Genomic DNA, 144,179 nt, shown 5'->3' on the forward strand with positions numbered 1-144,179 from the left:
AGCAGTCAGAGTGAAATGACACGTATTTAAATCTATTTCACTGTAAATACTCAACTAAACATCGCAATTATACATCCTCCTGAGACCCAGCCCGTTCATTTATGTCCTCTGTGCTGAACATGTGTTTTTGTTCTTCATCTTTTAATTAATTTGAGCTACCAGACTAGATCCTGATGTGTTCAGTAGAGGACATCAAGGCCTTTCCAATGTTTATGAACCCATCAGGAATTTTAAGTTGGGATCAGAGTTCAGTTAACCCTGAAAGACTCAAATATAGAAAAAAAATTAGCACAAAAAAAGATCAAATAAAACAAAAACAACAATATATATAAACCCAAATATAGAAAAAAGAGCAAAAAATAAATAAATAACAAAACTAAATATACATAGATAATTAATAAAAAAAGCTGAATTAAAAGTCGATGTTGGAGGAAAAACCTATTGATATATCTCTGATGATGCAGTATATTGATCACAGAACAGAAATACATCAATAAAATAATGCAGACACATTTTAGATCATCTTACTTACAATATATGTGTTGGTTATTTATAAGGCAAACTCAAGATCTACCTTTCAGTCAGGGTTTTGATTGATTTGAGAGATTTTATTGATTTATTAACGTTCTGAACTCATTTTACTCATTGATTTCTCTATTAATTCACTTATTTGTGTATTTTTGTCCATTTAATGTCTAGTTTATTTCTTCTTTTATCACTTTTGACTTTATCTCTGTCCATTTCTATTTCAATAATAGATATTTCATCTCATTTTATTTTATTTTTTTGTTTAACTAGCTTTTTTATCTTATTTTATTTCATTAGCGTTTCTTCAATTCCTCAATCTGTGTGTTTTAGAGTCCTTTATTTCTAACACGACTTTGGGGCCCGAGGTTTTGTTTGGACTGTTTTAACTGCATTTTATTATCTGTAAATCATTCACTCTGTTTCTTTCTGTGTCCTTTCTCCGAGTGTCCCTGGTCCCAGAGCTGGATGCTTCAGATGTGTGGCTGTGTTTTATGGTCCTTGTGTCCCACCCCCCACCTCTCTACCCCTCCATCTCTATCCCTCTACCTCTATCTCTACCTCTACCCCTCTATCTCTACCTCTACCCCTCTATCTCTACCTCTCTACCTCTATCCCTCTACCTCTATCTGTATCCCTCTATCTCTACCCCTCCATCTCTATCCCTCTACCTCTATCTCTACCTCCATCCCTCTATCTCTACCTCTCTACCTCTTCTGTCCCTCTCAACCCACCCGGCCAGCAGCAGATGGGTCCTCCACATAAAGACCCGGGTTCTGCTCGAGGTTTTTTTCCCTGTTAAAAGGGTGTTTTCCTGCCACTGTCTCCTTAGGGCTGCTCTGGGGGTTCAGGCATATGGGTTCTGTAAAGCGTCTTGAGACAATTTGACTGTAATTGGCGCTATATAAATAAAATTGAATTGAATTGAATTAAATGTAAAGCACTTTATGTTGTATTTTTTTCTATGAAAAGTACTTTATAAAGTCTGAGCCACAGAGTTGTCTCATAGACATGAATAAATCTAATTGTTAATATGAACATTTTACATCTCAAATATTGCCTTGAAAGTCAACAGTCCTACATATAAATGCACATTACCAGTAGGTGAATATCAGAACGCTCCACATTAATCAGCCTCTGACTGGGTTCATTCGTCACAGAGCTATCTGTGTGAAAACCTCCATCGCTGACATCTGGGATATGGAGGTCCGACTGTGAGATTCTGTCTGATTGAGCCCACAGGAGACCGGCAGCAGCAGCCAATTAGATCCCAGCGTTAGATTCTCTCATCAGAGTGAAGCCGCTGACATTTAACGGCATCGGCACACAAACACAGCACACCTCACAGGGATGATGGGAAAAGGGTTGTTTTTTTAGTGTTTTCCGACGACCTCCGACACTTCAGATCACACTGCAGGAATCTTTGGCAAATTTAGGATTTGAGATTCTCAATTCAAGAAGGTTTCCATCAGAGAAGTCCTGGATCTACAGCTGGGGTTTAAGAGCTCATTAACGTCAACGGGTTAAACGGCACTGAGAAGCAGCCGACAGCAAGAACACATTTCTATTCCATTTTTCAGGCAGGAAGCAATGAAAAATTGTAGAGCGACTGAAAGGACATAAAAACGGTGAAGTTATTCAGCTCAGTCCTGGTAGAAGCATCAGTTTGTTGCATTAATATGACAGACTTTTCTTTGGTGGTCTGAATGTACCACACATGGACTAATTTAATGCTATACAGGATGGTGATGAAGAAAATATCACACCTTTTGCTACAGATACCTTCTAGTGTCACTCTTCATTCCATTTCCCCAGTTATCCACAATTATTTTATCTGTTATTTATTACTGTCTGTCAGATGCCCTCTTACCTTTTGTTGTCACACTTTTGCTATTTTCAACTGTTTGCCAGACCCCTTGATTCAACAACTCTTTGTTCTTTTTGTCTTATTAGCAACCATACACAAAATAACCTCTATTCAGCCTGTATTTACATATAGCCCCCTCCCTGCTCTCTGACCATCACTAGAAATCGGGTACTTGGAATACTGGAATACCAATAAACACCCCATTACAGCAAACTACTGGCCTCCCATCGGCCTGCAGCACGACTGTGATCAACCATGGAGTTATTTTTGACCAGTTCATGTCCTTCAACTCCCACATAAAACACGTCTCTAGGATGGTTTTCTGTCAGCACAGCGATGTTGTCAAAATCAGGAGCATCCTAACCTCAGAGTGATGCTGAAAAACTCATCCATGCATTTGTTACTTCCACATTATCAGAATCCAACAGCAACTCTCTAACAGAGTTTGCTTTTCAGAGGTTTTAGTAGCAGAGCCTTTGGTTATCAAGCTGGTCTGTTGTGGAAGCAGCTGCTGGTTTGAGTTCAGAAGGCAAACACCCTCTCCAGCTTTAAGCTTAGGCTTCAAACTTTGATTCTGGATAAATCTTATAGTCAGAGGACCCTGAAGCAGACTTGAGTTATGCTGCCATAGACTGAAGGATTTCCCTTGACTCTCCTCTTTCTCCATATATACACATTTATTTGCCACCACTGAAGACAATCAACTCTGTGTCTTCTCTTTCTGCTAGTTTTTGTCCTGTCTCCAGTTATTTCTGGTTGTGGAGCTTCACATGACTGACCTTACCAGCTTCCAAAGTGTAAACTGCTCTCCTAGAAATTGTCAGTTGACCATTCCCCTGTGATGTAGAAACATGGTTGTCCTGCCACCTGGTTCACCCTCCAGTTGTCTTCATTTACAGGCACCAAAAAATATTGTTTCCTTGTCTGAAAAAAATCCAAAAATTCAGAACAAAAATTCCCCAAATTTATGAAAATTTGCAAAACCTTCAGGAAGAAAATTCCAATAATTCCTTAAAGGTTTTTTTTTTTTTTTTAAATCCCCCAAGTTTGGCAAGAAAATTCTTGTAAATATTTTCAAAAAAATGAGTAAAAATCTTCCAAAAAAATCCTAAAAATATCTAAAAGGATTCTAAAAATATCAATAAAGCTTCTAATATTTTCTTTAAGAACTTTCAGAAAAAAAATCAACCAAAATCCAGCGAAATTTGCTGGATTTTGGTTGATTTTTTTTCTGAAAGTTCTTAAACATTTTTAACATTTCTTTTTTTTCCCACCAAAAAATGTTCAAAGATTTCCCAAAAATGTTGAAAATGTGGACATCAGAAGTTTCACTGTGAAAATAGATTTTTTCCCCACATTTTCAAACTTTAAACCGGGTCAATTTTGACCCGTAGGACGACACGAGGGTTATGAAAACATACACAAACCAAGCATGGATGATCCAGGGAAGAAACCTGCTGGAGGTTCATCAGATAACGGCATCATGTGGCTACTGGTGTTGTGGTGACTTATGTTTGTATAGTTATTTGTATTTCCAGTCAAACAGAAGATTTACTGATGTTCATGGCTTTCCTGACTTCCATTAGTCACAGCAGATCCAGCTAAACAAAACACAAGTCAGAAACCACTTTTTTAAAAATGACAACGCGTCATTTCCAAGCAGCATGCGGCGTCGTCATGCACTCTCACACTCCGGCCCTACGGGGAGGCTTTCAGAGTCCAGTGCTCAGGCCTGAACCTGGACGCTGGGATCTTATCCATCGTTTCTGAAGCAGTGAATTGTGATGTGTTGGTGGAACTAAGCTCGCTGCGTTTCTCTGGGTGTAGCTTCGTTGTAGTGAAGCTTCGTTTAATGTGGTGGAACTGGCAGCTCAGCTCACTCTACGTTCCAAGTAGCTCAATCCAATGCTGCCAAATTAGCAGGAGCAGGACTGCAGATAGATCCCATTGTGATAGGATCGACCATAAACCACGGAAACAGAAAACCAAACAACTCCACGCTGCCAGGTGGAAGCAGGCCCAAAACCAACGCAGCTCATATAGAAGACCAGTTAAGATACGAGCAACGTGACAACCAGATGAAAAGACGCTGATGAGAGCACAGATTTAGCAATGTAGAGCAAACTGGACAACCAGAGGAGCAGCAACACAGCAGTGAAACTAAACACCAGGAGCAGCAGGAACTCACCTCAGATCCATGAGGAGGGCGCTGAGCAGTCCAACAGCTGGGAATCTGAACATCTGGAGTGAAGAGTTGGCTGTTTGATGTCCAGCTAACCACAGCAAACATACAGGGAATATTTACTCTTTAAAAGAAAAAACAGAGCAATCAGTCAACCAAAATGTGTGAGCATCAGTTCCCACAATGTACACCTGCAGGATTACAACTAGATATCGCAGCCAAACAGCCTTTACATGAGCCAGTCTTTACAGATGTAGCCAGTCAGCAGTTTAAGTGCAGCTTCAGTGATCTGTCTGGACAGTTTCAGCGGTCGTATGCTAACCAAACACATCATGCTAACCAAACACATCATGCTAATCAAACACATCATGCTAATCAAACACAATGCTAACCAAACACATCATGCTAACCAAACACATAATGGTAACCAAACACATAATGGTAACCAAACACATAAAGCTAACCAAACACAATGCTAACCAAACACATCATGCTAACAAACACATCATGCTAACCAAACACATCATGCTAACCAAACACATAAAGCTAACCAAACACATCATGCTAACCAAACACATCATGCTTGCCAAACACATAAAGCTAACCAAACACATCATGCTAATCAAACACAATGCTAACCAAACACATCATGCTAACCAAACACATCATGCTAACCAAACACATAATGGTAACCAAACACACAAAGCTAACCAAACACAATGCTAACCAAACACATCATGCTAACCAACACATAATGCTAACCAACACATCATGCTAATCAAACACATCATGCTAATCAAACACAATGCTAACCAAACACATCATGCTAACCAAACACATAATGGTAACCAAACACATAATGGTAACCAAACACATAAAGCTAACCAAACACAATGCTAACCAAACACATAATGCTAACCAAACACATCATGCTAACCAAACACATCATGCTAACCAAGACATAACGCTAACCAAACACATCATGCTAATCAAAGACATAAAGCTAACCAAACACATCATGCTAATCAAACACATCATGCTAATCAAACACAATGCTAACCAAAAACATAATGCTAACCAAACACATAAAGCCAACCACACACATAATGCTGACCAAACACATCATGCTAATCAAACACAATGCTAACCAAACACATCATGCTAACCAAACACAATGCTAACCAAACACGTGATGGTAACCAAACACATAAAGCTAACCAAACACAATGCTAACCAAACACATCATGCTAACCAAACACATAAAGCTAACCAAACACATCATGCTTGCCAAACACATCATGCTTGCCAAACACATGATGGTAACCAACACATAATGCTAGCCAAACACACAATGCTAACTAATAAGAACTATAATCCTGGCCAAAAAGCTGTTTCTTCTACTTTAATTACATTATGGAAGTCACAGCAGGTGGTGTCTGTAATATCAGTACTTAAAGGATCAACAAAGCAAAATAAAAATACTAATTTACAAATAAAATCATGAAGAATCCCACTTAAATTGCACAGCCACTAAATGTAAAGTATTGCAGCAAAAGTCCTTCTTTGGCGCCTCTGATTGATATATTATTGTGTGTGCCATCATTAGATTATTAACAGTGAAGCATCAGTGTGTCAGCAGCATATTAGTGGAGCTGCTGCTGGTTTCAACCACTTCATATCCAGTTTATATACTGGGAGAGCAGATACATCTGAGGGTTGCAAACACGATTAATCAGTGTCATGGAGTTATCAAGGACGGATCCAAGAGCAGACAAACAGATGTTAAAGAAGACAAACTTTCTGCAACAAAACTTACTGGTGAACAATCAGAGGGACAGCTGGTGATCCAAGGAAAGAAATAATCCAAAAAGTGAGGAGATTAAATCTAAACTATCCAGAAACACGAAGACATGAGGCCTGGCAGGCGACAGGATGCTAACGAGACGCAGGTGAAAACAATGAGTAATCAACGAGCAGAAATAAAAGTAGCTGTAATGCACCAGGAAGGACGATTTCAAAATAAAACAGGAAGAGGAATTGGAAACACAAGCAGGACGTGAAACCAACAAAACAAAACTAGAAACTAAAAAGACTATATCAGGGAGAAAAAAGACAAAAATAAATAGTTCTGAAAAAAAAATCTGTGTTGAGGTTTTCTCTGGTCTTTGGTTTTCCTGAAATTTTGGATGGTATTCACTGAAATGAAACCATGTGAGACATTTAGAGAAAGAAAACACTGAAATGCATTAGACCTGATGTATTTTCAAGATGTCTTTTTCAACTTAGAAGCATAATTATATAAAGAAGCTGAGCATTCAACCTTAGACAGACTTTTCAAAATTTATTTTTACTGTAAAAGTCAACGTAATAAGTCTGACCTTAAAGATATTTTTTTAAAAAAGAAACAAAAAAAAGTTAATTTCACCACTGAAAGTCTGACGAAATGCTTTTTACAGGTAACTGCTCAATGGATTAACCAGGCAGGGGCATTTTGTAGTATATTATTACCTTTAAATTAACAACTACAACTTCACATTTCAAGACTTTTATATTTCTATCAGAGTTGCAGGTTTTGTCCAGCCAGCGAACACATAGAAAGTCTGGTCATGCTTCATCAATCAACTCAAATAAAAGGTTCTTACTTTGTTAACATGGAACTTTGTGGGAATGTTTTATAATGATTTTCCTTAAGTACAACCCCAAAACATCCTCATCCTCCTTCCATCACATTAGATCTACATTCTCTACAATCATGTAAAACATTTATTTACATCATTTTTTCAAATGTTGCACTGAGAATGTTCCTCCTCTGTTACCCATCCATCCATCCATTATCTATACACTGCTTAATCCTCACTAGGGTCATGGGGGGGCTGGAGTCTATCCCAGCTGACTCAGGTGAAGGCAGGGGACACCCTAGACAGGTCACCAGTCTGTCACAGGGCTACATATACAGACAAACAAGCACTCTCACATTCACACCTACGGGCAATTTAGAATAATCAATTAACCTCAGCATATTTTTGGACTGTGGGAGGAAGCCGGAGTACCCGGAGAAAACCCACGCATGCACAGGGAGAACATGCAAACTCCATGCAGAAAGATCCCGGGAAAGCCGGGACGCGAACCAGGGACCTTCTTGCTGCAAGGCGAAAGTGCTAACCACTACGCCACTGTGCAGCCCCTCCTCTGTTACCATGAAACATAATCTGTGGTCCTGACAGCATCCTCTGAATTCTGACATTAACTTTACAGGAATATTACTGTAGAATTTAAAACACATTCCAAGGTTAGAAGAAGGTTAGAGAACGTTCTTCCAAGGTTCCAGTTGTCATGTAACCACTGTGGAACCTTAGAAGAACGAGTTTCAAGAACAGTCTAAAAATTGTCTCATCAAACATTTTAGGAAAACATTCTCGGAACCAAAAAAAACTTCCCTCTGAAAACATCAGTAGAACTTTGGAGAACTTTCTCAGAACGGCCTTGAAATGAAGGAGCTGTAGCTCCTCCAGCATTTTATTGTGTGTTCAGTCTTGATTGAGTAAAACACATGAGGAAATTATTGCCATTTGGGTGTTATTTAAGCAGATTTCTAAGATTTATGCCTTCATTAATGTCATCGTTGCTGCAATCTGCATTAAGATGGAATTTAAAAGGATCGATGAAGCAGCACCAGTGGTTACAGGATGTCACATGTCAGGGATGTTTTAGTGGTGATGGTTTAACCCTCCTGTTGTCCTCATTTATGGGCACCAAAAAATATTGTTTTCTTGTCTGAACAAATCCAAAAATTCAGCAAAAAAATTCCCCAAATTTCTGAAAATTTGCAAAACCTTCAGGAAGAAAATTCCAATAATTCCTTAAATATTTCCCTTAAAAGTTTTAATTTAAAAAAAAAAAAATCCCCCAAATTTGGCAAGAAAATTCTTGTAAATATTTTCAAAAAATGAGTAAAAATCTTCCCAAAAATTTTTTAAAAATATCTAAAGTGATTCCATATATATCAGTGAAACTTGTAATATTTTCTTTAAGAACATTCACATAAAGATCAACCAAAATCCAGCGAAATTTGCTGGATTTTGGTTGACTTTTATGTTTATTTTTAGGATGGCACCTAAAAGAGACGTCCAGTTGCTTTCAAAATATTCCTAAAACAGTCTTTGAACATTTAATTGAAACATTTTCTTCTAACTGATTGTTCCACCCTCCTCTATTGCTGGTTATTGTATTGTTTGTGTTGTTTGTGTTTGTGGCCAGTGACTGACAGCTGCTTGGGATCAGCTGGAGCTGCTGATGAAGGTTTTTTGATGGCGATGGAAGCCTCAGAGACATTCAGAGTAACAACCTTACAGCAAGACGGACAGCAACACAGCAACAAATGTGACAGCTAAACCTCGACCTGCCGCACACACACACACACACACACACACACACACACACACACACACACACGCACGCACACACACAGAAGGTCACTATATGATTCGGGTATCTTTGATAATGTCCATGAATGATTCAGGAGTCTGTCTTTCTGTCGCCGGCTGTGTTTGACGGAGGGAAACGCTCCCAGAATGTTTGCTGAAGGTTGCACTGAGCTCAGACAGCAGCTCTGCAACGTTTGTGTTATCTGAGAAAAATCAAACAAGGCCTTAAAAGTTTTAGAAATGGCAACATGACCCTGAATGTGAATCTTCCTCACCTGCAGCACCAAAAAGTAGAATATAAACCTGAATGGCTTCTGTGTGCATGCTGGCAATAGAATGTAAATCCAACAGAATGGCTCAATAGGTTGAAAAATATTTAATTGCAAAATGCTTAACCCTCCTGTTGTCTTCATTTACAGGCACCAAAAAATATTGTTTCCTTGTCTGAAAAAATCCAAAAATTCAGCAAAAAAATTCCCCAAATTTCTGAAAATTTGCAAAACCTTCAGGAAGAAAATTCCAATAATTCCTTATAAGTTTTATTTTAAAAAAAAATCCAATTTTCCAAAAATGAATAAAAATCTTCCAAAAAAAATCCTAAAAATATCTAAAGTGATTCCATATATATCAGTAAGACTTCTAATATTTTCTTAAAGAACATTCACAAAAAAATCTAATTTCACTGGATTTTGAAATGAAAGAAATGATCAGAAACATTTTTAACATTTCTTTTTTCAATCAAAAAATGTTCAAAGATTTCCAAAAAATGTTGAAAATGTGGACATCAGAAGTTTCACTGTGAAAATATATGTTTTTTTTCCCACATTTTCAACCTTTAAAACGGGTCAATTTGACGACACAAGGCTTAAACACATTTAATCATTTTATCTCCTTCAGTTTCCATGAACAGCATCCTGTTGGTCCAGATGGAGCTGCTGATGTTCTGGAGTCTCCCAGCAGTCAGTGAGGATCTGGGTTTCTTTAGACCAGGAGTCACCAACCTTTTTGAACCTGAGAGCAACTTCAAGGGTACTGAGTCGTACGAAGGGCACCTTGTTTGATGCAAACTTCCTCAATAGCAAACTTGCGCCATTATCTTTAAACAATAATAATAATAATGAAAATAATATGTAAAGAGACTGTCTGATCACATTTATGTTAGTTATTCCTTACAATAATTATTAACAACGATTTCTACAACAATGACGGTAGGAAACAAACACACACACACACACACACACACACACACACACAACCACACACACACACACACACACACACACACACACACACAACCACACACACACACACACACACACACACACACACACACACACAGAGACACACACACACACACACACACAGACACACACAACCACACACACACACACGCACACACACACACACACACACAACCACACACACACACACACACACACACACACACACACACACACACACACACACACACAGAGACACACACACACACACACACACAGACACACACACCACACACACACACACACGCACACACACACACACACACACACACACACACACACACACACACACACACATATATATGGAAATCTGTTCCAATATTTAAAAGTCAGAGGTATCCCATCTCTGAAACTTTGGTAAATATCTTTCTTGGCAGTTTTGTATGAATCAGCATATTTGCAGCATTTTGTTCAAAATCACACCAGTTACATTTCTGTGCAAATTGTCACTTCTAACATTTTTAGGAAATCATTAACTCTCATCAAATCAAGCTTCATTTGTGGAAACCACTACCTTTTTAACATTTTTGAACAATTCATGAACTCTGTCCCATGTTTGTAAAAATTATCAGTTATCTAAGAAAAAAATCAACTCTTTCACATTTTAAAATGAATCCTATCACATTAGTACTAATCACCAGCATTTTTCACCAGCATTGCAACATTTTTAACAGATCATAACAACAAACCATTACATGTTTTCAACAAATTATTTTTCACATTTTTGTGTAATGGCACGGTGTTTTGAATGACAACATATGTTACCTCTTTGTCTGTAAATGTGTGTTAGTGGGAAGCCTGGCATTGCAGAGCTTATCATGTCTTACCTTTACCTTGCAGCTCACAGTTCAGATGGTTCAGTTTCCCAGTGATGTCCGTTAAAAATGCCAGGTCAAGAATCCACTCAGTGTCCTCAAGCAGCAAGGTGTCTTCCCCTTTGGATTGCATGAACTCTTTGATTTCGGCCAACAGTGACAAAAAAACGCTGCAAAACTGGTCCCTGCTGATCCATGGGTTTCTGTGTGCAGTAACAGGTCACCATGTTCAGCTGACAGCTCCTCCAGCAGCACCTTCAATGTCCTGGTTGTTTGGCTTTGGAGCCATTTATGATCTTCATGACACGAGTCATCACATGATTAAATCCAGCCACTTTTGTACATACATATGTCCTGCTGGTGAATGCTGCAGTGGTAATGTGGGAATGTTGGGAAGTCTGGATCACCTCTGCATCGTACAATGAAGCCTGCATGGCGACCCGTCATGGAGGAGCAACGTCAGTCGTCACTAAAACAAGCTTTTCTAATGGTACATTTTTCTCCATGAAGAAACTTTTCGCCGCGTAGTAGTTGCCAAAGCTGCCTTTAAGTCCCGGGTTTTCCTGTCCGTAGTGCGCATACAGTCTATGTGCGCTAGCAGGTGGCTAGTTAGCATGGAAGCTTTGTAGCGGCTAAAGTAGCGTCTCTCCACATTGTGCCGCTTTGCCGATGCAATAGTCGCCCCGCAAATAGGACACATACCTTTATCTTTCACTGTCGTGAAAAAGAACTCTTCCTCCCAGTCATCGTGGAAACAGTGTTTTCTCTTTCACTTCTCTGTCATGTTTTGGGTGTAAAAACCACATCTAGCTTCCCAAAGTGTCTGCGTCCGGACACTTCAGCAGAGTGACGTGGTGGTTGGACATGCGCAGTGAACTCTGACTCGGACAATGTCAAAGTTCGTTTACACCGAAGATGTTGTTGTTTTTTTTTTTTGTTTTTTTTAAATATAATAAATATTGTAATTTAAAATCTGCATGAATGTAAGTATTTCCGATTTAAAAAGAACAGCAACTATAATTTTTTATAAGGAATTTCATGGTGACTAGTGTTATTTTTAGAACATGTGTTGCGGGCAACTCACATGGTCTCTGAGGGCAACCAGGCACCCGCGGGCACCGTGTTGGCTACCCCTGCTTTAGACGTTCCTCCAATAAAATACTGATTAAATGTTATTTTTAAAGCACAGTAACAGTCATAAGAGTAGAACAAAGTGGTACTATGGGTAATGAAGACAGACAATAATTCAGAAGAACACAGTAAACATTACCAATATAAAGGTATGAACTTTAACTTCTTTCAAACCCATTTTTCTCTAAACAATAAAAAAATACACTGAGGCCAAAGTGTGACCATTAGATAAACGTGAAACTACTATCTCTGTTTGACCTCTATAGATTTAGAACTGATTTCAAAAAGTCTTGTCCAGATAAGGAGCTCTACAGTGAGGCTGACTGTCCGTTGGAGCTCATTTTTAATCAGACTTTATCTGGATAAACTGACCACAGATTTGATGTTTTTATAACTACTTTCTCACCTGAAATAATCTGACAACTACATTTTTTGTCACAATAACAGTAGGATTCCCAAAAATACTTGTGTTTCGTCTGAACGTTTCCTCCTCAGTCTTTGTTGCTGGTTTAAATGCATTATGGGATATTTGGCTCCCCGAGTCCACACTAGTCTGCTCTGATGATCCTCCATAATGTGGGTGGATCGATCCAAATATACAAAATATCAATACCAGCATTGGTATTGATATTGAATGATACCAGTGCAATGATATCGATACTATAATTTCAATTAAAAGATCATATTTAACATTGCAAAAGTAACTGTGCAAAAAAATTTATGTAAAAATGCATCTTAAAAGAGCGTTTCCTATTTCAGTGACAGAAGCATGGCTGTTAATCCTGTTTAAGGAGGTTTTCCCTCACATTTTGATTTCAGTGGCAAATATTCTTCCTTGTCTGACCCACAGAAAATGTAACCAGGAATTAGTCTGATCCTTAGACCCTGTGAGCGTTTACAACCCCGTTTTCATTCCAGATCTGGACCAGATATAGTACCTAACCTTTGTTCTAAACCTACTGACTACTGAAAAAGTTAGTCTGAAGTATCGGTATGGATATCGGCGATACTGGTCCAGTATTTACTTGATATTGGATCGATACCAAACCTTGCAGCATTGCACACCAGTAGTGAGCGGAGCCAGAACACATCTGGGTATTTCATCCGTTCTTGGCCAGATGCTACTTTGAACTGGATCAGTACTTAGTCTCCGACTGATGACGTTTCATGAGTACGCGCAGCTTGAGAAACGCTGCTTGTTAAAGAGGCTGAAATGTTCTCTTTTACTGTCAAAACCTTCCACCAGCAGTGTCTAGTGTGATTTATTTCTTGCATTTAATCGCTCAGAGAATCAAGACGAATAAAACAAAACATTAGTTGGTTTAATGAAGCCACATAACGAATAATATGACAATTAAGTTGAACTGCTGTTTAAATTTATTATTTTGCCCCACAGCTCAAGACTATTCCACACAACAGTTACAAATTTCATCTTATTTCATCAGACAACAGAAAGTGAAGTTTTCTAGTTTCAGCAACCGCCACCAGGAGGCGCTGCAGCCTCCTGTAGCAGAACCTCAGTGATTGTGTTTTACTGTGACTGGAAATACACAGGAGGGCAAACGTTTCAAGCTGAAACTCTGCAGAGACACACGTTTACATGTGTTGTTGGTCGTCATGGCAACGGAAAACACTCATGGGATGCCAGCAGAGTGTAAAGGAGGGTTGTGTTGCTGCATCTTAACAATTATCTCCCAAATAACCAAGAGATTTACGTCAGTTTGGCAGTTATTTGAACCACAGGTGTGAACATTAGATGGGGTACAGTAATCCAGTAAATACAGTCTACCATTCTGTACTTTCATCATTCTCTATTTCATTGTAAATACTCGCAATTTTGGACCTTTTGTTGTAAATACCAGCTTTCTGGCAACTTATCTGACACCTTTGGAGATTTTTTTTTGCACGTTTGTTTCTTTTCTGCATCAGTCTATAATGGAAATATATATTTTAATTCAAAATATAGCAGAGCATAAAGCAGCATCAGGGGTCCTGTACTGCTTTCAGATAATAAGTCTCTAATCTCTGCTGAATCCACACACACTCAGCAGGCATGATTTCATATTTTATCCTTTTTTGTGTGTTTTGTTTGGAGGAGTAACCTCCAATCTCTGAATATGCACGTAGCAGCTTTTCATGTCGATGATAAATGAATAAATTTGAATGTTACACACATCTACGCTGAAGGAAAAAGAAATGTCAGAGAAACTGTTGAAACTCTAAGTAAATCTGTGCTTGTTTCTCGTATTTATTGGAGTAGACAAACGCTCATCACAAATATTAAAGGGGACATATCTAGGACTATGAATGAATCATTTTATAGATGTGCCTTATTCATCAAACCATTGAAAGAACATGGTCTAAACTCCACTCAGGCTTGTCTTACTTGCATGTAGGAACACAGATCTGTTAATGCAGTTACATTTTATGGACTCAGTGTTTATGTTCCCATGCAGACAACGAAGACACGGCAACAGAGATATTAAACACACAAGATTTGTTTACTAAATATAATATATTTAAAGGAAATGTGGCTGCAGAGCAGGACGTTAAAGAACTCAAGAGGGACCCCTAGAGGACCGGAGGGGACTAACAAGAAAATTAAACCACTAATTAACAGAAAGAAACTAAACTAACCTGTTTACTAATGGTCGTGTAAATCTTCCACATTTTCTTAGGTATTTCTCTCCTTTCTCCCCCAATGTTACCCAATGGTAAATAAAAATCAAATAATTGGTTTCATTTCAATACAACATATGCAAAAATTTACACTGTTTAGCCACTGCTACTGTTAGACACAACAAACCTGCATTCAACTGAACACAAAAAAAACATTTATTTTGTTTTACTTTAAATAAAAATGTATGCAAGATATATCCCATGGACTTCAAAATTCCTTAATTATATATTGACCCGGACAATTTTTAAGTCATTTTGGACAATTTTCTTGTCAGTTTCAACAAGTTTTATGTCAGCCTGGATCTTTTCTCTTCATTTTGGATCATTTTTGTGTCTTTGGAATAATTTTCAAGTCATTTAGGACAAATTTCATGTCATTCTGGACTAATTTTCTGGAATTATGGATCATTTTCAAGTCATTCTGGACAAGTCAATAATATAATTGCGGGACTTTTTGTAACATAGTTGACATTTTAGTGATATCCAGTCATTTGTTATTAATAAGTGATTGTTTCCATAATAAATAATTGTGGAATTTTTAAAGACATGATCGCAATGAACATAAAAAACATTAGTTTTTTTAATTTGATAAAAATGTATGCAGATATATCCCATTGACTTCAAAATTCCTTCAATTATAGATTGACCCGTGAAGACATCCCAGAATCAGTTTAACAGGAAGATGCAGCTGTATGGAACTCCAGGTCTCTACTCTCTGAGATTCCCTGGGCCGCTTGTAGATATATTCAGCAGCAGGGTTACGGGGCCCCGGCATGGCTTGGCTCGGCTCGGCTCGGCTCGGCGGCACAAGACGGGCACGCATTGGCTCCCAGCATCAGCACCAGCTTGTGCAGATGGTCTGCTGAGTGACGAAGAGGGAGCTGGTGACGTGAACATCACGGAACAGCTGAAACAACCCACCACATACAGGTGGTGGAGGCCATCCACTCCCACACACACACACACACACACACACACACACACACACATAGGGCTTGTGTGTGTGTGCGTGCACGCGTGTGTGTCTGTGTGCATTTGTGTGTGTGTGTGTGTGTGTGTGTGTGTGTGTGTGTGTGTGTTACATAACCAATATGGAGGGGCTTCATCACTGCCCTGTGTGTAGGACACCCACAACTCATATCCGTCGTCATGGAAACATCCATGCAGACACACGTGTCAGGATGAAAAATGCACACATTGCTGCACATAGAGTGAGTGCACGTGGACACGAGGAAACAGACACACACTCTGAAGATGTGGTGTGTGAAGTGAGGAGCTGTCAGAAGGGTCCGAGTGCCTCCCAACGGTCAACTGCTGCACTTCCTGTGAGAGATCCATTTTATTATTCAGAGTTTCATACATGCAGGCAGAAAGACAGAACAGAAAGAACACACTGGAGAACTGGAATCACATGTCAGAGAATTGTAAACTGTAAACACACAGCTGCTTGTGTCCTGCGGGTGAACATGGTGCAGAAGAAATGACATTACGGACAGCAGAAGAACACATGTAATATGCTGAGGATCTGTGTTTTCCATCCTTCCTCTCAGGTGTTTGTAGCCCAGAAATCCAGATTTGTTGACTAGTGGTGTGTAATACTGCAAGGTTTGGTATCGTTTCCGATACCAAGTAAATTCCGGACCGGTATCACCAATACCGATACCGATACTCCAGACTAACTCTTTCAGTAGTCAGTAGATTTAGAACTAAGGTTAGGTGCTGCATATGGTCCAGATCTGGAATGAAGACAGGGTTGTAAACGCTCACAGGGTCTAAGGATCACATTAATTCCTGGTTAGGTTTTCTGTGGGTTAGACGAAGAAGAATATTTGCCGATGAAATCACAATGTGATGATAACCTCCTTAAACAGGGCTCATTTTTGGTCCATATTTGTGCAACACTTCCGTCGCTGAAATAGGAAATGCTCTTTTAAGATGCATTTTTACATTAATCTTGTTGCACAGAGTTACTTTTGCAAGGTTAAATATGATCTTTTCATTGAAATTAAAGTATCGATATCATTGCACTGGTATCGTTCAATATCGATACCAATGCTGGTATCGATATTATTGATACTTGGATCGATCCGCCCACCTCTATTGTCAACAACGTGGAGCTGAGGAACCAGGATGGCTGCTGGTGATGGGGTGATATGAAGAATAAGGCTGCTGTTATTCTTCGTTGTTCTCGATAAATCCCACTAATCTCGATGTTTCTACACTGACCAGACACAGCAGTGTGGAGAGTCGGGCTAAATAATACAAAAATAGTGGACTGATGGTCATATTTAGCTGCAGGAGATACTCTGCTACTTTCTTCTCTGGCGATTAAAACCCTTGAAAAGACCAAAAACCAAAGCAGTCGTCTTTCTCATGATGCTTTTTGACTTTGCTGCAAATTGGTTCCTACTGAAGACGGGATTTACAAACATTTTCAAACAATTTCTCATGTAAAAAGGGTTTAATTTCCCTTCAATAGCAACAGAACAAACCCCAGGTGGATTTGTTAGAGACTATTTTTAGTAGAAGCTGTAGTTTTAGTAAATATTTTTCCTGCAGCAGGAGACAAAAACACACAAAAAATAAAAATAAATCAATAACGCTCCACCTATTAGTAGGATCATTTCATTGGCTTGGATATTTCACAATAAAAGAAAATCAAATTGTATTTTTACACATTTTTATGTATATTTCATGCTGTTTTCTACACACTGTAAAAAAAAAAAGTTTTTTTATTTTTAATTTTCATTGTTTTGTTCAATTTCACACATATTGTAAAATCACAGGAAAAAAATGTTTTTAAAAAATGGCCAAAACTGTGAATAATGTCCATAATATTAGTATTGTTCTTTTACAACATTTTATTATGAAATTTATTTTATTTTATTATATTTTTATACTGTATTTAAATCTGCACATATCCACAGATATTTACCTTTATTTGAAAGTTTTGTAAAATCAAATAAATTATCTTTATTGAATTGGTGAAAAAAAATAATTTTTTTGTTGAAATATAATTAGTCAAATCAACGAAAAAAGTAATTTACGTTTTAAATTTTTCCTTAATGTCTGCATTAAAAATCTCTATTTTTACAAACAGTAATTTGTTGTTTTACAAAGAAATGACAGACAGCTTAATTATATTTAAATCCCTTAAAAATCTAAATATTTAACATATTTGTCATTATTTGAAAGTTTTGTATAATCTAATAAATTATGTATATTGAATTGAAAAAAAATATTTTTTGATTTTGTTAAATTAAAAATAACTAGTAAAATCAATGAAAAAAACAGTAATTCACATATTTTAAATTTGGCTTTAAAAAAATAAAACAAAAATCTGTATTTTTACAAATAGTAATTCACTGTTTTACAAAGAAATTACAGTTTTATTGTATTTAAATCACTTAAAAATATAAATATTTAACATATTTGTCATTATTTTACAGTTTATGTTGTTTGTGTTCATAACGTTTTTGGTTTTTTTCTGGCACCAGATTTGCACCTTTTTAAAAAAAAAATTATTAATGTATTTGTGTGGTTTTTTTTTTTTTGGTTTTTTTTTACAGTGCAGCCTTATTCTTTAATTTTCTAAAAACACATGAGTAAAAGTGAGCTTTGGAGATCTAACTTCTAGTGTTTTCTGTCCAGCAGGCAGCAGATAGTCACACTTTGTGCGTCATATTCGACAGTAAACGTGGTCGTTGTTGCTCTCCAGTTAGAAACACACTTTCAGATCACACAGCAAGACACCAGGAAAGCTGTCGGTGAATAAGGATTAGCCTTTATTGGTGTTTGTAGGGGAAAAAGACCACAGATGCCATCATCCCCGTGGACAGCACACAATACTGGTGAGAAGTCGGGGTTGTGTTGCGCTCATGGGACTTGTAGTTCATAACAGTCAGTCACAACAAGGAGAAGTTAGCTGAGAATCCACAAAGTTGAACAAGAAATAACAAGGCTGTGTACATTATTATTACTGTTATCATCATTGTTATTGTCGTCATTATTACCCGCAATGCCGTTTTAATCGTACAGCAGCAAACTGTCACTGCCACCAACGAGAAGAGTCGGCCAGAAAAAGAAACGTCGGAACACGTTCAAACAACACAGGTACATAGAAAAATAGCACTGTCAAAAAGTTTCTGAAACTTCTGTGAAGAAATCCCCAAATATCCCAGATATCAAAAGAAAAAACTCACGTGAGAAGCTCTGAGACTTTTCCTTCCAGGGATTTAATTTCAAAAGTTTGTCTCAGGTTTTAACAGAATCCCAAGAAGAAGACGAGGAGAAAGGAGGGGGAAAAAAAACAGAAGGAAGGATCGACCTACAACTCCCATGATGCACCTGGGGCTGGGTTCAGTCTGTGGATGGTGCGACAGCCAACAGGCTCATGGGAAATCGAGTGAAGGTCGGTGGCGGGAATCAAAAGGAGATTTAAGTGATAACAAAACCACAGATTCCACCTTAAGAAAGTCGACTGAGAAGACATTTAACAGAAAGAACAATCAGAAAACTTCATGTGTGGTTGTGAGGCAGAACAAGAACTAGGTTTTAGTTTCATCTGTAAAGATAAACATAAAGTACCGTCCATTAAACCCCGACTGACCAATCACAGCTCAGACTGTGACCTCAAGCAGTGCGTGTCAAGCTTTGGATTATAGCGAAAACGGATCTCATTGCAGTTTGTAGCTAACCATTGGTTGCTAGTGAGTGTTAAATTAGCGGCTTCCCACCCGAAATATCTCCAAGTTAAACTGCCTAAACAGCCACAATTCGTCCGAGTTTTATTTCTTTTTGTTCAGATCAAAATGCTAAGATTTTCACTAATTGGATAAATCGTGCAGTCAACTGATGTCACTGAAGTGGAAGGAACCAAATCTATGGACATCATTTCCATGTGGTACTTAATTGGGGGAACTCAGTGACGACTTCAAACAGCGGTATCCTTCATTCCCATTGGTTTGCTCCAATCGCATTGCCACAAAGCTGATGTTAGCTCATCATGGTGTCGCTAAATTTTGTTAGCCGTGTTTCCATTTAATTCAAATTTGATGGGAACACTTTTTAAATGTTGCAAAGACTTTAAAGAAAAGAAAATGTGAAGTGGGTTGTTTCTATTAACTGTGAAGAAGTTCGCCGTGTTGGCTACGTTTGCTGCAGAAGAAGCCTAAAAAACACTAAAGAAACAACGCAGAAAAAAATTCCAAACAAGCAAAAGAAAGTAAACTTTGTGAAAAATGGAAAGATGTCTTCTGAAATTGCTTTAAATTAGGAAAGTTATAATTATTCCTTCATATCAGCTGGTTTTGGTCATTTTTTTGCCGTTCGGAGACGAAAACGACGCAAATCCGAAGCTTGACACACATAGCAACAGTAACTAAGGAAGGGGCGGGGCTTAGTGGACGGTCGGTTGGTCAGTGGGAAAAGTTTTCAGTCCCATGCTGGTGAGTTCGGAAAAATAAAACCCAACAGGAAAAACAAAACAGAATAATAATAACCTTTCCCCTTTCAAAATAAACCAACAAACAAACCAAAGCACAAAACTCTGTGATCGGATCCTTTTTTTGTGTGTTTTTCTTCTTTTTTTTTTAATATGCGTATTTAATATACCTCAGACAAAAACACCTGAGAAAAAACCGACAAAATGATTCCAATGGGTTTTTCTGTAATATATTCAGTTATGTATATTACAACTATAATCACATATTTCAAGCATATATCATATACACATATATATCAAGTGAGAGAATAGTTTAATATTCAATAGTACAGTTGTATGGTACAGTAGCAGTAGGGTGCATTTCTCTTTCTCATTGGGTAAAGTCTGAAGGAGAGGTATAGACACGTGTTTTTTGTGTGTAAATCTATATACGATTTATCAATACAATATGCAACGAAAGAAAGAAAAAGATAAACTTAAAGGAAGGAATAAAAGACGAAGAAGGGGTATAGGCAGTTCAGTTGTGTGTCTGAGATGGCGAAGTGTCATTTTTGTGTGTTTGCATATGTGTCCTTGTGTTTTTTGTCTAAACGTGTGTGAGGATCGGATCAGATCAGCACCATAAAAGTCCATAACAACATCAACGACGATGATAAGGGTTCAAACTGGGTGAGGACTGTGCGTGTCTGTGTGTGTTTGTGTTGTGTTTGTGTGTCTGTGGGCATGCTGAAGGGTTTCAGTCACTGTTCCATCCAAAACAACAAAAAAAAGAAGATTTTTGCACTTCCGAGGAGCGAATAGAAGTGAGAAAAAGACCGCGATAATCGTGTTAAAAGTTTGCTGTATGCACGTGAGCAAGACACATTCACCGAACTAAACCTGCCAGCGAAATCCTCCCACACATCTGCTCACATCCAGCTGTTCTGATGGCTAATTACTCCTTCGCCTGTTCAGAAAAAAAAAACAACAAAAAACAACAGAAATCAAAAGCCCTGCGATTATTATTTCAAATCCAGACACGGAATCAAATAGAAGAGAACAACTCAAGTGCTTCGACGAGCTCACAAGGAAAACAAACCGACACAAAGAAGTTCTTTAAAACTATACAGATTTGTTGTTTTTCCTCCCGTCGCCTCCCCGCGTCCCACCGGAAACAATCGTTACTAAGATACCTCGCCTTGTCTCGCACCGTGTGAAATACCTGATTCAACCGTGATACATTCTGATACACCTCCGCCTCCCACCAACCAGCTCTGTAAAGATGAAAATAGATCATTTGTCGTTTTAGCGATAAACAGCTGGGAGGAAAAGCGCTTTATGTGGCCCCGTGACTGTCCAGCTAACAGCCCCTCCCCGCCCCATATATAAAATATACAAAAGATTATCTCCAAAATCCTCCTCCTGAATACCTCTGCTAATAGAAAAATATACAATAATTCCTATGTCAAAATCTCTTTAATGGACGAAAACCCCTGCGCCTCTTCCTCCTCAACACTGGACTAGTCTCTGCCTTCCTGCCCAGTTCAAAAATATACATGTTTTCTTTTTTATTTGTCCTATTTATAGAAAAAAAATCACACGTCTGACATCCCCTGGCTTTTGTGTCCATGCCTTGAGCTTAAAAAGTGACATTTCACTGGCATATTGTGAATTCAACACCCTGTTTGAACTGGCCAGAGCAGCGGCCGGCGACGCACTACCTGCAAAAAACGCCTGGCGACACTGGGTGCAAACACAGCGCCGAGGGTGGCTAGAAGCTGCCGAGGTGTGATACAGTACGTCTGGTGTGGATTTTCAGCCAAGCAGCATATACAAAGAGAGTCAAACTGGGGGAAAAAACGACAAAAAAAAACACAAAACGGCATCGCTGGGCTTTCCTGTCAAGCGCCGCTAGAACACACTTTTTAGTTTTTTTTTGCGCCCGGTGTCGTGCGGCGCTTACTGCAGATCTACGCCGGCCCTCCCCTCCCCTCGCCACCTCAACTAAAGTGCTGCTGTTGTTGGGTTGCCTTGTACCCTTCTCTCTCGCCTCCTCTTCCCCTCCAGCCCCTCCGTCATCCTACTTCCTCGTCCTCCTCACAAGTCTCCGTGCCGGTTCTCGTACTTGTTGATGATGTTCCTGCAGCGGCCCAGCTCCTTCCTCATGTCGGCCACCTCCTGGCGCAGCGCTGCGTTCTCCCTCTCCAGGAAGGCGGCGCGCACCGAGATCTGGTTCTCCTTCAGCCGCCGGGCGTCCCGCGAGCGCTTGGCCGCCTCGTTGTTCTTCACGCGCCGGCTCCAGTATTTCTCGTCCTGCCGGCGGCGGCGGTTTGGTATGTTGGGGTGTGTTATGGGGAGGAAAGGTCAGGGAGAGGAGAGAACACGAAACAGACAAAAACAAAAAACAAAAAAAACAAAAAAAAGGAAGAGAGAGCGGGATGAGAAGGGTCAGTCACATGATGAGAGAGAGAGAAGATGGTAGGAGAGGAAGATGAAGGGGTGGAGGAAAAGGAGGAGGAAAGGCAGCAACAGCTCAATAATCACAACTACAGAAACCTCCTCAACTCAAATATTAAGTTATTATAGACTAGCTGGTTTCCTAAGAGCATGAAAACACTTTAAACATAAGTGCAGTGCATCAAAGAAATACAGATTATTCAGTTTTTGTGTCAAAATATGGCACAAAAACCTTCAGTTAGCCCCACATGCTAATCATTTAGGCACAATTGTAGCTTAAATCAGCGATTTTTTGTCACTTGTTAGTAGTAAAAAAGAGATCAAAACAAAGAACCAAATTAATGAGGTGTTATTTAGATGCTTTGCAGTCATTTTTCAAAGGTTTACTGATGTTTAAGTTGCTCTGAAGCACAAGAAAACAGTGCAGCTGTTAGAAATTTCTCATATCTTGCATTATTTCAGCTTAGCTTTCTGTTCTATTCTGCACAACATGACATGAATGCAGCGTTACTCACACATGCTCAGTTAGCTACTGCTACACATGACGTGCATCTGCAGTGTTGTGAACATAAAGGCATAAATGTGGAGTTTAAATGTTAATTTATATAACTAAAGCACTACTTTAAAATACAGTTAAGAGCATTTTTCAGCTTCTTTTTGATATCCTCATGTCTTATTGCTAGAACTAAATATTTGCTGTCACAAATTAAACTTAAAAGCTCAAAAACAGATGCATAAATACGGATAAAAACAGGCACCAAAGTTTCCTAGACAGACATCATTAGTTAATCGGCGTATAAACTTGTTAAACACGAAATTATTCATCTTGTAAAGCTGACAAAGTGAGTCAGTATGAAATGTAAAATAATACCGCTAACTCGTGGAACCATGTAATAAATCTTTCTGAAAGCAGCTTTTAGTCCGAACAGATCCAGTACAGAGACGCCCTGCAGCCTCACTATGTTTTCCTGGGAATGAAAGACGTTTGTTGGCGGATAAAAGTCTCATGAGGAGGATATTCTCAAACAGCCGTGTGTTAAACCTTTGGACTTCTGAAGCCAAACAGGTCAGAAGCTTGTTGAGATCTCAGTCTGAAGGATCTGTTTGGCCTTTATGTTTCTTTTTCTGGATCTTTGTTCAGCGTTCTGCAGTCAGACTTTAATATTCACATTCAGGTTGTGATCTCAGAATATTTCCATCTCCTATTTGGAGTTTGATTTTCCGTCTGTTCGCTGCAGCGCTGATGCTAAACAGAGAGCTAAACGCTGATTTCTAAAGAGCACTTCTGAACTTCATCCTTGACTTTGACCAGAGATTGCTTTTTCCAAACCTGCGTACGGATGATTTAGAAACCGACAGCGGCTGCGAGGTGAGCAGCGTCATCTCTATAAATCACAAACGCCTCCGCCGCTGCAGCTGAACTATGAAAGCATGAGCTGTTGATCACCGCTTCTCCTGAAATATTGTAGGACTCATCGGGCGGATCAGCACCAGCGGGTGTCAGGTTTATTTCCACATCTGCACCCGGAGCTGTCAGAGAACGGCCGCCTTCGTCATGATGAAGTTTAAACAGGACGCTAAAGGAAAATCTGTGCAGCTGGAAGTCACTTTCTGTGCACTTTTGGACTCAATTTTTAGCAGGTGTTAAATGCAGCGTTACTTGCACATGCTCGGTTAGTAGCTGCTACACATGACACGCATCTGCAGTGCCGTGGACATAAAGGCATAAATGTGGAGTTTAAATGTGAATTTATATTGGTAAAGTACTACTTTAACCCTCATGTCGTCCTGCGGGTCAAAATTGACCCATTTTAAAGTTTGAAAATGTGCAAAAAAAAAAAAAAAGAATTTCACAGTGAAAACTTCTGATGTCCACATTTTCAACATTTTTGGGAAATCTTTGAACATTTTTTGCGGGCACCAAAAAATATTGTTTCCTTATCTGAAAAAAATCCAAAAATGCAGAAAAAACCCCCCCCAAATTTCTGAAAATTTGCAAAACCTTCAGGAAGAAAATTCCAATAATTTCTTAAAAGTTTTCCTTAAGAGTTTTATTTTTTTTAAAATCCCCCAAAATCTGGCAAGAAAATTCATGTAAATATTTTTTTAAAAATTCGTAAAAATCTTCCAAAAAATCCTAAAAATATCTAAAGTGATTCCATATATATCAGTAAAACTTCTGATATTTTCTTTAAGAACATTCGCATAAAAATCAACCAAAATCCAGTGAAATTTACTGGATTTTGGTTGATTTTTTTTGCGAATGTTCTTAAACATTTTTAACATTTGTTTTTTATCAACCAAAAAATGTTCAAAAATTTCCCAAAAATGTTGAAAATGTGGACATCAGAAGTTTCACTGTGAATTTTTTTTCCTCCATATTTTCAAACTTTAAAACGGGTTAATTTTGACCCGCAGGACAACAGGGTTAAGGTAGTCAAAAAACATTTAAAAAAAATTAACTTTCCTGTTTTCCCTTTACATGCTATAGACATTTAATTTTTGCATCATTTCTGACACTGTAAAAACTCATTCTACATGTTTGTATTCTGTCAAGAGAGTAATCTGTACTTTTTAAATGAGTGAAATCACAAATAAAAGCTTTTCAACATCCCGTTTGTGCAGAGCAGCAGGGTGAAGTGTGGGACAGAGAGGACTGTGGGAGATGGAGTACCTTCTGCTCGTTGGGGACCAGCATCTTGCGGGCCTTCTTGATCATGGGCTGAGGTTTGAGCTCGTCCTCGGAGAAGCGGTGTCGCCGCGGGTCGAAGGCCTCCTGGCCCGGAACGCTGGACAGCGCCAGGTCCGCCGGGTCGGGGTCGAAGTTCACCATGATGTCACTGCTGCCGTTGGCGCCGGCCGGGGGTCCGGGAGGTCCTGGAGGACAGGTGGAGGAAGGTGACGGGTCCTGAGGCACCGCCTGACCGCCTGGAGGGACGAAGAGGGAGGACAGGATGCTCACGTTTCAAAATAAAATGCTTCTGTAGCCAGATGTCAGAGGGTGGAACTCAAACTGCTTCATTTGTCCAAAAATAGTGACGTTTCCATTCAAATTTAATGCAAATTCTGATAAAACATCTTAGAAATCATGTGAGGGAATTGAAAGTTAATGTGTCTAATGTTCCTTTCATAACTGTCATGTAGAAACTGGTTCATTAAGAGAAACAAAAAAAGCACATTTCTGGCATTTTCATTCATTTATTTGTTTTATTTTGGAGGGTTGTTTTTTTTTTTTTGCACCAGTGGATATTTGGATGGGTCTACTTTTGTTGTATTACCCATGAAACACCTAAGTGCATCAAAAGCTGAGGAGGAAATTTGATTTCCATCTATAAATCCAAACTTCAGAGATAAAACTATCAATAATTCAGTCCTTCTGGTTTGCGTTGTGGTTCCCTCTTTCCACCTAAACCCCATCTCGTTCTTACAAGAACTTGAGATCTTCTAGAACAACTTGTAGCTTTAATTTACAGACTTTTTCTGTGTTTTCCTCTTTCTGTTGATGTCTGAGATGCAACTGAATCTAAGAAGTTTTTGATCAAACCAGAAGAAGCAGAATATCAGAGTTTTAGTGCTAATATGACATCAGAAAAAGTTCTTTTCTTTTTATTTTACTTTCACAAAGCTGCAGCCTCGTCTCATCAGTTATTAGTCTTTAACCCTCGTGTCGTCCTGCAGGTCAAAATCAACCCGTTTTAGAGTTTGAAAATGTGGAAAAGAATCTATTTTCACAGTGAAACTTCTGATGTCCACATTTTCAACATTTTTGGGAAATCTTGGGAAAAAATAAATGTTAAAAATGTTTCTTAAGAACATTCACAAAAAAAAAAATCAACCAAAATCCAGTGAATTTCACTGGATTTTGGTTGATTTTTTTTGCGAATATTCTCAAAGAAAATATTAGAAGTTTTACTGATATATATGGAATCCCTTTAGATGTTTTTAGGATTTTTTGGAAGAATTTTCTTGTCAAATTTGGGGGATTTTTTTAAAAATAATACTTATTATTATATTATTATTGGAATTTTCTTCCTGAAAGTTTTGCAAATTTTCTGAAGTTTGTGGAATTTTTTTGCTGAATTTTTGGATTTTTTCAGACAAGGAAACAATATTTTTTTGGTGCCTGTAAATGAGGACAACAGGAGGGTTAAAGCTCCTCTTTTAGCTCATTTCATTTCTGTGATTCCATCTGTTTCCATCACATTCACTGAAAACGGGACATAATTTAAATCAGAAGAATGGAAGCGACAGAAAGAGAAAAGGAAGCTGGTTAATTGTGTTTGCGGTGAAGACTAATCTGTGCGACGTTCCGTTCAGATGCAATAAACTCAGAATCAGCAGCTTAATAACTGCTTTAGCGTCCAATCATCGTCATCCAGTTTGAGTTTTATCTGCAGATTAGAGCCCATCTGCCCTGAGTGAGGACGGTCACATGTCAGAGAGAGAAACAATCCTCAACACTAGATGTTAAAACATGATGACCAGACTGTTATTTCAGAGTATATTGTTCCTTCTTTATGGACCAGGAGTCTGTAAACTACATGAAATCTTCAATTACACTCAGTTTTCTTTTCACATTTACAGTTTTTGCTCAACATTCGTACTTTACTCACTTTCAGATTAATCTGAAGATCTGAGAGAAATTTTTCATTTTTTAAATTTTTATATTTAAAAAAAATTGCACAGCCCACCTACACATCTGAGCAAAATAAACTCGTATAATAATCTGTATATTTATCATTTTTATTTCTGATTTTTTTTGTAATTTTTATAGATTTTTTTCTTATTCATTTATAGACTTCTATTATAATTCATATTATTTTTTGCACAAAAATTTTAAATAAACTTGTATCTAAATTACATTAGATCTAAAATAACCTAAAAAATAAAAAATAAAATTGGAGGAAACATTTTGACCTGACATTAAAAATAAAGTAAAAAAGCTCATTAAATATTGTGTCAATTTATCATTTTTATTTCTATATTTTGTCATTATCAATTTTTTTCTTATTCATTTGTAGACTTTTATTATTATTCATATTATTTGTTGCACAATAGTCTTTAAAAATTGAAAATAAACTTGTATTTAAATGACATTAGATGTAAAATAACGCAAAAAATAAAATAGGTGGAAACACTTTAATCTGCTATGAAAAATAAAATAAGCTCATTAAATATTGTGCATATTGATTTTAATTTCTATTTTTTGCAACTTTTATTCATTTGTAGACTTTTAATATAATTTATATTTTTTGCACAATAGTCTTAGAAAACGTGAAATTAAACTAGTATTTAAATGACATTAGGTCTAAAAATAAATAAATAATAATAATAATAATAATAATTATTATTATTATTATTATTATCATTATTTTAATAACCAAAAAATTAATAAAATAGGAGGGTGGTGAGGTGATTGTTGTGGTTGTTTCAAACATTTTAACCTGCTTTGAAAAATAAAATAAAATAAAATAAAATAAATAAAAATGAATAAATACATTTAAAAAAGCAAAACAAAATTTTTCTAGATTTGTATTTTTATTATTTTTCTAACTCTGGTAAAACTAAATTAATCAAGTTCTTGCTTTTTAATGTAAACTACACTAATGGATGGCTATTAATTAACCTTTTCTTTTTGTGATTTTGGAGCATGTAAAGCTCAGAGTCGCATCGATTCGATGCGATCACATAAATAAACAGCTCCACATGTTGTTGTTGTTGTTTGTGGTGTTTAAAGTCCACACAGGTCATCTTCAGTGATTTCCTCCAGAGGTTTCAGGTCACATGTCCTGCTTCATCCAGAGAGCACCAAGATGAGCGGAGCATAAGGAGGATTAGCCCATACACCAGACAATATGTTCACATTTAACTCTAGACGTGGATGTGGGGGAATTCAGCAGGTTTACGTTCAATAATGCCACCTGTCACGTCTTAACTGGGTCTTTTTTCTACACATTTAGCTTCAAATCTCCACAAACTAACGTCATCTCCATCCTGCAGTTGCTTTAATTCACCACCAAGCGTCAGTATGGAGCCAGAAACTCTCGGTTGGGCAGCGGGTTCACATCACAGTAGATTTACAACAAGCAGGAAAGATCAGGATTTTAGTTTAACCCTTCGTGGTGCTCGATGTGATAAATTCACTTTGCTGGATTCGGAACAATCCCACATGGAAAACGATGACAACATTTACAGAAATCTGGCCTCTGTTCAGAGAAACACTCCATTTCCAGCCATCAGATAGCGTCAGAGCTGTGTTAATGGTGTTAAAACCAGTTGAGGAGTGAAATAATGCAAATTAATCATCAAAATAGCAGGAATTAGTCATCCTTCCTTGGTCCTGATAGTAAATCATGTGGCAGTTATGAAGCTTTCACCCTGCAGCTAAAGAACAAAAGAGTCTATTTTGAGCCAAATCTCTGCACCGGCTGCTCATCGTGACATTTCTCTCCAAGTACTGATACTTGAAAAACACGTTTTTTTCTCTCCTTGGAACAGAAGTGTAAAAATGTGAGTTGAGCAATCAGCTGGTACCAGTCAGACCCGTATCGTGGCAGTGTTTGTAAGATGCTTTTTGGAGCTCCAGGCTCCGTGCCACAGATTATAAATAACTGGGAAGCTGGTGACCAATATCAACCAAAACAACAGTGGAAAGATTTCAGATACCAGAGCAAGCTAAACGGCAAAAATCATCTTGTGAGTTATTTTTAAATGGCAGAGAGAGCAGAGATTAGAGGAAACTGTAATAGCCTTTTAATAAATGTATCCTAAATCCCTCTTATTAATGACAGATTCTAAAAATTCTGCATTAATTAAATATCCTCGTTTGATGTACTGCATCAGACAAAAAAAAATAAGATTTAACCCAGGGGTGTCAACTCATTTTAGTTCAGGGGCCACAGTCAGCAAGAAAACAACAAAAACAAGACAAAATATTATAAAAATGAGACACAAAATGACAAAAGAACAAAGAACAATCTAGTATTTTACTTTCTGATCTGAACAACTTGTCATGGTCTAGAAATAATTTTAAATTTATAGTTTTACTAATTTACAATCTGCAGTTAATGTCTTCTCTGGAATTTTTACACTTTGAGGGCCGGATTGGACCCTCTGGAGGACCACTTTTGGCCCACGGGCCTCATGTTGGACACCCCTGGTTTATCTTTTTGTCAAATCCCAGAAAACGCCCTCGGTCATCAGCACCTTTTGTGCATCGGTAGCGTTTTTCGAACCTGGAAATATCAGTCGGCGCTGACTCATTTTATTCTGCGCTTCGACCACAAAACCTCAACCAAATCCTGCACGACGCTCTGAAGAATCAGGCAGAGGTTGGAACGTTGGAGGTGAAGCAAAACTCCCCCATGTTCCCTGAAAGTCCAGCTGAAAACGCGGGTCTGCTCGCTGCAGGAGGATGTGGAAACTTTTCTCAGGTTTAAACTCCTGCTGAGCCCGAGCATTGAATCTTCTTACATCCAATCGTTTCACTCCTTCTCAGCGATTGTGATCTGATTATGAAAAAAACCTCCAGAAGCGAAGGAAAGGGACGTTCACCTACACTTCTGCAAAATTTTGTCATGCCAAACGAGAATCGTGACCAAGTGAGAATATATCCTGCATTTTGTTGCTGTATCTGCCAACAGAAGGTTTATCTGACTGTCTTTTCCTTAACTACAGGGTTGTAATTACATAACGTAAAGTGTGACATCACAATAATCTTTTTCTCCTCTTATTATCCTCTACAGCTGCTTTATTTTGCTCTAAGCCTGAGTGGAAACGCTAATTTTTTGTATATTTGGTTGTACAGTTCCAATAAATCAGAGGCTTGTAAACAAAACTCACATGGAGCCACAACTACTTGTTTACTGGAAGGAGTTTTGGCATCATTCGTCATCCTGTCCAGTTTGACATTTTGGCAAAACCTGATTGGAATTCCATTTCTCTTCAGAGAGGCTTCGGTTTCACGGCTTCTCAGTGTGATCTGGTGGCACCAGCGTTTAAAGGCCACCGTTGTCTGCTGAATAAATGAAGAAACGGAGCGGCCGGTGCAACCTAAACGTACATGGAATGGTGCTCCTACTGATCAACTTGCAGGCGTAAATAATGCAGAAGTCATGACAATCCTGTAAAAAACCCTGAATGCAGAAGACTGCAGAGGATTCAGCTGATCACTGATGTTGAGTTACGAATATGAGCTGCAGGAAAGCGAGCTGCAGACAAACCAACAAAAAATACTGGAAATTGAAACACTTATTAGCATTAATAGATTAATTATAACCTTTAATAAATTGTTATTATCACAGTATAATGCACCTGTCAGTATGTATAAATACATTTATTAATCTACTAATTACCTGTAGAAGCACATTAGAGAAGGTTGGTATCTGAACATATAATTAATGAAAATATAATGTAGAAAATGTTCTACTTGCAGGTAAACATTGTGCAATAAGAGGCAAAAAGAAAGCCCTAAGCTAGCTCATCCAAAGATGTAATAAAGTCACCAGCAATAATCCAGACAAATGCGACAAGAATTAAAAGTTGAACCTGTTACCGACATGTAGCTACACTTAGCACTGATAGCCATTAAAAAATATTCAGTGACAAATTTAACCAATTACAGCTTCTATAGCTGACTGGTTTATATAAATAATATCAAATAACTACATGTGAAAAGCAACAAGCACACAGAATATTATCGCTTTAATCTGACTTTAGCTTTTTAGCCTTTTTATGCTAATTCTTTCGGTTTTGCGGTCTACAACTTTACTGTTTTGATTCACTGTGCATGACTGGCTCAGTACCACATGGCAGATATAGATAGAAACTAGATAGTGAAGCATTTAAGAGTCAGATATTTCCCCAATGCATTGGTAGAGACCAAAACAGAGCTCATAGGGTGATAACACTGCACATATGCTAACCACATACAGAAAGACGACTCTAAGTTAAGTATAATGTTGCTCGGTGACTGACGGGTTGTTCTGCTCAGTTCGCTATATGAACAGGTCCTGATTCTGATGTTAAGATTGGGATGAGGCCATTTTTTCGCTGATTGTGAACAAGCTTGATCCTTTGTTTACATCTGCTGTCATGCAGTTGCCATAAATGTAAAATTTTTCCAAATACAAGCAGTCCTCGACTTACATCAGAGTTCTGTTCCCACTGATCTATGTAAGTCGATTTTTGCCATAAGTCTGAACTCCGGTGAAAATGTAAACAAAGTCGTTCAGTGCATCACGATATCGATCAGTTCTTCATGAAGTCATGAATACCAACGACTTTCATGCATGTATGAATCATTTTGCTAGAAGACAAAAGAACATTGTAATGGACTGATATTGTTGAGGTTTCAATGTTCATTGTTCAGTTCCAGATTTACCTAATGTCAGTGAACGTGCCATGTTTAGTTAGCTCACCTCTGATTGGCTGAGAGTCAGCAGTAGAGAGAGCTGGGAACGGTGGCTAATTCTGGAGCTAAGTTCTGGGGTTTTTCTAGTTATTCTGGCGTTGGCTACGGTCCACAGTAGCCTGTGTGAAGGTTCAATAAACCAGCAGAGAACCAGATAAAGTCTCACTCATTCATCACAGAGGGTCACTACAATATGTTGACCTGTTTTTACAACTTCACCCATGTTGGTCGGTGTTTCTTCCTGTTCCCAGCATTTTATTCTATCTAATTTCACTTCCATGGAGACGGCTTTCCTTTTCTTCAAAGCCATCTGATAGCGCCGTGACGACGTATTCATCCGCTCCACTCATCAACTAGTTCCACGTAACCAGTTCTGATGTAACGATGAAACGCTGTAGGTCGAGGACGTCGTAAACCGAGGATCCACTGTATACGCAGCATTATCAATCGATAATTTATTAATTTGACTAGCCCCTTGACTAGCTAAACTCCTCCAATGGTCTCTGCCTGGTTGCTATGGTAATAAACATTGAGAGACCACGTGCTACAGCTAATTCACAATAATTACAGTGTGTGTTGTCAAGGAAAATGATCAGTGGATACAAATATTTATTATTCAAATTGCACTGAAAGCAAAAAACTTGATCTTAACTTTATTTTAGCATTTTAAAATGTCACTTTGTGTTTTGCTGCCTCCAAGTAGCAAAATATCACGTAAAGATTTGATGCTTTTCTGTCTTTTACCAACGTAAACTGAGCATCTTTAGATTTTTAACAGACATTTGTTGAATTTGAAGAAGTGCTTGAAGCATATTCATGAGAATTTTTCACAATTTTGGTTGCATTTAACTGATCAACAGTCTCGATATATGACTACAATTATGAATTTTAATCATTATTGTAGCCCCATATCATCCACCCCTCCCATATGTGCTGTAAACATGCCTTTACAGGGTCTTTCCACATCTATTTATGCATCTACATGTGTCCTCTGGTCCATCTGCTTGAACCTCTGTTGGCTTGATCTGCCTCTCTGGCAGCTGGACGGTGCTGATCCTGGATAAGTCGGCCCAAAGCTGCATCCCAATAACAACCATTTTGGGCAAAAAGCTGAAACCGATCCAAGAACACGGTTCCTGCTGCTGCCGGGTAAACAGCCACCAAGCGAGGCTTCATTTCCTGTCCAAGAGCAGGAGCCATTTGGAGGAAGCAGCCGGATTCCCTCTCTGCTTTCATTAATTTAGCTCAGATTATGGCTCTTTCTGCCTCAGTCTTCATCCAACTGGAAGGCTGAAATCATACACAACAAATTTGCTGATATCTGATTTGAATTTGCCCCAAAATGTCCCCCTGAATTCAATGTTTCTCCCATCGAAGTTACTCCATTGGAAGACTTTTCAAGGTCTTTGAAGGTCTCGTTTGCTGAGATTCAAAGTTGAGCATTAGAGGCCTGGTTTCTTATTCATGTTCTTGTGAAGTTGAGAAATCCTTCGTTTTAAAACAGCCGCTGTATCTACTAAAATCTCCATCACAGGGATCGCCTGAGGACGTGAAGCGTTGATCCTCAGATTGAGCGTTCGAAGGCATACTGATGAATTTATTGTAACTTTGAGAACATTTCCAGCCTTTTTTTTTTCTTTTTGGAAAGTTTTTTTTAAAAAGCCTTTTCACAGTCAATCAGAAAGCAGAACATGACTCAATGATCTATAAAAATCACAGGGAAATGTCAAGGTTTGGATTCCTTCACTCCTGAGCTGCCGTTTCGCTCCGATGTTCACAAATCACAGAAATCGGCCGTCGTGGGCAGAGACGCCCACAGCGGCGGAAAATAGAGAAAAGGTCGAGGTTTGAGAGTCAGGTGAGCAACTCTTCCTCCTGACTAATCTCTTGTTTGATCTAACTATACTTTCACTTGTTCTACCTACACGTAAACCTGAACGCAACAAACTCGCGGCTGATCTCGTGGGGTCGCGGTTGAGGCATTTTGGGAAATGTAGGAAACTGAAAATTGAAGTAAAGGTGAAACTAAATATACTATCACAGCACAAAAGCCTCCAGAAGTGCATCTCAACTCTACAGCGGCGACAGCACCCTCTCCTGCCCTTCCAAAGCAAAAGTTTTCTCCCTTTACAGCCTTTTCTGGCTGCAGCAGGTTGTTATGTAATAAAGGGAAACAATGCAATCACCAGGAGGGTAGCAATTATGCTAATTATACAAGGATGGAGGTGACAATTAACATCTAGTGCAATCACTGCAGTAGGTTTGTGTACGTTTTCAGCAGTTTTCCATCCTCACTGAGTTTTCATTACATTTAAATGCTTCGCTGTAGTTAAACTGCAATTACCAGCTCCTTTAGCTTCAGATCTATGGTGTCCTCTGTGTGGCTTTTTGCTTTAACTCGGACGGATTGAGATTGTTTTCAGTTTTCATCAAAAAGGCAGCAAATTAATTATTTTTCTTGGTTGTCCAAATACATAAGTGATCCCAGGTCTGTACGTGGAGCAGGTTTGACTCCAGGTGAGGATATCTGTCTGTGTTTTCTGATCCTTTACTTAGCAAAAATGCCAAGAGTAAGATATAAGATAATCCTTTATTTTTTGTCTTTTTTTGTCTGACTTTTGTCATTTTGATCATAAAGTTAAATAATATATCATCCAGTTCCAGATAGCTGTGACTAAATGTGTTCTTTGTAGATAAACTGTGATCTGTACATTCTAATGTGGAAATGATAAGCTGTGGCATAAAGTTGTTGAAATTTATTTTTCTTCCTACATTTCAGGTTGTTCGTGATGTTTTGTAAAAAGATAATTCCTTAAATGTGAACTTTTTAGCACTAAAACAAAGGAAAAATTAGGAGTTGTGGTTATTTATAGGTTATTATGCTGTGGTTTTACTGGTCCGGTCCACTTAGTTCTCAGTAACCCAGCAGTAGTTGAGTATTCCTATCAGTATCTGGTCAGTTTTCCCAGCCAGAACGCGACCGCTGCTCGGTTTATTTGTCGTGGACAGCGTGGATGAACCATGAGCTCTGCCAGCAGCTGTTTTCTTATTCAGCTGGAAACACGAAACAGACGTGGAATGTGATGTAGGAAGTGTGTTACGTAAAGAGAGCTCCCCTCCCTGGAACATAAACACTCCTCACTGTCAACTTTAACTTCTGACTTAAACGCATCATTTAACGTACAGACATCCCTGCTTTACACGCACCCCCATGACTGATTAAACAGCTGATTTATCGGTTGGATTACAGTGAAAAACATCCATTACAACCCAAGGTGATGACATGAAAAAACACATGTTGCTCAGCCAGTCCCCTGAAACTATCTGATATAAAATCCTCACATTTATCCAAATTAATTCCAATAATTTTGCTTCATTTCTTTTCTGCACGTCACTACATGGACAGAAAATGAAGTAGCTTTAATAATGGATCATTTGCCATTTTTTATGCAAAAAATATCAAATATTTACTTGTTTTAGCTCCTCAAATGTGAAGGCTTCATGGTTTTCGTTATCAAACATGACAGAAAACTGAATATCTTTAGGTTTTCAACTTATATTTGGACAAAACAGTTAAAGCAACTCTTCCATCAGTGGAAAGTTATTGTTAATTTATTTTTATTTTATTGAAAATGTCAACTACTTAATTGTGGCACTACTTTTAATAACTGTTGTTTTTTAAATAGTATATATATATATATATATATATATATATATATATATATATATATATATATATAAATATATATATATATATATAAAATTAACAATTAATATTGTCATTATTAAATTATTGTATTATTATTAAATAATAATAATTTTAAGTTATTATTCCATATTATTATTTAAATTTTATTTTAGCTAGATTTTATTGTTTAAATCTGTAAATGTGATTTAATGTGGTGTACAGATGTATTACACGCCTGTAGTTTGTTTATGTGACAAAATATTTTTAATGAATTTTAGTGAAAAAACAAACAAATCTTTGATTGCATTTCTAATAAAATGTACAATATTTTCATTATTAAATTATTGTATCATTAATAATAATAATCACAATAATAATATTAAGAATATAAAATTATCTAATATTTAAACTTTATTTCAGCTAGATTTTAAAGTTTAAATTTGTAAATCTGATTTAAGGTTTATGTGATATAAAATAATTTTTTAAAGACTTTTTTGTTAACAAATAAAATAAATCATTTGCTTACATTCCTATAAAAACAGGTTAAATAACCCGAAGCTGTTTAACTTCTCGTCTGATTTGATTTTCTTCTGAGTTTCCAGAATCTTTCCCGTCTGGTTTTTGTCTCTGAACACACATGCAGCTACACACCCAGCAGGCTTCCACTCGCCGCCGCAATCACAAACCAACACCATCAGGCACGTGCACGTTCGTGCAAAAATAACACACACACACACACACACACACACACACACACACACACACACACACACACACACACACACACACACACACACACACACACACACACACACACACACACACACACACACACACACACACACACACACACACACACACACACACACACACACACACACACACACACACACACACACACACACACACACACACACACACACACACACACACACACACACACACACACACACACACACACACACACACACACACACACACACACACACACACACACACACACACACACACAACAATGGAGTGCAGGTGACACACCCCGGGAGTCCTGTTCCTAATGTCAACACTCTGACGAGGAGTTATGTCACCACAGTAGAAAGCAGCGACCTTCACCTTCACCTTCACCACCTCCTCCTCCTCCTCCTCCTCCTCCTCCTCCTCCTCTCCCAGTGGTCAGATCAGATTATGACACTCTGACGGGGTCTCTGAACACGTAACATGACTGGACATGTAGAAAGAGCCTCCACACGGCTCCAGATTCTGCAGGTTCGCCTGAAACCCTGCAGTTCTGCAAACAGCATCTGTCTTGTGTTCCTGCTGCAGATGAAGGCAGCTTTTCCGCTCCAGAGCTTCCTTTTAAAGCAGATGCACACTGACGCTGCTCTCCGCTAACGTTACACAGAATACAGCGGCAGAGAAAGCCATCTAAACAAACCTGCTTATACCTCCTAGAGGCAGAGCTATTTTCCTCCCTGATGTATTTAAAACTCATTCAGACGTGGACTACAGTGTGCACCATGCAGCTGCATAATGAAGAAAGAAAACACTACTAACCAGACTGGAAAAATGAGGATTGGTCAAATGTTGTAGGAGCTAAAATGTCATATATTACGTCCTCTTAAACGAGCAAGAACAGAATTAAATATTTAAATATTTTGTATTCTTTTTGTTCTTTTTGTCTTTTTTGTAGTTTTGGTCAAAAATCATTGCTGTGTTGTCATTTTGTGTCTCATTTTTATAGTATTTTGTCTTGTTTCTGTTGTTTTCTTGTCCGAGTTTTGTAGTTTGTCTTGTGTTTTTGTCATTTTGTTTCTTGTTTTTGTCGTTTTGTGTTTCCTTTTTGTCTCGTTTGTATTTTTTATCTTGTTTTTCTCATTTTGTGTTTTGCTTTATTCATTGTTCGGTGTCTTTTTGTCTCGATTGTGCCATTTGGGTAATTTTTTGTCTTGTTTTTGTCGTTCGTCCATTTTTTGGCACTTTGTAACTTTTTGGTCTAATTTTTTGTCTCTTTTCTGTTTTGTTTTGTGTCGTTTGTCTAATTTTTTGTTGTTTTGTTCTCCTTTTTGTAATATTTTGTCTTGTTTTTGCCGTTTTTATGTCTGACTTGCGTTTGTCTCACGTTTCTGTCGTTTTGCGTCTCATTTTTGTCTCACTTGTGTTTTTTTGTCAGTATGTGTTTTGCTTTATTCACCTTTTTTATGTATCATTTTGTCTCACGCTTTTGTCATTTTTTTGTCTCGTTTGTCAATTTTTTTGGCGCTTTGTAAATTTTTTGCCAAATTTTTTGCCTCTTTTCTGTTTTGTTTCATGTCATTTGTCTCATTTTTTGGCATTTTGTTCTCGTTTTTTGTCTTTTCTTGTCCGATTGTTGTTCATAATGTTTTGTTCGTTAAATGTGAACATTTGAAGAACACATTTTCTTGCATAAAAACAAAGACAGATAGATAAATAGATGCTTTATTTGTCATTGCACACTTTCATATACAACGAAATTTCATTTGAGCTGCCCTGCCAATTACAGCTCAGGATGCTGCGCGGCGCCTTTCTTGAGGAAAAAAAGAAAAGACATGTAGGGATCTGGGATAGCAGGAAAAAAATGGAGGTTTATGGGTTATTATGCTGTGATTTTACTGGTCCGTCCCACTTAAGATCAGATTGGGCTGAATGTGGAACCTCAACTACAATGACTTTTACACCTTTATTATAAAGCATAAAAAAAACAAAAGTTGAATTTCTTTGATTTGTTACTTTCGGAAAATAGCAAAAATCTAAAATCAACATGTCTGATTGTTACCATTACTGGAAAACATTGACATATTATATATATTTTATTGTTTACAGTTTTATTTTTTATATACTTTTCTCCTCTGCAATGTTTAAACACTACCTGCAGTTCAGTTGAAAAAAGGCTGAATTTTTCTTATACGACCGTTTATCACAGCTGAGTCAATCATAGCTTCACAGTTAGATTAGGAAGCACAGAATTTTATTTTTTTGTTTTACCAAATCTGGGTACAGCAATTAGTCTATTTTTGGCAAATTTTTAAAAAGAGACACTGAAAAACAAATTCTAAGCTTAGATTTGGTGACTTTTCTAATGGAATGGGTAGTTCAAGGACTGTTGGAAAGTTGACAATCCAATGATTCAGATTTTGTAGTTTCTGGCTGATAAATGGGGAAACCTTGTTGAATTTTTTTTTTTTTTTTTTTTTTAAAGAAAACATTTCTTTCCAACCCACCAGCTGATCTTAGAGTTCAGAACCTGAACCTCAGGCATGTCAACAAGCCAGATCAGATGTTTTTTCCATCTCAGATCTGAGCAGCGTGCACGTGATCTCTGTCAGAACATCCATCAGTCAGTGTCAAAACCTCGCGGCTCGTTAAAAGCAAGAGCCGAGGCGTGTGTGGGAGTTTATGACCTCAGTGGGATCGGTAACCGACAGTAATGTGAGCCGTCGACACAAAAAGGATCTGTACTGTAAATGTAGCTGCAAGCAGCCCGAGCCTCGCAGCCAGGCGTTCAAAATGACTGTAAATAACCCTGGAAGTGGTTAAACAATCACAGCTACAGTCATTCCATCCATAAACCTAATGATCCCAACATAAACAGCAAGTTTAAGCACCAAAGAGACGCTGAAATCTGCGTCTAGTCAACTATTAAATCCCTAAAACCTCATCTCTGTGTGTCAAAGTTGCTTATTTACAGTTTGCCTTTCCATGAAAACACACTCCTCCTGTCTCAAAAACAGCTGCGATGTAAATTTCTGCCTCTTTTTCCACCTACACTCGAGCACACCAGCTCACCTACAGCTCTAACACTGTAAAACTACTGGAGTAATTCAGCTGTACATGTTGGAACAAGAAGCCAGTTCTGAAGAAGAAAAATGCAACAGAAAGCTGTAAAACCCTGCAACTTGACGGGATTGGCTGTTTAGGTTTGTGACATACGAAACCCAGGAAGTCTGAATCTGTGTTTTTAAGGTGGAAATGCTCAGTCGTAGTGCAATATCAAGCTGCTGTAACATGTAAATTTCCCCCAAAAAACTGTCAAAATATGATAAAGTCAATCGTACCGCCTTGTTGATGTGCACACAGACAGTTGTAGTTGTTTTAGATTATTCTACTATACTGCTAGATGTTCAAAAAAAAAGACAATTAAATCTCTAAAACCTCATCTCTGTGTGTCAGAGTTACATATTTAGATTTCTTTCTTTTTTTTCCTGCTTTAAAATAACTGGGATACAACTCTATAAAGTCCATCGATCGGTAGTCGTTTCTGTAATTTAGTTTCACGCTTTTGTCAGTTTTTTGTCTCGTTTGTCTATTTTTTTGTCGCTTTCTAACTTTTTTGTCAAATTTTTTTGTGTCTTTTTTTGTTTTGTTCCGTGGTGTTTGTCTCATTTTTTGTCATTTTGTTTCTTGCTGTTGTCATTTTGTGTCTCATTTTTGTCATTTGGACTCTCATTTTTATAATATGTTGTCTTGTTTTTGTTGTTTTTTAGAGTTAAATACTGTATCATTCAATTCCAGACGACTAAATGTTGTGTTCCTTTGTCGACACTGTGATCTGGAAGTCGTAATGTGGAAATGATAAACTGAGGCACAAAATTGTTGAAATTTAACTTATTTTTCTTCAGAAATTTCAGGTTGTTCAAGATGTTTTGTGAAAAGATAATTCCTTAAGTGTGAACATTTTCAGAATGTACATTTTTGCACTAAACCAAAGGAACCATTAGGAGTTGTGGTTATTTATAGGTTATTATGCTGTGGTTTTACTGGTCTGGTCCACTGGAGATCAGAGTGGACTAAATGTGGAACCTGAACTAAGATGAGTTTGACTCCCCTGATCTACATAAAACTGCCTTTGGACAATCAATTTTCTCCTACAAAGCAATAAAGGAATGGAATCAGCTCCCCATTAAACTGAAGACAAGAACTGACTTTAAAGGCTTTTCTAAAGAAACTAAAAAATGGATGTGAAGAAACCAAACATGTCAGCATTGGCAGTCCTTGAAATGACTTTTTTTAACCATGTAAATGTGAGAATCTCTTGCCTGCTCCAGGGACTGCAGATGGAAACTAGCCAGTACACTATAATCTGGTCCAGAGCATCTCTACCTTGAGTTTTACACTCTTCTGTAGCTGGTCCCTGTCAAATAAAGACAATAAAATCTACACTACTAATTTTCCAGGCTGACTGACATTTACATCAGTAGCGCCCTAGCAAACCTTCACAAACTCCAGGATATTAATAATGAGAACGCCGGCCTCACAGGTCCAGCATGTGATCAGCAAACACAGATTCTTAACCTCTCTGGTGAAGACAACGCTGTGAAGAAGGGAAAGAGGAGGCGTTTGTTCGTTTTGCCATCGGTGTGTGCTGCCTTTACCCACAGAAGCGTACAATCAAAAAAAAAAAGTAGAAAAAGGTAACATGAATCATTTTCTTGGAAGGCACTAAGAATGGCGTTGAACCAGACGAATGCTCGTATGAACGCCAGACCTGGTTGGTGGTTCCACTGGATGACTCCAGTGTTTTCTAGCTGCCATTTCTGGACTTTCTGATGAGGAAAAGTGTAGACGTTGTCATATTTTGGCTGTTTTTTTGGGAGAAAGCCAAGCATTTCCGACTCTCTCCGATAAAAATCCAGTGTTTTACTTTGTTAACGTGTCATTATGGTGATTTATACATGTTTTAAGACACATCTGGAGCGACCACAATCGCAAAAACAGAGATTCACACTTCCAGGGTTTCATACATAACAAACCTAAAGCTGACTTTCTGCATCATCAGGTAACTTCCTGTCCCGACAGGTAGCTTCCTGTCAAACCTGTGGTTCAGTTATTTGGTTCATGGTCTCATTTCTGCATCTTTTTCCATTTTTGCATATTTTGTGGGTTTATTTTTGTCATTTTCATGTCTAATTTTGGCGTCTTTTTGTTGTATTTTGTGGCATTTTTGTAATTGTCTTTTTGTGTAACTTATACATCTTTTACTTTATTTTTGCAGCTTTTTTGTTTCATGGTTGTAATTTCTGCATATCAGTTAATTTCTGCATCATCTTGGTGTTATTTTTGCTCCTTTTTGTGCCAGTTTTGAATTATTTGAGGTATTTTTTTTTCATATTTTCATCGTTGTTGACGTGAAGCTAAATCAGAACATGAAATTCTTCTCAGACCTAATCTTAATCTGTTGGCCTCTCGTCTAAAAGATCAACTTCTCTGTTTCCTTTAGTTTCTAGTTCCAACATGTGGGGTTGAATTTCTGCAAGTAGAATAATTTTAGCTTTTGAGCAGATGTGTAGGTGAGCGAGTGGTGGAGGACAGGGACTTCATAGAGTTCAGTCTCAGGTATTTTAAAGCAGGAAAAGAGAGAGATTGAAGCACTACTTTGCTGCTTAAGCTGCGTATTTTTAGGTGAGGTTTCAGGGATTTAATGCTCTTGATTGAAACGAGGCATTAAAGAAGGAAGACTGGAATCAGAAAGGTTCAAAAATAAAGATATAATGTGCAGCTTTCACATGCACAGATGAGTCTATATGAATATCTGAGCAGAATTGTGTTTTTCTACAGAACAGTGGTGCTCTACAGTCATGCTCTTGTCTTTTTGAAAAACTGCTAGCTCTCCTCTCCCTTCCTAAACCTCTACTTCTCTCTGGTCTCTTTTTTTTTTCCCCTCCTGGAGTGTTTATTCGCTCTGTAATCTCCACTGTTTCCTCTCCTCTCTCTCCCTCTTGCATGCCAGCTCTCTCGCTTCGACGCTCTCTGCAGCGGCACGTGACGCCGTGGCCGCACATGGCCCAGGCGTGTGAGAGATTTCAAAACATGCAAAGCCAACTCTCCTGGCTGAGGCCTCCCTCTCTGAGCAGCTCCAGAGTGCAGAGTCAGTGTCTGCTTTAACCCTTCCCTCGCCACTACTAATCACAGCCCTGAACGTTCAATCAGCCTCGGCCTGCCGTTGTCCTGCTTTTAAAGACACACAGCTAGCTTTCTCAGTATCTGCACCTTGGAATGAAACTACGACGCAGCGGTTCCTGGATGTCACATTCCTGTCAGTCTACACACTGGGGTTTGGTTTCAGTTTGGTTTGAAGCAGCTCTGCGGGTAAAACCACAGTCTGATTTACACTTTGATCCTGAGGACAAAGACAGAAGAAGTGACTGTGCTGATACAGACCTTTCTATGCACATGCACATTTGCTGGAATACATATTAGATATATAGATGGGTCAATCTATAATTGAGGGACAAATCCTATAATTATTTATTTTGGAAGCAATCATTTATTCATAAAAAATGACTGGATATCACTAAAATGTCAACTACGTTACAGAAGTCCTGCAATTCTATATTGATCCGTCCACAATGACTTGAAAATGACCCATAATTACAGAAAATTAGTCCAGAATGACAAAAAAATTTGTCCTAAATGCCTTGAAAATTATCCCAAAGACACAAAAAAGATCCAAGCTGACATAAAACTCGTCCAAAATAACTTGAAAATTATCCAAAATGACTCAAAAATTGTCCAAAATGACTCGAAAATTGTCCAAAATGACTTGAAAATGATCCATAATTACAGAATATTAGTCCAGAATGACATGAAATTTGTCCTAAATGCCTCAAAAATCATCCCAAAGACACAAACATGATGCAAAATGATGAGAAAAGATCCAAGCTGACATAAAACTTGTTGAAAATGACTCAAAAATTGTCCAAAATGTCTTGAAAATTGTCCAGGTCAATCTATAACTGAGGGACTTCTGAAGTCCATGGGATATACCTGCATACATTTCTATTAAAAGTAAAAAAACTATGGTTTTGTGTTCATTATGATCATTTCTTCACAAATTCCATCATTATTTATTATGGAAACAATCACTTATTAATAAAAATGACTGGATATCACTAAAATGTCAACTAAATAAGCGTCTGAATTTAATACCAACCACCTTCTAATGAGCTAAACAATAATAAAATGAGCTGATTCAGAAATAGTTTGGATTGTTGTGCTGTTGTGCTTCTAAAGACATGCAGAAATGTAATGTAAAGATTAATAATCCTGGTTATCTGCTAATGGATCTACAGAACATCTGTCTCATGCTCAACACTAAGATCACTGGATATGGTTTGCTGTTTTCATGGTGATATAAATACACACATATGGCACCAATATTTAAAAATAACCCCAAGACAAAATTCCCTTCATCTTAATTTGAGTTAATTAGTTTGTGTCTTTTTTTGTCATTTTGTTTCTCGCTTTTGTCATTTTGTGTCTCATTTTTGTAATATTTTGTCCTGTTGTTGGTGGTTTTTTGTCTTTTTTTTGGCCTGATTTTTGTTGTTTGTCTCATGATTTTTGTTTTGTTTCTCGTTTTGGTCGTATTGTATTTTCTTTTTGTCTCACTTGTGTTTTTTGTCTCATTTTTGTCATTTTGTCAAGCTCCATCAGCGTTCGGTGTTCAGATCAGCCTCAGGCAACAGAACTGATCAGATTCAGGTTTATTCTCCTCAGGTGCCTCATTTGACATTTATTTAACCGTCTGTTGACACTAGTAGAGAAAGATTCGGTGTTTGTTCGTCCAAACAGCTGACTGTCATTAGAAGAGAGAGTTTGTGCAGCAGATGCTTCCACATCGCAGTTCATTGAGTTCATGCATCCTCCAGCATGCAGGAATGTGAGGCTGAACGTCTGCTTTGATTGGAGGGTTTCTGACTCGGTGAACTGACCTGGAAGTGCTGAAACTGCATGTAGAAGTGATTCATGACTATTTTCTTCAGCTAAGGAGTTTTTTTTCCCCGAGTTTTCTGAGGTTATCGCTTCTTCTCAACCGACACTGCAGGTGATTGACTCGGAGCTAAAACTGATGAAATTTCTCCTCTTTTAACTAAAATATCAACATTAATGCTTTTCACAAGTGACTGGGATCAGAAAACGTCTTCATAATTATCCAGAAAACACATTTCCAAACACTTTAACCCTCCTGCTGTCTTCAATTACGGGCACCAAAAAATATTGTTTCCTTGTCTGAAAAAAATCCAAAAAATCTGAAAAAAGATCTGAAAATTTGCAAAACCTTCAGGAAGAAAATTCCAATAATTCCTTAAAACTTTTCCTTAAAAGTTTTATTTTTTTAAAACAAATTCTCCAAATTTGGCAAGAAAATCCTTGTAAACATTTTATAAACATTTTTAACATTTCTTTTTTTCCACCAAAAAATGTTCAAAGATTTCCCAAAAATGTTGAAAATGTGGACATCAGAAGTTTCACTGTGAAAACAGATTTTTTTTCCACATTTTCAAACTTTAAAATGGGTTAATTCTGACCCGCAGGATGACACGAGGGATAAATGTAAGAAACGTGAAAATCCTGATAAATTATGGAGCTAGAACGCTGGTTTTGCTCATAGATGCAGCTGATTTTAATGTTTTTAAACAGTGAATATGTCTGATTGCTTGCTTTAAAAAGTAAAATACGACACAGAAATCTGGGTGAAACTCCAAAAATACCACACATAAAACACATAAGGGACAGGATCAAAGGCTGTTAGTCTGTGTTTTTGCAGCAGCTGAACTGTTTGCTACCAGAGGACTACGTTTGCTGCAAACTGTGATCATCGGGTTTTTCTTGCAGCAGGAAACACGAGTTTAGGACGTATTGAGCTGGTTTTATTTCCAAGGTTTGGGGGTTTGAAAGGCAGTAAAAGACATCAGAGCTCAGCCTGGTCCTGCTCCAAGGCTCAGCTGAGTCTCAGAGGACGTTTTCCAGGCGAAGATCTAGTACAAGGATGTCCATCATGAGGCCCGTGGGCCAAAAGCGGTCCTCCAGAGGGTCCTATCCGGTCCTCAAAGTGTAAAAATTCCAGAGAAGACATTAACTGCAGATTGTAAATTAGTACAACTATAAATTTAAAATCATTTCTAGACCATGACAAGTTGTTCTGATCAGAAAGTAAAATACTAGATTGTTGATTGTTCTTTTGTCGTTTTGTGTCTCATTTTTGTCATATTTTGTCTTGTTTTTGTTGTTTTTTGTCTGATTTTTGTCGTTTGTCTCATTTTTGTCCTTTTGTTCATCTTTTTTTCCTTTTGTGTTTCTTTTTTGTCTCGCTTGTGCTTTTTTGTCTTATTTTTGTCATTTTGTGTTTTGCTTTATTCATTGTTTGGTACATCTTTTGTGTCTTTTTGTGTTTTTTTGTTTCACTAGTGTTGTTTTTCTCATTTTTTTCTCGCTTTGTAACTTTTTGTCTAATTTTTTCATTTTTTGTAGTTTTGTGTCTCATTTTTGTCACATTTTGTCTTGTTTTTGTCATTTTTGTCTCATTTGTGTAATTGTTTTTGTCTCATTTGTGTCATTTGTTCATTTTTTTGTCGCTTTTTAATTTCTTCTGTTTAAATTTTTTTCTTTTTTGTCTTGTTTCGTGTCGTTTGTCTCATTTTTTGTCATTTTGTTTCTCGCTTTTGTCATTTTATGTCTCATTTTTGGAATATTTTGTCTTGTTTTTGTTATTTTGTTGTCTTGTTTTGGCCTGACTTTTCTCATTTGTCTCATGTTTTTGTTGTGTTTTTTCTTGTTTTGGTAGTATTGTGTTTTCTTTTGTCTCATTTGTGTTTTTTGTCTCATTTTTGTCATTTTGTGTTTTGCTTTATTCGTTGTTATGTGTGTCGTTTTTGTCCTTTTGTGTTTTTTTGTCTCGCTTGTGTTGTCTATTTTTTTGTTGTTTTGTTTTTGGCTTTTGTCATTTTTTGTCTCACTTTGTCTCAGTCTCTCTCTCATTTTTTTGTCGCTTTGGAACTTTTTTGTCTCTTTTGTTTCTTGCCTTTGTCGTTTTGTGTGTAATTTTTGTAATATTTTGTCTTGCTTTTGTTGTTTTTTGTCTGACTTTTGTTGTTTGTCTTGTGTTTTGTCATTTTGTGTCTTACTTTATTTGTTGTTTTGGGCACCATTTTTGTGTTGCTTGTGTTGTCTACTCGTTTGTTTTCTTGCTTTTGTCATTTTTCGTCTTGTGTCATTTGTGTAATTTGTTTGTCTTGTTTCTGTCATTTGTCCATTTTTTGTCGCTTTGTAACTTTTTTGTCTAATTTTTTGTCTCTGTTGTTTTGTTTCGTGTCGTTCGTCTCATTTTTTTCATTTTGTGCCTCATTTTTGTCATTTTGTGTCTAATTTTTGTAATACATTTTATGTAAATGATAAAATTAAGAATAATATTGCTGACATTTTTTCTTAAGAAATTTCAGGTTGTTCATGATGTTTTGTTAAAAAATAATTCCTTCAATGTGAATATTTTCAGAATGTGCTTTTTTTTTTGCACTAAAACAAAGGAAAAATGAGGAATTGTGCTTATTTATCGGTTATTATGTTATTATTTTACTGGTTCGGAACATTGAATGTGGAACCTGAACTAAGATGAGTTTGACTCCCCTGCTCTAGTAAGAAAAACTGCGGTTTTAAGGAGTATTTTGTGGAATATTTGCTACCTGACCACAGCTGTTACTACATGTGAGCACATTTTCAATCCATTCTCGCCAACTTCGACTAAGAGCTCCAGCTTCAGCCTCTCAAATATGAATATTTATGATTCAGAAGAGGGAAAAAAGCTCCTTATAAAACCTCAGCTGCATCGATATTTCTGTTTTTCCTCCCTCTGAGCCGCTCTCCGTTCTGTGCCCAGGATGAATTAAATCAAAGTAAAACATGTGCATGTGGATGAGATTATTATTTCCAGTCTATTTTCCATCTCTCTCTCTTTAGAGCAGCTCTGTAGTAACACTTGAGCTCCACGGCGACCTGAGGGATTTCTGGCTGGATGCATTGCGCTCGGCCCGGTCACGTGTTCATAATTCAGAATAAAGAGCACACAGAGAGATGAAAGCATGTTCACATTAGAGCCTACACAGTTGCATGCAAATGCCGAAACAAAGAGGACGCTCTCATATGCATGCTGGAAGTTGGGCGCGTCACAAAGCTGTGCACGTGAACACACATCACTGGAGTGTATTCATAGACGCTGCTAGAAGCACTCGGGGCAGATTTGAAGACTTGCAGCAGCGGTATTCTCTCTGTCCTGGCTGAACCTCTGCTGCTTCCTTTCATGCATCTCTCCTCCTCTCTGGCTCATACTTCAACATGTCTCCTCTATGCTGAGCTGAAACATCCCAGAATAAAAAGACAAACACAACGTCCTGGGCAGATTTTAGCACAATCTCATCCTGCTGGGCGCCTTAATCTAAGTTTTCCGACAAATTCAGAGCTTTTAATTCTGTGAAAAGCATGAAACTATCCAGTGAAGCGACCCTCGTGGCCGCCGGCGGCTCCATCCGACCTCCAAGACTCGGTTTTAGATTCTCAACGTCAGGTTGAATTTTAGTGACATGCGAACAAAGTGTTGCCAACATTCAAACAAGCCGACAGAAAATATACACGAAGCGCTGTCAGCCAGAGTGATGAGTTCTGATGTTCTGCTTCCTCTGAGGATGCTTCACCCCTTTAAATCGCTCTTCTCTAATAGCAATCAGCCACCGTTTTCACACCAGACTAGAGGGGATGAACCGGCTAGCTAGTTTGGACACCTTCAAATCTCATCTTCTATTAACCCTTTGAACCTTAGTGGGTTTTTTTGTTTGTTTGTTTTTCCTCACTGTCGGCTCATTTTTCACTGCAGTATAAAGTCCTGCACCTCTATGGAAACAAAACAACGGGGCATCACAATAAAATGAGGCATGATGTGTTAATTCCACCACAGAAGATATGTAATGTTACCTAAAATTAACAGCCCACAGATATCGGTTGATATCGGAATCAGAAATTGAGAGTTGGACAATATCGGCACATCAGTTACCGGGGGGAAAAGCCACCCTCTTCTCTCATGCACTGTACCTCAAACCAGCGGGTGGATCTGAAATGCATGTTGTCTTTACAAAAAGATCATAATTATAACATTTATCAGTCACAAAAACAGAAACAATTGCGTGATTTTCAACTTTTCAATAATCCCTGAAGTACTCATTTGGGATGTGCAATTCTGACAGTCATGACGTTACAACAAACTCACTTTATCCAATAAATACCGTTTAAAAACCTACAAAAAATAAAGCGTTTGCACTGATCACGTTCTGTAAAAAACAAAAAATTCTACATTCCTTGATGCAACCATGAAGCTGTTCATGACTCAACTGTGACCAACAGTCATGTGGCTAAAATTCCAAGACTTTTTGTTTACGTTGGAGCTACCGCTTGGCAACAGTGGGGAGGAAAACCTCCTGTTTACCAGGATGGAAAAAATATCTAAAACATCTGACAGAACCAGGCTCAGGGAGGGCAGCCGTCTGCCTCGACTGGTTGGGGTGAGGATAAATGATATATAATTAAGATTAATTTTTAGGGATGTCCGATATTGGCTTTTTTGCCAATAACCGATATGCCGATATTGTCCAACTCTCAATTTCCGATTCCGATATCAACCGATACCGATATATGTGGGCTGTTTAACTAATTGTAGGTAACATCACATATCTCCTGTGGTGGAATTAAACCATCATGCCTCATTTTATTGTGATACCCCATTGGATGCATTCTCAAATGTAAAAATTGTCTGTGCAAAATGAGAAAACTACTTCAGTTTAAGTTATGGAAAAAATGCCTTATATATGCCATATTTACTTTTTGAATTGTCTCCAATAACAATTCACACTCTCCCTCCCTCTATGAGTCGGTAAATGCCGGCAAAATCCAGGCATTATTTTATTGGTTTTCATGATAGGCAAAAAAACAAGAACAATATTGCATTTTTATGCCAATATCGGGCCGATAATATCAGATATCCCTATTAATTATGGCACTGTAACTTTATTATTCTGCACTATATACATTTTTGAGTCCTCTCTACTTCTAGTCATGGTTGTTCTGTTTCTATAGAGGTGCAGGACTTTATACTGCAGTAAAAAATGAGCCCACAGTGAGGGAAAACAAACAAAAAAACCCACTAAGGTTCAAAGGGTTAGAATCACAGCCTTTCTGTTTGTCTTTCACTCGATTGAAGTCAGTGACAGTTTGATGAGGAGATAAAACTCTGAGAAATGGATTGATGTGAAAGAAAAGGGAATAAACTGTTCAAATAATTCCAACACAAATCACACAGAAAAAGTTTCGTCTCCATCTACAATCATCCTCTACACACTCTTTGTCTCGTGCTTCCTTTAAATGTCTGTATAACTGCTGAACATTTACAAAGACATGTGGCAGTCTGTCGTCAATAAATCATCACGAAATTAGCCGCGATGATTCATTGGAAGGCTCACAAGACAGAAAATTAAAAAAAAATAAATAAAAACACACAGCCATCAGTGTTATAAAGAACGGCTTTGTGGTTTCAATTAGTTAGAAAATTGGAAGTTGTCAGATTCTCCAGAAGAGGAGGGGGGCGAAGAGAAAGAAATAAATAAATCAAAGAAAGACAGACAGAATGTCTCTTCTGATGTTCTGGCAGTTCTGGTTCGCATCAAAAGCGGCAGAGAGGAAACAATAAATTATGAATATATAGCGGATGAAAACAGGCTGTTGGAGGAGAAGTTGAGGAGAGCCGGAGAATAGAGTGTCAGCCATTCATCGATATAATTAGACAGAATCCAGCTCTGGTTATTGTCAGATGCACTGAGCTTTTGGATTGCATTAGTTAGCGTACTGCATCGCGGGTCCTTATTAGTGCTGGATCACATGGAGGCCGACTTCATGTGTGTCTGACGGTATTAGAAACGCTGCCCTCTAACACGGAGACGTCAGTTCTGATCTCACTTCTCAGGAGCTGCAGAAAGTAAAGCTCCTTCAGTCTGAACTTTTCTTCTTTGCATTTTAATCACTGCTACTATGAATTTATCAAAATGTCGATTTGAATGGTTCAAAATGGAAGCAAATCGTCCAACAGCACCACCAGCTTCGACACATATTATCATTTTTATTATCTCAATTAATCCTTTAATTATTTGACCAAAACTATGTTGAAAATGACGTTCCGAGAGCCAGACGTTACATCTTTTACAGTCCTAAACCAAGAAACAGCCTCAAAAATGGACAAAAGTGACAACAGGAGGTGCTCGACTTACATCGGAGTTCAATTCCTACATAAGTCGATTTTCGCCGTCAGTCAGAACTCCAGTGAAAATGTAAACAAAGCCGTTCCGTACATCACCATATCGATCAGTTTTTCATAAAAGTCATGAATACCAACGACTTTCATGCATGTATGAATCATTTTACTAGAAGATAACAGAATATTGTAACGGATTGATATTGTTGTTGATGTTGAGGTTTCAATGTTTATTGTTCAGTTCCAGATTTACCTGATGTCAGTGAACGTGCCATGTTTAGTTAGCTCACCTCTGATTGGCTGAGAGTCAGCAGTAGAGAGAGCTGGGAACGGTGGCTAATTCTGGAGCTAAGTTATGGGGTTTTTCTAGTTCTTCTGGCGTTGGCTACGGTCCACAGTAGCCTGTGTGAAGGTTCAATAAACCAGCAGAGAACCAGATAAAGTCTCACTCATTCATCACAGAGGGTCACTACAATATGTTGACCTGTTTTTACATCTTGACCCATGTTGGTCGGTGTTTCTTCCTGTTCCCAGCGTTTTATTCTATCTAATTTCACTTCCATGGAGACGGCTTTCCTTTTCTTCCAAGCATCAGAAGAGTCTGACTTACACTGGGAGCCATAATGAAGGACAGAAAGTTAGTGAATGTAGCACAATCCAAGGTGGTGTACAACCAGAGAATGGAAACAAAGCTGTCTGATAGCACCGTGACGACGTATTCATCCGTTCCACTCATCAACTAGTTCCACATAACCAGTTCTGACGTAACGATGACACGCCGTATGTCGAGGACGTTGTAAACCGAGGATCCCCTGTATACGCAGCATTATCAATCGATAATTTGTTAATTTCTAGTACAAACAGACTCAATCCATGCATCTAGGAGCTAAGAATGCTATTATAGTTGATTCCAGCTTGATTTCACATCTAAAAACTGTGCGGGAGTCGTTAAGCACCACAGGAGACTTTGTCATGATGCCCCTTGACTAGCTAAACCCCTACAACTAAACAAGTATTTCCACGTAACCAGTTCTGACATAAGGACAAAACGCCATCGGTCAATGATGTCATTAACCAAGGCCCCTGTCTATTTGTCTTAACTCACCATGTAGACACTCGGCTCCTCCCATCATGCTTTGTTGCTGCTGCTGAGGTGGCGGTGGTGGCGGCGGCGGTTGCGGCTGGACGGTCTCCAATCCGAGCAGTGAGGAAGAGGAGGATGAAGAGGACATGGAGGAGGAAGAGGAGGAGCAGGGTGGAGGGGAGGTGGGGGGACACTGGGAGCTCTGGTTGGGTACCGCAGACTGGGAGCTCTGGGAGGACAGAAGATCAGAAGGTTTGTGAAGAAAAATACCTCCTGACTGGTGTTGAAGTTCAACCACTCAACTGGTACTTAGACATGTTAGCTACAGCATCTTATACTGCAGCATCAAATGTTTTAATTCTATTTTTTTTAACATTTTACTGGTATTTTACAAAAAATCTCTGCTTTGTAGTAGTAAAAACATAGGAAAAAGTATTTATCTAATATATACAATAAATTGGCGAAAATTGCAAATAATGTCCACATCAAACATCTGTATCTTCACAATATGCGATCCATAAATAATAATAATAATAATGACATTATTTTACAGTTATTTGCTGTTATTTGAAAGAAGTATTATGAATATGAAGGTTTAAAAAAATGGTAGATTTTCCATGTTTTACTAAATTACAAGTAGTATCTAGAATATCTGAAAAAAAGATAAACCACAATTCAAGTTTTTTGTGTTTTTTTGTTGATAAATTTTTTTACAAAGTTTGATCACAAAATGACACTGTCAAATTTAATTTAAATTGGCTAAAAATATAATGATTAATAATTAGAATTATATCATATAATTACAATTATAATCAGCTTTAACCCAGTCAGTAGTACGTCATTGTCTTTGTTTTACTATATTGTTTTTTAATACGTCTGTAACACTGTTTCTTTTTTTCTTTTATGTGTGGGACAACGGATGGAAATTAGCCAAATAAATAAAATAAAAATAAGCTATTTCAAACAACTTTTTGGACATTTTTTCATAATTTTTTTCACAGACTTTTTTTATAGTGTACTCAGTCGGACATTTGGTTGATGCTGCGTTAACATCTGCAAAAGAAAATAAAAATATTTCAAAGGTTTTCTTGTTGGATCCAGTGTGCGTGAGAGATTTAACCAAGCCTGAATTAGCTTTTCTTTTTTTTTTTTTTTTTTTTTAGTTGTTCATTAATTATCCAAGGTGCATCCAAAGGCTCAGTGTGGGATCATTTTTTACTTTTACGTTCCCTCGTATCGGCTGCTAGTGTATCGATATTATTGCTAGTGTTGGGAAAAGCTCTCCAGATGCTACATGGAGGCGACACTTTACATGATGCATGTGTTGCTCATTCCTCCTTGGTGAAGCTAGCTGTGATGTGGTTAACGCTGGTGAAGGAAACATAGCTACACCACATGGGGTTTGAACCTGCAGCACATTAGACACCACAGATGTATTTCCAAAACAGCACAGGGGTTCAATGAGACGCTCAGCCGCTACAATAGCTGGGTTTCCATTCAAATGTGGCAGTAATTTCAAGAAAAAACAAAAAAGGAAAACATGAATTGATGCCATCCCCAACACCAAACCGCAAACAGTGAATCAGAATGCAGAAATTAAAGAGAATTTTTTTCCTTTCCGTACATATTGCAGCTGCTTTACAAAGTAAGTAATGTTGCAGGAAGTACTATACAGCTGGGAAGTACTACTTCTTTATAATATTTGGCCTTAAGGTCTGAGTGGATTCTCGGCCATCCAGGTCATGATTCTGGAGAATAAAGCGAAGACGCCTCTTGGGTGAGAGGTGAAACGTGAAAGTCTGCTTTGCTTTTTACTGAAGCTCTCAGGACTGGGCCTTAAGCTCTGACCGTCGTCTATCTGTTTCAGTCTGTGGGGTGAAATGAGCCGTCATTGGTCCAGGTTCTCTGTGACTCAGGCTTGCTTATACCGCCATGACGACCGTGACTTAGTGACGTAACCGAGCAGAGGATTACCGGTCAGAAATACTTACGACATTCAAGTACATTTTGGAGTTCGCAAGCCAACACGCTTTCCTGCCAATCCAGACCCACAATCCTCTGCAACAGAACGTACGTCATTAGTGTAAGACTTAGAAGGCAGCTTAAACCCCTGCCATGCCATGCTATACGGTCTGGTGGTATTAGGGTCCAAGCACCAAAGCTGCGAAGACACTATTGAAATCCAGCTATGAAATTTGGTACGCATATGTAACTCATCAAGGCACACAAAAAAGTCTATTACACCCATGCCCAAAACACAACAGGAAGTCGGCCATTTTTAATTATGTGTCATATTTAGGACAATTTTGAACAAATTTTTGGACATTTTCAAAAGCTATAGCCTCAAACAGGGTAACACAGACACAGCTGAAATTTGGCCAGGATGTACACCAGGTATGGGTGATCCAAAGATATCAAAATGTTCCGCAAATTCTGAGGACGTGGAAATGGTGGCCTCCAGAATTTTGACGTTTCGCCATGAAGCAGGAAGTGCTGCCTAACTGGTCTGTACACGCTTCAATCAGCCTCTAACTTTACATGTGTGATCAGGGTCCGGCCTTCATCACATCCATAGGCCAGAATACACTCTCAGTGATAGCGCCACCTGGTGGACATGCTTGCTGACCAGCAAAGATGCGAGGACCCGTTTAACACTGCTTGCAGCTTTAACTAGTATCGGAACACATCCCTGATGCTTTTGTCTTTTGCAGTTTTTCATCTCTGTAAAAGTTCAGAGGAAAAGGATCCAAATGCAGAACACAAGAGGCCGAAAACTAAATATTTTACTAAAATATTTGTCTGTATAGCCACAACTCTCCCTCCCCTCCTCTGTTATAGGGCTTGGTTGTATTGGCAAAGCTTAGCCCAGGATGCAGTGATGGTGTCCCTGCAAATAAAAAGTGTAGAGGGAATTGATTTGGTGGAACATTTACATGCGGTATGACAAAAAGGGAGAATTCACCGCAACAACAAAGCAGGTCTGTCTTAGTATGCGTTTGAAAACTTTTCATTTTCAGCATGCAGGGTTGGTACACGGAGGCTGCTTTATCCAGCAGTGAAGGGGGTTTGGAAAATGGTAACAAACGGATATCAAAATGGGAGGAGAAAGTAAAATGGCAGACATTGTAGCTCCAGTCTAGATCTGGTGAGTCAGACCAGTAAAGCAGCCATTCACAGGAGATCTGTCAGCATAGAAAACAATTCCAGCGAGGGAGGTAGAAATCCAGAAACACGAGGAAACGAACAAGCAGCTGTGAAGCGAAGACACGAAGCAACATGAACAACCTGAATGAGCAACAGCAGGGAGTATATTCATATATATTATATATATATATATATATATATATATACATATATATATATATATATATATTTTTTTTTTTTTATAAAGTTATTTTTTTGGCCTTTTATCGGCTTTATTGGATAGGTGCAGTGTGAGAGAGACAGGAAATGGGAGAAGAGTCGGGGGAAGACATGCAGCAAAGGGCCGCGAGCGGGAATTGAACCCGTGCCAGCTGCGTCGGGGACCAGCCCCTGTACATGGGTCGCCTGCTCAACGCGTTGAGCTATACGGGCGCCCCATATATATATACTTACTGGGAAGACTGAGTGGATTATAAGTGGCGGGTGGAGTACAAAAGAGGAGGGAAGATAAACAAAGGGGGGAAGTAAAACAAACTGGGGTGCATGAAACTGAGTGACATAAAAAAGCATGACAGTCTCCACATTGGCTGCTGCTACATGCTTCATTTGCATCGTTTTTTGCTCCATTTCCTCCGCACTTTGTTGCATTTTGCTGGGTCACTTCCATCGAGCACAATAACCTGTAATTATTTTTGCTATATTTCAAGAATGCTGCAAATGTTCTGGGTTTTTTATGAGGGCTTTCTGATGGACAACATGAAAATACACCACCAAGAGGCGACTCAACGTGCACAAACAACCCCTGCATGTAGCTCACGTTACGGCCATTATGAACTAATGTGGCACATTCATCATTTCTAGCGCAGGAGCTCAGTCACCTGTCTGACTGCAGCGATACAGGTTGTGGAATTTGCATGTTCTCGCTGCACCTGCGGGGGATTTTTCCTCCCACGAGAAACAGACAGAAGGTTAATTGGTGATTCTAAATGGTACGTAGGTGTGAGTGTGAAGTGCATCTATGTGTTACCTGTGTGATGAACTGGCTACCTGTCGAGGGTTTTAGCCCACTTTTAGCACAAATGACAGCTGGGAACAGCTCCAGCACTGTTATGACCATGTACAGAATAAAGCAGGGAGAGCAAATAGATGAATAGCCTCACTAGCAGGTTAGCCAACATATCAGCACCATTATTCCAAACAGTGATGTGCCTGGTTTCATCTCTGTTGAAATTTTATATCAAAATCCAGCAGATTTTGCACATTTATTGGTTTATAATTTCATTTTTGAGGTCTGCTAGAATAAACGCTTTAACCGTTTGTACCCCAAAACCCGCTGATAGGTTTGCAAGGCATGTCATCTTCAAAGAAATATTCAAAAATTTCACCAGTTATCAGCAAGAAACTGTAAAGAAGTATTTGTGATGAGCTCATCTGAATGGAAAAATAACCTAATAAAAGTTTATAATCATAGTATTTCATCATAATCATTTTAATCTGCATGTCTTGTTTAAAAAATTACCAAAAATAAATTGTTCGCTCTATAAAGATTCTGCAAAAATCTAAAAATTCTGCGCTTTTAGTCGCCACCGTGGAGAAATCAGTGACTCAGCTGTGAGCTACAGTCATGTGGGAAAAATTCCATGACTTTTTGACTGAACTGCAGGCAGTGTTTACACCGAGCAGAGAGGAGATAGTTTGTAAAATACATACAGAGGCGCATTTTTTCCAATACTGGTAACACCTTTGGGCACTTGGAAAAATGCTGGACTTGTGATTATATATATATATATATATATATATATATATATATATATATATATATATATATATATATATATATATATATATATATATATATATATAAAAATAAAAGTTGTTTTTTTTTTTTTCAATATATCATACGAAGAAATTCTGTGATTTAAGGCAGTAAAACAGCGTCATACTGCACAGAAGATACTCCTCCTTCTAGCCGTGGTTGTGCTGTTTCCATAAAGGTACAGGACTTTATGTTGTCGGGAAAAATGAGCCGACAGTGACTAAAAACTGCTGTGGGGGTTATTGTTCAAAAAACAGGCTTTCTTTGACATGAAATTTTACTGTTTACAAGCACAAAAACACTGAAGGAAATTGGAAAACCCAAAAGCCCAATCTGGTCTCTTTAACCCTCGTGTCGTCCTGCAGGTCAAATTGATCCGTTTTAAAGTTTGAAAATGTGGAAAAATATATTTTCACAGTGAAACTTCTGATGTCCACATTCTCAACATTTTTGGGAAATCTTTGAACATTTTTTGGTGGAAAAAAAAGAAATGTTAAAAATGTTTAAGAACATTCACAAAAAAATCAACCAAAATCCAGCAAATTTCGCTGGATTTTGGTTGATTTTTATGTGAATGTTCTGAAAGAAAATAGAAGTTTTACTGATATATATGGAATCACTTTAGATATTTTAGGATTTTTTGGAAGATCTTTGCTAATTTTTTTGAAAATATTTACAGGAATTTTCTTGCCAAATTTGCGGGATTTTTATTTTTTTTTTTTTAAATAAAACTTTTAAGGGAAACTTTTAAGGAATTATTGGAATTTCTTCCTGAAGGTTTTGCAAATATTCAGAAATTTGGGGAATTTTTTTGTTGATTTTTTTGGATTTTTTTCAGACAAGGAAACAATATTTTTGGTGCCCATAAATGAGGACAACAGGAGGGTTAATTCCAGGTGTGTTGATGATGTTGGAGTAAACTTGGTGAACCTGTGAGGTTTTTAATATTGGCCAGTCTTACCTGGGAGGGGATCTGGGCGCTGGCGGAGCTGGGCCCGTTGCTGTGCATCCCCATCCCGTTCTCGGTCAGGAACTCCTCCAGGTCCATGTACTGCAGCTGGAAGAGGCCTCCGTCGCACGGCAGGGTCCTCTCCCACAGCAGGGGCCCCAGGAAGGCGGACTGGGAGTTGGGTCGCAGCGTTCCGGACCCCGGGGTCCCTCCAACCCCGCCGGGCCCTCCGGCGTTGACGCCCAACGAGTCCTCATCGGAGTCCAAGGGCTTGTCTTTGTCTGGAGAGGACGGAGAAGAAGACAGTTCTTATTTGTTGTGTTACTAAGAGAGTTTGATAATGAAACTCGTTCATCCTCTCTGACAGGGTTTGTGTTGAAGGGCAAAACACAAGATAAGAGCCTAAATTTTACATCCACCCTCGCAAGGTGAGATAAGCTGAAGCTGTGCGGTTTAGAAATGTGGGAATTAGCAAGTTTTTTCACATTTATTTAACCAGGATGCACCTTAACCCTCGTGTCGTCCTGCAGGTCAAAAGTGACCCGTTTGAAAGTTTGAAAATGTGGGAAAAATATATATATATTTTCACAGTGAAACTTCTGATGTCCACATTTTCAACATTTTTGGGAAATTTTTGAACATTTTTTAGTGGAAAAAAAAGAAATGTTAAAAATATTTCTTAAGAACATTCACATAAAAATCAACCAAAATCCAGCGAATTTCGTTTAGTTCTTAAAATAAATATTAGAAGTTTTACTGATATATATGTAATCACTTTAGATATTTTTAAGATTTTTTTGGAAGATTTTTATTCATTTTTTGAAAAAATTTACAAGAATTTTCTTGCCAAATTTGGGGGCTTTCTTTAAAAAATAAAACTTTTCAGGGAAACTTTTAAGGAATTATTGGAATTTCGTCCAGGAGGTTTTGCAAATTTTCAGAAATTTGGGGAATTTTTTGCTGATTTTTTGGATTTTTTTCAGACAAGGAAACAGTATTTTTGGTGCCCATAAATGAGGAAAACAGGAGGGTTAATTTAGATTAAAATTTCCAAGACCTGGCATAGAAGGCACAGCGTTACACGTCTGGAATATTTCCTTTCAAATGCTACTCTAACTGTGCAGTAAAAGGCTGATCATCTCATCCACAGTGGCCTCATTAGTTTACAGTAATTACACTGTCCTCCAGCTAAGGTGCTAATGATTTATTGATGCTCACATTAAGCGCTACATGAAGAATTGTGGAGCTGCTGCAGACTTTTATTGCAACACACTGTGGTTCCACTTTACGGTGTCACAATGTTCCATCAACCACATGGTTAAATTCTGTCAAATTATGTCCCTAGTTATGAATAATATCAACATTTCTGTGTAGTTATGTGCACAATAAAGGTCTGCGACAGGAAAACAGAAAGCGTCTTGTAGCCAGATGGTTTGAAGCTAATTTTCTATGATGTTAAAATTTGTCACCGCTAATCGCACATTTGTAACCTTTCTTGTCAGTTTCCACACATCGATAATTTCTGAACACATTCTGTAAATCACCGTAGAGAGGAATAAAAGTGCAGATAAATGTTTGTTTTAAACCTAAAGTTGGTCAAAAGTAGCTTTTCTTTGGCGACATTATGAGCAGTTTTAAACATTTTAATCATTTCTGACTCCTCACTGTTTCGATTTGCTGTTGTCTGGTGTTGTGACGTTTTAATGTTTGTTCCAGAAATACAAACATGTAACATACACAGAACATAAATAGACAGGAATTGTTTGGATCAGGAAGGAAATCGAACATTGTATGGGATGAATGCACGTACTGTTAGGCTCCTAATTAAGATTTGACAAGTTGTTTTGATCATAAAGTAAAATACTAGATTGTTCATTATTGTTTTGTCATTTTGTGCTTCATTTTTGTAATATTTTGTCTTGTTTTTGTTGTTTTTTGTCTTTTTTGTTGTTTTTTGTCTTTTTTTGTCTGACTTTTGTTAATTAGACAAAAAAGATACAAACGACAAAAGCGAGACATGCAATGACAAAAATGAGACACAAAATTACAAAACGAGACATAAAACACAAATAAGACAAAAAACCACAAACAAGACAAAAAGTTAAAAATATTGCAGTGAAAAATGAGCCCACAGTGACTAAAAACGTGGTAGGAACCAAAAAAAACACCCACAAACTGCTCAAAATGTGACTAAATTGGGGCAAAATGTGATGAACACAGTTCTGGGATTGTTTCAGGTCTTTGTAAAAGCTCAGATTTAGCTCAAGTTGCACGAGAAGCAACACCAAACCAAGAGCTGAGGTTTGAGCCACGTGTCGGTGGTTTTGAATAAAGCACTTAGTCGGGATCATTAAAAGGCTTCCATAAATAAAGTGAAGCTGAGTGACCCTGCACTCCGACCGCACAGTCCGATGGAAACACAGACATGGACTTCAGCCATCAATAAACCATCGCCAGAAAATCAGAAAATAAAAAGGAAATCCTGCAAATTAAAAAGAAACCTAATTTAACCCTCGTGTCGTCCTGTGGGTCAAAATTGACCCGTCTGAAAGTTTGAAAATGTGGAAAAAAATATATTTTCACAGTGAAACTTCTGATGTCCACATTTTCAACATTTTTGGGAAATCTTTGAACATTTTTTGGTGGAAAAAAAGAAATGTTAAAAATGTTTCTTAAGAACATTCACATAAAAATCAACCAAAATTTGGCTGGATTTTGGTTGATTTTTATGTGAAAGTTCTTAAAGAAAACATTAGAAGTTTTACTGATATATATGGAATGACTTTAGATATTTTTAGGATTTTTTTGAAAGATTTTTAGTCATTTTTTGAAAATATTTACAACATTTTTTTGCCAAATTTGGGGGATTTTTTTAAATTTAAAACTTTTAAGGGAAGCTTTTAAGCAATTATTGGAATTTTCTTCCTGAAGGTTTTGCAAATTTTCAGAAATTTGGGGAGTTTTTTTGCCGAGTTTTTGAATTTTTTCCAGACAAGGAAACAATATTTTCTGGTGGCTGCAAATGAAAACAACAGGAGGGTTAACTGAAGCACCGGAACCAGAGTGATTGTTTTGCGCTCTGATCTTCTGGTAATATTATTCTGCAGAATTACACCACCAAAAGCACATATTGAATAAATTGCATGTTGAATAAATAAGCCTGATAAAATAGTCATAAAAGAGCATATTTCCACTGGGCTGGGAGGAGGCTGAGAGCTCTGATGAGGATGAAAACTTAGATTTAAAGGGATTAAAGATACGAAAGATTAGAGCAGGAAAGCAGCAGCAGAGGGAAAGGAAAATGGATGGATGAAGGGAGGAGAGGAGCAGATGCAATCATATTTACGCCCCTCGTAATCTCTTTGTTCTCGTCATCAGAATCATCTGCAGGATCTTTCTCTGCTGCTTCCCGGTTTTCTTTGAATTTCTGTGAATCTACGACAAAACTCGACCCTTAAACAAAGAGTCATTAACAGCATCAGGCAGAAAATGAAAGGGTTGGTTTGGATTTGTCCAATTAAAATGAGACTTGTTCATGTTTTTATGTTTTATTCCTGTTGGAGAAAAAAAATAGCCTAAAAATAGCAACAATAATGGATAAGATGCCTGTAGGACACACAAAACCTAGGGTCACATCGTTTTTCAAAGCCAGAAATGGTATTTTCAACATTCTACTGTTCATTAACCCTGGTGTCGTCCTGCAGGTCAAAACTGACCCGTTTTAAAGTTTGAAAATGTGGGAAAAAAATACATACTTTCACAGTGAAACTTCTGATGTCCACATTTTCAGCATTTTTGGGAAATCTTTGAACATTTTTTGGTGGAAAAAAAAGAAATGTTAAAAATGTTTCTGAAGAACATTCACATAAAAATCAACCAAAATATATTTCGGTTGATTTTTTTGTGAATGTTCTTAAAGAAAATATTAGAAGTTTTGCTGCTATATATGGAATCAGTTTTGATATTTTTAGGATTTTTTAGAAGATTTTTATTCATTTTTTGAAAATATTTACAAGAATTTTCTTGCCATTTTTTTTTTTTTTTTTTTAAATAAAACTTTTAAGGGAAACTTTTAAGGAATTATTGGAATTTTCTTCCTGAAGGTTTTGCAAATTTTCAGAAATTTGGGAAATTTTTTTGCTTAATTTTTGGATTTTTTTCAGACAAGGAATCAATATTTTTTGATGCCCGTAAATGAGGACAACAGGAGGGTTAAACTAATGATGGACAACATGCCATTGGAAAATCAGTTTTCTCTGAACCGATTCAGCTGGAAAAACGGAGAAAATTCTGTGCTTCTTGTCCCAACTGTGAAGCCATGAGCTGCTACTAACGCTGATGACAGAAAGACTTTCCAGCTGAACTGCAGGACGTGTTCAGAGAGGAAGAAACTAATTAAAAATGTAAAGAGTTGAATGTCTAAAGTATGTACAGACACAATTTCCTTCAAGTTCTAGTAACAGTTATAGACAGCTGGAAAAAATGTTGGACACACTGATGTCAGGATTTTTCAATTTTCTGAAAATAATTAACCCTCCTGTTTACTCCTGTAGCTACAGGAGCATAAAATCGAAAAGGCTGACATGAGGGTTGATCATAAAGTTCCAATACTATAGACAGGGCGGTGCATGGAGGGCGTGTGCACGGAGGGCGTGTGCACGGACAGCGTCACATGTATGCAACATGTGTGGGCAGCAATGAGTCAGGAAGTCATGTGACATCAGGCTGTCAATATCAGGCCACATGTTCGTGTATCCGCTGGCAGGTGAGGATTTATATTAGATCTAGTTGTTTAGTTTTACTTGTTGATGGACTTTTTAACCCCTTATTAACCCTGTACAACCCACTGCTGCAGAAATACAACTTTACTTTTATGTTTCTTGAATATATATATACACACACGAACACACAATATATATACGTATAAATATATACACATACATATGTGTATATATATGCACATATATATACACACACACACACACACACACACATATATATATATAGGCAGAGCACACATCACAAAGGAAAAAGAAAAAGATGCCCATGAAGCAACAGAGGGAAGAGTCATCAAAAGAAGACGAGTAAAATCCCTTTTTCTTCCCAGCAGCTAGAGGACAGAATGAAAGACAGGATCAGAATGGACGGGAGGAATGAGTGGAAGTGGCACAGCTTAATCAGAGCGATGGTGACACTTTGAACTGGAGTGGACACGTCATTAAAGCCCGACAGGCCGAGAGGAAGGAAAAGACACGATCTATGCAAATGTCAGAGCAAGAAAAAGAGATTTACAAGAGGAAGGGAAGGAGGGAGAGATGGATGCAAATAAATGGCTTCGGAAAAAAGAAAGGAGCCCGAGAGATGAGAGTGTAAAAGATGAGACAGGAAAGAGAGGGAGTGGAGGGAGACAAAGCCTGAGAAAATGTAAATGAGCAGAGGGACGGCAGTGGAAAGAGAGTGGAAGACGGAGCGAGGAAAAACTCCGAGATGTGCGAGATGGAGTGGGCGTTTGTGAAGGCGTCCAACAAAGCTAGCCAGGGGAGGAAGAGGCAGGAGGGCCAAGGAGTGAAGGAAAGAAGGAGAGAAGGAGAGAAGGAGCGAAGGAGAGAAGGAGAAAGAGAGAAGGAGCGAAGGAGAGAAGGAGCGAAGGAGAGAAGGAGAAAGAGAGAAGGAGAGAAAGAGCGAAGGAGAGAAAGAGCGAAGGAGAGAAGGAGAGAAGGAGGAAAGGAGTGAAGGAGTGAAGAGGAAAGGAGAGAAGGAAAGAAGGAGAGAAGGAGCGAAGGAGAGAAGGAGAAAGAGAGAAGGAGCGAAGGAGAGAAGGAGTGAAGGAGCGAAGGAGAGAAGGAGAAAGAGAGAAGGAGAGAAAGAGCGAAGGAGAGAAAGAGCGAAGGAGAGAAGGAGAGAAGGAGGAAAGGAGTGAAGGAGTGAAGAGGAAAGGAGAGAAGGAAAGAAGGAGAGAAGGAGCGAAGGAGCGAAGGAGAGAAGGAGAGAAGGAGCGAAGGAGAGAAGGCACGAAGGAGAGAAGGAGCGAAGGAGAGAAGGAGCGAAAGAGTGAAGGAGAGAAGGAGAGAAGGAGGAAAGGAGTGAAGGAGTGAAGAGGAAAGGAGAGAAGGAAAGAAGGAGAGAAGGAGCGAAGGAGGGAAGGAGAGAAGGAGAGAAGGAGCGAAGGAGAGAAGGAGCGAAGGAGAGAAGGAGTGAAGGAGCGAAGGAGAGAAGGAGAAAGAGAGAAGGAGAGAAAGAGCGAAGGAGAGAAAGAGCGAAGGAGCGAAGGAGCGAAGGAGAGAAGGAGGGAAGGAGAGAAGGAGCGAAGGAGAGAAGGAGCGAAAGAGCGAAGGAGAAAAGGAGAGAAGGAGCGAAGGAGAGAAGGCGCGAAGGAGAGAAAGAGCGAAGGAGCGAAGGAGCAAAGGAGAGAAGGAGGGAAGGAGAGAAGGAGCGAAGGAGAGAAGGCGCGAAAGAGCGAAGGAGAAAAGGAGAGAAGGAGCGAAGGAGAGAAGGCGCGAAGGAGAGAAAGAGCGAAGGAGAAAAGGAGAGAAGGCGCGAAGGAGAGGAGGGAAGGAGGGAAGGAGTGAAGGAGGGAAGGAGAGAAGGAGAGAGGGAGGGAAGGAGTGAAGGAGAGAAAGAGAGAAGGAGCGAAGGAGAGAAGGAGCAAAGGAGAGAAGGAGGGAAGGAGTGAAGGAGGGAATGAGGGAAGGAGAGAAGGAGTGAAGGAGCGAAGGAGGGAAGGAAAGAAGGAGCAAAGGAGGAAGGAGAGAAGGAGTGAAGCATTGCCGTCATGGAAAAGTGAGGATGGAGAGCAGAAAACATCTTCCTCCACGCCCCTGAATGCATCACCTATCGGCAGCTTAGTTCAGGGGCCCATGTTTCTCATTTTGTATCTCACTTTTTGTCATTGTGTCTCATTTTTTTGTCATTTTTTGTTTTTTTTGTGGTTTGTCTCATGTTTTTGTTGTTTTGTTTTTCATTTTTGTCATTTTGTGTCTCATTTTGTGTCGTATCAACAAAAGTGCAACAAAATGACAAAAACGACAAAAACATGAGACAAACGACAAAAAAGACAAAAAACAACAAAAACAAGACAAAATATGACACAAATGAGACAAAATGACAAAAATGAGATACAAAATGACAAAAACGAGACACAATAAAAACATGAGACAAATGACAAAACAGGACAAAAAAACTAAAATAAGTCAAAATATTACAAAAAATAAACACAAAATGACAGAACAATGAACAATCTAGTATTTTACTTGGTCACAGTCTAAAAATTATCTTAAATTCATAGCTTTACATATACACAATCTGCAGTTAATGCCTTCTCTGGAACTTTTGCACCATTTTTTACAGTCATAACAAATGTGGATAGGACCCTGTGGAGGACCGCTTGTGGCCCATGGGCCACATGTTGGACACCCCTGCTGTATGGGCTCTGTGGGCCTCTGAGCTGCTTTCTGGCTCCATGGAGAGCCTGTCAGCTGGGCTCACCATCATCTCCTCCTCCTCATGCACAAAAAAAAAAGAAAAAAGCTGCAGTTGCACCGATCCGCCACAAGGAGCCGCCAAACCCTCCACGGCCCCATCTTTGTTTTTCCCTGTGTGTGTGTGTTGGGTTTTACCTTAGCTTATGAGGACCAGAACGTGACAATGTACTGCTCTTACAAGGACACTTAAATAAAATATTGCCTTCAGTAAAAGGTTAAAGTCAAAGCAAACCTCCAGAAGGAAAAATAACCTGAGTGTCCTCGCATTAGGTGTGTGTGCGACAGCTGAGCAGGAGTTATGACATCCACGGCGGCCAGCAGAGGAAGGAGAGGCAGCCTGGTTAATATTTGTCATGGCAGCTGGTGGATGGGAAACAATTCAATTCCACATAGTAACCTTTATTTAAACAGACGAGCCCATCGGATTCAACACAAACGCCGCCGCCGCTGCTTCTCCTCCTTCTCCTGCTGCTGCTGCATTTTGACAGCATCCACTCCAGATTGTGTTGCTTTTTTTTAACACCCTCTTCATCCCTCCCTCCCTCCTCCTCTTCCTCCTCCTCATCCTCCCCTCTCCAGATCATTTCAGATTTCACCACCAAAAAATTAAAAAATATGAAAAAGAAAGAGAGAGAGAAAAGAAGAGAATCCAGCGGGCCAGAAAAGGGAGAGAAGTGAGGAGTGTGCATGTGTGTGTGCATGTGAGTGTGTTGGATAAGCAGGGCCTCTGTCTTTTACAATCACACCTACCCACTCAGTCACATGCACACACACATCCAGCCATGAATAATCCCTCTAATATTCCTGCTGATTCCTCTGCAAAGACTGGAGCCTCTAAAATGAGATTATTGCTCATTTTTCACATCAAGGCTGCAGCAGATTCCTGTTTTCATTCTGTTTTAGTTCATAAATCACATTTTAAACCTCACAAGAGTCATGGAAAATGAGCAAAAACCCTCAAAATATGTCAGAGAACTCTCACATTTCCCCTCATATTCTCCCATTTGTTGATATTTCTGCACATGTGACCGCTGCAATCAAATGTTTATGGCCTGTACTGTACTTTATCATGCTCAGTGTGTGTTTTATCCTGCAATAAAACCACACAAACAACACACATACACTTTCAGCACAACATTAAAGCTGCATGATGTCCCTCCATTGACTTGTTGGTGGAGGAGTTTCCCCAGTTTACCCTGTAAAACCCCAACACAGCAAAAAAAAAAAAAAAAAAAGAGCAAAAATAATATATAAAAAATAAATAATGTATATGTAATATACATATATTTAAATATAAAATCTGAAAAACCCAAATATAGAAAAAAATTGCAAAAATGATAAATAATAAAAAATAAAATCTACAAAACTCAAACAAAAAAAATTTGCAAAAGTAATATACAAATAATAAATATGTAATGTACATATATATAAATAAAAAATCTGTAAAAATCGAAATATAGGAAAAAATAGCAAAAATAATATATAAATAATGTACATATATAAATATAAAATCTGAAAAACCCAAATATAGAAAAAAATAGCAAAAATTATAAATAATAAAAAATGACGTCTACAAAACTCAAAAAAAATTCGCAAAAGTAATATACAAATAATAAATAATATATGTAATGTACATATATATCAATAAAAATCTGTAAAAATCGAAATATAGGAAAAAATAGCAAAAATATATAAATAATAATGTACATACATAACACAAAAATAAAATCTGTAAAGCCCAATTCTAGAGGAAAAAATAGCAAAAATAACATATAAATAATAAAAAACTACACAATATAAATATAAAATCTGCAAAACTCAAACAGAAAAAAAATTGCAAAGATAAAGGTAAATAAATAACATATAATATATATGCAGCAAACATATATTATACATAAAAATAAAATCTGTAAAATCCAAAAATATTGAAAAAAAATTGCAAACATGTATAATAAAATAAGAAAAATAATTTACTTACACACACACACACACACACACACACACACACACACACACACACATATATAAAATAAAAAAATCATTTAAAAAATAAAACTAATGTGTATTGTACTTTTGCACCAGTGGGTCTTACAGGGTTAACTAGGATCCCCCCCCCAACTTCTCTCACACGTGCACACCCACACGCACGCGCTCACCTTTCATCTCGCAGCAGTCCTTGGTCCCTCTCTGGTCGGCCTTGATGGGCAGCTGGAGCAGAGACTTCAGGTTGGTCATGGAGGTCAGGTGTCCGCCCTGGGGGCCGCTTCCAGCCGGGTTGCTGGCCCCGAACTGGGGGCTGGTGGCCCCGGCGGGGAGGTCCGGGGGCAAGAGCTGAGTGAGGGGCCTGGACATAACTCCCAGGAGGAGGAGGAGGTGAAGAGGAGGAGGTGAGGGGAGGAGGAGGAGACGTCAACCTGCAGAAGAGGACCGTCTGGGATCACGGTAATCCACTTAACGAGCTAATTGGGAGGCGCGCCGTCAAAAAGGTGCGCGTGGACAGGTGACGCTCAAGACCTGCACCTGAGCAGCTCCGCGCGACCCATCAAGAAAGAAAAAAAAAACAATAAATGTCAAAAAATTATCTCCAAAATGGCACCATGTTGGCTGGAATCTAGTGCATCCTCCAGGAGTTGCTTTCAATCTCAAACTCAACAATTCAGTCTCCCTCCTCCCGGTGCCCGGTCCGCTCCGCTCGGGTCCGGTCGGTTTGTCGGTGGTAGCAGCGGTAGAATCAGAACCGAGTAGAGGATTAGAAGCAGCGGAACAGAGTCGAGCAGCGGCGGAGGGAGAAGTCTCCAAGACCGGAGAGGGAGAAAAAAAATTATTCTAATAATAAAAAACTGAAGAATAAAAAATCACCGAAAGAAGTTTGAGGTGGAATATGAGCGGGAAAAAATGCAAGATGAAGGAAATAAAGAGATGCCGCTGAAAAAATAATAATATCCCGTAATGTGAGAGTCAGATAGATGGAGATGGCTCCTATTTTCCTCCCTCTCTCTCCCTCTCTCTCCCGGTCAGCTGGAACCAACACGGGCCGCTGGTGTGACGTCACCGCTCACGGGGGAAAGGCGCTTGGGGGCGTGGATCGTTTGCATACCGAGGCCACGACCACTGCGATGACAACCACGCCCCCCTCGGGTCCGCTGTGCGTTCAGGGCGCATGCGAAAGCTGGGAAATGTGAGCTCCAGTCAGTCAGTGGAGGCAGATCTGGAGTTTCACCCTCATGTCGTCCTGCGGGTCAAATTGATCGGTTTTAAACTTTGAAAATGTGGGAAAAAAATTTATATTTTCTCAGTGAAACTTCTGGTGTCCACATTTTCAACATTTTTGGGAAATCTTTGAACATTTTTTTGAAGGAAAAAGAAATGTTAAATATGTTTAAGAACATTCACATAAAAACCAACCAAAATCCAGCGAATTTCGCTGGATTTAAGGGAAACTTGTAAGGAATTATTTGAATTTTGTTCCTGAAGGTTTTGCAAATTTTCAGAAATTTGGGGATTTTTTTTGCTGGTTTTTTGGGGACTTTTTTCACACAAGGAAACAATATTTTTTGGTGCCCGTAAATGAAGACAACAGGAGAGTTAATGATCAACTCTTTTTTTTTGTTACAGATAGTAACTTTCTTCGAAGGTTTTACTTTGATTATCCTGTCATAATCGACTGCAAGATAAATAACCTACAGCATCTAAACTCAACATAATGATATTTAGCCTTCAGTTTCCCCTCTAACGGCGCTTATTTATGCATTTCCCCCTCTGTTTGTCCGTGAATGCACCATATATTTACACATAACAGGACGCCTCCTTCCAGTCTCGTCCAATCACCGTGGAGCTGCCGGGACTGTTGCGCAGCTGAGCTCCTTCCTGGATGGGCCTTGAACGCACCACGCCCCTCCGCTCTGCTCTCACGCTGTCACTGGAAGCGAGCAGGAGGCCGCGGCGGGAGGAGGAGAAGCACAAGGAGGTGCTGGATGTGTCCGAGCACCGGGGAGACACACTCACATGTGAGCAGACACACCGTGGCCGTGAAGGCAACACCTCCGTTCTGAACCACAGACCGGAGTGTGTCGTCGTCTTTTCTCTGCTTACACGGCGGCAGTTTAAAATGAGGACATTTAACGCGGTTAAAGTGCGTTTAATCCCCATGAAGATGAAAATAAATTAAAAATGAAGCAGCCGGAGGACGCTGCTCGTCTGTTTCTTTCGCTCACCTGTCCCCGTCTGCCTCTCGCGCTCCTCTCAAACACCGGAGCACGTGGACCCGGCACGCGCCCGACTGTTGCCTACCGGCGACGGTGCTGCGCCGCGATTGGCTGAATGTAGGTCACTCGCCGCCGCTCTCGGCCTCCCATTGGCCAAAAATAGGTCACAGTCTCCGCCCACAGGTTTGCCCATGCAAGTGCCACGTGACGGGCCGGAGGAGGGAGGGGGAGGGGGGAGTTTTACTCAGCAAAACATCACATTAAAGGTTATTAAACTGCAGGAGATATATGTTTTTAAAAATCAAAAAATGAAACTAATATTATCATAAAATGTCTTTTTTTTAAAACTATTTTTAAGCCTATTTAAATGTATTATTTACACTGAACAATAACAGAACCACAGGATGAAATCAGTCATCTTTCTTGAGTCTTTATTTAGCCAGCTGTGCACTGAAGCTAAACACTTGAATAATAAAAACTAAATTAAAAATAATATGATAAAAAATGTCCTTTTGTGTATTTACTTTGCATTTTTTAAAACTATTTTTAAATATATTTTAATGTATTCTGACACTGAACAACAAAAAAACACTTCAATAAAAAATAAAATAAAAATAATTTAATAATAGTCATTTTCCATATTTTTCTTTTGCATTTTTTGCAATTTAAAACCTATTTTCATGCATTTTCACACTGAACAATAATAAACGCAGCATGCAGTCGGTCACCTTTTCTGACCTTTTCTGAGAAGGTCTATGTGTTTATTCAGTTGTGCACACAGCAGGTTTCTTCTTCTATTCTTTATTTTACCAGGTAAAATCTGGAAAAATATCAGGTAAGATCTCAGCTGAAGACAAACTGTGAGTTGAATCCTCCTCAGATGTGGCTTTAAAGGACAATGATCAGACAGACACTCTGATTAGACCACACCTTTCTGATTAGTCACTATTAAAGGTTACCTTAATCACAACCACAGACTGTTTTATTGCTAAGCAGGTTTTCTCATACCACGAATTTGACTTTGGAGTTTTGGTGCAAAAATAACAGAAACATATTAGATTTTAAAAACGTTGACAGAAAGTGTTAAAAGACAAATTATCAGCAGAGACTACGGGTCATAAAAAGCAATATGAATATAGCCTTAAATTTCCTTAAAAAATATAAATAATACCCTCAAATTTCTTGAAAAATATTTTAAAATGCAGCTTTTTATATGAATAATTAATATTTCTGTCATTGAGCGCATGCTATCTGCTTCTGTGTTGAATATTTTGTCAGTTATTTGGATTTTTATCCATCAGTGTAATTTATTCATAATGCAGCAACATTTACCTTTAAACTAATTAAGATCTAACAGAAACAAATGAGAATCTTGTCAAATATTTTACATTCCTAAAGACTACAAATCTGCATATTAGCTTGCTAGTTTATGGTAGAGAGGCTACAGTGAAATTCCACTTGTTAATATGAAAATAATATTTAATAATGTCACAAATATGGGCAATTTAAGTTAATTTAATTTTGCTGACGATAGTTTTAGATGTAGTATTTTCACATTAATGGGTTAAACTTCTATTTAACTGAACATTTCCTTCACAATTGTATTATTTATCTCATGTAGTTGACATTATCAGTACTGTTAATGTTTCTGTCATATTTTGCACGCTGTGTTTGCTTTTGAGTCGCACATTTTGCTAATTTCTGTTCTTTTCTTTGCTATATTACATTTTGCAGAGCAGACAGCATCTTTACCAACATTAACCCTCCTGCTGTCGTCATTTACGGGCAACAAAAAATATTGTTTCCTTGTCTGAAAAAAAATCGAAAAAGTCAGCAAAAAAAATTCCCCAAATTTCTAAAAATTTGCAGTTTCCCTTAAAAGTTTTATTTAAAAAAAAAATCCCCAAATTTGGGAAGAAAATTCTTGTAAATATTTTCAAAAAATGAGTAAAAATCTTCCAAAAAAATCCTAAAAATATCTAAAGTGATTCCATATATATCAGTGAAACTTCTAATATTTTCTTGAAGAACATTCACAAAAAAAATCTACCAAAATCCAGTGAAATTTGCTGGATTTTGGTTGATTTTTTGTGAATATTCTTAAGAAACATTTTTAACATTTCTTGTTTTCCACCAAAAAATGTTCAAAGATTTCCCAAAAATGTTGAAAATGTGGACATCAGAAGTTTCACTGTGAAAATATAATTTATTTCCACATTTTCAAACTTTAAAACGGGTCAATTTTGACCCACAGGACGACATGAGGGTTAATATTTGCTTTTTAAAATTTTTCTACATGCCTAAATATTATGTGTGTAAAGTATTTTTTTAATTCATTCTGTTGACTTTAGGATCATTTTATCATTTGTCCAGAGATGACAGTTGAAAATAACTCTTTCTTGCTAAGTTTTCTTATTTTGTTAATATTTTCTCTTGTGAAATAATGCAGTGTCCATTTGGTGTTGTGTTTAATGTTAATCTTGTGTTGTGCGTGAAGCCAATGTGTCACACCTGACCTCTAAAACAGTCTTTAGACCAACTAAAGGAGCAAATCATCCATTAAAACTCCACATTATGTCTCCTGCTGACACTAATCTGACTCATGAGTCAGATCTGCAGCATCGCTTCCGAGAAGGACCTTCCAGTCCTGTGTGGTGACGTAGCGCAAACACACACACACACGTGCACGAGCAGGAGAGTGTGCACGTTGGCATGCATCGGCATAAAGTGTGGAACAAACGGCTCCACTCCACTAATGTGTGAACTGAGCTTCATGAGGCGTTTGGAATTGAAATGATTCTTTCTGCTTCAGACCTGCAGCAGCCATCAGTTAAACAGTGTTTAGATGGCGCCATCTAGTGGTTGTTTGGTGGTAATGCAGCTGTGAAGAGGAGCCACAGCTGCTGAAATTAGTGACTAGAAAATTCCCATCCTCCCCCCTAAACTTTCTGGGAGACATGTGCCGGTTCATGTGGGGCCCGGGGGGCCGCTGGGGAGTCGAGAGGGGAAAAAGAGCTCACCTGACCGCAGGATCCAGGTGCACAACACCTGCCCCATCTCTGGAACTCATGTGGAGGTGGTTGGGGAGGGGGTCGGATAGCGGGAGGCCACTTCAGGGTCCCTGTAGGAAGGAAGAGTGAATAAAAACATCTACGGAGGACTAATTGATGCAAACCAGTGCTTCAGTTGTGCTTTTACATTCAGAGCAGATGAGCAGTTAAATGGCAGCTGAATGCAAATATTGCTTTTTGTTGTTTTCTAATTCTTTAGAAGTTTAGGCCAAAAGCGGTCCTCCAGAGGGTCCAATCCAGCCCTCAAAGTGTAAAAATTTCAGAGAAGACATTAACTGCAGATTGTAAATTAGTAAAACTATAAATTTAAAATCATTTCCAGACCATGACAAGTTGTTTGGATCATAAAATAAAATACTACATTGTTCATTGTTCTTTTGTTTAGTGTCATTTTTTGTAATAATTTGTCTTTTTGTTGTTTTGTCTTCTTTTGTCTGATTTTTGTCATTTGTCTCATGTTTTTGTCGTTTTGTGTTTCCTTTTTGCCTCGCTTGTGTTTTTTGTCAATTTTTTTTGCATTTTGTTCCCTTTTGTCATTTTTTTGTCTTGTTTTGTCCATTTTTTGTCACTTTCTATTTTGCCAAATTTTTTGGTTTATTTCGTGTCGTTTGTCTCATCTTTTGTTGTTTTGTGACTCATTTTTGTAATATTTTGTCTTTTTTTGTCTGACTTTTGTCATTTTTCTCATGCTTTTGTTGTTTTGTTTGTTTTTGTCATTTTGGGTTTCCTTTTTGTCTTGCTTGTGCTGTTTGCTTATTTTTGGTCATTTTTTGTTGCACTTATTTTGTGTAGCATTTCTGTGGTTATTTGTCTCACTTGTGTTAGTCTATTTTGTTGTTTTGTTTCGCGTTTTTGTCCAGTATTTTGTCGCTTTGTAAGGTTTTTGTCAAATTTTTGTCTTATTTTTGTCTGACTTTTGTCGTTTTTATCAAACTCAATCAAAAATCTATGCTGTTTGTCCAGTTGAATAGCAGACATTTAGTTGTCCTGGAATTAAAGACGCAAGTGAAGGTCACGAAAAGACTCCTGGATTAAAGTAAGGCTGAGTTGAAGGGTCGATGCAGATGTAGTTAGAATCACTAAAGCATCATTTAACCCGTTTCTAATGCCATGACGACACCGTAAATCAAACAGATGAGTGATTTCTGTGTTTAACTTCTAATCAACAGAAAACTCACACAAAAATGTACATTTAATTAACTGAGACTCGACACTGAAAGGCATCAGACTCTATTTCGATAGTTTTGAGCCTCATGTTAAGTCTGAAAATAACACAGTTTTTCTTTATTTGCCGTCAGGACGGTCACTGTATATGTGGGATTATTTGTTTCTGGAAAGATTCTGTTGTCAGTTGCAAAAACTTAAGGTGAACATCGCAAAATCTGAGCAAGTAAAACTATCTGGATGATATTAATGATTTGGTTGGTTGAGCCCACTGTTGCAGGATAAATCAATATTAAAAAAAAAAAAACAGAGAAGATGTGGGTGTTTCTTGTCTGAAACCATCAGTAACTTGAGGAGAATCTATTACATGTGAACCAGTAAAGTAAAATATTTTATCATCTGCAGCTCATGTGACTCCCCAAGTTTAGTCCAACCCCTAAAATTAAAGGTCTTTGTAGAATTTAAAGACAATGTTGAGCTTATTTTCTCCCCCAAGTATATTTGTCCATTCTCAGTTTGAAGCCAATTTCACCCAATTTCCTTTGATATATTCTCCAGAGAGAACCATGCTATGAAGCATTTGTTAAAGGTAAAATTGGGTTTAATTGGCAGATTTTGGCTTAAATTAAATCCAGTAAATTTCTAGCATGAGTAGAGTGCTTGCATCGGTGCACAGGAGGTCAGTTAAACGTGCAAAAAATCTGCATGTATCCACATAAAAGCAAACAATTCAACATATGGTGTTTAAGTTGAATTTCTCCTTCATGCAAATCACTATTTCCTGTTTATTATGGCACAAGTTTGAACATGATTCCTGTTATTTCTCACAAACTCGAGCAAACGCTGGTGGTAACATTTCAGGGTTTGTTTTTTTTTTATTTGACTCGAGGGTTTTCAACAACTCACTTTTTAGGCAAAGAAAAAGGATAGTAATTTAGTAATAATATTACATGGTTTAGTTTTACAGAAAAATAAAAAGGAAAAAACACGTCTGGACAGGACCTAAGTAATGAACTATGTGTACACGCTTTGTTACAAAAATGGGGCTTAAGTGTGGCAATGAGGGAGCAGGTAAAGGGAAGGGGAGGATATCACATCGATACATATACTCATCCCGCTGTTTTACAAAGACAGTCCCCGACTGGTTCCCTCCCGCCCATACAATACCGACAATGATAAAAGAAATGATACTTGGAGTAAAAAACAGCAAATAATCAATATATAATAAAATATAATACGAATTGTACAGTACACTCCTGTTATTTCTCTTGTCCTTTTCAAATCCTGAACACATAAACAGCTTGAGTTGTGTTTTTGCTCTGTTCACGCCCGTTTTTTTTTTTTAAAAAGTCACAAAAGTAGTGTACATTAAAAACAAGGTCACCAACACTTTCTGTTCCTCCCAACACCTTCTCTACCTTTTTAGTCACTTTAGCACAGTATGGCCTTTAGTGACAAATAAACCCTTTTACTGCCCCAACACTCATCTTCATGAGCTTCTTAGAGTATCACATCAGGACTTTTCTTTTTCCTTAGAAGATAAATTTATCTCGAGGGCAAATGTTGTCTCAGTATAAAAAAGTGAGTTTTCTCCACTGGGGTAACAAATAAACACATAGAGCAATAGACAAAGACTATACGTTTTAACTGAGTAATGTGAAGATATTCTGAAAAAATAAACTGGTACTGGAGGTTTGTCACCCCTACAACAGGCCAATCCATGTTTATGCGCAAACACTGCTAAAGGGGAAATTTAAATATATATATAAAAAAAAATACAAGATGATAGAAAAAACTCAAATTAACTTTTCAAACAGATGCTACTAAAGTCACGTTGTCTAGAGTTCCTTCACCTTTGGGGAAGGGGAGACAGACGGTGGTGGTGGTTTTGATTTTGGGCCTTTTGAAGTCCACGTTAGTTCATCGTCCACCTGAGGGTTGTTTACAGGTTCATCCAGGGGAGATTCTGATAGTCACACTAAACCCTCCGCCTTCTCCCACATCTTTTTGTGTTAAAAACGTGCTAGCTCTTGCTCGCTTCTTGGATTATTTAAAAAAAATAAACATCAAAAAACAATCTAGTCTAGAAAACTGTTTGTGTTCACTGACTATACTCAGCCAGGACTGTTGATCTCTCAGGCTGGACCAGAGCCGGGACCGTCAGCTGGACCGGAGAATGTCCACTGCTGTCCGACTGGTCGTGAGACGACGGAGACCTCATCTTCATCAGCGCCCAGGCCCCGCTACTGGTCGTCACGCCCCGGCAGGAGAACTTGTGCCGAGCCAGGAGCCCCGGGTTCCAGAAACGGTGTCGGCATTTGTGGCATTGGAATGCAGCTTGTTTCAGATGCTGGCCCCTGTGTTTCAAGGCTTTGTGTAAGGAGCTGGTGCGTCGTCCGCACACCTGGCACCGCAGACGGGCGTGGCGGCCTGAGTTCCTCGGTGGATGCCGGATGGCGTGGTGGACCAGCAGGGAGCCGTGCTTGGCGTACGTGGTGCTGGGGCAGATGGGGCAGGGGAAGCGCTTGAGAGGGACGTCCATGGAGGTGAGCCCCGTGACTCTGACGGCGCCCCCGCACCATGACTTCACTTTCATCACGCCACCCTTTATCCTCAGCTGGGCCAGCATCTTCTTCTTGTTGAGCTGAGCCTGCAGTTTGCCCCTCCTCTTCCTCAGCATCGACAGCTTCCTGCGAGTGTCTTTACTTAGGGGGACACCCACCAGCTTTCCGTCTCTCATGATGCTGTGGATCACCACGCGCCTTTTTTTCTTTCGGTGTTTTCTTGTCTGTCCATGCCGCTTTTGGAAGTTTTTTGCACGGTAGTGAAAAGGGTGCTGCAGCTGCTGCTGTGGTTGTTGTTGTGGATGTTGTGGCTGTTGCGGTGGCTGCTGCTGCTGTTGTTGCCCTGAAGCCCCCTGCTGCATGTGGGACGACCCGGCATAGTTGGAACCTGAACCGGAATCGTAGAAGAGCGGCGAGTATCCAGAGGGTTGGGATTGGTTGACGCGCTGGCCGCTCCGGTCGATGCCGTGCTGAGACAGCTTGTGCCGCACTAAACTGTTTGAGTAGGCGAAAGCTTTGCCACAAACCTCACAACGAAAGGACTTCTCCAGTCCGACCCCGCCCCCATGGACGGTCTGTTGATGTGCCGTCAGGTGGAAGTAATGGCGGAATGACTTCCAGCACACTGTGCAGGTATAAAGCCTCTGAGAGGGGGTGCCAGATGTCGGAGACTTTTCTCCTTGGGAGCAGGACGAGAAGTAGTCAGAGTTTCCCGAGTTGGCGACCTGACTGATGGCAGCAGCAGCACCTTTTATCCTCCTCCCCTGGTTGTCGATCTCCCCCTTCCTGTGCAGCTTCCCGTGCCTCACTAGACTTTGGGCGTAGGCAAACATCTTCCCACAGAGGTTGCATTTGTAGTTCTTTTGCCCTGAGTGCACAGTCAGATGCTTAGTGAGGTGGAAAGGCTCCCGGAACATTTTGCCGCAGACATCGCAGGCGTGAGGCTTCTCCCCCGTGTGAACGCGATTGTGGCGCCGCAATGTCTCCGCCCGTCTGAAGCGCTTGCCACATATCTGACATCCGTAGGGCCTCTCTGAGCCGTCCCCTGGAGGCGCAGGGCTCCTCCTCCTCCGGACAATAGTGTTCGGGTCCCTTTTCTCTCGGGGCTTTCTGGGCCTCCTGGGCTTTGTGTGGGGCTGGCTGGGGTGGGTCAGGGGCATGGTGGAGCCATTGAGGCTGGACGTGGATGACGGTCCACCCAAGTTACCAAACCCCAACCCCCCCAGCAGCCCCCCAATGATATCCCTCCTCTCTCCTTCCCGGCTCTCTGTGTTTATGTCACATGAGGCTGCAGCTGCAGCGGCAATGGCCGACATCGCGCTGCTGGTGACCTCATCCTCTGAATCATCCAATAGGGACGAGAGGGGGAGGTGGGGCTGCTGTGTCTGTTGCGGCTGATGGTGGTGGTGCTGTTGTTGACTCTGTGGATGTGGATGAAGAGTTGGGGCTAAAGGGGCTTTACGGAGAGTCTGGTTGGTCATTTCACTGGCTAATGTACTCTCTGAGGGGTACAGCGATGAAGACTGTGACCGTCTGTAGTCGTCGACGCCACTGTTGTAAGACGACTGGTTCTGGTAGCGATTTCTAGAGTAATCTGTTGCATACTTGTCATTCGCCATCCCCGCCCCATCGTTTGAAATCGCGACCCTTTCCCCACTGCTCCCCATTTTGCGGCTGCTCGGGTTGGACGATGCGCTCCCTCCACTGCTGGCCCGGTTTTTGGAGCTGCGAGGTGGTTTGCCACAAGCCCCCGAGGCAGCATGGTTGAGAAGAGATGTGCTCTCACGGAAACAACGCCCACAAGCCGGGCAGCGGAAAGGCTTCTCGTCATGGATTTTCTCATGTCTCGTGAGTGACTCTCGACGATTGAAGGACTTTTGGCAGATGCTGCAGACAAAAGGCCGGTTTTCTGAGTGGGTGACACTGTGCTGGATGAGGTGACCCCTCTTTTTAAACCTCTTCCCACATTCGCCACAGCAGAATATCCTCTCCGGGCTGGGAGAGTTACAGTCCGACTTCCTGCTTTGGCTTTCTGGTGTCAAACCGTGGCTGCGGAGGTGCCTTCGAAGGCTGGACAGGTGGGTGAAGGTTTTACCACACTCACCACAGTGGTAAAGGGGTTCTGGTTCAGGCTGGCCTGACGAGCTATTGCTGTGACTGTCCTGGGACTTGGACAGCTGTTGGTTGCCGTTGGCTACGAGCACAGAGGTGGAGTTTGAGGAGGCGGGAGCAGATGACGAAGAGGACACTGTGGAGGACGACTGCTGTTGCTGCGAGGACGAGGAGAGGAGAGAGGAATGCTGTGGCTCACTTCCGATGCCACTTAGACCAACACCCCCAGACCCTCCGCCTACCAGGCCCGTCGAGGAGCTCTGACTGTGCCCACTCGAGCTGCTGTTGTGGCAGTTACTGACGCTGCTGCTGCTATGGCTGTGGCTGCTGTGGCTGCTACTTTCACTTTTCCTCTGGGGCAGGTAGCCCGCCATCGCTTTCTTTCTCCTGCTTCCTCCGCTCGAAGCAGACGTAGACGAGCTGTCTCCCGACTTTGTCCCGTCGTCTTTAGAGAGCGACAGGTGCAGCGGCAGGGGCAGGGGGAGGCCGGCCTCCTGCTGCATTAGTGATGCTATCTGGTTGGAGGAAAGGACTGGAATGCCTTGGAAATCAAAGCCTCCCAGTGGAGCGGGCTGTGGGGCCGGGTGGAGGGGGTGCGGGTGGTGAGTGTGGCTGTGTGGGTGCGATAAGGCATGAGGGGTCAGCTGCTGTTGCTGCTGTTGAGGCTGTGGAGCTGTGTGGCTGTGGCTGTGGGAGGAGTGGAGGGCGGGAGGCGGGGCTAAGGCTGAGTTCGACTCGGTGGCCCCCTGGCCGAGGCCCAAGCCCAAGTGGTTGTGAGTCCCCTGCTGGACGAGGAACTGCTCCAGGCTGCTGTTGGTGGGGACGCCCGACAGGAAGTACTGGTTGGCGGCGAGCATGCAGCTGAACTGCTGGTGGAGGCTGCGGGGATCAGACTGGCTGACAAGGGGGACTGCAGTGCTGCCGGAGGGGTTGTTGGACACTGAAGCAGAGGTGGAGGGCGAAGGTGAGGAAGAGGAGGGTCCAGGGGAGGGCTGGGCGACAGAGAGCCCCGGATGTAACGGGGGAGGTGGGGGTGCTGGTGCAACAACTCCCCCGATCACCCCTGCGCTTCCCCCACTGCTGCTCCCGCCAAAGTCGAACCGTCCCATCCCGGAGTGGAGCTGCTCCTGAGCCAGCGCCGCCTCGGCTGGGTGAAACGGTCGCAGGAACTGGGGGTATCCCGACGAGGAACTCCCACTCCCGCTGCTGCTACTACTGCTCATCTTGCTGGACTTCCTGGAGCTGTGGGACGACGAGGACGACTGGCTCTGGTGGGAGATGGAGGGGGGCGGGGCGCTCATTTTGGCGAATAATGACGAGGAGTCGGCAAAGGCGTTGCTCCGAGAGCTCTGGAGGGACCCCAGACCGAGGCCGGACAGGAGGCTTCCAGAGCTGTCAGCAGAGGGCTGGTGCTGCTGCTGGAGCTGCTGCTGATGCTGCAGCTGGACTTGCTGTTGGTGGCTCAGTTGTCGTTCTAATCCAAGGCCTTTGAACTGGTGGGCTTGGTGTCCACTTAGCATCTCTAAAATGTCCATGGGGTACTTGCTGAACTGGAACATCTCCCAATGCAGCTGTGGCAAAGTGTCGAGGGGGTAAAACTACCCCGTCCACTAAGTCCAGTTTCTAGAAACAGTAATGAGCCCTTATCAAACTAACACAGTTTGATCTTCAGAGGTAGAGGCCGCTGCGGTTTCTACCCCAGACTTCCAACAAGCCACTAAAATCCAACAAAAGCCGATGCTTGAGTCTCTCACATGAATGTACCACTAATACATTTACTCTCCATTTAAAAGCGAAGCCTCCAGCTGTGTCTCTGGGATGCTATAAAATGGGTCATAAATAGGCGATATACTAAACGATATTAAAAAACTGAGTCTGTAGTGTTCCTTTTAAGTGTTCCATAACCGTAAGCTGATTTTTAGAGTCAGATCAGCAGTCCCACGAAGTGGAGTGTGTCCGTTATTCCAGAGGAGGATGAACCATCGCTTCCCGGCCCTTCTGTCCCGTCATGAAGTTTTGTTGGGAGCCTGAAGGAAGACAAAGAAAGGACAACAATCAGTTAGTGATACTGAGCAGAAAAACTAAATAGCAGCAGTTTATTAAACCTCAAACCCCGGATGCTGAATGTCTCACAAGGAACCCCAAACATAAACAACTCAGCTGAACCCTCCTGTCATGTTGCGGGTCAAATTGACCCATTTTAAAGTAAAAGAAATCTTTGAAAAAAAGTACTTTTTCAGTATGAAACGTCCGCCACTTGGCTTAATAAGCGTAATCAACATATAAAAAGGCTCGTTGCATGCATTTCTGGTTCAAAAACAGTGCTTAAATAAAGTTTGCTTTCAATGGTGAGCTTTTTGCATCAAAATTTCACTCATGATGTACACCAACTAGTGTATGTTCTGGTTGACAATAAAGTGGCTATTCTATTCTATTCTATTCTATTCTATTCTATTCTATTCTATTCTATTCTATTCTATTCTATTCTATTCTATTCTATTTCAAATCCTCATGACTCATTTGTCTTGATTTTAAGTCAGCAGGTCAATTTGACCCTCAACAGAAGAGGTATCTTGTGTTAATTTGCTCCAAAGAAAGAAAAAAATTCAAAATGCAAAATAATTTAAAAAAATAATAAAATCATTGCCATGTATCTTATGTAGGTCTTTCCAATCTACATTTAAAAAAAAGCTTAACCACGATTTTTTAAAATGAAAAACGAGTTAATTATCCTCACTGAACATCTGTGAGAGATAAAGAACACCGTTGCACTAAATATTGACGGAAATGATTAGTAATGGAGTTAATAATGAGATATAAACAATGTTTATTTGGATTTTTTGGTTTCTGGCACTTCTGGATAATTAAACGTGGCCCAGGAACATCATTGCTGTTCTCAAGAAATGAACATAACAGGAGAGTTAAGCAGAAGCGTTTGATTTGGCTGAATATAACATGGCTAGGATAAACAGATGCTTCGCTGCAGTGGTGCTTATTTATGATTTACTCAAGTGACAATCTAATTAATCTAACAATGCTGTTGAGGCCATCCACATTTTCTGTGGCTCTACGTTTACAAATTTAAATGCAACTTTCAGGTGCACATTTCCCCAAACAAAACAAAGCACAGCCATAGCTACCACATTTAATTAAATAAATAAACACGGCGACAACGTCCAACTCGGCCTACGTGGAAACTGGGTCACTGCCTTCCTCTTATACCCACTCGGACGCCTCAGCAGCTGTTGCACAATTATTTTTGTACAACTCTGGAAATCTTGGAGTGCGCTCCGCATCCCATTGTTTAATCAAGCAGGTAAACTTTTCTACAGCTCGATTCCTACCATCAGCTTAAACTCAGCGATCCTTCTGCTCAACAGCTGCCAGAAACTCATCACTTGTGTTTCTCTGTTTTGTTCTAAATGTTAAAGCTGCGCATCCAGATTGTATTTTAATTACTGTTTTAATCATGTTAGTTTAATCTTTAGTGGGCACAAGACTGTCAAGAGAAACTGAAATCAGCAATCAAGAAAAATAAATAGTGTCAAAAAGGAAATAAGTAATCTTTTTTTTGGGATACTCAAATCTACCTACTAAATAGACAATTTATTTATTTTATTTTTTCTTTTGTGTGAACAGACATACAAGTAAAACGAGTCCCTCCAGGAATTCGCGATGTTGCGATCTCAACAATTAACGCAAATTCAACCAACCACGTTGCAATGTGGTCCAATCACCACAACTTTTCTGCCATTTTGTCCCGCCTCCCGTGAGTTCCACCAATCATAGCAGTCACCGAATTCACTTCCTTGTTTGTGGTCTGGAGATGCAGACATGTCCCATTCTAATGTCTGTCATTTACCAACAAAAATTACTGCTAAAGACGGTGAAAAACAATTAATTCCCTGATGTTCTTCACCAAAGCAGAGCTAAACTGTTTTACACCCGTGAAATATTGTGGTGGAAAACAAACAAAAACCATCGACTGATAAACACTTTTCTACCACCAAACATATCAGGAGAAGGTCTGAAAGGAGCAGAAACAGACCAGACAGATCACCGTGATGGAAGCTGTTGATCCAGATCTGTTGGAGCTCTGAAACAATGAAGGGAAGTTAGATTCATTGACAGATATGTCCAAATATGATTGATTCAATAGTAAATGATCATTTAGTGCCTTAAATCTACCAACCACTTCCTGTTAAACCAGTATCTGGCTGCTGCTAGTTTCCCACCGTGGTGCACCAGCTGGTGGAAATGGGTTGGAGCATTAAAGAATTAGTTTAGGAAGAAATACAGTCAATTAAAATGTTGAAACATGTTCTAAAAGCTGAAAAAAATGCAACGTTTTATCAATTGTCACTGTTTCCTGCAATTTCATTGCAACATTTATATCGTAATTTTTTAGAAAAGCTGCTGCGAATTCAGGCATTTTAGGGCCGCAACAATCTGGAAAAAAGCTACGAAATCCTGGAAGGACTTATTTTAGTTTTTGTTTTATTTGTATCGTCTAATCATGGATGTAACGAGGAACTGGATAACGGAATTAAAGAAATAATTGTGAATTAAGAACTAACCACGGATACTTTTGTTTAAAATAATAATAAAGAATTGCTTGGTTAAATCTGTCATTCTGCAATAAAAACACTGGTTATTCTGGAAATTAGTGCTGGTCGGAGGTCATTAATGGCCACAGAAGTCTCTGTCATGGTGCCCGTTGCTGCTAAACTCATCCAGGTCCTGGTGATTGTAGGAGCTTCAGGAGAAACCAGCCAGACTTCTCTGGAAGACGTTTCTAGAAACGTTTCTAGAAAGAGAAGTCCGGCTGGTTTCTCCTGAAGCTCCTACGACTAAAAGGTGGTGCAGGAAGAATGTTCTCACATCAGCTCTGGTTGGAGGAAGAAATATTGTCAATAAATAAGTCAAGCAACAGGCCTACGCCAATGACAAACTCAAAACACACTGGATTCAGCTCTGGAAAACTGAGTATTTGGACTGCTGCTACACATTTGGAGATTCAAAAACACTAGAATAGTTGTCTTATTTTAAACTTTAGAGGCAGTAATAAGTGTGGCAGATGGAGCTCAAAGAGGGAGAAGAGGTCGGTGGCTGAAAATGTCTCCTGTCTCCTGGTCAGTCTCTGCTGGACAACATGGCTGCCTGTCGCCACCAGTTTAAAAAAGCTGGTCTAATGACATCGTCTTTGTGTGTGAGAGGAGAACAGCAGCAGCTGAGAGCATTCATGTTTTCTCTCCATCTCTAATGGGTTGTTGTTTTTTAAACTAATTAAACAATTAGTTTATCCGTAAACATGTGGGTCACTACATTACAGCTTGACACCGTTAACCCTCACAGGAAAGCAGCACTTCACTACTAATATATAAAATGATGCTTAGAGGTTCAGTTCTAGTGTCTGATTTAAATCCACCACTTAGCTTTTAACACTGATTTACAACCGATTCCCAGTCAGAATGCATAATATCTGACTCGGATGTCAACCTTACGGCCAAATCTGATGTCGGTGAGTCTAAAAGTATAATTAGTATGATTCTTCTAATGTGACATCAAGCAAGTTATTGAGACTTTAATTTAAAAAGATGAAAAAAACAAACTGATATGCAGCATGACAGCAACTATGGCAATAAGCAGCATGATTTATAGGTAAATATTCCTTTTCTATTCACACATCTTCAGTCTTTCATTATTTAGCCCTCTGAATCCCAAAACACAGCGGCAAGTTGTCTTAAACAGATTTAATAAATCTGCAAAATGACACCATTTATCAAGCAGAAATTGCAAAAACACAGTATCTGATTTTTAATTTTGCTCTAATCCATCTGTGATCCCATGACCTCCACCTCATACAGCTGCTTCAGCTTCAAACAAAAAAAAACACAAGAATTTTTTTAAACTGAATGTTACTGAATGTGTCTTTCTGTAATTTTCTGCATAAGTTAATCCAGAGGCTTTAAACAGGTTTAGAACAAAGGTTAGGTTCTGGTCAGTCGTTTGTTCTCGTGTCTCAGTCTTGCCTTCTTCTGAGTGACGTGCGTTTCTAAAAACTGAGGTTAAATCTGCTCTTAATTCTGACCTTCCCTTGGCTTTGCACGTGAACGACTCTCCCCTGAGACAGAAACCAGAGAAGCCAAACATCCTGATGTGTGCCGTCACATCTGTGTACAGTTTGAAGCTGGCAGAGTGACAGCGGGGACTCACATCGAAGAACATTTCTGAAAATATGTCATCAAATTCCTGCTCAAAATCAAAGCAGAAACCCAGAAACCTTTTATGTACACTCGCATTTGTAAATCAGAAAACTAAAGGTTGGAGAGCTTGTACATAGCAGTGCTTCTGTTGACAAAAGATCCTGACTAAATCTAATTATATCTTACAGGAGCTGTTGCTGGAATTCTAGGAATGTTATTATGGACTGGAAGCAATGTTAATAATTTCCACACACAAAAATTCTTCTATTAAAAATGACGAGAAATTTCTACGCAATCTGTCCTGATTGTATTGACTCATCTGCACCATCATCCCACCAGGCTGCAGAAACGAGGTTACAAACCCGACAGGTGTAGATCAGAAATGAGGAAAAACAAATAACACACACGCCGACAGAAAAGTCAACTCAACCAACCACTAGACGTGTCACTCCAGCACTGGAAAACGGTTTGAAAACTGCAAGAAATGTAGACGGGAACACAACCAACTTCTCTAGCTTACAATGAGTCAAAGCATTCTCCCTCCAAATGACTGGGACTAGCGTTAACAGCAAAACCATCGCTCAGAACCAAACAACAGGGGCTCTGTCTGCCTTTTAGTCATTAGTGGGTCTCTGGCAGGAGTCAGACCTGCAGCTGTTTGTCTATTTCACCTTTTGCTAAACTACACATTTTACAATTAATACATGAAAAGAAAATGCCAACACCAGTACACAGCAGCCAATCTATGCATCAGAACATGTTGATCTATTTGATGCTTCTTTAACAGTATTGTTGTACACGTGGAGGAGGAAACATCAGAAAGAATCCAGTTACTGGAGGTCCTCGGTTTACGACTTCCTCGACCTACAGCGTTTCATCGTTACATCAGAACTGGTTACGTGGAACTAGTTGATGAGTGGAGCGGATGAATACGTCATCATGGTGCTATCAGACAGCTTTGTTTCCATTCTCTGGTTGTACTCCACCTTGGATTGTGCTACATTCACTAACTTTCTGTCCTTCATTATGGCTCCCAGCATAAGTCAGACTCTTCTGATGCTTGGAAGAAAAGGAAAGCCGTCTCCACGGAAGTGAAATTAGACAGAATAAAACACTGGGAATAGGAAGAAACACCGACCAACATGGATCATGTTGTAAAAACAGGTCAACATATTGTAGTGACCCTCTGTGATGAATGAGTGAGACTTTATCTGGTTCTCTGCTGGTTTATTGAACCTTCACACAGGCTACTGTGGACCGTAGCCAACGCCAGAATAACTAGAAAAACCCCATAACTTAGCTCCAGAATTAGCCACCGTTCCCAGCTCTCTCTACTGCTGACTCTCAGCCAATCAGAGGTGAGCTAACTAAACATGGCACGTTCACTGACATCAGGTAAATCTGGAACGGAACAATAAACATTGAAACCTCAACATCAACAACAATATCAGTCCATTACAATATTCTGTTATCTTCTAGTAAAATGATTCATACATGCATGAAAGTCGTTGTTTTTTATGACTTTTTGAAGAACTGATCGATATTGTGATGCACGGAACGGCTTTGTTTACGTTTTCATCGGAGTTCCGACTTACGGCGATAATCAACTTACATAGATCAGTAGGAACGGACCTCTGATGGAAGCGTATTGATTTTAAAATCAATGATAGTTTTAAACCGGAACAAAATTTGGTTTAAATCAGGATTCAGCCTTAAACTAATTATGATGAAAGAGATTCCTCACACATTAATGATAATGAATGCATATTATAAAAATACATAATGTGATATTTTAGGTCATGTCGCCCGGCTGTACCTTCAAGACACGACCACATCTGCGGATCAACCGATTACCACAACAGTCAACTAACAGAAACAGTTTTCACTGCCTGAACTAAAATAAATGACAACTAGTTCAGCAAAACATCTGTTAAATCCCAGATAAAACTTCTCCAATCACAATAAGGACTATCACTCTTCCTGCTGATTAAACCACTGGACAGACCGGACATTTTACATTCTAAATATTATTCATCACATCTGTAAACTCATCTGCACCTACTTATGTCATTTGCATATTTCTGTATCACTCCTGTATATTCTTGGATATGTTGGTATTTTTTTTTCTTTCCATATTATATTTTCTATATTCTTATTTTATTCTAATTTATTTTATTTATCTTACTTTATTTTATGTTACCTTCACTTTATACCTGACCCTAAATAAAGTCTGTCTAAGTCTAAGTCTCAGCTCAGTATAATGTAATTTATGTTTACAAAAATCACAAATATATAACCATTAACAACCTAATAATTAACTACAAGCTGAAGATAAGAATCCAAGTCTGGCAGATTCTGGGTTTATCCGTTCATTTTTGAGTCAGCAGCAGGGAGTCTACAGGTTTTATTTCCAACCAATAAGCAGCTCGCCTCACTGATCAGTGACCTTTTAACCAGAGAAACAAATAATTGCATCATTGACTCCTGATTGTCTGCAATAAAAACTGTCACTGGCCCATCACCACCTCAGTAATGTACGTGGAATTTCCACACTAGAGCTCAGATGTGTTCACGGTAAAAAAAAACAAACATAAATCTTACAAAGTATTTGTCACTGAATGACAGATTTCCTCCCGACGGTTTGCATTTCTCTGCAGCTGCCTTTGAAGTACATTTGTTGCTTTTTGGTTGGCATGAAAACAGAAGAAAAAAAAGCAGAAACACATCAACGTTGACAATCAGTTTATCACACGTTACCATGACACTCTGTGCCCTTACACATCCCTGGCCTGAGAAACAATAAAATAACAACGACAAAGCTGCAATCTACGATTATTATCATTATTAATTAAACTGATGAGAAATGTGTGGTTGATAAAACATAAAAAACTATAAAAAATGCAAGGTGACTTCTTTAAATGTGTTATTTTCACTTAAAGCTAAAAGATTCACTTTACTATGATGTAGGAGAAAAAACTGCAGAATTTTTAAAAATTTTACAACATTGAATATTCAGAATTTTAGCATTTTTGCTTGGGGGGAAAGAAAAAAAACATTCATTTTTATAAGCGCCGATTGTTGTTTTTTTTCAAAACTTTATTGTTGCCTCCTTTCTAACTAATTTAACAAAAATAAACATTAAAAAATTAGAATAAATGAGAATAAATTACATTTTCAATCGTTCCTTTTAGGTGCAAGTGAAGTAAACTAGCACACACTTGAACCAAAAACTTGATTTAATTTTGTGACAGCAAATATTTTGCCAGTATTTATGGCTAGAGATGATCAATAAAATCCTCCACAAACAGGAATATCTAATTCACTGAAGCAGTTCTGGCAGCTCTTAATGTTTTTTTTTTCACATCTGGATTTCTTATTGCGCTCTCTTAAAATATTCCTCCTAATGATTGACAACAGCAAACATATTCTCCTACATAGCAGGTAAAAAAAAAAAAAAAGAGTCCAGACAGCCTATCAGAAGCATATGGTGTTATAAAAACACCTGATCCAGTGAGAGAGTGTCTGACAATACATATTTTTAAATTTTTTTTTACTACAGCTTTATTGTGAAAATCAGAGTTCTCAACCTCTTCTAACCCTCCACCCTGTTTTCAAGAGAGGAGCTAAGTTACCCTACAGTCACATACTGATGTTTTTAACGAGCCTTGAGGAGCTCTAAACTAATTGTGCTGCAAAAATGTACACTTAGGATCTACTTGCATGTATTTTTTCATGAATATTGTACTGAGCTACCATCTCAGACATGACCAGGGCTACCGACGCACCTGCAGCATCTACAAAACATGCATATATGCTGTGAAAAACACACAGTGACTTCTATAAATGTGCTGTTTTGACCAATCAACACGGCAAAAGCAACAAGATTCACTTTAATATGATGTAGGAGAACAAACTGTGGGGATTTCTCACATTTTACAACATGGAATATTCAGAATTTGGACATTTTTGCTCGGAGGGAAAAACAACAGTTTCGCAGTAATGTAAATTATCAATTTCCAATCTATTTGCATGCATTTTTCCATGACTACTGCACTGTACCGTGCTACTGTCTCAGACTATTATATGACCAGGGTTACTGATGCACCTGCAGCATCTACAAAACGTGTGTTTTCTTGAATACTAAACAAATAAATTACATATTCCTCATTCATTTAATTCATGCTGCTTAAAAAACAAAAGCAGGCAGCAGCTTGTTGACATCTGGAGTAAACTGTGTAGTTAATTGGTTATATATCTGACTTTTCTGAAGATTCGGCGCCACTTTTCTGTAAAATGCATGCTGAGATATGCGCATTTTCAAATGACTTAAGCTTCAGTTAAATATTCCGTCACTTCACACTTAAATGTTGATCATGACACAGAAACTAATGAAGGCACCAGTTAGAGGCTGAATCTGGAGCGGGGAGGCTGCATGTTGTTTGCATCTTACCGGCGGATCCACAGGTCTGGAGCTCCCCGCTGGACCGCAGCCGTGGAAGGAAACGGCCCGCTTCCTCCGGAGACAACCGACGCCTTCAGGTGGACGATCTGAAACAGGTGAACGGATGCAAACACCCGTTATCAGTCAGTCACTCACCGAAGGCTGCTAGCATCCGTCAATCAGCCAGCCAGCTAACGGTACCCAACTCCTCTATCAGACTCTCAAAAACTGATATAAAATGCATTTCTTTGGCTGAATTTACACACTCACATATTCAGCGTGTTGTAAATTAAGCTGAAATGTGTGTGACAACGTTAAAACATGACTAATAAGTGAAGTAACACAGCGCTGGGGGAGGTCTCCTGAAGCTAACGGTGCTATCGGCTTAGCTGCGCCGTTAGCCGCTGTTAGCTCGGCGGCTAGCAGCTAGCAGGCTAACTAGCATCCTTCGGCTGGAAGCGGCTCCTGTTTGGGTTTTTACCTCGGAGCTGGACACGTCTGGCGGCCAAGCGAGCTCAGAAACAGGGCGGTGAAAGTGTGGAAGCACCGAGGAGAGGGCGCGCCGAGAGAGCGGAGTCCCTACTGGCTGTCAGCGGGGCCTTTTTCTTCATCCGTGGAACAACACTGTGAAAGGCCCGGCTCTCCATCTGCTTTTCACTCGCTAACAAAAACTGTCCCCGCCGGCCCGGCCCGATCCGACCATTGTCTGCCTCCCCCGACCCGCAGCTCCGGCCGCTCACTGCTCGTCTTCAGCCTCACGGCGCCTTTGTTTTGTTTCCGTCGTGTTTTTCCTGCTCTTCTCCGCCTGTTTTCCGCCCTGTGTCGGTTTTCGGTGTCCCCCTCGGTAGACGACGGCTGCTCCGCTGCTGCTAGCCTTAAAATGGTAGTTTCCTGTCTGCATAATGGTTCCGGGTAGAGCCGGGCTCGGGTCAGTCCGTCCGGCCGCCGCTCTGGTCCACCTCCGGCCCTCCGAGTGTCAAACACGGACCCGAGCCAGCATGATGCTCGTCAATAAATAAACTGTGCGCGTGCTCACGTACACGCGCCTGCATGCGTGCACGTCCGCACTCCGCTGAGAGAGATGAAAGTGAGCGTCCTGACACCGCGTGCCATCAAGTCCCCGCGCGCCTCTGTGTTTGCATGTGTGTGTGAATGTGTGTGTTTTCACGCCGAGTGTGTGAAATGTTAATTAGTCAATTAAAGATATCATTACGGCGCATGCTGCATAGCATTACAAGGTGTCTGTGGTGCGTGTGTGTGTGTGTGTGTGTGTGTGTGTGTGTGTGTGTGTGTGTGTTCTTGTTTTTGCTACCTCGTGGGGACTTTGGCCTGACTACACACAAACTGGTGGGGACTCGTGTCCCCGTGGGGACCAAAAATGAGGTCCCCACGGGCAAACCACCACCAGAGGCTTCAAAACTTTATTTAAACATGCCTGGTGACATTTTCTCAAAAGTCCTCATGGGGCTGTTCCACCTGAAAAAATGTGTGTGTGTGTATCTCTATGCGACCTTAGTGGTCACACAGCGCTACTGCAGTCCCCATCAGGTAGATGTTCTGGTTCTGTGTGTCACTACTTGTCACCGATTGTCCACTCGCGTGCGCCGCCTACAGGTCAAAAGTAGTATTGCAGGTTGGGCATACATTTTAAACCTTGTGTTTTTTTGAGCAGAGATACACAAGATTGAATTGCTAAATATATAATAATAATAATAATAATAATAATAATAATAACAAACAAAATAAAAATAAAATTTACAGGTTGAATGTGTTATCACATGTATTGACATATTCTTTAAATGCATGAATCACCTTTATGAAAGGTTGAATATTAGAATAGAATTAAACTCAAATGTTTTTGTTTTAGGATATTTGAGTTCAAATATTTGGAAGTACATTGAATTAGTAGTAGAAAGAGTTGTTGTAGATTGGTGTTTTACCTTAGTAATTTATTAGCTATAGTTTCATATCTGATGAATGCCAACAGTGAGTAAATACAACCACATTCAGTATACATTCTTTAGGAATCCCAAGAGTGGTAGTAGTTGTGATATTGTATTAATAATAATATAATTCTTCATGCTACCTTTGTGATTTGCCTAACTTGCCTTTTCCATGTGTCTCAGGCTTCCTGTGTCTGCTTGTTCTACCTCACTGCCACCCTGCCTGCCATTCTGCAACCCTCCTTCATTAACCCTGCTAGACAACAGTCACCTGTCTGCCTGCTTGCCTCTGCCATCACCAAATCCCTCACCCAACCATGATCCTACTGACCTTTTTCCCTCATTAAAGTCACCTTAGATGTTAAATGCTGTGCCTGAGTCTACTTTTAGGTTTTCCATTCAACTGAAGCAATAGCAATTAGGGATGAGTGAATATAGTGTTATCTGTATCTGTATTCGCATTTGTTTAACCAGTCACACTAACCGTGACCTAAAGTGGTATTTTTGCCCAATATTAACGTTTGTTGATCAGGGATTGTTATATTTGTTACTTACAGTTACTTTGCTGTTCACAGAACAGCCTCAGAATTGAGCTTCAGATCTGTCCACCTATCCTCCAGCATGCTGCATTACCCTCTAATACATAAAAATAAAACCTGATAAACAGAATTCAGCATGCAGAAATCAGATCACCAACTACTACAGAGGTGGTTATGTAATTCATCATGAGCTCCAGCTGAAAGTAGATTCAATCTACAAAATTAAAGAGAAGATTAGTTTCAAGTTTAGAATAAAAACTTGAGCCTGGTTTCAAACAAGGAACCTTTCACATGAAAGGGCTTTAATCCTTTGGATATAGTTTCTTAAGTCAACATATGGTTTATACTGATGCTAAGTCAGACCAATGAGAATTGCTGTCAGCACTGAACTGCGTGGTGAGAAGCGCTGTTACAGCAACACGGAGTAACAAGAATCACATCCCAGACAGAAAGAGTCTCCTGATGAACACAGATAGTGAGGGGTTACAGTCGGCGGACATTCATGTCTGGAAAAAGTACAATATCCGTACTGGATAACTGTTTCATCCCAATATCCGGCTTATCACTAATAACAAGTGATAGTCCTCCATAGTAAAAAGAGAAGTCCACAAATTTTAAAACCCTTTTAAAATGAAGATTATTTGAGAGTGTGGGGGTCAAGCTGCAAAAACCCAAACCTCCTGGAAACATCCAGAGGACCACTGTCAACAGCTCCAACAGGTTGTTTAAGGCTCTTGTAAATATTGTGGTGCTAAATAAAGAGCATATTATACAGAATGGAAGTGGACAACTATTCAAATTGTTCTGCTGATGTGCACATTCACACAACACAGTTTTTATAGATCCCAACTTTGGTTTGGGAAGTAGAATAGGCCAATGCATCTTTCAGGCCTCGTTTGGAAAGCACACAACAATTATAGATAAGGCCCCAAGACACCTAGCCTGGCACACCCTGACCAATTCTCATTGAAGAATGAGTTAAAACCTGGAATTGTTTAAACTGACTTATGGCTCGTGCATAAATTTGTGCCACTCTCTCTCTTCGGAGTGCCATCTGCATTCCTGCTGCTGTATAATGATGAATATATGTAACAAAAATCAAAGAAGAAACTCTAGAAGAAAGAAACAAACAGCTGTCTCTCTGGTTTATTTGCATACGGCACAGTTAAGTGAGAGCTGATCACGTCTGGTCACTCAGAGTACAGTGTACACATTTAAATACCAGGTTTGAACAGATGCACTCTGTTGCTATGCAGTCCTGATGGGCTAGGTGGGCCCCCCAACAGCGGTTGGGCCCTGGTGCATTGCAGCAGTTGCCTAGCTGGCAGTTTTATGACTGGGTCATGTAATGGATGCTGACTGATGATAATGTTTTGTTCTTCTATATTGACGCACAGCGTAGCCTCCAATTCAGTAGCGTTATCATCATGCAGTGTACACACAGCAAACTTGACTTCATAGCCAAGTAAATGTTTGGCTTGCAATGAACTTATAGGACTGGAAATCATGCAGTATATGTATTCCTGCCATTAGGAGAGCCTCCAACTTGTTGGAAAATGCTTTCTATTGAGGAAATTCTAGGCACAAAAGCTCAGGTGAATTTTGACGGAGGCCTTGGATTCTGGATGCCAGGCTAACAGCCATCTAAGAGTTTAGCAAAAGGGAAAGATTGATGGGAAATAGTGGGCCTATTGACTGAAAATGCTTTCATCGCCTGAACCACCAAGGCTGGGAGGAGTTATGAAAAACAGGCAGGTACATTTGGTTGGCCTATGCGCTAAATGATAGAGAAACTTTAAGCTCCATCAGGAGAGGCCATGTCTCTGAAGCAAACAGGACTGTAGGACCCAAATAGAGATTTCTGTTGATTTTCTTGCATTCTTTCTTTGTATTAGTATGTGGATGTGAATGGAAAAGAGTGTCAGTGTGCATGTGTGCCTTTGGGAGAAATGCATGGCCATAAGTGTGTTTACCCCAACCTCGAGTAGACCAGACAGTCTTAACTTCACCTGACTCAGGAAGTTGCAATTGGAGCCCAAGGAGAAGGCTTAAAAAGCAGCTGCCACAGCATCTGGGTGTAGCTGAGGAAGGCAAGCAGTTTTTTTGACCATGTGGCTGCATCAAGGAACTAGGTCTGTTTAAAGACTCTTTAGTTTAAAGATTTTTTAAAATTTTATTTCAACTTATCTGTAATTCATCAACAATTAATGCAATAAACGGTCATTGGGACCGGCTGGATCTACTTCTACTCCTCATCTTTTATCTGCATGTGTCCAGGACTAAATCCATCTCAGCCATCTGTAGTAGCCAAGCAGCAGACTAAAGGGATTTTCTGAAATTGCTACTACAAGGACACTCATTCCCTTAATGTTGCTAATGGACAAGAACATTGCAAACAGTGTGAGAAGGAGATGCTGGATCAAAGGCCAAGAAGTCTATTGATCTAGCATTAAGAAGTACTGTAAGGGTAGATGTGGGAGAATGACATGTTGAAATATGGCTAGTGCTGTTACAGTGATTTAATAAAAGCATGTGCAATAGTGGATCCACTTTTTATAATTATTGATTAAAGTGTTGGTTCTGGTAGCCCTGTTAGCAGACCAGCTAGATGAGTCCAGCATGTGAAGAAGCATACATGCTAACAGCATGCAAATGATCTTATCTGAATTAAAGTGTTAGCACAGGTAATCCTGTTGTGTTTTTAATGGAAACTTTGGTTAGGTCACAGGTGAAAAGGTCTGTGACATGCTTTGGTGAAAATACCCTCAAGTTGCACAGCACCCCTCTCTCTCAGTGTAAACAGCCCTGTTCAACATACTCTGTTTTAGGAGCTTGTGTCCTGTCATACTGATCCACTGCTCTCCTCTTTCCATCTCTTCACTCATTCAACATAATGCTAGTGTGTCTGGTGCTTGTGAGAAAAACTGCACCTTTCATAGTGATAGCTCTAAGTCTGTGGATGAAAATACTCATAGGAGGCAGGTAAAATCCTCATGGAGACTCTGATGTCACAGAGGGACTCAGAATCTAAATGGATGGTTGAATCACATGATCGTTGACTGAGTCAGCTCACAAAAAACTCACTAGGTTGTCTTACTTTGAACAGACAGACCCCTAGACTCGCTAGAGACCTATATTTAAGTGTACAAGCACTGAAAAAGGAACATTTCCATGATATGCCCCCTCTGAATCCATCCATTAAGAAATGGAGGGAATATAGTACATCCTTTAATTTGCCTAGAGTAGGCTGTTCTCACAAACTGAGTGACCATGCAAGAAGGAGACTAGTGAGGGAGATCATCAATGGCTACCCAGAGTTAAAAGCTTCAGGAGCTGAACACCTGCTAACCTGTTACATGTTGTACATGTTGGTGTGCACAAAAATTGCATAAACCTTAAGTTTTAAGAGCCCTAGAAGCCCACAAGCTCTTATAGATAAATTGTAATAATATTAATTAATAAAGATTAATATAAATGGCACAAATTATGAAATTGGTAACATTGAGAAATGAGTTCTATTAATTCATTATTTTATTTGTTCATGTATTTAAACCTTGTACAATTACATTTCAGCTGACAGCTGCCATTCATTCTCTTCCTGCTCCCAGTCTCAGTAACACCTGAGCTGTCACACAGAACCGGACTTTTGGTGTCCCCACCCCGACCATGTCCTTCCCCCACCCCACTGTGTTTTTCAGCCAGAGGGACCTAACTGTGTGGGTTCGGCTAATCGACCATGTTGCTGATGTCAGCTAGTAAAGCAGTCCCTGCTAAATGATACAGATAGCTAAAGATAATATCTAAACCAACTTATTTTCCCCATTTACTGGCTACTCTGAGTTAGGTCTCTCTTGAGAATGAGACTCAATGTCTCAATGAGACTACCTCTATAAATAAAGGCTAAATAAAATAAAAAAGCTTCAGGAGCTGAACACATGTTGTATGTACATATTGGTGTGCACAAAATTACATAAACCTTAAGTTTTAAGTGCCCTAGAAGCCCCCACAAGCTCTTACAGACAAAATATAATGATAATATTAATGAATAAAGATTAATATAGATGGCACAAATTAAGAAATTGCTAATATTGAGAACAGAGTTCAATTTATTTTCCCATTCACTGACTACAAGCCAAACTGCACAGGCTGGTGGGCTGAGGATGCGTTTGTTTTGTGAAAGGGGTGACCCAGCAGTCTCTTCGTGTTTGTGTCACTACATGCATTGATTCAATGGTGTAAGCTGTGTCATAAATGAAGCGCTTCCTTTTCTCCTGAACGCGGCAGTCTGAGGTGGTCACAGGGCAGCTAGCTCTCACCACAGTGAGCTAGAAGCTACACAGAAATGGTGAGTAAATATATTTTACTGACTCCTGACATAATACTGTGAAGTTTACTGCATACTGTAGGCGCTTATATGACAGCATTAGAGTGCTTTGTTGCAGCGGAATGCAGTAATTTAACCGGGATGTTAGCTAATGCTAGCTAGTTTCAGACGTTAGCACATGCTAGTTAGCGAATGCTAACTAGCTTCTGACATTAGCACGTGCTGCAATGACAAGTAAGATAGCATGTTTTCATGAAAAATCAGCACTAGGAGATAACTGGAAAGGATCATTTTTACTGCTATCATGGATAGTCTAAGTACAGAGAAAAACAGGTCTGTGTTTGTGTGGTCTGGATCTGCTCAGTATAAGCTTTGCCCAGAGATAATCTCTGTTAGGATTTGGAACTATATTCATATTTTAGACTTAAACATTGTGCAGCTGTAATGTAAAAAATGACATTTAGTTTGTGAGCTAATACTGTAATTAGCATACCACATGACAGCTGCATGTGATCTACACTGTCAGTCAATAAAACATTTGATTTGAAATATTTTAGTTTTACTGTTTGACTTTCTTATGAATACACAATCCCTGAAGTCCTCTCATGTGAGTACTCAGACTATCGTGTCCTAGACTTCATGAATACAACTGAATGCAGTAAACACCACAAATTGCTCAGGCATTTCAATTTTAAAAAATAGCGCAGATTCATTTCACAGTGTTAATGACATCAGTAACTGGACCTAAAGTGGAACTTTTGTTGGCAGGAGGACGGTCCAGGTTTTTCACCACCTGATGCCACCTTGGAGTGCACAGGTATGAATGAATATCCTCTATCCTCTCACACTAACAGTACCACTAGCTGTAACCCATCCTATAATGATGATTTTTGTGGTATTGAGGTTTGTACTTGTTTCTTAGAGTATTTAAATGCTAAAAAATATTTTTATTTTCTTAAATTCTGTTGCAGTGTCTGACGTAATGCCCAGTATGGCCTTTCAGAAGGAACAGAAGACAGAAGTAAGAATCTTTGGTTCTTAAATTCAGTTACTAATTCAGAAGCATTCCAATGAGTTGTGAGCCCACTCCTTCACTCTTCACTACACATAATAGATTTAAATATAACACATATTTTATCTTAAAGGGGGAGTGTTGGTTTTATTGGCACTGAAGCACACCTGTGATGAACACATGTGCACATGCATTGCAGACAGGGTGTGTAAACCAATGTGAAAAGTTTGCAATATTATTTGTCAGCTGTATAACTGACCATCAAACACTGTATGAATAGTTTGATGTTCAGTGTCAACATAATGATCTCATGATGCATGAATATAAAAATTTGATCATGGTGGCACATGCACACATTATTGTTGTCTACACAGTGTGCAAACAAAGAAATAATTCTGTGCTGCATTTTCACCTTTACTACAGTAAATAATAGACTGGAGAAAATTCACAATGCCACTATCATACACCTATTGACAGCTACTGGAAGGTGGTGTGTTTTCTTTGATGTTACTGAGTTAATGAGTTGGAGTCATGGATCAATCAAACCACCTCAAATGTCAAAACGATAAGTGACCATTGTGTCTGTTTTTATTGTCTCTCTTGCACGACATACACTGTATGCATGTATGAATTTCAACTTGGTTATGCAGACTGCAAATATTCTATTTCCTCACTTGGCGAAAAGAAGACCTGGTACACAGCACTATGGTTATTATATATATATTTATATTATATTATATATATATATATATATATATATATATATATATATATATATATATATATAAAGAAATATTCACGTTTGGTAGAAATCTTTTGTTCCCCAGTCTTTCATACTGTAAAGTCAAATGTCCCACAAATGCCACAAAAATATGATCTTGAAATAAAAAACAAAACAGGGATTTGGCTACACAGCATTCTTAAACTTATATTTTGTGTGTTGTAGGTTCAAAGTCGTTGGATGCATCGCATTCAAAAACTGAGAGAACATCATGTTGTTTGTGAAGATCGCTATGAGAAGGCGCAAGCAATGAGGTTAACCGAGGAGAGGGAGAAGACTTTGCTTTTACATCATCGCCTAAATGCAACGGTTAGTAGAGTTACACGTTCTTATAACTGTTACAGAAGCACGTGATGAGTAAACTTTATTATAATAAGTAATTATGACTTCAGTTGCAGCAAATTAGCTTTGTAATTCAAAGTCATCTTTGAGGCATCTTTCAGAAATGCCCAGCACACTGCAGTAATCTGAACTGAATGAGAGCAGGTTGGGATACCTGTGATGTGCAGTGTTGGGGTACTGGCCCTTAATCTAGTATATTTCACACTACATGCTCTACACAGGGAACCACAGGAACCCTCAATTAAAATTTTTCAATGGGTATCCTGATCATTTTTACTGTTACATTATGTTATGCATGCTATTTAATTGATTTCACAACCAGTGGATGTAAAAAACGTGCATTTTGTTGACCGTCTCATATTTATTTCATAGAAACTTCAAAAAGAGTGCTCCAATGACAGCGAGGGTACAGTGATTGTTGACCACACCAAGGATACCAGTGTCCCTGAGCTCAAAAGAGCAGACAGCATCATTGTAAGTACATCTATAAAACTTAATATGCTGTAGGTCATGGTATAATATAAGTAATGAACAGAGGACAAGGCAAATGAACAGCCACTTACCGATTGTCTGAAAATAACATTACAGTAATTGCAGTAGTTGAATTTCTGGCATTTTCATCTAAAACCGTGGTCCTACATCTTCAGGTGTCATCAGGTATGGAGGTGACTGTTGAGTGAGTAATTGTGGCATTTTTTTACACTGCCTTTTGATTTTGGGAGTATTCCTCCTTAATTCTGGCTCAGTGTTCTGTATAAATGCCTCAGAGACTGAGTTGTGGATTCATTTTGTTCCACCTTTGACCCAGTGGAGGCAGTAACAGAGCTGGAACAGCTTTGTGAATGGGATGCCCTGGCGTTCCATAACCAGATGTGATTTTGATTAAATCATCTGCTCCATTGCACATTATTTTCAAACAATTTTTTATGAATTTTATCTAATTAGTATATGATCATGCTGTCAAACAATTAATTGCTGCACAGTAATCACATGTGCACTAACACAAAATAAGTTACTGTTACTTACACAAGTCCAGTAGTTTCCTGTCAGGGCAACATGTTTGGCTACAGCTATATCCTCATGCTTTTTTCCTTTACAGTTTCATAGAGCCAATGAATTTTGACATTATTGTGCCTCTTGATGGAGCCTTGTACAATGCGTCTTGAGAGGCAACTAGCTTCTGTCAGCATAAAATGAGCTTGCAGAAAACATGCATTTCTTTAATTCAGTTAATATTTCAGAGACTGGGAGTCAAAAATTTGACTTTTGTTTAGATGTCAAAATGCCTTTAACTGTGTGTATATTCTACCAAGGAAACATGGCAGGACACAGGCGTTGTACATTAAATGATTATATTTCCTTATAACACTTTTATGTTCCTTCTAACTTCCACACATACATTGGTCTTCTGAAAATTTCTAAATAATCTGATCACATTTTTGATGTATTTGGGTTTCTTAGGGCCTTAGAAGTTTTAAATATGTTACTTAGCTGAGGCCATGCATGCAAATCCCTGCTTTCTCTATACTAAAATGCTTATTTATTAAAGCTGTTGTGTTTGCAGACAAATCCAGGGTTAAAAAGAAATCCACTGCAGACGACGCTGGACAAAACAGATCCATATCCAGCCCAAGGTAATATTATTTCAAGGGGTCCGGGGTTTATTGTCCTTCAACATGTTAAGATATCAAAAAATGAAATCTGTTACTCAGGAACAGCAGCGTACCAAAACTAGTAGTATTTTGCAAGATATCATAGTTAAGGTTTAAGAATAGTTCAGAGGACAGATTTAAATCAGAAAGTTCATAAGCTGCACTGTAGCCTCGTTGTTCTAGCTTTGAGGCTAGACAGCCTGCTACCTGCAGGGAGGAGAGTGAGCAGTTTGAGGTTTTCAATGATACATGATGCTTTGCTTGTCATTGAGTTTGCCTTGACTTTTGAGAAGTAGGTGAAACACCAAATCTCAGTGCTGCTTATTCCTGGTCCTGGGAACCCACTGTCCTGCATGTCTAAGATGTTTCCCTCATCCAACACACCTAATTCAAATGATCTGCTTGTTCAGAAGTTGTTCAAAAGTCTGATAAATATTCATTAATTTGAACTGGGAAACATCTAAAACATGCTGGACAGTGGCTCTGAAGGACCAGGACTGAGAAACACTAGTCTAGATGATGCAATGTAGCCACAAGACATGAGAGATGTGTCTCAGGAGGCAGTGTGCCATTCAAACCAGTTAGCCTGTTTTAATTTTGTGGCCAGTTGGGTTAAACCCAATGTTTTTCTCAATTTTGTTCTTTTATTTTAATAGGAAGGTTGGATAAAAAGATGCCACTGGGAGGTCACACAACAACAAGCAGAAGGTAAGCTGTTTAAAGTTTTCTGCAGTGGGTTGTGAAGGGGCTAGCTTCCTCTGGTGTTTAAAAAGCCATAGCACTGTTACAGGTCTGATGGCTTGAGACAGCATTGAGCTGGTATTAATGTCGTAGCACATCTGTGTATTTTTAACTTTTAAAGGACTATTAATTTACTGTCCCATTTTACTTAGGAAAATCTAAAGCTAAAAGGAGGAAGTGGACTGAGGAAGAAATCCAGGCTGTGGAGAGAACCTCATGGAGAAATGTGGCAGGGAGTGAAATTTTATGTGAAAAACCGCATTCATGCATTAAAGAGAGACTCTGCACAACTAAGGTAAAGTTGGACATTTATGATGTTGCTGCCAGTTGGAAGATTCTTCATTCTGCTAGTTACGGTTATTATACAGCATAGTTATGTTGGAGTCTGTAAAGTTTGGAAGCACTGATTCTGTTTCAGGCTGAAACAGGCTGAATCGCTTGTTTGAGAGCATTACAGCTTGTACTGTGGGAACAGTTTTTTATGCCACACTGTTGCATGCCCCTTGTTTGTGCTTTACAGTAAACATGTGCATTAAACAGGTTGCGGTTACTGAAACTAATATCTGAACAATGTTCATTTATCCATTTCACACAATTGTGATCCTGTGAATTCTACATAATTTCAGAAATATCCAGAAAATATTGTGCACTTGTTGCCCAGAATTATTTGTTAAAGGAAAACTCTTTAATACAAACATTTTATTTAGTGTAGTCTGATGTGCACAGATCATTAATCAATATGTAATTACAGCAAAGACTTAACAGTAAGTATACACAAATTCAACATAAAAATAACGAACAGAAATATGCAAAGAAGACAGCTATCTGTGTTTTCAATAAAACTATTAATTCTAAATATTAAACTCCACTGCTTACCTTATACAGGGTTTAAATATATAGAAATAAAAAGTCTTCACAGAAGTGACACCTACTGGTGGTTTATGGTATGACATAATGGGAACGTCCCCACAAGGGTGAAAGACCTGACAAAAACAAATTTTTGAAATTTTAATAATTAAGGTGATTTCAGAGAGACCAAGGTCCCTCCAAAAAATCTGACTCAAAATCAATTTTTTATGACTTACAAAACGCCTGTAATTCATGTTTGAAGTGAGGTCCCCATCGAGCAGGTTCCAGAAAACGGCAAAAATTTCGTCCCCACGGGGTAGAAAAACACGTATGTGTGTGTGTGTGTGTGTGTGTGTGTGTGTGTGTTATGCGTCATGCGTGTGCTGCTGTGAGTCTGGAGCCTCATTTACATTCAATTAAAGTTCCCATTACAGTAAAAGATGCTGCTGCTGTGTTTCTGTCACTGTACTCATATAGTGAATGCACCATGTTTACACACTCAGAGATCCCAATAAACATTTATAGATAGATAGATAGATAGATAGATAGATAGATAGATAGATAGACAGACAGACAGATAGACAGATAGACAGATAGATAGATAGATAGATAGATAGATAGACTTTTCTGTCCCAGTCCATGACAGAAATTCTCCTTTGACAGGCTCCAACAATTAAAATACAAAACACACTTAACCCTGTAAAACGGGGCTGTCAAACATACGTCCCGTGGGCCAAAACCAGCACGCTATTGGGTGAAATTCGGCCCATGGGATGACTTTGGAAAGTATGAAGATTACAGAGACGACACGAACTGCTATTTTTTAATAAAAGTAACTGCTATTGTGAGTTTATCCACTGTACTGTCACAACTTTTATGCATTTTTTATGTATAAACTGTAAACATTCACAAGGCAGGAGGACAACTGAACCTTCTTCCTTAATAGTTCCCTGTTTAGTTTGTATTGTGTGGTGTGTCACATCAGGTGGTCAAAATCACTACACAGATGTGGAAATTAATGTAAATTTTAAATAATTTCTAGATCTTGACAGGTGTTTTTGATCATAAAGTAAAATTCTATATCATTCAGTTCCAGATGACTAAATGTTGTGTTCCTTTGTTGACACTCTGTGATCTGGAAGTTGTAATGTGCAAATGATAAACTGAGGCTGAATGTTGATGAAGCTGAATTTATTTTTCTTCAGAAATTTCAGGTTGTTCATGATGTTTTGTTAAAAGATAATTCACTAAATGTGAACAAAGTCAGACAAAAAAGAAAAAAAACAAAACAAACGCAAGACAAAATATTACAAAAATCAGACACAAAATGACAAAAAGACACAAAACGACAAAAAATGAGACAAACGATACAAAACAAAACAGAGACAAAAAATTTGACATAATTTACGAAGTGAGAAAAATGTAAAAATGACACAAACAAGATCAAAAATTACTAAAAAGGGAGACAAAACAACAAAAAAGAACACAAGCAAGACAAAAAAAACACAAAATGGCAAAAACGATGTAAAACATCTAATAAAGCGAAACACAAAGTGGCAAAAATGAGACAAAACACACAAGCAAGACAAAAAGGAAACACAAAACGACAAAAACATGAGACAAATGACAAAAATCCGACAAAAGTTAGACAAAAAACAAAAACAAACAAAATATTACAAAAATGAGACACAAAATGACAAAAAAACAATGAACAATCTATTTTACTTTATGATCAAAACAACTTGTCATGGTCTAGAAATGATTTTAAATCTATAGTTTTACTAATTTACAATCTGCAGTTAATGTCTTTTCTGGAATTTTTACACTTTGAGGGCCGGATTGGACCCTCTGGAGGACCGCTTTTGGCCCACGGGCCTCATGTTGGACACCCCTGGCTTAGATGTTTTTACACATTATTTTATTAAGAAAAGCGTATTGCATGATTGCCTTTCTAACATTTAAGACCGCTGGCTTCTTTTGTTAAATAATTTTTAAAAAGTCTGTAGAATACATGTCGATATATCTCAAAGTAAACTCCTTTAGAATCAGAAATGATGGCAAAAAGTCAAACAATATGCATCCTTAGTTGTTCCAGATAGTTGCCGAATATTCACTCTTTTTGCTGCTATTTTCCGCTTTATCTTATTTACAATTGAATATAAATGTTTTGAACCCTTTTTTCATTTTTTTTAAATTTAATTTTCATTTTGAGACTCAACTGTTATTTTATTACTGGAAAAATCATCAGCCCTAGTATCCTTTTCGCTCCTCTTTCAATGTGTGGATCTGCATATTTTCTACATTTTGTTTCTCATATCTTAAAAATCTTTGGATTTCTGACACCTGATTGGATGAAGCAGCTAATTTACTGCAACTCACAAGGATTCGGGGGCTCTTGAAGATAAATTTTCACTTTCTTGTCACAGTTTACAGCTTAAAACTCGAGGAAAAAGCTGTTAGTTTCAGGCTTTAAAGCCACACTGCACCAAGAAAGGAAATGAAACTGCTGATATTTCTCTGATTAACCTCAGACACCAGAAAAGGCTTGTGCTGTATCACCAGTGGTTGCTTTATAGTTACATGACATCTGGATCGCCCCCTTGTGGTTGGTTGCAGTACAGGCCATAAGCCACGCCCACTTCAGGTGAGCAGATGGGATATAACCCAACTCGATTGATTATCTCATCCATTTTTTCCTGCTGGAGTAGGTCTCCATGGTAGCAGGTGAACCAGGACCACCCAGACATCCCTATACTTCCTCCTTGGAGATCATGAGGTGGTCCCAGGCCAGATGAGATATATGATCTCTACAGCCAGGTCTGGATCTACTCCAGTGTCTCCTACTAATTTGATGTGAAAAACTTCCAAGGAAGGCTTCTAGGATGCATTCTAACCCTAAACTACCTCAGATGATCAAAAGGAGCGGTGATTCTACTCTGAGCTCAATCCAGATGTTGGAAAAATGAAATGAACTCCATGACGGATTGAAGAAACGACTGAGACTCTAAACTATTACTAAATTATTTACTGAGGTAATAGATCAAGTGAGAAGCAGGGTCATCTTCTCACAGACTTCCATACAATCAGACTTCCTGTTGCAGCCAGAATGCAGGTTTAAAGTGTTGGCTTCACTTTTCACCCCCAGAAGCTTCATCTGTCTTTAATATTGTGCAGTTTATGAGCGAAACTAGACAGCTACAAGTTCCTGGTGATTTTTAACCCATAAAATGACGTCCAGTGGGAGGAACTGGTGATTCATTGTTCAAATTTTACTTTTCATTCAAACCTCGTTCAGTTTGTCTCAGTGTGATCCTCATACAGATTTAATGAAGAGTTTGAACAAGCCAGTACTGTCAGTCAGTAATTAATCATAGGAAAGGTATATGTTGGAATTAAGGATCAAACACTTCATCAGTTTGTCAAAAAAATGTCAAAAATTGTGAAAATACGCATCAATATTTTCTCATTTCTCTTGTCCCAAACCCAAACTTTAGAATAACTGAAAAAATGCTGCAGCTACAGACCAGATACAACACGTAGACGATGTTTAGTGGGATTTTTTTTTTTATTGTTATTAGCAATTAAACAGTATGATTTCTACAAACGCAAGAATTGATCACCAATAACAAAAGGGTTGCACATCTGTGAGACCTTTGTTTGGATATTCTTGGAAATAGACATATAAGGGGATGTTATAAATAAATGTATCGTACAATTTGAGGTATGCAGAGTAGCTTTGAGAATACAAATATGTCCATGCTTCACTCCCAGTGGTTAACACACACTCACACATCCACACACACACAGGCACACAGTTTAATCAGGGGAGCGATTAACCGAACACGGATTGCAACATCTGTATCAGACCTTTGAAGTTACGAGGAGAAATGAGCGAGACATTAAAAGTACAACTGAATTTCACACGTCGTTTATGTCTCTTCCCCTTCTTTTTTTGCCTCTTCAAAAGTTAGTGAGATTACAAAAAACCGAAAAGCCTTTCCAGTCCAAATTCTCCATACATTCTCCTTCACTTTATCAAGAAAAACGCTCCCTTCCTTTGTACTGCAACTTTAAAAAAGCTGCTTTTTTAAATTCTGTGCCCTTATAATCCCGTTAAAATGAGCACAAATGAGGAAAAGCAGATGCATATTAAACGGCAGCGACACAAACCCATGAACCCTGTGATAAATTATCCACTGTTTCACAATAAAAGCCTTCGGTAATTTACAAACGATTGAAAAGTCCTCGCTTTGGTGAACGTAGCTCGACGAGAAAAAGCTGAGATTGATCAATGTCCCTTTTTTTTCCTTTTGACAATAAAAATAATTGAAAATGTAATGACGATAGGCCTTTAAAGTTTCATTACAGCTTGATATGAACACGAGACGGTCGCATCTCGAGTCTGAAAACCGTCTCCGAAGACAAAACGAGGTTCAGCATTCCCAACGAGAAGACAGAGTTACACACACAAATTAAAACATGTACGTTTACACACACGCACGCCGTGACATCATGAGTCAGCACTATGACATCACCAACACCGGCTTCTGACATCATCATGCGCTTCGTCTTTTCTCTTTGATTGCATCGGCTCTTTTTTCTTTTTTTTTTTAAGTTCTGTTCGTGAATACAAAGGTTTTTCTGTGTCTTTTTGATTTTTTTAAATTCCACTAGAAAGTTTTAATATTGAAAATCCAGGATTATACGTTAAAATTCACAGAGATTTAAAAAAATAAATACGTGTTTAAGTAAAAGACGGAAAGAAAAGGTCATGATAACAGCGTTTATAGTCTCATTGAGGGGGAATCGTTTTTTTCTTTTTACATAAACCATTAACACGTGAGCACATGGATTAAAACACTAAAAACATCTGGCAGGTAGCTTCAGTCATCAATCATGTCTGTCTTTAAATACAACTCAGAGGGAAGCTGAAGACCTTAAACTAGGCCTCAGGAACCCTTAAACCAGGGGTGTCAAACTCATCTTAGTCCAGGTTCCACATTCAGCCCAATTTGATCTCCAGTGACCAGTAAAATCACAGCATAATAACCTATAAATAACCACAGCTCCAAAGTTTAATCACAGGTATCTGGAACTGAAGAATATAGTATTTTACTTTATGATGAAAACAACAAAGTCAGACAGCAAAAACCCACCAAAAACAAAATATTACAAAAACGAGACAAAAAAAACGACAAAAACGAAAAAAAAATGGCAAAATATGAGACAAACGACACAAAACAAAACAAGAGAGACAAAAACTTGGACAAAAAAGTTACAAAGCAACAAAAAAGGGCAAACAACATAAGCAAGACAAAAAAAACCCACAAAACGTCAAAAACGATATACAAATCAACGAATAAAGCAAAACATAAAATGACAAAAATGAGACAAAATGACAAGTGAGAAAAAATGACAAAAAATGAGACAAACAAAAACAAGACAAAATATTCCAAAAATGAGACACAAAATGATAAAAGAACAATGAACAATCTAGTATTTTACTTTCTGTTCAAAACAACTTGTCATGGTCTAGAAATGATTTTAAATGTATAGTTTTACTAATTTACAATCTGCAGTTAATGTCTTCTCTGGAAGTTATACACTTTGAGGGCCGGATTGAACCCTCTGGAGGACCGCTTTTGGCCCACGGACCGCATGTTGGACACCCCTGCCTTAAACCCAATAAAGGGTAAATCCAGCCACCAACCGGCCAGCAGGTCCATCTCACAGCCAGAAAACCAAACAAAATTTTACAAAAAATGACATCGTTACGGTCAGCTCTTATCCAACCAAATGTGATTTTACACAAAAAAGTTCCAGATTTTTCTTCACGTTTATATTTTCTCTCTACACAGGAAGAAAAACAAAAAAATGTGTGAAAATGTGCACGAGCATGCCTCCCGACATGACAGGAAAATGAGAAGCAGACGTTGTACAGAGCACAGATACACAAAGATAATGGGTTTAGCCCTTGGTGTGAAGAATCCGTCGTCCACGCCTTCCCTTCAGACGAGGTGAGCAGCTGAACTGAGCAACGAGAAACTTTTAATGTCCATCGGTGGCAGAAAGAGACCCTCGACTCTCTACAAACTAGTCAAGGGATCTGGTTTGTATTTGCATCTTCTTCATGAGGTGGTCGAATTCCAAACCTTTCAACTAATTATTACGCAAAAGGGTCACAGCACAATGTTCCATAGATGATAAACACCCACTAAGTTCACTGTACAAAAGGCTTCAGCTCAGCTAAGATACGTGGATTTTTACTCCTAAGGCCCGATCACACCAGAAACACAGCGTCCACACGTCTTATGGCTCTTTTCCACTAGCACCTACTCGCCTCGACTCCACTCTCTGAGGTTTTCCATCAGGACGTAATACCTGTACCAGCTACTATTTTAGTACCTACTGGGACTTGGTTCCAAGCGAGCTGAGTCGAGCTGATAATGTGACGTCTACAGAGTGCAGGCCACTGATTGGACAATTGGACTGGTTGTATCTGACAAAAAGCCACAGACTGAGCAGCAGGTGTACCATCACCTCCATGTCCTCCATTGTTGTTTCTCAAATGATGTTAAGGGACTTCCGGCCTGCCGTGCTGTGACGAAGCCAAACATGTTGAGGTGGTACTCAATGGTAATGGAGAACCACGTAAACCGAGTCGAGTAGGTGCTAATGAAAAAGCGCCTTTCATGGAACATTTGGATTTAGAAAGAAGGCAGGGTTAGTTAGGCTCACTGCGTCCATCAGAACAGCTCCGCAAGCTTCTAGTTTCTCTTTCTCTGCTTGCTCACATCTTCTTCTTGGGATTTTACATCATGTCATCCAATTTAAAGTTACCGAAGAGAGTGGAGAAGCTGTCAGGTTAGCAGGTAAGTCGCTAACGGGGCAATAGCTTCACAAAAGTCATCCAAAGGAGCGACACAGTCGATCAGCTATGATAGCTTCCTCCACATTGGCAACACAAAAAATGTGCATTTACTTGATTTTATTGTGAAATGCTGGTGTGACTGGGCCTTTATGGCAGCAGTTTGAGTTGCTGTGAGTACTGTTTTCTCTCAAAAATGGCTTTTTTTCTGTTTATCTACCGTGATTAAAGCCTTAAAGTGACCAGATGATGGCTAACAGATTTACTTTGAAGTCCAATCACAGCCAGAGAAAGAAACGATGTCCAACCTTTAGGTTACAAACTGGCCAGCTAAAGGATAAATATGTTGTCAGCTAAGTATACACAAAACTCTTACAGGGCTCAGTAATGTTAATATCATTATTATTATTATTATTAGGTTAATTTCATACAAAAGCAACTCGTTTGGTTTTAAATACTTTTATAAATACAAAGACAAGCAAACCGTCTGCCTCGGCTCTCCGTCATCCAGATGAACCCAGAGCACTCGAGGACTTGGAGGACATAGCAATGAAACTCAAGGATGATTCAAAAGATCTGACTAAGAGGATATCCTTCAATAAAAGTCACAGCGAATACCCAGCAGTCTGTAAACGGCTTCTTTTTTTGCGCTTTTCATGTGGCGATGTGTCTTCCCTTTACAAAGAATGGCTGGAATTTCTCTTTTTTCAATCCAGAGTGACGATGAGGGAATCGATCGGCTGAACTCAAGATGAGGTTAATGTTTGGTGGAGGGGGGATGAGTGCCACCCTGTGAGGCTCAGATCAAACCTCTTCCTCTTCTGCCTCGCTTCATCCCGTCTTCAGCTTCTTAACGTCTTCTTCCTCCGTCTTCCCTTCACACTGTCACTTCGTTCTTACTCCCAGTCCGCAGTCCCTGTCCTCCTCCTCCTCCGGGGATGAAGTGCAGCTGTTCGATGGTGTTCTGCCTCTTGCTGGCGAAGGCCATCCGCCGGGCGTTGGGGTGACCTCCGGACGAGCCCCCTCCGCCGTGGCCGCCGTGGGAGTCCCAGCCGTGCACGCCCATCCCCGACATGGCCGAGCCGCGGTCGTGGTCGTGTCCCGGCGTCGGGTGGGAGTTCATCTTGATCATGTGGTGGCGGTCCATGGATGGTGTGACACAGATGTTCTGCTGCGACTGGGCCTTCTGGTGGTGGCTGAGCCGGCCCATGGTGGGAACCATGCCGCTGCCTCCTCCCCGCTCGCCTCCGCCCAGCAGCAGCCCCATCGCCAGCAGACGGTCCTCCAGGCGGTCCGGGGAGACCAGGAGCCTCTCATGGGACCTGGAAACAGAATGGTTCAGCACTAGACAGTAACTCATGCTGCTCTGCTTTACATCATGTTGTTATTTTGCATTTATGATTCAGTATTCCTGGTAACTCATTTTCACTACAAATCTATCAAGATAATCAGATCGTGTTGTGTCACATTTATGTATGTATTACTTGCTGAAAAGTTTAAAAGGAAAGGAATCTTTAACAAAAACAGGAAAAACAAGAAAAGCACTCAGAGAGCTCAAGACTCCACCAAGGCTGTTCATTCCCTGACCTTGCACTGAGCACACGCGTGTTATGCATGTGTACGTTATGTACGGATACCGAATCACGTGACTCAAATATGACATTGTGTTCACATGCTCAATCCTCTTTTCCTGTTCACAATCTGTCTAAAATAAGTTAAACATCTAGGATGGCTTAGAAGGGTTCCAAAAATGACTAAAAACAATTAAAACTCCAAAATGACTCAAATTTGACCTCATAAAATAAGTCTGTTCTCTAAATGTTGTCAAAATTTGTCAAAAATGACCCAAAATATGAGCAAAATGACTAGAAATTACTCAAATTAGTCCAGAACTTGCTAAAAATCCTCCAGAACTGTTCAAAACCTGTCCAAAAATGAGTTAAACATCTAGGATGGCTGAGAAGGGTTAAAAAATGACTAAAATGGGCCCAAAATGACTTTAAAATGTCTTCAAACTATTAAAATTGTCCTTAAAAAGTAGGAACTATTCACAGTTACAGTTTTACAAACATTCGTGGTCCTCAGCCGTGGATTTGTAGTAGGATCACAATTGTGTGATCATCAGCAGGCAGCTGATGTAGTGTTCACTTCTTGTCATGGTTACAGTGATGCTGTGCTGCTATCTCACAGTGATACAGAAATCTTTAACCAATCTGTGGATCCAGACTATAAGCTGCATCACTGCCAAAATCTAATCACTTGGTCCTTGTGTCATTTCTGACCTTCCCTGGAAATTTCATCCAAATCCGTTAGTCTGTTTTTAAGTAACGTTGCGAACAGACAGACAGACAGACGGACGGAAGGAAAGAAGGATTCATGTACGCCGATCATCACACAACTCTGCAGCATTCCTTTTCGGCCAAAACATTTGTCAGATTTTCAACTTTCCGCTGCATTCTGTCTGGAAATGTAACTAAATCTAACCATAAAATCCAGATAATTCATCCAAATCACTTCATGCTGCACATCTCATTTAAGAAAGCAGGCAAATCTAACCGTAAAAACTAAAACTTCTGCATTCCACACAACAACTGAGAGTCACCAGCAGCTCTGTGACTTTTCAGCTGAACTGCAGGCTGTGTTTTTTACACTGAAAGGAAACAGGAGTTCTCTCTACTTCTAGCAAAGCTGTGCTGTTTGTATGGAGGTGCAGGACTTTATACTGCAGTGAGAAATGAGGAGCAAAAAGACACCCAGAAACTGCCTGGGGTTAAGACACAAAGAGTTTAGGTGAATTTTTCTACAGTGTTTGGAATAGAGAATGTTATATCATTTTTTTTAACTATAATTTAAAATTCTACTTGCACTGAGTCATTACAGTTACAGTTTTTCCAAGAAAATAATTCCTTCCTGCATTAAAATGTGATTCTAGATCTATGCAGTCCGACCCTCTGATCAGATATTCCAGTTCAAACATGTGAAACTGTTTTTAATTAATTCATCATGAATCCTATTTGCAAAATCTGTCATCCATCTGTCACATGCCGAGGATCTGGTCCCAGAAGAAGTACGTGGAACGTATTTGAGTTGAGATAAAAGTTTTCAGACTGAGAGTGGACTTTCTCTGTTATGTAAATTTAATATCGTCCCATTGTCAGACTCCTGAAACTTTAATGAAACCGTCCTTCTCTGTGACATTTATAAAATATGACTCCTGTTTTTCCTTTGTGGGATTTTCTTCGTGTCACCTGAAATAATCTGATCTCTACTTTCTCTTTACTATTTCATATCATGGTCTCACCTGCGGAGCGTCTGTGACGTGGAGCTCCTGCTGGTGTTCATCATGGCTTTGTAGTACTGGTGTTGCTGGTTCTTGGACAGGCGGGACAACGTGTTTCCCTCCCCGAAGGCTAGCAGCTGGTCCTGGGACCGGACGCGGCGCGGCGGCCTGTCGAAGGAGGAGCTGGTGTACTGCGACTGGGCCGGCAGCGGGTACGGGTTGGGGGTGGAGGCCGGGATGTGGAGGTGAGGCCGGGAGCCGTGGAGGGGCAGCGTACCTCTGGAGCCCAGCGTGTAGTCGCCTCCGTAGGGCAGGTGGTGCTGCGAGGAGTGGAAGGAGGGCGGGGCGTTGTTGGAGCGACGCTTGGAGGAGTAGTAGCCCGAATACTCGTCCAGTTCTTTCTCTGATTCAACAAAACAAAGACAAAAATGTATGACGTAATTGAAAAGCTTCTTTATTTATTCATTTATTTATTCGTTTCTAGAAACGTCTTCCAGAGAAGTCCGGCTGATTTCTCCTGAAGCTCCTACAATCACCAGGACCTGGATGAGTTTGTTGTGGTTTCAATGTTTATTGTTCAGTTCCAGATTTATGAATATCTGAAGACATCTGGTGTCAAAGGTCCATGAATGAAACTTTGTGCATCTAATGACTCAATTACACACCTGTCCACCACGTAGGCATGACAGAATGGATGTTTTGGCATCTATAATGCGTTAAAAACTTGCTTTGGATTTCTGACAGTCCAAAGCTTAAAGATATTCAAGTTACAATGACAGAAAAAAAGGTGGAACCAGCTTAGAAAAAGGGTTGAAATGATTAATTGGTTGTCAAATCTGAGAGGTTTTTTTTTTCCTAATCAACCAATCATTTCATCCTAAACAGCCACAGATTGATCAGAAAGGATGTTAATCATCCTTTGGGACTATAAATCATCCTCTACTCTGTATGGGGCTAAATCTCACTGGATTTTGACTAAAATTGCATATAGTGAAAAAAGTGAAAAATAGCCCACTTAAGCCCCTAAACTTGAACAGCTGTCATAATCTATTTACAAAAATGACACCACGGTTCCTGAACTAATCATGTGTGACTTTCAGTTTTGTCAGGAAACAATCAAATCTAAGCTAAAAATCTGAATATTCAATCAAAATCACTTTACTATTCCCAAAAATAAACAGTGTGCTGTGACTAGATTCTGTAAAAAACTAAATATCTGTCCTCCTCAGCCCAACTGTGAAGCCGTTAGGAACTCATGATCACAACCCAAACATTCAGGAACTTCTAGGCTGAACTGCAGGCAGTGTTGGAAGGAGAAATTCAAGTAGTAAAACATCCAATGCACAAGTAATCAAACAAAATCAATTATCCTGTTTTATGATTTATGACATAACTGTGTCATGCTGCACAGAAAACATTTTGGAGTTATTTCTACTTCTAGCTAGAGCTGCAGGACTTTACATTACAGCAAAAACACGACCCAACCAGAAACCGCTTGGAGTTCTAAGGGTTAATTTTCCTTTGCCAGGTTGAAATAAAGCAAAAAAAATCGGATCTTGATAAAACAATCCCCCAGTCTGTTTAGTATCTGCACTGGATCTTCCTCGACAGAAAGACATCGTGTCATGAAAGTGTGGATGAAAGCGGTGAAAAAGCTCAGAGCAGCTTAACACCTGCTTAGGAATATCACATAATGCGATCAAATGCTTCTGCTGAATGGAAATGAACCTCGAAAGACGACGGGGAGAGAAAAGAGGATGGAAAAATGGTAGAAAAAGAAAAAAGGAAACAAAAGAAAAGCAGAAGTGAGGTGGAAATGGTTACGTGAAGTAGGAAGAATGAAAAACCTGCCTTAAGAGAACCCAAAAGAGATGGGAGAAAGATGGAAAAAGGAAAGGTAAAAGGAGGTGATCCAGTCAGAGGAGGACGAGAGGAGAAGACAGAAGGCGAGAATGGATAATGCAAAAGAGAGAGATGCTGGATACTGCATGAAGCATAAAGGAATAAAAGGTAAAAGAGAGAGAGAAAGAGCACGAGATAAAAACTAAAGTGTAACAGAAGCAGAATGAGGTGAAAATAAAGAAACAGAAACAGTTAGTGTGATTAACAGTGAAATCCAGTGTTTCTGTGCTTTCTGCTCCACAGCCCTCTTTAATCTTCAAAGCATTTCCATGGAAGCAGCTCCCCAAGAGCCAATTTAAAGCTGACCTTTAACCAGCCACCTCTCTACCTCTTCCTCCCTCTCAGGTCTCTTCCCCTCCTTCTATTTGTTCCTTTGTCTCCTCTCTTTTCTCTCCTCTCTCTGCTCTTTCGTTCTTCTCTTGCCATTCCTCTCATGTTCTCTCCCTCTCTCTGTTTACTCCCGTCCTGTAAGGCCAAATTATCTCGAGGTTTCTCCCCGGCTCCAGACAAAGAAGCCTTTATCGGCGTCCTTTCTGCAGCGCCGCATGGGGAACTGCATCAAAAGCAGCAGGTTTCATACGACGGCTGGTGAGAGGCCGTGTTCCCTCTCTTTGTGTCACAATAACAGTTTTAGTCTGCGGTAGAAGGGCTGTTCCACCACAACTCACATCCAGGGTGGGTTTTACCTTAATAATCAGACCATTAAATGTACTGCTTTAATCTGGTGCAGCAGTGATTCAGTCAGGTTTACGGTTTTTCTGTTGATGCTATCAGAGTCTTGGAAGTAAAATCATTTCCCACAAAAGAAATCATATGATGCCACATAAAGAGGCAGGTTCTGCTCAAGGTTTCTTCCTGTTAAAGGGTGTTTTTCTTGCCACTGTCTGCTGAGGACTATCTGGGGGTTCATATGGGTTCTGGAAAGCATCTTGAGACAATTTGACCTGTAATTGGCGCTATAGAAATAAAACTGAATTGAATTTGGGCAGTTTTGGAATAAATAAAACACAAACCTGCCATCACAGACTCAAACATACCTCACATCTCAAGTGCTCGCTATAAAGGACCCAAATTCATTGTGGCTAAAATATGTGGAGTTTTATTTTGAAATTACATCTTGTGTTTTATGTTGCCATTTCCTGTTATAAAGGGAGTTTATTTTGAAAGGTCGCTTAAGTAAACGGTTAACGGTTACTAGAACATAACAGAATATTGTAATGGACTGATATTGTTGTTGATGTTGAGGTTTCAATGTTTATTGTTCAGTTCCAGATTTACCTAATGTCAGTGAACGTGCCATGTTTAGTTAACTCACCTCTGATTGGCTGAGAGTCAGCAGTAGAGAGAGCTGGGAACGGTGGCTAATTCTGGAGCTAAGTTATGGGGTTTTTCTAGTTATTCTGGCGTTGGCTACGGTCCACAGTATCCTGTGTGAAGGTTCAATAAACCAGCAGAGAACCAGATAAAGTCTCACTCATTCATCACAGAGGGTCGCTACAATATGTTGACCTGTTTTTACAACTTGATCCATGTTGGTCGGTGTTTCTTCCTGTTCCCAGTGTTTTATTCTATCTAATTTCACTTCCATGGAGACGGCTTTCCTTTTCTTCCAAGCATCAGAAGAGTCTGACTTACGCTGGGAGCCATAATGAAGGATAAAAAGTTAGTGAATGTAGCACAATCCAAGGTGGAGTACAACCAGAGAATGGAAACAAAGCTGTCTGATAGCGCCATGTGACGACGAATTCATCTGCTCCGCTTGTCAACTAGTTCCACGTAACCAGTTCTGATGTAATGATGAAACGCTGTAGGTCGAGGACGTCGTAAACCGAGGACTCCTGTATTATTATTAAAGAAAAGTGTCCTAAACTAATAAAATTACTTTGTAGTGCTAAATAGGTATTTACTTTTCAAAGAAGCTCTACAGTTTATTCATTTTGCCAGGCATAAGACGGCTTCATGGGCATGAAAACTGACAGGTCAAGGGCAGGAACAAGCATAGCTTGAAGTAACAGGAAGACGAGCTGGTCATTTTTCAGAATAAAACACTGTGCAGACTATTGGAAATAAAATAATAAAATAAAACGTTTTTATTCTTTCTGTATCAAAATGACCCCGGTGGTTGGGGGCTGCCGCCCTATGTGGTCATTTCCTCCGTGGATTTTGGAATTCATTCTTGTAATTCCAGCTGTTCGTTAAAGCTCCTGCCTGTAGCTTTGGTTTGGTAGCTTTCAGACTGTGGGACATTCTTCACAACATTGTCACACTGTATGGATTTGCATTTGCCTGCACCTTTGATGCAGCTCGACTGATCCAGTTTCCTTTTGCACGCTGTTACACCTCACTGTTATTATGCCTCATTTTCCCTCGTCCTTAGGAGGCATCCATACCCAGGAAAGAAAAGAAAGAATCGTGTTTTCAACTGTCCAACTGTCTATGAACGACTCATCTGGGATGTGCAGTTCTGTCTGAAAAATTCATCAAATTTAAGTTTAAAATTCTGCTATTTCATTATTTTATTCCACATGTCTCACTTAAAAATGCATAAAATAAAGAGTTTGCTTTAAAGTGGTTCTAGAAAAAACTACAGATTCTGTGCTGCTTAAGTCACTCAGCTGTGACCAACATGACACAAATTAAAGGACTTTTCGACTGAACTGCAGGCAGCATTTAGACAGAACAGAGAGGACACGAGTATGGAAACAGAAAATCTAAGTAGCATCAAATCTTTACGAGGAATCCTCGTGTTTACAATCAAGACCTGTGGGCACTGGTGTTATACACACTGATTCCAGGTGTTTGCTATTAATGTCAAATAAATAACAAAAGAATTTAAACTTTGTCTTTTTTTGACGATTTATGACATTAAAATTGTGTCTTACTGCACAGAGGACCTTTAGAAAATTGTGTAGTTCTTGAGGAAAAATGAGCCCACAGTAGGAAAAATGTGAACAAAAGTCCTTGAGTTGAAGCAAACCCGTGCCTTTACAACTACCATTCTTCTTCTTATAATAATAATAATAATAATAATAATAATAATAATAATAATAATAATAATAATAATAATAATAATAATAATAATAATAATAATAATAATTATTATTATTATTATTATTATTAATAATAATAATAATAACAATAAAATAAAAATTCGGTGACGTTTTCAAACTAGTCTAGTAAAGTTTGCACCCTGACAACAAGGACTCTACTCTGATGTCAAACTAATATCCAGTGACTGTACTAGACTTCCCTGTGCTTTATTCAACATGTGGAAAGGATTTCTAATTATCCAGGGAAAGGCTGTGTGCAACCATGCTGCAGACGTATAGCTGTCTGTAAATTAATTTGCTCAGTCATTCGAGGCGGTGCAATTAACAGACAAGAGAGGAGCAGCAAAACAAAGAGAGAAACGTGGCAGCTAAACTGCAAAGGAAAAATTAATGAATTAGAGGATCTGTTTCCAGCTCGGATTTCTCTCATTTTTGATGATCGAATCCATCCTGTTTCATGAATGAAGAGAGGAAACGAGGTGAAGGTCTCAAAATGACTGGAAGCCTTTTCCAAAACGCTGCGTCGTCTCATTGAAGCGTTTTCTGCTTTTGATTGAATTGAAATAATAAAGAACCTCATCTGGACTGAGCTTTCACCTCATTGCTGCTTCCATGTACAGCACAGACGATCCCCCACGTAGGAACCATCCATCACCGGCCTGCAGAGGAGACTCCCCTCCCCCTGCAGTCCTCAGCAATCACAGGCCGAGAGGTAGAAGCCCAGAGAGGGAGGGAAGCTTTTCTCTTCCCGTCGACGGCAGCCAGGCCTCTGCAGACCGACCGGCCGGCCAACGCCCCTTCCCCTATCGCTGCATTTCTCCCCTACAACCCTTCTTTCTCTTTCATTCTTCTCTTTCATCTGTCTTCCTGAATATCTTTTTTCAGTCCCTCCAGGAATTCCTGATGTTACGATCACAACAATTAACGCAAATTCAACTAATTCCATGAATTATGCACCACCTTGCAATTTTGTCCAATCACCGCAACTTTTCTGCAATTTTGCCCCGCCTCCCATCAGTTCCACCAATCACAGCAAACGTAATGCATGTACGTCACTGAATTCACTTCACTGACATCAGGTAAATCTGGAACTGAACAATAAACATTGAAACCTCAACATCAACAACAATATCAGTCCGTTACAATATTCTGTTATCTTCCAGTAAAATGATTCATACATGCATGAAAGTCGTTGGTGTTCATGACTTTATGAAGAACTGATCGATATCGTGATGCACGGAACGGATTTGGTTACAGTTTCACCAGAGCTCCGACTTACAGAGAAAATCGACTTCCATCAATCTGAAGGAACAGAACTCCAGCATAAGTCAAGGACCCCCGTAGTCTGATTTTGGGGATTATTTTAAAGATAACATGCCTTTCAAACCTGCTAACAGGTGCAGTGGTTCACAAGGTTAATTCCAGTTTCTTTTTACTTTCCATCTTTTGTTCTTTCATCTTGTCTTCATCTCCTCCACTGCCTAAATTCTCCCTCCATCAGTTTCTCCTTTTCTGCGACGGTTTGTGGAACTTATTTTTACCTAGAACAGTTTCCAGACAACACTGAGATGGTTGCTGGGCTCTGAGGCTGAGTCACAGATCTGCTGGTGGCCGTTCCTGCTGCCATAAACTGGATTCACTGGAGAATCGGCAGCTTGAAGGTCCGACTAACCAGACCACAGAGAGACAAATACTTGGAAGGGCAGTCATGTGGTGGGAGGAGGTCATTTACAGCAGAGATATGCTCAGGTACTGGAGTGAGCAAAATCTAAACCAAAATCTGGGTTCTCTTAAAAGGCCAGTCTTTGCTAACCACAGAAATATAACCACAGAAATATAAAGATGCCCAAAGTTTGGTCTCAAAGGACTAACTTAACATCAGTGAGGAGAAAATCACAGCAGATGTTGTCATCAAATATTTTATATATGAAATCCAGTTTACTAGGAATAGGGAAAACTACTCAGCCTTTAAAAAGAGCGGTGTGTTTTTTGTTGATTTGAAAGAGCTCTCTAAATAAAAAAAGGAAAAGAAGAAATGATGGTATCATACTGATGTTTGAAAGATGTGGGAGTTCCCTGCAGGCACAAAAAAGATGCTTTAAACATATAGAATCTGTAGGATCCAATGCAGCTGGAGCTTAGGGATTAAAAGTCCAGATATCTCTGATGTCTCAAATCTCTCTCTTTTTAAACTTCATGGACATGTAGAACCAAAGTGTAGCTCTATAAATGTATACTTCAACATCTGCATCTTTACCAGTTCATTACTAGAATACGCTTCCATGATTTAACCCTCTAAAACACACCAGAAGATTTGAAAAAATGTTATCTTTAAAAAGAAAATCAGTCACCAAAATGGCCCCGTTGGTCAGCCAGAGACGGTAAAAACAGAAAGAATTAAACTAATCGTTCCATTCTAATCACTATTTTGCAGTCAGAGCTCAAACTCCAAAGTCTGGTATCTCTGAATCCATTTAATTCAATTATCAATCCAATCATATCCAGGCTTCTGGAGTGCAAATGTTTTAATTGAGAGCAAATGTTTTATTCTCACTAATCTTGTAAAATTAATTATTTGTATTTTTTATGTTTATGTTTAACCCTTGTATCGTCCTGCGGGTCAAAATTGACCCGTTTTAAAATTTGAAAATGTGGAAAAAAAATATATTTTTACAGTAAAACTTCTGATGTCCACATTTTCAACATTTTTGGGAAATCTTTGAGCATTTTTGGGTAGAAAAAAAGAAATGTAAAAATTATTCTGAAGAACATTTACAAAAAAATCTGCCAAAATCAACCAATTTTGGTTGATTTTTGTGAATGTTCTTAAGAAAATATTAGAAGTTTTACTGATATATATGTAATCACTTTAGATATTTTTAGGATTTTTTTAGAAGATTTTTACTATTTTGTTTTTGAAAATATTTACAAGAATTTTCTTGCTAAATTTGGGTGATTTCTAAATATTTTTTTAAAAAAAACTTTTAAGGGAAACTTTTAAGGAATTATTGGAATTTTCTTCCCCAAAGGTTTTGCAAATTTTCTGAAATTTTGGGAATTTTTTTGCAGAATTTTTGGATTTTTTCAGACAAGGAAACAGTATTTTTTAGTGCCCATAAATGAAGACAACAGGAGGGTTAACTGTATGTACTGCCATTCTTGGCTAGGTCTCGCTTGTGAAAGAGCTCTCAATCTCAATGGGTTTTTTATCTGGTTAAATAAAGGTTAAATAAAATAGAAATATTTTTCTAGGCCTATCTTCCAACAGGCTGAACACAAACGTCCTGACGGCCCGTTATCCCGACAACGCTGCTCACTGCTGCTGTAGATGTGTTTATTGTTGGACGTGACGACAGCGGATGTTGCAGTGTGCACACATTTGACATCATATCTGGGCGGTAATGGCAGTAAATTCAAGTAAAATACAGACTTCAGTTATCCTGTGCGAACTGTACATAAGACTGCACGTAAACACTGTAGCACCAGAAGATTCCTGTGAGGCTGTTTCACCTGGAAGCTCTCTGTGGTCCTGAATAATCAATTAGCCCCACTTGCCCTCCCCTTCATCTCTCCCTCAGGCATTTCTCTTCGCATCCTTTGTTCCCTCTCCTGCATTCCTACTCTTTCTCCATCCCTTCATCTCACCTAGCTTCTTCAGGGAGCTGTAGCGGCTGATCTCCGGCTTCATGGCCGCCTCATAGGACGGCGGCAGCTGCGCCAGGTTGTGGAAGGAGTGGGAGAAGGACGGGTGGCTGCTGTTGTGCCTCATGCCCCCTCCGATGATGCTGCCGCCGCCGCCTCCGGGGCCTTTGCTGCTGCTGGAAATCAGGGTGGGCCCGGAGGAGAGCTGTGGGGTGTTGTTCATACGAGGTCCACGCTCTGGAGAGAGGCAGAAAAAAAAAAGAAGCAGGAGATAGAAGGAATGGGGGAAAAGGTTGGAGATGAAAAGAAAAGAGGAAGAGATGAACGAAAAAGAAGGAAAAGTGGATGCAAAGAGGAGAAAATGAAGAATAAGAAACAGAGGAAGAAGCTAGTTAGCAATCATCAAACACAGGAAGTGTCTTTGAGCTCCATGGCGACCATCTATAAATACAACTCTACTCTGTTGGTCCGTTTCTCCGACACAAACATGTCAGCCACATGTAAATACACAGAAATACACGGAAGGATTCTAGATAGACACACATTCAATATTTATGCAAAGTACAGAAGCAGCACATCGATCAATACACAGAGAAATGATTTGTCTTATGTAAGATTAGCGGCATGGGGGAGGGTCTGTTTTGCAACACAAATAATCATATCAATGACATCAGAAAGTATGCGAGTACATTCATATCTTCCAACCAGACGGCACTTTGAATGACCCAACATGTAGGAGCGCTCAGCAGCGACCCGACATGTGTGGGTTTGGCACATTTAAAACCAAAAAGATCCAACAGATAACATCTGAAATCCACAAACTGCCCATTGCTGGACTGCTGGGTGTCAGCAGAAGATGGAGGACAGGTTTAAATATGTAAGAAAAAACACAGTTAAAGTACAATTAAAGGTTGCGTAACTGTGGCCATTTGTTGTTGTTTGTTGTTTCCTGTCTTAGAGATAGACGCAATCAATGCCGAGTCCATTTGGGGTGGTAATGCTATGGGCTGCCATCTTGTTAAGATAATACTGGACATATACTGGTCAGTAATGGGCAATAATGGCCAATGATGTCTCTGTTAAGTGCCACCCAGGGAACACACACCACATCGACTTCTGCACCGTGAACGTTGAACACACACGGCTGGGAAAAAGCAATGCTAGCTCTGAGATCACGTGGTCTGGAGAAAACACACACAAAAGGCGTTAAATACTGAACCAAATGCAGCGTTTTTCTGGTGCCGGGATGCAGGATTAGCCTGGTAATTTCCATGAGTGGAAGGTAATTGATTTCTCTCTTCTTTTTTGGAACACCTACGATGGCTGACAAAGAGGTTTGATAATGGTGTCCTGGAAAAATGAACTTTTGCTCAGTGTGTTCAGAGAGTCTGACTCAGAGCTGAAGTGTTCTCATATTCTCCCAAAGGCTGTTAACTTTAGCCAACACAGGAAGAGTGAAAATAAAAGAAACCGAGGGCAAAACATCCATCAAACGTCTGAAATCTCACCTTTATAGCCAAAAATACCAATAAAAGGCCATAAATTAACTAAAATCATCAGAGTTTATGGCAATAGATACAATAAAAGCACAAATGTGTGATTTTTCTGAGCAACCTTCATGTCTTTAGCTTTTTGTCAAAGCAAACCTCACTATAAAGGAGTGTACTTTAGCAAAGAATAGCAAATGGTGCTTCTAAAGTGATAAATTTGAGTGAATTATTTACTTTGTTTGACCCGCTAATCCAGGAATGTCAAACTCATCTTAGTCCAGGTTCCACATTCAGCCAAGTTTGATCTCCAGTGGACCAGATCACAAAAGTCACAGTATAATAACCTATAAATAATCACAACTCCTAATGGTGCTGTTGTTCACAAAATGACAAAAATGATACACAAAATGAATAAAGCGAACACAAAATGACAAAAATAAGACAAAAAACACAAGCGGCACAAAAAGGAAACACAAAATAACAAAAACTACAAAAAAAAAATGACAAAAAATGAGACAAGTGACACGAACCAAAACAAAAAAAAGAGAAAAAATTTGACAAAAAAGTTAGAAAGTGACAAAAAATGGACAAACGCCAAAAATAAATAACCACAACTCCTAATGGTTCCTTTGTTCATAAAACGACAAAATCGATGCACAAAACAATGAATAAAGCAAAACACAAAATGACAAAACCACGACAAAAAACACAAGCAAGACAAAAAGGAAACACAAAACGACAAAAACTAGAAAAAAATGACAAAAACATGAGAAATGACAAAAGTCAGACAAAAAACGACAAAAAAACAAAAACAAGACAATATTACAAAATTGAGACACAAAATGACAAAAAATGAGACAAACGACACGAAACAAAACAAGAAAAGAGACAAAAAATGCGACAAAAAAGTTAGAACACGACAAAAAAATGGACAAACGACAAAAATTTGACAGAAAAATGAAAAAAGCGAGAAACGAAACGACAAATAGACTAACAACACAAGCGAGAAAAAAACTAAACGACAAAAATGATACACAAAACAATGAATAAAGAGAAACAAAATGAAAAAACAAGAGAAAAACACAAGCGAGACAAAAAGGAGACACAAAACAACAAAAACGAGGAACAAAACGACAAAAACATGAAACAAATGACAAAAGTCAGACAAAAAACAACAAAAACAAGACAAAATAATACAAAAATGAGACACAAAATGACAAAAGCCAGAAACAAAATGACAAAAAAATGAGACAAGCGACACAAAAAACCCAAAAAAAGACAAAAAAATTAAACAAAAAAGTTAGAAAGCGACAAAAAAATGGACAAACGACAAAAATTTGACAAAAAAATGACAAAAGCCAGAAACAAAATGAAAAAAACATGAGACAAACGGCAAAAGTCATATCAACAAACAACAAAAACAAAACATTACAAAAATGAGACACAAAATGACAAAAGAACAATGAACAATCTAGTATTTTACTTTATGATCAAAACAACTTGTCATTGGTCTAGAAATGATTTTAAATTTATAGTTTTACTAATTTACAATCTGCAGTTAATGTCTTCTCTGGAATTTTTACACTTTGAGGGCCGGATTGGACCCTCTGGAAGACCGCTTTTGGCCCACGGGCCTAATGTTGGACACCCCTGGTCTAAACCCCAAATCTGCCAACAGGTTTGAAAGGCATATTATTTATTTTAAAAAACAAACAAAAAAAAAAAAAACGGAATTGCAGCCTTTATTAGTCAGAAACAGAAAAAAATAATCAGATTTTCTACTTTCTGGCGGTCCTTGAACTCATCATGCATGATTTTTGGTTTCGTCGAAGCTTCGAATCATAATATTTGTTCACTTTATGTGTTGTTCACTTTATGTCTTTAGTTTCACCTAGCTTGTTAGATTTTCATGGCCAAAGTTAATCATGTAAATCTACTGGGTCCATTGGGTTATATGAGTTCACAGTCACACAGTCATACAGTAGTTTGAAACATAAAGAGCATTTAATCGTAACATTATTATAATTTTAGAGCACTATACAACTTTATTCGACATGTCGCGTTGAAAAAAATGGAAAAAAGTAAATCATTTGCTCTGACAGAATTCTAATATTTTTCCATTCCTTGGTGCAACTGTGAAGCCACGACTGACTCAGAAGTCACGTGATAAAAGTTTCAGATTGAACTGCAGGGTTTGTTTGCACAGAAAACAGAGTAGGCAAGTACAGATTAAATTAAATTAAAAATATATGGAGTAAAATATCTAGTATGTAGAGCTAAAATTCTTGGAAAACTGTTGCTCAGATTGATTCCAGACATTTAGAATGTTGTAAAATAAATATAACAACTTTAATATTGGTTTATTTTTCTTTTAAAAAAATGATTTATGTCACTTTAACCCCCCACTTTAACCAAAATCCAGCCAAATTCGCTGGATTTTGGTTGATTTTTTTGTGAATGTTCTTAAAGAAACTTTTTTTTTAACATTTCTTTTTTTCCACCAATAAATGTTCAAAGATTTCCCAGAAATGTTGAAAATGTGGACATCAGAAGCTTCACTGTGAAAATAGCTTTTTTATATTTTCAAACTTTAAAACGGGTCAATTTAACCCACAGGACGACACGAGGGTTAAGATATTTTTGAGTTCCTTTTACTTCTGGACATATACTGTACTGGACTTTGTATTGCAGTAAAAATGAGCTAATAGTGAGTAAAAATGTAGTCAAGAAAGCGCTTGGAGCTGAGAGGGTTAAACGTCTTTAACTGTATTTGTTGGTTAACTGAAGAACCGACAACATTTCATCTATCTGTGTGCATTCTCTAACCTGCTTTTATCCTTTGCTGTTGCCTTCTTGTGTAATTCATTCCACGAGGGACACGTGTAGGTGTAATGGCTCGGAATAACTGGCGCTGAAACAACTTAAAAAGTTCAATGGAAATCAGGCTGATCTCCTTCATCATCACCATCATCACATTTCCATGGCAACCCCGTCCAGAGTTCTGTCGCAGCCATGTTCGATGCACCAAACGAGCCTCCACAAATAATTATCTGACTTCCAGTAGGAGTCGGTCTGTTTCCTGGGTGCAACAGGAGCAGGATGGGTGGGAGACGGATCACTCGTAGCTAGCATTGCTCTTTCTGCTGTCAAAGCCTGGGAAAACAGACTCGGGTACGAGCAGTGATGCGCTTAAGCCAAGACCTCCCGTCACGTTTAGTGTCAGCTGTAAGCACATTTAAACATCACTGCTACACAGAGAGGAGGACAGTTGGAAGCAGGCTGGTGGTGGTGGTGGGTGAGGAGGGCACACAGGCTTGCATTAAGCAGAGGGCAGGCCAGGAAGCTCTTATGGAACATGTGTCAACTTCAACACGACCATGTGACAGAAGGAAATGTGTCATGGCAAACGTGCCGTGATTTAGAAGCGTGTTGCCACAAGGTAGTGTTAACAATGGCACAGCTGTTCTAAAGGAGCGTGTCCACTAGATGAGTTTTTCCCGCATGTAAAGGCACCGCATCTGAAAATCACACGCATGGTGGGCAGTCACTAGTGGACCACAACATGGTCACATGAGAGCGCTGGAGCTTTAGCGGGCTGCTATGTGGTCACATGACCGAGCTTTCAGCTTGACAGTCCGGCAGACGAGTCGGATAAACACAGCGGCTCGGTCACAAACTTTGTCTTTTATTTCGAAACAGTTCAGCGAAAAGTATTTCTGAAAGCATTTGAGGTGAGAAATAATCTGTGCAGCAGCTGAATCTGTCCTGGTTTTAGTTCACCAACGGCTAGTTTAGACGTTTGAGGACAGTTTCACCATTCATTGCAGTGTTTCCTCTACATTCACTTAGCAGCGGCAGGCCGCCATTCCTAAATCCCAGCCGAAGCTCCTTCAAATATCTTTCTTTTTTTTTATCATCGTAAATACACCACTGCCACGTCTCCATCTTCACAGCAGAGTCCTGCACTGTGTCGGGTTCTCACAAGTACTAAGGTAAACTACAGATAACTATCTGTCTCAGTATCTACTCTCTGATACGTCGGTTAATACGACGTTAATTAATCGCCTTGAAAGTGACGTCACATCCAGCATCCAGGCAGCAGGTCAGAGAGTCAGAGAAGTGACGTCTTGGAAAATAGGGCAGCGACTCACCAGAGAAAAGTTATTAGCTTAAAATAACTCATAATATATTTTACAAGTTAAACAGACGTTCTCTAAATATTGATGTCCAGCTAACGCTACGTAGCATATCGGTAGCTTCAGTTAATTGGACCCGGTGCCAACTCAGTGTCGCTAACATGAGTAAACTATTGATAGCATTAAGCTAATATCTACACACCATGATGTAACAGCTGACTGCATTTTCAGATGAACTTCTTCAAACATTGGTTTTTATTTTATTTGTTTTTAATTTTTACATTCAGCCTTTCAAAAGCTATTTCAACTGGCCATTCAATAAGTAAGTTGTAACAGTAAAATCTGCAGTCAAATGCTACTTGTTTATGCCGTCACAGCTCCCGGACAGCCTGCCGCCGCTGTTGAAAAAAATCCTAGAGGGAACACTGCGTTGGATCTCCACATGCCTCATCGAATTTGCATAAAGTAGAAGTCAAGTCTACTTTATGCAAATGAGCTGCGGCAAGCTCCAGGTAAACACACCAGATCACAGCTGGAAACACACCGCAAAGGGACCAGCATGCAGTATGCGGTGCGTTTCCAGCTGCGATCCGGTGTGTTCATCTGGACCTCATCTGCATAAAGTAGATTCAACTTCTACTTTATACAAATTTGATGCGCCGTGCGGAGATCTGATGCATCGTGAAACTGCCCTTAAACATCTAAACTAGCTGTCGGTGAACTAAAACTATGACAAACACTTTTCACTGAACTGTTTTTGAAATAAAAGAGAAAGTTTGCAGCCGTGCCGCTGTATTTTTCCAACATGCCTGCTGAAAGCGCGGTCACGTGACCACGTAGCAGCCCTCTGAAGCTCCAGCGCTGTCACGTGACCACCTAGTGACCCGCTTTTGACCGCCCACCATGCAGGAGATTTTCAGATGCGATGCGTTTACATGCGGGAAAAACTCATCTAGTTGACACGCGGCCTTCATACTGACACCAAGACAGAAAGACAGGGTGGTGGTGAGGCCGAGAGTCCGACCGGCAGCTCGCCGCCGCCTGTGCTGCTGACTGAGGCTTACCGATGGTAGCAGAGTGTTTGGGGCTGGAAGCAGACCCCTGCTGGTTAAAATGGTGGAGCAAGTTCCCAGCTGCAAAGAGAGCAGAGCTGACAAACTGATGGACAACCACTCGAGACACAGGAGGCGTGTCGAGTCAGCATTAGTGTCAGTAAAGGAACAGAGAGAGACAGAGGGTGAGACAGGACAGCGAGAGGAAAAGGACAGGAAGAGGAGACAACAGTCCCTCCAGGAATCAGCTTGTTTTTCTGTTTTCATTGTATTTAAACGGCAGAATTTTCTTCAATTAACTGAATAGAACTACTAATTAGTTCATTACAGGAAGTCCTGGACCTCAGAGGTCCGTTCCATATGATCTACACAAGTCGATTTTCACCTTAAGTTGCCATAAGTCCTTCCATGCATCACGATATCGATCAGTTCTTCATAAAGTCCTGAATATCAACGACTTTCATGCATGTATGAATCATTTTACTAGAAGACAACAGAATATTGTAATGGACTGATATTGTTGTTGATGTTGAGGTTTCAATGTTTATTGTTCAGTTCCAGATTTACCTGATGTCAGTGAACGTGCCATGTTTAGTTAGCTCACCTCTGATTGGCTGAGAGTCAGCAGTAGAGAGAGCTGGGAACGGTGGCTAATTCTGGAGCTAAGTTATGGGGTTTTTCTAGTTATTCTGGCGTTGGCTACGGTCCACAGTAGCCTGTGTGAAGGTTCAATAAACCAGCAGAGAAGCAGATAAAGTCTCACTCATTCATCACAGAGGGTCGCTACAATATGTTGACCTGTTTTTACAACTTGATCCATGTTGGTCGGTGTTTCTTCCTGTTCCCAGTGTTTTATTCTATCTAATTTCACTTCCATGGAGATGCTTTCCTTTTCTTCCAAGCATCAGAAGAGTCTGACTTACGCTGGGAGTCATAATGAAGGACAGAAAGTTAGTGAATGTAGCACAATCCAAGGTGGAGTACAACCAGAGAATGGAAACAAAGCCGTCTGATAGCATCGTAATGACGTATTCATCCGCTCCGTTAGTCAACTAGTTCCACGTAACCAGTTCTGATGTAATAATGAAATGCTGTAGGTCGAGGACGTCGTAAACCGAGGACTTCCAGTAGATGTTTCCTTACCATTTGGTAGAAGTACAAAATCCTAAGTGGAGGGTTTTATTCTGCTTTTGCAGCATAAGAAGTTCAGTTTGCTGCACCTGTTGTCAGTCGATATATATATATACATATATATATATATATATATATATATATATATATATATATATATATACATATATATATATATATATATATATATTTTTTTTTTTTTTTTTTTTTTTTTTTTTTTTTTTTTTTTAGCACAATATACGATTACTTGCTGCTTCTGGCTTCTCAAAAGTGACCGTTATGTGATGAAAAAATGACGAGTAGCTGACTTTCTGGATAACCAGTTCAACAAAACAAGAGATTTAAATGATCATTTTGGCTCACTTTTATAGTTTTCTGACTTTTCTTACATCAAATAATTAATTAAGAAAAAAACATCAACAGATTTATCAATATGAAGTAAGCATTACCTGTATCCGTAGCTGCAAAGAGATATTTCAATCTGATAATCACTGTGAGTTTTATGTATTCAATTTAAGCTGTATGAATAACAAATAATTCTGTGTGTGTCAGGAAATAAAACCAAACACCCAGTTTTGGTAACACAAAGCGCTGCTGCTCTTTGTATCACATGAAAACAAACTAACAGCAGTAGATTAAAACAGAAATCCACTATTTCTGGTGTATTTCTCAGCAGAATTTGGTCAAATTTCAAGAACTATTTTTCACAGTCGAGGAACAATTCCTGGAGAGACTGGAAGAAAAGAGCTTGTTTTAGTGAGAGAGCGACAGACACAGCAGCAGAAAAGAGAGAAATCATGTGTTGTAATTGTGCGTTTTCACTGCAACATTCACCTCCACAAAGACAGTAAAGGCTCAGAGATGAGATCCATTTGGAACCATCACTTCGACTGCATAGTTGTTGGCCAGAGCTCAGTTTTTATCTCTCCAGAAACAACACAAAGCTGCTGCGTGTGGGCAGCATATGCATTTAAATAAGAACGCAAACATGTTGAATCTGTTTGGATTCTGGTGCTGTAATCTTGTTTGCAGCAAACCAGAGCTTTTAAAGTTTACCAGATGCAGCATTTCTGTAGAGGAATGAAAATAGTAGGGCTGCACAAAATGATAATCACAATTATTCTGATCCATAGCAAGATCAGGACCATTTATCATCATTATTATTCATTCACTGATTTTAGAGGAAAAATATTTTGATTGCGCTTTCACATCTAAATAGAGCGCTGCGTTTTTGACCTGAAACTAGAGCATCTATTAGAGACTAAATCTAAATTAAACTGCATCCAAAATGCCTTATTTTCTGAAAATCTGGGTCAATATATAACTGAGGGACTGTTGAAATCCATGGGATATATCTTGCACACATTTTTATTAAAAATAAAAAAAACTAGTGTTGAAATTTGTCCTAAATGACTTGAAAATTATCCCAAAGACACAAAAATGATCCAAAATGATGAGAAAAGATCCAAGCTGACATAAAACTTATTGAAAATAACAAGAATATTGTCCAAAATTACTCAAAATTTGTCCAGGTCAATATAAAACTGAGGCATATATTTTTGTTAAAAGTAAAAAAAAATTAAATAACAAATTCCGTAACTATTTATTATGGAAACAATCACTTATTAATAAAAAATGACTGGATATCACTAAAATGTCAACTAAATAACCGTCTGAATTTAATACCAACCACCTTCTAATGAGCTAAACAAGAATAAAATGAGCTGATTCAGAAATAGTTTGGATTGTGTTCTTTTTATTAAATTGAGATAATCATGACAGATAGTTCTTTGTTGGATATAAATCACATTTTATATGGAAAATAATAAATTAAATCACTTTCCACTAAGTTCCACATTACAAAAACACCTCTCCAGGAAGTCTGTTGATTCCAGATCACATGACCTGCTCATTTTGCCTCTTTTTTGTCATTTTCAGTCTGTTTTGTGGGCATTTCAGGTCTTTTTGTGGTCATTTTGCGCCCATTTGTGGCTGTTTTCAGTCTGTTTGTGGTGATTTTAGGTGTTTTGTGGTCGTTTTGTTTGTCTCTGTGATCATTTTGCAATGTTTTGTAGTTATTTTGTGTGTCTCGTCATTTTGTCTCTTTTTATGATAACTTTGTGTCTCATTGAGTCATTTTGTCAACGGGTTTTCTACAATATCTCTAGAAATAACTTTCAATTTCAATTTCACTCAGTTGTATATATAATATTTAGAAGAATCTTTCTCTAAAATGCCATGTGGTGTTTGATTATAGGCGGTCATGTTGATTTTAGGCCTGAAAACAGCAAAAATGTCAACTATGACACAAAAAGTCCCACAATTATATATTTACCCATCTGCTTATTGATGGACACTCGAATTCCCAGATGTTCCCTAAACGCCTCACGTGCACAGAGAAGCTTCTAGTCCCCACTCATTTACTGCAGAGAGCTGTGAAACCAAAAACTAGCTCTAACTATTTGTGCAGCCCGAACAAATATTCTCACAGAGATCCACCTGTGATTGTAGCAGTCAAACACTGGGACATTTTACTCTGAAATACTGAAGGAGCACAAAGCTGCTTGGGGTTGAGAGGTTAAATTACCACATCACAATGATCAACATTTCTCCATGTCTGTCTAGCTCATTAAACAACTCAACAACATGAGTGAGAAAGAGGAAACAAAGTTAGTAATATTCTTCTCGACATAACAGATTTTTTTGGTTCAGAAATGTATGAAATTTCTTAGAATTCACTTCGATGCATATAAATGCTCCGTATTGTTGCAGGATCAAAGAATCTTAAATGATTTCAAATTCTTATTAATCCCCTCTAAGTGCAACGCTTTAAAACACAGAGTCAGTAAAGGTGAACAAACAGAAAAAGAAATAAAAACCATGAGCGAGGTCATGTTATTTCTTTCACTGAGATTATTCCTCAACAATTCAATAAATGTATTTCCCCTGCAGTGTTTAGTGTGGTACAGATATTGATGTGAGATCTGAAAAAAAGCAGTACAGGAGGTCCTTGACTTATATTCCGTTTCTACAGATCCATGGAAGTCGATTTCGATTTTTAAGTCAGAACTCTGGTGAAAATGTAAACAAAGTCGTTCCGTGCACCACGATATCGATCATTTCTTCATACAAGTCATGAATACCAACGACTTTCATGCATGTATGAATCATTTTACTCGAAGATAACAGAATTTGTTCCACTATTTTTACAACTTGATCTAATAATGCCGATGTTCGTTGGTGTTTGGTCCTGTTCCCAGCGTTTTATTAAATCTAATTTCACTTCCATGGTGTGTTGCTCTTAAGGCAGAATTATCGATGTACTTTTATTTTGAAAAAGCCTTTATTTTAAAGTTGTCTGTTGACAGTTGTCACTTCCTGGCTGCTATTTTGATGTTTAGCTTATACCTTTTCTGGATGCACGGCTTTCTACTTTGTAAATGAAGCAATGTCATAATTAACTTCATTTATGGACTTACTGGTTCAGTTAAAAGGATTTATTTACACATATTTATGTTGTTTTATTCTGTTTTTGTTGCAGTTTTCACTCCGTTTGTAATGTGTATCACAAGCCACAGTAAAGAAGTCAAGTTTGCTGCGACTCACGATTCATTTTGCAAACACAAGTTTAACTAGCTGGACAGAGACGCCTTTCCTTTTCTTCCAAGCATCAGAAGAGTCTGACTTACGCTGGGAGCCATAATGAAGGATAAAAAGTTAGTGAATGTAGCACAATCCAAGGTGGAGTACAACCAGAGAATGGAAACAAAGCCGTCTGATAGCACCATGATGATGTATTCATCTGCTCCGTTAGTCAACTAGTTCCACATAACACGTTCTGACATAATGATGAAACGCTGTAGGTCGAGGACGCCGTAAACCGAGGACCTCCTGTATTTCTGAGTTGAATAAACTGAAAATGACTTACAGTTTGACGGCTAAATCCCCCGAAATGATGGTATAAATACTTTAAAGTTTTCTCCACACAAACCTCACCCCAACCAGTCGAGGCAGATGGCTGCATTCCCTGAGCCTGGTTCTGCTGGAGGGTTTTTAGTTCCCAAAGAACTGCTCGAAGTGAATCATTAAATTTGTTGGTTTTGTCCCTTTAATATAATATCACAAAGTGTTCTGAGAGGACTCATGTTGAGAAGTAGCACACGTATATGTAAATAAAACAGAAATGAATCCAACTGTAACTCAGAGAATGGAAACAAAGACGTCTTATAGCGCTGCGTGACGACATATTCATCCGCTCGCCAACTAGTTCCACAAAACCAGCCCTGACGGAACGACGAAACGCTGTACGTTAAACGGAGGACCTCCTGTATTACCACTGGGTTCAGCTAGCCAATTAAACTGTTAATTTACCCTGAATATGGTCCCGTTCTTTCTGCTTTACTAATACTATGTGTTTAGCATCAATCTCTCGCTACTTACTGCGGTTGTCTTTGATCTGCAGGATGGGCGTGTAGACGTTTTTGGATGTTCGTCCATCTGAGGTGGTGGTGGTCAACACCGTGGTGTTGTTCCTCTCTCCCTGCTGCACAGGACTGGACTGGTGACGCAAGATATCCACCAGAGATCTGACTCAGCAAAGGAGGGATTAGAGAGGGAGGAGGAAAGTCACATAAAAATGTGAAGGAAAAGTTAGAACACTAAGCCACCTTAGTAGTGAATTTTACCTCAGTTTCAGATCTGTGAAAGGTGATCTTATCATGATCGAACTGAGATCACCTTTAGTTACACTGTAAAAAAAAAAAAGTTTTTATGGTAAAATTCTAGCAGCTGTGGCCGCCAGAACGCTACCGTAAAATTACAGATTTACGGTAAAGAAATGCATTGATATTGTTGATTTTAGGGTTAAAAAATGTGCTTCATTCCATATTTTACTGTAAAAAATTATTATCAGCACAACAGTTTGTGTGTTTAACATTAAATATGTGTATTTTTAGTCATAAATATGAAAGCATATGTCCGTTATAAACACAGTAACTAATTTTTATATGTAATAAAGGCAGAAATGTTACATGTTACATCAATATTATAAAATGTTTCCATTAACGGCACAATAGTATGTACATTTAACTGGGAAAAACTGGATTCTTTTGAGAATTAAATGCAAAAATTGCAGCATTGTTCTACATATTACGGCATTTTTCCATTAAAAACTGTGCAGGAGTCGGGAAATGTGTTTTATGAAGAGAAAAACAATCTAAAAAACACATTTTTCTCCTGATTAATTTATTGATGGTGATTCATTGTTAAATAAACTGCATCAAACTGTTTTAGAGTTTACAGATTTTTACCATCATAGTTTGACAGTTTTTTTTACCGTAAAATTACAAACATTTTTTTACAGTGTAGGTGCCAGATTTATGTACTCCAAGTTTTCTAAGCAATTTTAAATCCTCAACTCTACTTCAGAACAAGTTTTTTAAAAAAATTAAAAGCGCTTGTTTTGTTTTTGGGACATTCTAAGAAGAGTAGATGTGATTTCAGTCCAAGATTTAACAAATATAAAGCTGGTAATATTTATTCTTCGCTGTCCAAAGTGTGCAAAGATATATGATATATTAATATACAATAGTGTTTGAGAGAATCTGCTGGTTTGGATGACATTATTTACAGTTTATTAACCCTCCTGTTGTCCTCATTTATGAGCACAAAAAAATATTGTTCCCTTGTCTGAAAATTTTTTTTTTTAATTCAGCAAAAAAATTCCCCAAATTTATAAAAAATTTGCAAAATCTTCAGGAAGAAAATTCCAAAAATTCCTTAAAAATTCCCCTTATAAGTTTCATTTAAAAAAGGATCCCCAAATTTGTCAAGAAAAAGAAATTAAAAATAAAAACATAAAAAAATAAAAGTTGTAAATAAATAAATTTTTCGAAAAATGACTAAAAATCTTCCCAAAAAAATCCTAAAAATATCTAGTGATTACATATATATCAGGAGAAGTTCTAAGATTTTCTTTAAGAACATTCAGAAAAAAATCATTTTTTTAACATCTCTTTTTCCCACCAAAAATTTTTCAAAAATTTCCCAAAAATGTTGAAAATGTGGAAGTTTTCACTGTGCAAATATATTTTTTTTTTTCCCGATTTTCAAACTTTAAAAGGGGTCAATTTGACCCACAGGACGACACGAGGATTAAAACACATCAATGTTAAACTATAGATCCATCATCCATTAAAACTTAGAGAATATCTACTGAATTTTCTGCTCTATGTGGGGATTGTGTCTTACAACCTTGATTATCGTCTGCTAGCGGACCACACCAAACACCAGAATACAGCTAAGAACTCCCCTGATTTTTCAGGGTAACAGTTCCACTTATTTTCTTCTGGTTGCCAGAGTAGCATCATCGTTTGTTCTCCGTTCTGACTGTGTTCGGCGCTCTCACCTGGGCATGTTGATGTCTCGGTTGCGAGGTCGGCGTGCCACCTTGCTGAAGGCGATCCTGACGCCCACGGCCACCACCAGAGTGAAGGAGATCACCCCTCCAATTACGTAGGCCGTACTGTTTATGGAAGAAAATTAACTCAGGTCACTCTGCAGTGAAGGAGAACAGGAAGCTAACAAAAGGTCGCCTCTCATAGGGTCGTGATAATGCAGAGAAAAATGAGGGAAAATGTAACAAGGACATCCAACATCGAGCCTTCATTTTTATTGTATCGCCGTAGGATTGTACATTTTCTTGACAAAAGAAAAATACACATGCAAAATTTAAACATGTAACAAATAAGAGGAAGATATTCAGAGGACAGATCATGTAATCAAGGCATTTTTGGCTCGTTACGTACTTTAAATTATTATCATGTTAATCTCAATCCTTGATGAAAGAAACAATAATCTATGCTGGAGGAACTGAGGCAAAACTGAAGACCACACTCACATATTCTGGGACTGTCTACAGCTGAAACTATTTGGGGATTCAGGCAGAAATCAGATCCATTTTAAGTGTTGATTTGCCACTTGAGTCATTGGAAAAAATATAAATTATTTTCTATTATTTATGTATATCTTTATATATATTTTTTGTCTTATTTATTTTATTTTTTTCTATATTTGTGTTTACACACACAAACACACACACATATATATATATATATATGTGTGTGTGTATAGTTATATTATAGTTTTATTTTTTGTTTTATTTATTTTTTGCTATATTCTATATTTGTGCCTTACAGGGATATAAATATGCAGAAATGCGTATAAAAATTAAAATTTGGTTTAAAAAAATAATGTTATTTATTTGAGATATACAGCTGGTATTAATGTTATTACACCCACACAAAATACTACAACCTCATACGTTGTACTTATTTGCTGTTCATAAACCAGTTTTGCTTCAAAATTAAACTGTAAAAAAGGTCATTGTCAACTTTATTTCTAAAACTTTTCTTGTTCGTGCTCCGTAAATAACCAAGATTCAAACATATAATCATTTCAAGTGTTTTTTTTTCTGTCCTCTGAAATAAATGAGCAACATAAAGCAGGATTAGTGAGCAGATTTGACATTTTCCCAGCATGTTATTTTGTTGTCTCCTGATAAATTACTGTACGGTTCTTAACACCGCTGCCTGTGTTCATTGAGTCCAGACTCTGACCTGCTGTTCTGCTGCTGCAGCGTCTCGAAGTCCGGGTCGGGCTTGTTTCCAGTGGGCACCGTGACCGTGACCTGGGGGTCGGCCCAGACGGGGGAGATGTAGTTGTTGCAGGAGTCCTGGTCCAGCCGGTTCCTCTGGTGCTCGCAGCAGAACCGGTAGTGGCACGTTCCGCAGCAGTAGATGTAGCTGCCCTGGGAGCAGTTGAAGGTGCTGTCGAAGTGCCCCATCACGTCGAAGTACCCCCTGAGGAGTCAAGAGTGGGAGAGTTAAACTAAAGACGGGCCACAGTGTTCGATAGGAAGCTGGGCGGGGCTCAAAGGAGGCAGGAGGAAGCAGGTAAAGTCCTGACAGCATCGTGACAAACCAGAGTAAGACATTCTTTAGTGGACATATTAGTATCACCAACATGTTGGTCCATGTCTGGGGCAGTTTTCCAATCAGCTGAGGGATCCAAACCCTTAATATTCGGCCATAATAAAGTCTACATTAACCCCATTGCCAGGAATGAAAGGCATTTTATCTTAAAAAAAATACTAAAACAACACTATTTATCACCCAGAAACTGTTTTTCAACTTTGTGTCTGAAATATTCATCTGTGATCTGCTGTTTCAATCAGAAAACAACCTTAAAATCATGGCATTTCATAAATGCACTTTATTCTACATTTCTTGCTTAAAAATGCAACAAAAATAAAACGGTTTCTCTAACAAGCTTCTGTATAAAAAAAAAAAAAATATATATATATATATATATGTAAATTCTGCAGTCCACGGCACATTCGACAAAGCTGGTGATTCTTCTGTGACTTCTGCTGTGTCTGCACAAAGCAGAGAGGAAACAAGGATGGGAACAAATCAAAGATGTTCAGCAGTAAAATGGCATAAGACTGCATTAAAGACATTGTTGAGTTTTCTGTCCTTCTAGCCATGGTTGTTCTGTTTTCATAGAGGTGCAGGACTTTATACTGCAGTGAAAAATGAACCCACAGTGAGGGAAAATGTGACAGCAGAAAGAAACACCCCAGAGTTCAGAGGTTTAAGGTGGCACAGATATGTATCTGTAGCACAAGAAAAACATGAGAAGACATTTTAGGAACAGCTGGTACCTGTGAGAATGGATGACATGACTATATGACCGTCATCCATGCTAATGCTGCAACACTAAAGGTACGTGTCCACTAAATCCCACAATTTGCTGCATCCCATTCATTGCAGTGTTTCCTCTACATTCATTTAGCAGCGGCAGGCCGCCATTCCTAAATCCTAGCCGCCACTCCTTCAGATTTCTTTCTTCTTTGTAATTTTTTTATTGTCGCTAATCCTCCACTGCCACATGTCTCAGTCCTGCACTGTGTCGGTAAGTACTAAGGTAAACTACAGATAACTATCTGTCTCAGTATCTACTCTCTGATACGTCGGTTAATATGACGTTAATTAGTCGCCTTGAAAGTGACGTCACATCCAGCATCCAGGCAGCAGGTCAGAGAGTCAGAGGAGTGACGTCTTGGAAAATAGGGCAGCGACTTACCAGAGAAAAGTTATTAGCTGAAGATAACTCATAATAGATTTTACAAGTTAAACAGAGATTCTCTAAATATTGATGTCCAGCTAACGCTACGTAGCATATCGGTAGCTTCAGTTAATTGGACCCGGTGCCAACTCAGTGTCGCTAACGTGAGTAAACTATTGATAGCATTAAGCTAATATCTACACTCCATGTATGAATAACTGCTGACTGTGTTTTCAGATGAACCTCTTCAAACATTGTTTTTTATTTTATTTGTTTTCAATTTTTACATTCAGCCTTTAAAAAGCTATTTTCAACTGGCCATTCACTAAATTGGTTGAAAAAGTAAAATTTGCATTCAAGTGTGATTTGTTTACGTTGCCACGGCTCCCGGACAGCCTGCTGCTGAAAAAATCCTAGAGGAAACACTGATTCAGCAAGAAAATATGTGTAAATATTTTCAAAAAATTAGTAAAAATCTTCCAAAAAAGTAATCCTAAAAATATCTAAAGTGATATTTTTTTTCCACATTTTCAAACTTTAAATTTGCAAAACCTTTAGGAAGACAATTCCAATTCCTTAAAAGTTTCCCTTAAAAACTCTATTTAAACCCCCCCCCCAAATTTGGCAAGAAAATTTGTGTAAATATTTTCAAAAAATTAGTAAAAATCTTCCAAAAAAAATTCCTAAAAATATCTAAAGTGATTATATATTTATGTGAGTTATTATATTATTATTAGCTATTATATATTTATGTGTGTTACGTTTTTGAGACAGCTAAACTAGCCGTTGGTGAACTAAAACCAGGACAGATTCAGCTGCTGAACAGATTATTTCTCACCTCAAATTCTTTCAGAAATACTTTTCGCTGAACTGTTTTCATAATAAAAGAGAAAGTTTGTGACCCAGTCGCCATGTTCCAGGAGCAGACAGCTCCCGAGCCGATGCGTTTGTCCAATCAGGGGCAGGATAGTTGGAGAAGGAAGTTATAGAAGGTTGGCAGGAGTTGAACACCTACTGGCCTCAAGTACACGTGTTTATATGCAGGAAAAATGCATCTCGTCGACACGTAGCATCAGGCAGGAATCACAACAGATGCAGTTTGATAGTGAAGAAGTGTTTCCATGACAGTTTTTTCTCTGCCTTTGAATCATTTTGTGCCGGAGGTGTTGTGTTTTGTGGTAGGAGGAGCACCTCCAGATAAATGTTTCAGGTCGCTGTATTCTGCAGGGTTCTCCAGCAGCAGAACAGAGAATAATAAAACCTTTACAGACCAAATGAGCAGCACGTTAACAGAAACCGCTGAGATCCGTGTTGGATCTCTCTCTTATTAGCGCTGAACTGATGCTGATGGTTGTAGCATGTGTGGCTCGCCAACACACAACTGATGTAGAGCTGATTATGTGTCGCCTAGCAACAGCAAGACGCCTCTCAGTGCAAAATATAAGCTTCGGCGAGATCAGGATCAGGGCTGCAGGAGGAGAATCATGATGCGCCTCGTTTTTATGGCTTCAACACATTACAAAAATAAAGGAGCGCTGTGGACGAGGTGCAGCCCTTCAGCCGTGAACTTCTTTAAAGGTCAACTCTGCTTATTTTATTCAGCACACCTAAGGCTCACGTTTGTGACTTTTACAGAGATTTTAATAGCATCTCATTTGGACAAAGAGGAATACACTGGAACAGGTTTATTCTGCATTTTATGTCCTTTTCACTGTTGCAAGTTGGGCAGATTTTCTATTTATTATTCTGACATAAACATGTTTTCCAACTTCTAGTTTTGTTCATTCTTTATGTCTTTATGTCTCACGGCATAACAAATTGTTTAAAAAAATGTTTCTTTAAGAACATTCACAAAAACATTAACCACAATCCAGCAAAATTGGCTGGAAGATTTTTACAAATTTTTTGAAAATATTTAAAAGAATTTTCCTGCCAAATTGGGGGTGATTTTTTTTCATAAAATTTTAAAGGAAAACTTTGAAGGAATTACTTGAATTTTCTTCCTGAAAGTTTTCAAATTTTCTGAAATTAGGGGAATTCAGTTTTGCTGAATTTTTGGATTTTTTTTCAAGAAAGGAAACAATATTTTTACATGAATTTTCTTATCAAACTGGGGGGATTTATATATACACACACACACACACACACACACACACACACACACACACACACACACACACACACACACACACACACACTTTTAAGGGAAATTTTTAAGGAATTGTTGGAATTTTCTTATTAAAGGTCTTGCAAATTTAAAGTTTGAAAATGTGGAAAAAAATATCACTTTAGAAATTTTTAAGATTTTTTTGGAAGATTTTTACTCATTTTTGGAAAATATTTGCAAAAAGTTTCTTGCCAAATTTAGGGGATTTTTATTATTTTTTTTTATAAAACTTTTAAGGATTTATTGGAATTTTCTTCCTGAAGGTTTTGCAAATTTAAAGTTTGAAAACGTGGGAAAAAAAATAGCCCTTTAGATATTTTGAGGATTTTTTTGGAAGATTTTTACACATTTTTTGAAAATATTTACAAGAATTTTCTTGCCAAATTTGGGGGGTTTTTTTAAAATGAAACTTTTAAGGGAAATTTTTAAGGAATTACAGGAATTTTCTTCCTGAAGGTTTTGCAAATTTTCAGAAATTTGGGGAATTTTTTTTTGCTGAATTTTTGGATTTTTTTCAGACAAGGAAACAATATTTTTTGGTGCCCATAAATGAGGACAACATGAGGGTTAAAAGGGAGGATGTTAATGGGTTAACAGGCAGGGAAATGTCGGAGTAGGAGGTGTGCGTTTGGATTACAGCTGACAAAAACTTATTTGCATTTCTAAAGATATATTTATTATCCTCAGTCTCCTGGTCTAACAGCTCATGAGGTAGGAGTGAATGAAGGCAAACAGGTCCTATAGCTCCATGCTGCTTCTCCCACCTTCTAACAGTACAGTTAATCTGCATGTATATTATTTATATTAACTAAATCTCACATCATGCATTAACTCTCTGAACCCCAAAACCCACCAGTGGCTTTGAAGGACGTGTCATTCTTTAAAAAAAAATCACCAAGTTCACACCATTTACTGTGAAAACAAGAAAACTTGTCAGATCTTCAGCATTCCAACAACTAATCAAGAGTGACTTTTGTTTTTTTTTTGGGTTTTTTTTTGTCAAATCGTCCTATGAGGAAATCTGCTCGCTACAAACTGATCAGTATGGCATTTAAACAGTTTAGATGAAAACTGTTCAGTAACTCAGTGAAGTTAAATCAGATATTTCCGTTAGTCTAATAAACTGGAATAATCTATCAATCAGGTGGATCACAGTCTTAAAGATGTTGTTACTGTTGCACCAGCAGTTACCTGTATTTTATGTATGATTTAAAACTACACAGTCTCGTTCATAAGTATATGGACAGTGACACAATTTTGAATTGGCAATCATATGATTTAAGAGTTAACTCGAAAAGCACTCAGAGAGCAGTCCTCCTCCAAGGCTGCTCATTCCCCCATAGGGCATTGTCAGAAATGCAGCATTTGTTTATTAGTTACTGATGATCAGAATCTGTCCATTTAATTTAAAATATTGTGTCCTTGTCTGAAAAAACAAAAAAACTCAGCAAAAAAAATCCCCAAATTTCTGAAAATTTGCAAAACCTTCAGGAAGAAAATTCCAATAATTCCTTAAAAGTTTCCCTTAAAAGTTTTATTTTTAAAAATATCCCCCACATTTGGCAAGAAAATTTGTGTAAACATTTTCAAAAAATGAGTACAAATCTTCCAAAAAAAATCCTAAAAATATTTCAAGTGATTCCATATATATCAGAAAAACTAAAAAAAACAAAATGACCTTGCGCTATATATAAAGTAACAGTGAGGATTTGGGGGAAAGTAAAGGAAATACACAAAACTAACAACGTTAAAGTTGGAGAACACCTGTCGTGTTCCTACCTGCACACGTCCACGTCCACCAGCTGTTTGGGGGGCGGAGCCACCTGGGCGGCTCCCAGCGGGGGCTTCAGGGCGTCTGCCGTCACGTTCCTTGGCAACATGGTTTGAGGGAGGGGCTTTGGAGGCAGCTCGGCCATAACCGGAGCGTCGTCCCCGTCCTCCACCTCGGCTGCTTTCGGCGCCACCTTGGGTCCGGCAGGGGGCGGTGGCAGTGGGGGCTTGTAGCCGGTCAGGAGGAACAAGGTGGCGCTCGCTTTCCCAGCAGCAGCGGAGCCGCCGGTCAGAGTCCTGACATCACCGTCGACAGCGCGTCGCTCCGTGGAGATGGTTACCGTGGAAACAGCCAGGCAGGAGAAAAGCAGGAGAACAAGGGAGAAGCTAAACATCCCTTTTGTAAGTGCAGGTCTCATTGTTTTATCGAAGTTCTGGATCCGCTGTTAAAAAAAATAATCAGAAATAGTTCCCAGTCTAGTGTGAGCCGTCCTCCTTCGATTTATAAAAACCTTCAGTAGGAAAAGTTCTCTGTCTGATGAAGACAACGTTCAGAGGGCTTCTCAGCAGATTCACGTTGTTCAGGTGATGTTACACGAATGAGTTTGCCGTTTCACTCCTCCATCTGCATGTAAACATTTCTCCTTCCAGTCAGCAGCTTTTGTAAACATTGAGGTCTTTCAGAGTTTTTAGGCCCTACGCTAACTGCCCGACGATGGATCTGAAATCATAAATACTGAATTGTATGGGTTCGTTTTAATGGCAGCGTGTGTTGGATGTTTAATTTTGGTCTGTTTGTTGACAAAGTGCCATTTTACAGTCCAGTGGCCAGAATTCTAAATCTTCCAAACAGGCAGTATTTTCAGGTTTTCTGTAAACAAAATGAGAGCGAGAAAAGTGTAAACTCTGACTATAAGGAGCCCTCCTCCTACTGAAGAGAGTTCTGCTGTTTATGGCACTAAAGTTACGATTCACATCAATGGAAATGGAAACTGTGGTCTGTAAACATTTAGCGCTGTATGTAAACTTTGTAGATCTGATGAGCGTTAACGGATGCTGGATGTATTCTTCTTGGAGTTTGGCACTTCTGTTGGACAACCAAATGTGTTAAAATCATACATGGAAACAAACAAAACGTCTTCTTTAGTAATCAAATTAATTATCATGCTTCGTGTGCGTTGAGCCTCGTAAACAACGAACGGCGCTGGCAGCTTCAGAGATCTCAGCTGTGTTTGGTGAACAAGCTAACAGGAAGTCTGTGTAAATTTGGCACAAGCTGTGACTTTAATTTCTTTCGCATCGATAAACAAACTCTCCCCTTCGAAGAATTTAGCGAATCGGTAAAGGTCAATATGCTGGAGCTTTTGGTTTGGATTTAGAAGTCTGTGAGTGTGACGACTAGTGCCGGCGTTAAGCAGCATCAAATCTGTAAGAAAAAGTCCTTCCAGCTGCTACTAGAGGACAGCAGAGGAGATGTCAAGGCATTCATTGAAGAGCGATCGATAGCGAAGAAGGATTAAAAAAGTGAGGATCTATGTGCGTTCGATTCCCTTACGCGAGTGTCTCTGCTCTGAATTTAGCTTGGCCCAGCAGAAGAGAACGAAGGAGGGCTTGAGCCCGGTTCTAGCAGGGCAGCGAGGTTCTGCCCACAGAACAGACATGAAACTGTCCGGATTCATCCGTCAACGCAGAGGAACGCAGGGCGACGACGGGAACTCGGGCTCGATTCAGGACGGAGCGCGATCCAGAAAGACGCAGGTAGAAAAAGTCAGAACTTACAAAGCTGTTCTTTCATCCAAACGTAGGAAACTCTGGGCTGTTTCATGCTAGAAGCTTCTCCGTCGACTCCCTGAATGTGTGAGTGCACCGACGTTTGTTGAGGAAAACGCTGCGAGGAGTTCAGTCGATGTAAAAGATATCAGTATGGCTGGTGTTCAGTATGGCTTTAGGTTATGTTCTTTTTTTCCTTTTTCTTTTTTTACAAAACTGATCTCCTTCCACAAAAAATGCAAGTACAGTGAAAGGTTTCAAATTGCATGTTTTTTGTAGAATAAAAGGAAGAATGCAAAAAGGTCGAAGAGGTCACTGGGAGTAGATAAAGGGGCCTTTCAGGTGGTTCGGCGTGGGGTAACCGAGCGCCACATGTGGAAGAAACAGACGACAACGGAGAGTGAGAGGCGTCTCTCGTGTAAGGGACTGGAAGAAGGAGATAGGCAAAGTGTCGACAGTGTTTCAGAGCGCAGGCTGAGACGAAGCCTTAGAGATAGCAGCAGCAGCAGCAGCGGTGGCGGTATTTATCAGGGTAGACGTGGCTCGTGCCACCTGCCAGTCAAACGCCGTCCTGTCGAAGCGTTAAAGTGTTCAGACGGCGTCGAAGCACAGCAGAGAGTTATCGCTGCTCACCACACGCCTCCTACAAACACACTATCGGCTGGAGGACGCGTTTATAAAGCACTTTGAACCAATAATGCACTGATCGTCGTCTCGGTAGGAAAAACGTCACGCAGTTTTAGCACTAAGAGCAGCAAACACTGACTGGAGACGATGGATATAAACTATTAAACGTGATTTTAATGTAAGGTGTTGTAATGTGAGGGAGAAAAGTAACGCTGTGTGTTAGTTACTAAATCAGGTATTAAAAGTTAAACTCTTTATACGATGAATTGGAGATGTGCAAGTTTTTTGCTTCTTCTCTTGACAGTCAGTTTGGCACCTGGTTTTGGTCTTGCTTGGAATAAAAACAACAAAAGCAGAGGGGATGAGGTCAGCAACCGTGATCCCCAGTATGTCCAAAATAAAACTAAATACAGTGGAAAAGCAGGAGGAACAGTTAATGAGGAGCCTCGGCTTTGAAAGCAGCTGAAGGTTCTCCGAGAAACCTCCACTTTTATTCTGCTTCTTGGAGTCTTCCTCTCACAGCTTCACATCCACTCGTTCACCAGTTTTCACACTGTAAGAGAAGAGCACAGCATGCAGGGTGTTTGTCAAAACACATTCAGAATCTACAGCTTTTATTTTTATATTTATTTCCTAGAAAGACACTTTTTCTCTCTGTGTTTTCATCTGTCATCTTTTTCCAAAAAGGCAAGGTAATTTCCTAATATGACAATTAAGCACTGATATCTGTGGAGAAAATAAAACCCAGGTATTAGCGTGATTCTGGGTGATGGAGTCTTTTATTTCA

At 39.1% G+C, this 144,179-nt stretch overlaps 3 protein-coding genes and 1 long non-coding RNA gene across 6 annotated transcripts in view; all 4 read right to left on the reverse strand.

Annotated features, from left to right (window-relative positions):
• Positions 1–6,553, reverse strand: part of LOC111564551 (uncharacterized) — an 8,554-nt gene extending 2,001 nt beyond the window's left edge. Inside the window, exons 1-2 of the long non-coding RNA XR_002745790.2 lie at positions 6,391–6,553; positions 4,581–4,698 (exon numbers count right to left, since the gene is read on the reverse strand). This is a non-coding gene — a long non-coding RNA (uncharacterized LOC111564551). The remainder of the gene's footprint in view (positions 1–4,580; positions 4,699–6,390) is intronic.
• A 12,112-nt stretch (positions 6,554–18,665) lies between these two features.
• dbpa (D site albumin promoter binding protein a) lies at positions 18,666–69,660 on the reverse strand. 2 transcript variants are annotated; one of them, XM_035945418.2, is made up of 7 exons: positions 69,226–69,660; positions 67,592–68,667; positions 57,967–58,235; positions 52,067–52,274; positions 25,457–25,710; positions 22,451–22,638; positions 18,666–21,292 (listed from the first exon to the last, which is right to left on the reverse strand). In XM_035945418.2, the coding sequence occupies exons 2-7, from the start codon at positions 67,785–67,787 to the stop codon at positions 21,277–21,279; spliced, it is 1,131 nt and encodes a 376-aa protein (XP_035801311.1). In that variant the 5' UTR covers positions 67,788–68,667; positions 69,226–69,660; the 3' UTR covers positions 18,666–21,276. The 2 variants fall into 2 exon arrangements, with proteins under 2 accessions (XP_035801311.1, XP_023119943.1); XM_023264175.3 differs by having other exon boundaries at positions 18,666–22,638; positions 69,226–69,658.
• Positions 69,661–74,725: 5,065 nt separating this feature from the next.
• On the reverse strand, positions 74,726–90,391 carry znf865 (zinc finger protein 865). Its single transcript, XM_023264180.3, has 3 exons — positions 89,680–90,391; positions 89,208–89,305; positions 74,726–80,578 (listed from the first exon to the last, which is right to left on the reverse strand). The coding sequence occupies exon 3, from the start codon at positions 80,108–80,110 to the stop codon at positions 75,977–75,979; it is 4,134 nt and encodes a 1,377-aa protein (XP_023119948.2). The 5' UTR covers positions 80,111–80,578; positions 89,208–89,305; positions 89,680–90,391; the 3' UTR covers positions 74,726–75,976.
• A 14,536-nt stretch (positions 90,392–104,927) lies between these two features.
• shisa7b (shisa family member 7) overlaps positions 104,928–144,179 on the reverse strand; it is a 68,777-nt gene continuing 29,525 nt past the window's right edge. Inside the window, exons 3-10 of one of the 2 annotated variants that reach the window (XM_023264195.3) lie at positions 141,005–143,945; positions 135,549–135,791; positions 134,339–134,455; positions 132,373–132,518; positions 126,814–126,882; positions 120,127–120,360; positions 111,551–111,932; positions 104,928–109,571 (exon numbers count right to left, since the gene is read on the reverse strand). In XM_023264195.3, coding sequence (XP_023119963.2) covers positions 109,127–109,571; positions 111,551–111,932; positions 120,127–120,360; positions 126,814–126,882; positions 132,373–132,518; positions 134,339–134,455; positions 135,549–135,791; positions 141,005–141,414 — 2,046 coding nt within the window. In that variant the 5' untranslated portion in view covers positions 141,415–143,945 and the 3' untranslated portion in view covers positions 104,928–109,126. The remainder of the gene's footprint in view (positions 109,572–111,550; positions 111,933–120,126; positions 120,361–126,813; positions 126,883–132,372; positions 132,519–134,338; positions 134,456–135,548; positions 135,792–141,004; positions 143,946–144,179) is intronic. The other variant, XM_023264196.3, reaches the window with a different exon arrangement.

The sequence above is a fragment of the Amphiprion ocellaris genome, chromosome 15 (genome assembly GCF_022539595.1).
Source record: "Amphiprion ocellaris isolate individual 3 ecotype Okinawa chromosome 15, ASM2253959v1, whole genome shotgun sequence".
Classification (NCBI taxonomy): domain Eukaryota; kingdom Metazoa; phylum Chordata; class Actinopteri; family Pomacentridae; genus Amphiprion; species Amphiprion ocellaris.

Excerpts from the sequence above, each read along its gene's own strand:
- znf865 (XM_023264180.3), bottom strand. The coding sequence starts at position 80,110 with ATGTTCCAGTTCAGCAAGTACCCCATGGACATTTTAGAGATGCTAAGT.
- dbpa (XM_023264175.3), bottom strand. The coding sequence starts at position 67,787 with ATGTCCAGGCCCCTCACTCAGCTCTTGCCCCCGGACCTCCCCGCCGGG. Across the intron at positions 52,275-57,966 it reads GCGCCCAGATCCCCTCCCAG|AGCTCCCAGTCTGCGGTACC; the intron begins GTAAGACTGGCC and ends CTGTCCTCCCAG. Across the intron at positions 22,639-25,456 it reads TGGTCCCCAACGAGCAGAAG|GACGAGAAATACTGGAGCCG; the intron begins GTACTCCATCTC and ends CGCCGCCGGCAG.